General features: G+C 41.2%; 13 protein-coding genes across 19 annotated transcripts in view; 11 read left to right on the plus strand and 2 right to left on the minus strand.

The window, feature by feature from the left end:
- Positions 1-22438: 22438 nt before the first annotated feature.
- On the minus strand, positions 22439-23088 carry LOC115051789 (growth arrest and DNA damage-inducible protein GADD45 gamma-like). The gene is made up of 3 exons (XM_029515444.1): positions 22982-23088; positions 22672-22879; positions 22439-22552 (listed from the first exon to the last, which is right to left on the minus strand). Exons 1-3 carry the CDS (start codon positions 23080-23082, stop codon positions 22439-22441), a joined length of 423 nt encoding a protein of 140 aa, XP_029371304.1. The 5' UTR covers positions 23083-23088.
- A 4013-nt stretch (positions 23089-27101) lies between these two features.
- Positions 27102-27792, plus strand: LOC115051788 (growth arrest and DNA damage-inducible protein GADD45 gamma-like). The gene is made up of 3 exons (XM_029515443.1): positions 27102-27244; positions 27352-27559; positions 27679-27792. The coding sequence occupies exons 1-3, from the start codon at positions 27102-27104 to the stop codon at positions 27790-27792; spliced, it is 465 nt and encodes a 154-aa protein (XP_029371303.1).
- Positions 27793-36594: 8802 nt separating this feature from the next.
- LOC115052431 (TBC1 domain family member 10A-like) lies at positions 36595-43497 on the plus strand. The gene is made up of 9 exons (XM_029516527.1): positions 36595-36776; positions 38256-38355; positions 38778-38885; positions 39111-39217; positions 39346-39460; positions 39664-39729; positions 39952-40141; positions 40553-40707; positions 40953-43497. The coding sequence occupies exons 1-9, from the start codon at positions 36595-36597 to the stop codon at positions 41355-41357; spliced, it is 1428 nt and encodes a 475-aa protein (XP_029372387.1). The 3' UTR covers positions 41358-43497.
- Positions 43498-53821: 10324 nt separating this feature from the next.
- On the plus strand, positions 53822-55933 carry LOC115052058 (apelin receptor B-like). Its single transcript, XM_029515951.1, has one exon. The coding sequence runs from the start codon at positions 53888-53890 to the stop codon at positions 54962-54964; it is 1077 nt and encodes a 358-aa protein (XP_029371811.1). The 5' UTR covers positions 53822-53887; the 3' UTR covers positions 54965-55933.
- Positions 55934-60504: 4571 nt separating this feature from the next.
- nfkbil1 (nuclear factor of kappa light polypeptide gene enhancer in B-cells inhibitor-like 1) lies at positions 60505-63228 on the plus strand. The gene is made up of 4 exons (XM_029516182.1): positions 60505-60887; positions 60982-61094; positions 62165-62276; positions 62366-63228. Exons 1-4 carry the CDS (start codon positions 60614-60616, stop codon positions 62950-62952), a joined length of 1086 nt encoding a protein of 361 aa, XP_029372042.1. The 5' UTR covers positions 60505-60613; the 3' UTR covers positions 62953-63228.
- A 656-nt stretch (positions 63229-63884) lies between these two features.
- atp6v0a2a (ATPase H+ transporting V0 subunit a2a) lies at positions 63885-72672 on the plus strand. The gene is made up of 20 exons (XM_029515446.1): positions 63885-64460; positions 64820-64898; positions 65093-65190; positions 66057-66194; positions 66578-66675; positions 66762-66888; positions 67009-67091; positions 67194-67287; positions 67367-67579; positions 67958-68108; positions 68216-68355; positions 68443-68600; positions 68697-68787; positions 68877-68995; positions 70174-70384; positions 70486-70605; positions 70703-70816; positions 70952-71069; positions 71157-71328; positions 71637-72672. The coding sequence occupies exons 1-20, from the start codon at positions 64350-64352 to the stop codon at positions 71737-71739; spliced, it is 2538 nt and encodes an 845-aa protein (XP_029371306.1). The 5' UTR covers positions 63885-64349; the 3' UTR covers positions 71740-72672.
- An 842-nt stretch (positions 72673-73514) lies between these two features.
- Positions 73515-82551, plus strand: osbp2a (oxysterol binding protein 2a). The gene is made up of 14 exons (XM_029515859.1): positions 73515-73675; positions 74330-74535; positions 78057-78307; positions 78459-78627; positions 79164-79284; positions 79369-79435; positions 79588-79725; positions 79838-80083; positions 80253-80373; positions 80546-80649; positions 80822-80917; positions 81340-81524; positions 81624-81844; positions 82016-82551. Exons 1-14 carry the CDS (start codon positions 73515-73517, stop codon positions 82156-82158), a joined length of 2229 nt encoding a protein of 742 aa, XP_029371719.1. The 3' UTR covers positions 82159-82551.
- A 2390-nt stretch (positions 82552-84941) lies between these two features.
- Positions 84942-90623, plus strand: slc35e4 (solute carrier family 35 member E4). Of its 3 annotated transcripts, none has more exons than XM_029515861.1 (3): positions 84942-85114; positions 86023-86633; positions 88500-90623. In XM_029515861.1, exons 2-3 carry the CDS (start codon positions 86042-86044, stop codon positions 89030-89032), a joined length of 1125 nt encoding a protein of 374 aa, XP_029371721.1. In that variant the 5' UTR covers positions 84942-85114; positions 86023-86041; the 3' UTR covers positions 89033-90623. The 3 variants fall into 3 exon arrangements, with proteins under 3 accessions (XP_029371721.1, XP_029371722.1, XP_029371720.1); XM_029515862.1 differs by lacking the exon at positions 84942-85114 and adding an exon at positions 85900-85913; XM_029515860.1 differs by lacking the exon at positions 84942-85114 and having other exon boundaries at positions 86006-86633.
- A 150-nt stretch (positions 90624-90773) lies between these two features.
- On the plus strand, positions 90774-96102 carry smtna (smoothelin a). 3 transcript variants are annotated; one of them, XM_029515864.1, is made up of 8 exons: positions 90774-92548; positions 93121-93247; positions 93402-93477; positions 93590-93718; positions 93840-93897; positions 94524-94638; positions 94765-94916; positions 95080-96102. In XM_029515864.1, the coding sequence occupies exons 2-8, from the start codon at positions 93161-93163 to the stop codon at positions 95225-95227; spliced, it is 765 nt and encodes a 254-aa protein (XP_029371724.1). In that variant the 5' UTR covers positions 90774-92548; positions 93121-93160; the 3' UTR covers positions 95228-96102. The 3 variants fall into 3 exon arrangements, with proteins under 3 accessions (XP_029371724.1, XP_029371723.1, XP_029371726.1); XM_029515863.1 differs by having other exon boundaries at positions 93159-93247; XM_029515866.1 differs by having other exon boundaries at positions 93159-93247; positions 93590-93670.
- Positions 96103-97768: 1666 nt separating this feature from the next.
- Positions 97769-105083, plus strand: inpp5ja (inositol polyphosphate-5-phosphatase Ja). Its single transcript, XM_029516428.1, has 12 exons — positions 97769-98409; positions 100023-100130; positions 100289-100397; positions 100493-100609; positions 101067-101242; positions 101565-101676; positions 101853-101962; positions 102081-102291; positions 102423-102560; positions 102704-102769; positions 102866-102970; positions 103862-105083. Exons 1-12 carry the CDS (start codon positions 97769-97771, stop codon positions 104330-104332), a joined length of 2364 nt encoding a protein of 787 aa, XP_029372288.1. The 3' UTR covers positions 104333-105083.
- A 3123-nt stretch (positions 105084-108206) lies between these two features.
- Positions 108207-115394, plus strand: mat2aa (methionine adenosyltransferase 2Aa). Its single transcript, XM_029516270.1, has 9 exons — positions 108207-108576; positions 110227-110304; positions 110892-111014; positions 111229-111341; positions 111480-111623; positions 111906-112124; positions 112360-112542; positions 112732-112865; positions 112976-115394. Exons 1-9 carry the CDS (start codon positions 108483-108485, stop codon positions 113073-113075), a joined length of 1188 nt encoding a protein of 395 aa, XP_029372130.1. The 5' UTR covers positions 108207-108482; the 3' UTR covers positions 113076-115394.
- A 275-nt stretch (positions 115395-115669) lies between these two features.
- sftpba (surfactant protein Ba) lies at positions 115670-119892 on the minus strand. Of its 2 annotated transcripts, none has more exons than XM_029516272.1 (10): positions 119752-119892; positions 119613-119656; positions 118891-118965; positions 118001-118126; positions 117822-117917; positions 117616-117696; positions 116828-117008; positions 116280-116338; positions 116135-116200; positions 115670-116051 (listed from the first exon to the last, which is right to left on the minus strand). In XM_029516272.1, exons 1-9 carry the CDS (start codon positions 119801-119803, stop codon positions 116144-116146), a joined length of 771 nt encoding a protein of 256 aa, XP_029372132.1. In that variant the 5' UTR covers positions 119804-119892; the 3' UTR covers positions 115670-116051; positions 116135-116143. The 2 variants fall into 2 exon arrangements, with proteins under 2 accessions (XP_029372132.1, XP_029372131.1); XM_029516271.1 differs by having other exon boundaries at positions 117804-117917.
- An 8741-nt stretch (positions 119893-128633) lies between these two features.
- Positions 128634-131458, plus strand: part of mpx (myeloid-specific peroxidase) — a 5822-nt gene continuing 2997 nt past the window's right edge. For both annotated transcript variants that reach the window (XM_029515455.1, XM_029515458.1), the window contains exons 1-9: positions 128634-128709; positions 128903-128968; positions 129050-129137; positions 129365-129540; positions 129660-129792; positions 130064-130190; positions 130274-130480; positions 130593-130956; positions 131307-131458. The exon at positions 131307-131458 is cut by the window's right edge and continues 9 nt beyond it. In XM_029515455.1, the coding sequence (XP_029371315.1) occupies positions 128905-128968; positions 129050-129137; positions 129365-129540; positions 129660-129792; positions 130064-130190; positions 130274-130480; positions 130593-130956; positions 131307-131458 (1311 nt within the window). In that variant the 5' untranslated portion in view covers positions 128634-128709; positions 128903-128904. The remainder of the gene's footprint in view (positions 128710-128902; positions 128969-129049; positions 129138-129364; positions 129541-129659; positions 129793-130063; positions 130191-130273; positions 130481-130592; positions 130957-131306) is intronic.

Raw genomic sequence — 131458 nt, forward strand, 5'->3', positions numbered from 1 at the left:
AACTCATGAACCGCAGCAGTCTGTTCTGAGGTGATGAGTGATGACATGATGACAAACACACCAGTAAGTGGATTAACTGATGACAGTGACTCCTCACACCTTCATCGTGACGAATACATCGTAACAAAGCTCAGTACAAAGCAATGAGCTTCAGAGATGCCGATGATCACGATCATAATTCAGATGAGGATCACACTAACATTGTCATTGATGACTCAGCAGTAATGGCTACTATTACAGTAGTGATGAGAAGAGCAAAACTGTGAAAGTAAATTATCGGTGACAAATAGACGGGCACAGCAGAGGAACTGGAAAAGTGAAAGCACTTTGCGTTTACATATTTAATAGGATTAAATCTTCCTTAACAGTAAACACTGAGTGTCGTACTGTCTCTCCTCTGACATTAACTAAGCTGTAGATCAAGGAGAAGCCGTTTACAGTAAGCTAATTAATGGATAGCTCCAAAAATGTCACCTGCTGTGATTGTGTGCTGTCAACCATGACAAATGCAGATACTGTGCTGCTGTACAGCTGCACTCATAATAAAGACATCCAGACTCCCCACATTTGGAAAACATCCCTCCTTTAGGCAAAGAGCAGGATCTACTAATTAATGAGGAAATGCAAACCCAAGCTGTACCACACAGAGTGCCTAAGAAAATAAATAAAGTAATAACTTGGAAGTGAATATTGTTTTGCCAGAGACTGTCATGATCAGCGAGTGTGTTGTTTGTCTCTAGTTATGTTCATTTCAGTTTTCTGTCCTTGTCCAGTCACGTCCTGTTTTATTATAATGTCTTGTCTCCTTGTCGTGCTGTCAAGCCTTTCCCTCCTGTGTGATTGGGTTCCCTGCCCTGATGTGTTTCAGCGGTGTTTCATTATCCCCTCTGCCTTGTGTATACAAACTGTGTTCCCCTCCCCTACTTTGCCAGATCACCTTGTTGAGTCCTTGTAAGTGGACCACCCTTCTATTGCTCCTGAGGGTTTTTTTGTTTTTTGTGTTTTGTTTTTGTTCTATGTACCTGGTTCCCTGAGTTTTTGCCTCCCAGGTTTGTCTACCTTATCACTTTTTATTTCCTAGTCACAAATCTTGTTCTGAATAAACTTGTCTGAACCTTGACTCCTGCTTTGCATCCGCCTGGTTTGTACCTGGTAGAAAGAAAGAAAGAAAGAAAAGTAATTACCAAAAAAAATGAATAAAACAACGTGTAAGAAAAGACAATGAGTGACCTGTTATCTGTTACAATGATATTGTCATTTTATATTAAATAGATGGTGGATTTTTCTGATCATACACAACATCTTGGAGATCTGCAGCCATGGAAGGACATGCATTTGTGGAGGAGGATGGCATTTGTGCATCTGTTACTGTAGTGGATGCCATGTGAGGGACAGCAACAAGGATCCATGCGTTGATAGGGAAGCTGAATGGACCCAGACTGGAGCCATGTGGAACTCCTGTCAAGAGGTTTTATCGTTCAGTGAGTGGTCCTGTGAAGTAGTAGACTTGATCCATGATACAGAGAGAGTGTAGGCAGTGATAAGGCTCAACCAAAGGCACGCAACTGACAGGCAGACAGACTGACATACAATGTGTGCACAGCCTATGTCACTTCAAAGAGGGCCATGTCAGTTGATTGACCTTGTTTGGCCCGGGATGGTTTAGGAGATTCCTCTAAAAGAGGAATTCCAAGCAATGGTTTAAAATCAGAAAACATATGGTCAACATTTTACTGAACACTAAAATATGAGTCAAAGCCTGAAGGTACTTTCCAGTTTACTGTGGAGGCCCTCAGGATCAGTGCTTAGCAGGTATTATTGACAAAGCTAGCTGATTTACACCAATGGATATCACTGCAGCAAACAAGGGAAGCAGGGCTTAAAACTAAAAATAGACTCAATTTCAAACAATGCAGACATGGAAGTATTATCTCGCTTTACTCTGATCTTAGTACGACATCTGTTTGCTTTCATCATGTAATTTACTACCCCCATGTGGCAGCAGCACGGTTTTGTCTCCTTAAGCTAGCTTGATTCTCTGCTATTTAACTGTCATTTGTTCGGATATGACAAAGTCCTGTAGACAAATGCTGGCATTTGGCAAGCAAAGAGGGGAGCCGCATTATTCTGCCCTGGAGGATACTCCTGAGATCATTAACAGGTAACTAGCAGTATCCAGAGTGTTCCTCTCAAGCTGTCTTTGAATCAGTTATGATATTGGGTAATCATACAGATTTACAAACAAGCACAGGTAGCAATGAAATAAGTGCAAAAAGTGTAGTGCCCCTCCTTTCAGGAACAGCTAGTGAGAGAGAGCGTTAGTTAGCCGTTAGCAGTGCTGCAGTCAGCTGTAAATAAGCCAGTACAATGTATTACCTTTTCTCCCCTGACCTTACTCTACGTAGCTGACTCCACATTGTCACTGTGTCATTGTCACTTAATAGGAAATATGCTGAAAAATATGGTGGAAGTTTCGTCTATAGTGCAGACTTATGACGCTTTGAAAGATGGAGAAGAGAGATTTCCAGCACAGGAAAGACAAACAGCGCTAAATAATGAGACAAGGACAGGCCACAAATTTAGAGAGACATTTGCTACTGCTGCATTGTGTGTGTGTGTGTGTGTGTGTGTGTGTGTGTGTGTGTGTGTGTGTGTGTGTGTGTGTGTGTGTGTGTGTGTGTGGGCGCGTGCCTGTGTGCGTCCGTGCATGTAAAAGCGAGAGAGAGAGAGAAAATATCCATTACAAGGTTCAAAGTGCTTCATACTCAACACAAGCAGCAGCAGCTGTGATCCTCTGAAGGACAAACTATTAATAACATTCAACAGAACCACTCATCACCTGCTGGTATGGAAACCAACCAAGCACTGCACCACATTTAGATCAAGTAAAATGAAGTTTACAGCCTGGTCTGTCCAGTAGAAGTGTTGTAGCACAACACTGCTACACATCTGTATTCAGTCACTACTGGACATAGTTTTTTTATTTTTATACTGAGATATAAGAACAACATCTATTTCACTCTCCAACCTTCTGAATTAATATTCGCTTAAAAAAAAAAAAAAAAGACGACCGACCCCAAATTTAAATCATGGGACAGATCAAGGATTGACAGAATTAGTAATGGCTAATCCTTCAACAGTTTTCACAAGTCCATTTACTAACCTGCACCCAAGGACCTGTGGGACATGGAAACACTCAAGTCACAGAAGCCACAGAAATGCAGCCTGGTCAGTGCCTCCGCTGCAACCAGAGCTTTTGGTTTTTCTGCTGTATGTTAAGTCTGTTTTAAAGTGCAACAGTGTTTGAGGAAATGTCATAGTCTTTTCCAGAAATGTTTCACGGACCCTCCAGTGTCCTGTGGTCAGCCGCGTCTTCCTCCTACCCGTTGCGTCTGTCTGGCTGAATAAATAAACTTTCTGCTAGACTCTTAACTCCTTATAAATATTGCAGAAATACTTGCTATTATCTGAGCCCCGTGTCTGTGACCCTTACAGTCTGGGTCTAGATTTAATCATTGAAGCTTTCTGTCGGAGTCATTGTACTGTACAGAAAGTCCTCAGAGATAAAGACGCAAAGGAAGATTTTCAGCAGCCTCTGGAAAAACACAGCGGTACTTCACATAGTTGACTGTTGTTATTTTAATAACTGCACATGGGTCATAAAAAGCGCTTGGAGAAAATGAAAACAGTTATTTCTAAGTAAATCTTTAGGTTGTCTTCCTGAGTCACACTGCCTTATTGAACAGACCCAAAGCATTTCATTGCGACTTAAAGATACCCCCTGTGATTTTTAGCAGAAATAATTTCCCAAATCAGAGGAATGTGTTGAAGTGCTGCCAAAGTCTAGTGTGACCCAGAGCCACTGAACCTTTTGGCAACCATTTCCTGATTCATGCATCAGCTTAAGGGGGCATGACCTTCCAGGTGTAACAGAGCAGGGCAGGAAGAAGAAAATTTAGGTGGTTTTTCAGAGGTTTGACCTCAAGTCTCATGCTGGTGTAAGTTCGATTTGTTCAACTTGTTCATTGTAGGAATTATTTACTTTCTGATTGTACAGGCAAAGTAAATTCTTCAGGTAGAATGTTTGTGCCCAGCACTGATGTACCCAATGAGACCAGAGAAAGCAAGATTGAGAAAGCGCTTGTGTTAACTATGTTTCACCATTTCAATTTGTGTAAACCGTCTTTTCACAGTATAACATTAATAATACTAAAATAATGATTCATTTTGTTTCATTGTGCCCCACAACAAGAAGGTTGCAAGTTCTGCTCCCTGGCCTGGACCTTTCTGTGCGGAGTTCACATGCTCTTCCTGTGCCTGCGTGGGTTTCCTCCGACCATCCAAAGACATCATGTTTAGGTTAACTGGTGACTGTAAATCGTCCGTAGGTCTGAGTGTGAGTGTGAGTGGTTGTTGGTCTCTGTCTGTCTCTGTGTGTTGGCCCTGTGATGGACTGCTGAGCTGTCCAGGGTGACCCCGCCCTCACCCAATGTGAGTTGGGATTGGCTCCAGCACCCCCCGTAACCCGGAAACAGATAAGTGGTAGAAGATGAATGAATAACTAACTTCCATCTTTAAATTTTATTGTTAATTGGATCATTTTGGTTCTTTTTTTTTTTGTTGTTGTTGTTGTCTGCATTCATCCTCATAGTTGAACATCACAAGGTGCGTCAACCTTGAGATTTAGATTGTGACTGAGATGGATGCACTTATGGTCTTGCAGCTAAATATTTTATTATTTCAGTGTGTGTGTGACCATCACCAGCCCTCCCTGGAAGCTAGTTTGTTGATCTTTATTGATCTTTATTTATTCATGAGTGAAATTACTCATGAAATGACTGCCCATTTTGGCAGGAGTCATCAATTCTTCCCAACACTAGCTGGCAAGTGAAACCGCACATGCATGTGGACATTCCCTAAATTTGAGTGAGACCATCACCAGCACCCCATCAGCCAAAGAGACCCACCCGTAGGCCTAAGCAATGCCCCCACAGACGGACACCAGCGAAGAGTCCATGAGGCGGAATGGCTGTTGCCCCATGAGCTACCAGCCCCGCACCCCTGAGGATCACGACAATTTAGTCAAAACACATCCGATGTAATTTTGAAACCATTCAACAGGAGGCTGTGAGATGTGTCGGTTAGAATGAAGGTTGAATGTGACAGTGTAAAGTTGGTTATAGGGAAGCACAAACTTAAATTTGCTTGTTTTTACCCAACAGCAACAAGCAAGCATCACCTCCAGTCTTTCTCCATTGCAGCTCTGAAAGTGCAGGCACCTTGGGACCCGGCGCTCTTGGTCCTGATTGATTCTCTAATAAGGAATGAGCAGCAGCGGCTGGTACTTTGGGTAATTGTCATATTTGTCACCCTCCGAAGCGAGCTGAGGCGGTGAGTGTGAGCAGCTTCTGTCATCTAATTGGACAGAGTTATCAGACGCTGAACAGCGGCAGCAGAGCGGCGTGCGGCAGTGATCCATATCCTGCTCACAGCGAGAATGAGGAGTCATTAAGAGAGACAGAGAGACATTAAGAGCATCGTGCACATGCATCAATTCACACACATTTTTGTAAACACACACACTCACGTATCCAGTGTATCATGGTGATTTTAGTGTCACTGTGCCTCTTCACAGCTATAACCCGGACTAGTTTACAGATCAGGACTTGGATATTCATCACCTTCACCTGGAATTCACACCAGAAGAAACCTGTCATTGTAATGAGCAACACAAACTTGGGCTAATGCAGAAAAACACAAAAGTCTGCTGAGCATAAAACTGTCAACACTTTTGCTTCTAAGTTCTTGATGCATTTTTCAAAATCAATTATTTCAGCTCTTGTAGGAAAATTTGTTTACATAAAAATATTTCATTTGATGCACCGATAATCCACCTGACAGCTGTGGGCATGTCAACAAAACAGGCTGATTATGCAGCGCAGTGGTTTTTGCTGTTGAGGGGAATACAAAAAAAAACAAAAAAAACTGCCTCATTTTGGAAAGCTGTGCAGTTGCCCACATAAGAAAGGAAAAGATGTTTGACACACATCACCAATGCTGGGGTGATCTGTTGACTCCAAAGGCTTTATGGATGGGTTTACTGTTGTTGCTGATGGTATAAATGAAGTCCCAGCACCTGCAACACGACAGTGGAGAGGAGCTCTTTGCAGCCCAATGAATGATCCTCTAAACCGAACAAAAAAGCCACCAGCCCCACTCCCACCCCCCCCCCACTACCACCACCACGTGGGGCCAAATATTCAGACCTGATCTGATCTCTCAGCTGACACCGCTCATGCTCTTGCCCATTTGTGGAGGATATAGTGAAAGCATCAAATCCACACTGTCAACCACAATTTCCAAGCCTGTTTACTGATGTGTTTCCTGCAGACGTGAAAACAGATGCTGCTGGTCACTGGTTCTATGGAAACCAATACCCCCAGTGTTAGCAGCTGGGACACAAGAAATCATCAAATACATTTCTTCCAGACTTAGCTTTTTGTTTGTTTGGCTGTTGTTGTGACACTAATGCTTTTTCTTTTCACTGATGAGTTTGGTTTTAATTTGTTTTTTATGCCATGAAACAGAAACACAAACTTATTTACACACATTGAAACACAAAAAATACTTGGAGATCTAGATATTTGCCATTTTGTATTGGTATCAACTGGTCTTGCTCAGTACTTTTGTACAGGACTCAGAGCGTGGCTGGAAATGAATTTATTAATTGTGCTGAAGTGCAGTCGCGTGGAAGCATCTGCATTTGTTATGTTTCCCCACTCATTTATTCAGATTTAATTTGGTCACACATCTGTAATGAATATTGTCAGATCGTTTATTCCATCTCCAATCAGTTTAATGAAATCTTTGATTGTGTTGCATTTGCATTTTTTATGGTTTAGTTTTTAAGATGGATAAATTACAGGATGATCTTGGTTTAGGTAATTTTGAAAAATTCTAAAATCTCTAAATATGATGGAAATTCAATAACATATAGATAGATGGACGTACTTTATTGATCCCAAACTGGGAAATTCTCAGTTAATTCTGAGGATTAGGAACGAGGAAATTCTCATATTAACATCACCTCATGTTTTCTCATCAAGCCCTTAACATCACAACCTTGTCGATCAAGCAGCGCATTACAGCACAGGCACGCTGCTGCTCTGCAATGTCAGATATCCAGTATGACTGTCACACACATCCTAGGCAGAAGGTAAAAGCTCTACCAAAACTTTGGAGGTGACCGTTGGCTCCATCTAGCTTCCTCCTGCAATCCACAATATGTTAGTTTCACTGGTGACTCTAAAGCCATTAGTGTGTTTGGTTGTGGTGTACTATAACCTCTATCAATATCAACTGTAACTGGCCCCAACACCACCAAACCCACACAAGCACAGGGAGTCCCACAAGTCCCAGGAATCGAACCCACAACCTTCTTGTTGTGAGGCAACAGTGCTAAACACTACGCCCGTAAAATGGAAATATGCTGTGACTGACAAGCAATATTCTACAGTCCGTTTATTTCGTGGCTTCAGTGCAGAGGGAGACCAGCTGAAGCACAGGGTCATACATCTATTCAATCAGTGCAGGGAGATCGGGTAAAGAAGTGCAGTGAAAACATGCACAGTGTGAGATCCTCCCTGACAGCATGCAGAGGAGGAGGGGGAGGCTACCTAGTTTGAGAACTTGTGATGAAAGACTTGGACTAATGCACACGTGTCTTCTGCAATAATTTATGGCCCCCTGCAGCTGTGCAAATACCAGTGTCAAGCAACATTCCTCACTACAAATGACGGCCCGAGTTTCAGTATTATAATGACAGATCAGCACTGGATAATTCATCTGAGGGCCCTAAAATATGCAATTACTCCACAGTTGCGTTGCATCCATCTATCTCAGCACCATTCACCTACAAAAGGCAGCACTTTTATCGACACAGCATTTATGGGATCGAACATCCATCTAACTATTGTATTTTGTTGTTGTTAGTTCTCGTTGACAGATGCACAACAGGAAAACAACAACAATGAAACAATCTCAGGTTACAATAGTCTCCCACGGTGAAGAGCCAAGTGCTGTTTTGACCTCTGACCTCTACAGCGGGGAGTCGGATGAACTATTTCAAAAACACAATCAATCCATCATGAAATCATTCCCCAAGAGAAATCTAGTGTCCAGGTTTTGAAATGTCTCATTATTCTGTCAACACAAACTCTGGGCTCCTGCCATCCTCTAACAAACTACCATGATTTGATTAGATTTTTTTTACTGCTATCTGTCGTTGGGCCAACAGCAGCACAGAGATGCCAAATATCCAATTTTGGAACAAATTTTGAGTCTTTCAGAAAAAAACGAACCAGCGTGATATGAAAAAAAGAAAAAGATCCTAGTGATGACTCCGACTGCAATAAGCAAAGATATCAATCAACATGCTTGCCAGAGTAACGGTTCCTTTCTACTTCCTCTCTGCCTGGAATCAAGCCTGAAGTCCATGATTGAGATGTCCTCGTGTCTCAGTGCAACCTCCCATGTGAGAGATGGAAAGATGGAGCCGCCTGATTTAACCTCCCCTTGTTAACCAGCTTCTGTCACACAACGGAGAAACAACACTGACAAACAAAGGTTTCCCTGCAACTTGCACGGTGTGTCAGAAGAATACTACTGTGAGCTTCATCATAATTGTATCTTTATCACAAACTTCAGTTCAGTCTAGTTATATGGTTCCATATGGACATTTAGACTTGACAAAAACAAAAACTCATCCACCTTTAATGACTCCACAAAGACTTTGGTCGAGACTTGCTCTAACTCTCTTGTGATTTGGCGCTATACAAATAAATTTGATTTGGCATTCATCAGCTCAGAGGCGTAAGAAGAGTCCAAATGCAGTTCAGCCTGGTGCAGCTGAAAGTATCCTGACAGCACCAAGCTGCCGTTTCAAGCTGGAGCAGACCAGCCACTGAAGCTCCCCAACAACCCTGGAGAGTTTCAGTGGCTGCAGCCTGGCAAGAGGCTCAGCGCACAAAGACTCAGAGACAACTGTTTCTTCCTCAAGCATCTGGATTGTGAACTTTAGTCCTAGCAGGATGCAAGCAAGCACCACACCAACTCTCTTACTTCCTCCACTACACACTGTGCTCAGTGTACAAGACGATCCTCCCATGAAATAGACTGTATAAATACATGGACATAATCAACATGATTTCAGCCACAGGATTTTAAAAAGAGGTAGTGGAGGTCAGCATGAGCTGTTCCACTGTCACTGCCCAGCATTTCATGGTAAAGATATAAAAATGTCACTCTCCTATCACTCAAAAATACCATATTCTGAATTGCATGTTTATTTCTTAATGAAACGCAAGGTGAGTTACAGGTAAATTCCCCCCCGTAGAGTTGTGATGAAGTAGGAAATAGTTAGAGAGTCCGAGATTACTTTAACATAAAGAGGACTGGTCTGTAGAAGAGCTGCAGGGTTTAACACTTCACTTCACAGGCTTCATTTTCCAGCCCTACTTGAATCTGTAACTATGGCGATAACGACATGCAAGCCTTCACTACATTGTTGCCAGTGACACCCTGACCATAAAGCTCTTAACTGCGTGACCGATTTTGTCACCTTATCGAAGAACAATGGTTGTTAATTAGCACTTATGCTCCAACCCGATGCCTTAGCATTGTATAAACAAATGAATAAATTGAATAAAATAATGAAGTTTGCTTCATGCCTGGACCTATTTAAACCAAAAGCAGTTTTTGATGCAGAGGGTCCTGCACAGACAATAGGCCTCTTATTCTGGGGGTCTTTGAGTCATCTATCCCTTTCACATTATTACAATAAAGCTAAAACAGAGTAGAGTTAAAAACCTGGAGAGGTCGTGCACATCAACATAACAAGGTAATGGCAGCGCCATATCTGGGCTCTTATATCTGATATGAGCGCAAAGCTCGAAAGAGTTTCCTTCCATCCGTCAGTGTGATTGTTGTCCTGACCTTTGTGGATTCTCAGCAGCGCTGTAGGACAGAAAAAGCTCATCAGCAAACACATCAGAGTTTATTTACTCCTGCTAACCCACTCAGCAGCATCTTTATACAGCAGATGAAGCCCGCTCCGTTGATATCCATTACCGTATTATTCACTGGTAATATCTCTGCCGGCATTATGACTGTAATTATGACTGTCATTCAAGCCAGGCTTTTAACATAATTGAGTCATAAGAAATTAGCATAAAGGCTAATTTGTTTGATTACGCGTGAATTTGGGAAATTATGGGGCTAAATGATGACGGCTCGGTGGCAGGTTAAAAATGAGCTGTGGGGAAATTGTTTTAAGGGGCTCAGCAGAAGTGTAGCAATGCAGCCGGTGTTCATAATGTGTCCGTCATGGCTGCAGATCACCGTCATCCTGCCGGAGCCTCGTAAATCCAACCTTTGACTTTCACAGTTTAATGTCAGCTGAATGATCACTTGCTCTCCTCTAAATCCAGCTGCTAGTCATATGAGAGCCTTCCAAATACAATCAGCTGATAGAAATGTGTGTAAACAACAAAAACAAAGCTCCAGTGGAAATGGTTAAATGAGAAATCCTAAAGTCCAACTTCTGGTTTAAACGTATTGATTGTTTGACATTTTATTGTTTTCTGATCTTATTTATAGGTGAGCAAAGATTTCAACACATGCCCCAGTATGCCATGACAGTGTGATAGCGAACCAGCATGAAGATGACAAGGATCCTGAAATGAAAACAGATGAATTTCTATTTTTATGCTTTTATGAGATTTTTCTCCTGTGACATATCCAAAATGTCCTTGATAGCTATAAAAGCTGTTAACATCAATCTATCAATATTATTATAGTAAATTCTTAAATAAAGATTTACATCTACATCTGTCCTCATGCACTTTGGTTTTCCGCCTATCACAGACATCCCCATTGAAGTACATGATAGTCAACCTCTTTAGCAGTCAGACAATCTCTGGAGGGGGGTCCGGGGTCTCGTCTAGTCTGGTCCAGTCCGGTCTAGTCTCTGCAGGGGTCTGGTCTAGTCTCTAGGGAGGTCCTGTCTCTGGCCTGGTCTGGTTTCTGAAGGAGTCTGGTCTCTGGTCTGGTCTAGTCTCAGGCCCAGTCTCTGCCGTGATTGCGGATTTCATAGGGCTTTATTTACCCGGGAAGACCAAGCTTGACATGAGCTTCACAGTGTGCAAGGTTTGCAAAATGAGGATTGAGCCCTAGTCTGTGAATGAAATAGCGCTGACCAAATGACTGCACGGATTGTCTTCAGTTTATACAGCTCTGTACAACAAAAACTGAATATGTTCATGTACTTTTACTGCATAGCATGTTGAATCTATGTGGCACTATTATATTTTGTCTCAGAACATGAAGTTGATTAAGTCGATTCTGCAGGAGCTTGTCTCCTTTTTTTCAGTGTTGGATAAAGGTGGTTTGGCCGATCAGACAATGGATATTGGAGTTAGAAGGACTTCCTGTTTTAGGCACACAAAAGCAAAAAATTGGACATTGGTAGAATCACCAAGCAGGTATAACAGATGAAAAAGACTCATCATCAATTTCATCATCAGTCTGAACATGATTCTGAGGGAATAAATCGTTTGGATTGAAACTGTAGGAGTTCATTGAACAGGGTAGTGAAAAGGCATCAAAATCACAATTTTAAATTTAAATGGCCTACTTCCAGTTGGAGACTTTTTGTGTATCTGGACATGATACATATGTGTAGCAATCTTTTTTTTTTTTTTAAATCTAATCAATCTGGAACAAAATACTTTGTTTCTTAATTTGAATGGTAGAGCCATTGAGCCACTTTCACTTATATGGATGAAAGAGCAGCTGAAGCTTATCTGCTTGGTACTATGAAATTCAATGTGTTTTATTACTGCTTTGATTAAACAGAGTCTGACATCAATGAACCAAATCAATTAATAGAGAGGAAGAGGTTACCAAGGATGGATGGGTTCACTGCACAGAGCCACGTAAACTTTGCTCTTACTTGTTAAACAACAGGAAATTATCTGCAAAGTCTTCCTAATTCGCTTACATTGTGTGACATGAACACAATCACCAAAGGATGGAAAGCACTCCTGAATTCAGTCCAAATTAATTTGTGTTGTGTCTGCCTCAGCAGGCTAGGCTTGAGAAGAGAACGAGGTGATGGAGGCAGGAGAGCGAAGGAGAGAGAGTGAGAAAGAGATCAGAAAGAGCTGTATAGTGTCGACCTTAAATGATAAGGTGCCAGGAAAAGGTGCATTTGAACTTTTATTAACAAGTAAGCAAGGAAAAATAAATGTTTATTTTTCACGTGGTATTCCACCGTGATGCCATCCATAACTTTGTGAGCTTTGGAGGAGAAGTTAGCTGAGGAGGTGTGGGGGCTGAATCTGGCCTGCTCTGGACTTAATAGACGCGCCCGCTAATGCCTAATGTTCCATCATCATCTAAAAAAAGATCATGTTGTACTGAATCCATGAAACTCGAGACTATAGAGACTAAGACCATAAATCCATTAGGACAACATTTACTGAGAAGTTAATTCAGGTGAGATGTAGGGACATTTTCTTATAGACTTTGATACAATAAGACTCCTTTTTCCAACCAGTGGAGTCGCCCCCTGATGGTCATCATGTCGAATGCAGGATTAGGGCTTCACTTTACAGCCCCGGTGTTTTCATAGACAGTCTATGGTATTAAACCATTTTTCAGCATGAACACAAACAAAGTAATATCTACAAAGTATAATCTCTCACACCAAGGTGGGTCAAAGTGCTTTTAAATACTAAACATGGGAGATGAGTACGCTGATTTAGCTTTAGATGTAACAAGATTTTCTTCTCAGAGGAGAGTTTATGAAAGTCTGTTGAAATCCACTGATTTTGTGAAGTTGTCCAGTATGAATGTTCAAAGGGTAAAGAGTCTCGTTGCATAATTTTCTTCTCCGAATTGTTTATCTATTCATATCATAAAATGTTATTGTCTTATCATGATTTGCATGAATGACTTGCCACGTGGAAGCTGCATGAGGACACTTGTGGTCTGCGGCTCTGATAATGCATCATTCAGTGTCCATCCAGCTTTGTGGCCATACTTGGAAAAAGTCCCTTTTTAGACATCACAATGACCCCGTGCATAAAGAAATGGATGGTGCATTTGAGCTGATCTCAAAGCTGAAAGCCTGAACCAGGATATATTTAGAATTATAGCATCTTGACTAATAGACATGGTTGGTTAATTTAGGCCAAGCTGGTGTCTCCCCACAGCAAAAAGCTCTTGAGTCTTTCTCCATTCACCCTCTCTGTGCCTGCACGGATTCTCTCTGGCCACTCCACATTCCTGGAATATGGGCCCTGGGATAGACTGTCAAGGGTGTCCCCCCTCCCTCACCCAATATCAGCTAGGATTGGTTCCAGCCCTGCACAGATAAGCAGTATGGTAATGGAAGGATAGTTTGGACATGATGTTCTAGGAATTAATAACGATACAGTATGAGTGTAACATTTGGATGGCCACATCATTTCGGCCAAGCACTGTAAGTTGGTAAAGGACAAAAGGTAACTGTCGGAAGCATATGTTTTCTTCTGTCAGTCTTCAGCGTCTCCCCCTGACTGCTACTACAGGAGGCTTTGTGTCCTGCAACATGTTGATACTCAGAGTCAGCGAAGCGCACGGTTCCAATTTGCTGTGTGGAAGCATGAGAGTATTAGACTCCTGTGTTAATTTCTTTCTGAAATGACTTCCAGCCTGTTCTGTGTGCACGCTGGGACAGAGACAAGAGGAGAGAGAAGTTAAAAGAGGAAAAAGAAGAAGAATCGCAGAAAATCAGATAATATCAGGAGGACATAGAGGGGAAGGGTTCAGGTATTCCTACAGACAGGAATAAAATGGATAAATCAAAATCTTTTTGAAATTGTAAGTCTAAAATTTTACTGCAGCTTTAAAACGCAACTGCATTTACTGCATTGTACTGCATGTGTATTGTATTCATATGTGTCAATTAGAAAATTAAGCAGAAGTATTGTTACTCATTATTGCAAACAAAACAATACTAATGTTTTATCAACTGCTGCATAATTAATGTACTTACTTAAAATCTTATTAGTGTATTGATTGTTCTATTTGTAAGTTCACTGCAAATTAAACATGAAAGCTTTACTCCGGCTCTTAGTCTGCAGAGCTCTGTGTAATGCACTAAAATGTGGAGGTGGAAAAGCTTGACAAAACAAGGCTTTGCCCAACAGTTCACAGAGCACCGCATACTGCTGAACAGCTTTGTAATGTGAGCGCACAAGGAGGTCGCCAAGTCCTAAAATCATTGATCAGGTCAGAGCTGCTGGATCCCACCACCCACCTGTACCACGCACCTTTTCAATTTCCACAAAAAACTGATGACACTGTTGTATAAAACTTTTGGTCCAGCTTGAAAAGTTGGCTCATTTATAAAAAATCACTGCAGCATGGTTGCAGGAAGGCTGGAGCCAATCCCAGAGTGCAGAGTTCACCCTGGACTGATCTCCAGTCTATCACTGCGCTGACAACTAGAGGCAAACACATTCATGTCTTTGGTCCGTGGGAGGATGCTGGGACAACATGCAAACACCAGACAGAACTACCCCAGGCCTGGAATTTGAACCCAGAACCTTGGTGGTTCAGGCACATCTCACTTGTTATCACATGACCCCTGTTTATGGTAAACTTCACTGCTGGATTGGATCATGAAAAGGGCAGCGCAAGAGCTTAAACCAACAAGCATTGTGTCAGTGGTGAGCTAACATCTTTTTCTCATTCATGCCTAAGTGCTTGTCTGTTTTCCTGGTGCTGAGATTCTGAAAAGAGAGAAAGCCCACAGCACTTCAGTCTGAGCTGTGTTTCTCATGCAGAGCAAGACGTGGCTGTAAGTCTCTCGTCTTTAAACTCTCACTCATCTATCTGTCCGCAGTTTAATGGGCTGTACGTGAACGTCAGCATTTCAACATGTTCATGCCTGGTTTGTTGCCATGCTCCACTCAGAGATGTGGATCCATCAGGACGCGTCTCTGCCGTTCTACTTCGACCACACAGACAGATCCTCTCCTGACTGAGTCAACACTGAAACCATGAGACTCCTCCTTCCCGCCTGTGGTGTCCCCATGTCTGGGTGGTCTGTGTGTTAAGACACAAGGTTTGGTTGCCTCCTGTGAAATGTGTGCTGCTGCTTATTGTCAGCTCAGCAAATTTAGATGATTTAGACAATTTCAGAGCTGAACCTATCGGCACACAACATATACAAACACTAAAGTTGGGATGTCATTCATGGTTGACGCTCTCATTGGCGCATGTCAACAGTTACGCACAGGTACGCACTGTTGACTGAAAGGATTACGTGGAAATTAGTGTTTTATTTGGTGCAATGATTTGCAGCTGGGAAACATCTGGAGAAATGAAGAGAGGCAGATAAACAGTGAGGCATAAAAGAGTCCCCAAAATTTTACTCTCTGTCACAGAGTCCGTTCTGTTAAAGGAAGTGTCTAATGGGGCTAATTTCATCTGTTGCACAACATTCGGACATTCACTGTAGGTACTTATTGATATCTCTTCCCTGTAATACTAAACTCAAAATTGCCCCTTCACCTTTTCAGTGCCTTGTACAATAACTGATTATCCTCTGATTTCCCCTCTGGCAGAACTCACTCTGACACATGCTCATATGCAGCTGCCTGTCGGGACTTCCATCAGCCCAAAAGGCCACACGTCACTCATGAACCTTCAGTGGCTCTAATCAAGTTCATGTCACACGTGTTTCTTTCACATTGACTTCTGCGTCTGCACCCTGCTCCTTCTTCACCACTGCGTTCCACCAGTGGATGTGGTCTGGCGTCGCCATCCCCGAAACAGGCAGTCCAGACTGTTTCTGGTCTGGCAGAACAGGAAAGTCCCTCTCTTGTCTTCAATAAACTCTTGTCTATATGTCTATCTCAAACTTTTGTGGGACTTTCCTGCACGTTTAGTAGAAATTTTATAGATGTAATAGCTCCAATTTTCACCACAGCCTCTTTGTAACTTAGTTTTGTTAAAAGCATCTTTCAAATGGATACATGTCAAAAGCTATGTGCTTCGTGACTGCAGAGGGGAATATGTCAAAATAACCCTGATATAAAAAAAAATCATATGCAGCACAGCATAAATTGCTTGAAATTTAATGAGACTTTAAATGTGTATTATCTTATTTTATATTTATGCTTTATATATCTTATTTTCTAAAATAAGTTTAAGCAGAACCACACTTCCATTTAGAAGCCACAGTGACGCAGCAGTGACTGTTCACCACAGGGTGGAGATATTGTGTTGCTCTCAGCAGGCTGGATGGAGGAAAGAGTATGTGTGTGTGGACCGAGTTGGTGCCCTGCAGTACCACAGTGACTCCACCTGACAGCACAAAAAGATCATCTTCATGCAGCTGGATGGGAGATTTGTCCTGTGCTCAAATAAATCTGAGGCGACAGGAGATGATTAGTGAGATGAAAAACAAGGAGAAATGTTCTGCTGAACAATCTGTGGAACATTGCTCTTGTGGAAAGTCTCTGAAACAAGACGACAAGATGGCTCAACTTTTGTACTAAATTACATTTTGAATAATTCCATAGCATTGTATTCATGCCGCAATGTCATTGTCAAACTGTCCTGTCCTGACGATCAACCAGGGAACTGACTGCCTTCTTTGAGTTTATTGAAAACTTAAAGAACATTTTAGAAAGTGGGCATTTGCGGATTTGTTGTTCACAGGCAAATCTATTGGAAAAGTATCAGCCAGCTTCATTTCATACAAGCAAGAAGTTGAAGAAATGGCCTCAAGGTGCTGATGAGGAGTGAAAAGAAACTGATGACAAGAAAAGAAACATTTTTTGGACAAAAAGTGAATTTAATGTGAAATTTACCTGAATTTGTCCAGTCAAATAGATGTCAAATGTTGAGCCTACGTCTTCAGCAAAATCTTCAAATTGACTGAATTCAGTTTGATTCTTCCAGGTCAAGATGAGATGAGAGCTTACTCGTAGAGGCAATGAGTGCTGCGTTAATTCATGAAACCTAAATGAACGAATGACACATGTGCTATGGAGTTTGAAATTAACTCTGCATTGATTTATTTTTTTTTTTTTGTCAGTTCTATTTATAGATTTGGTTTTTATGACATTCAGAGTAAGAAAATTCAAACTAATCCATCAAGCATAGCCAAATATATAAAAGGAAATAAAATTTAACGTCTTATTTTGCGTCCTTTTTGTCATCAGCATTAATCAATTTGACACGCTCTGGTCATCATGAAGAGACCTCCTACCTATCTGGCTAATTGAGACACGTGTTGACGACCACACCGCAACAGCCAATCCGAGGCCAGTGATGTGCAGTCTCTAGGTAAGGGGAAGAGTGTGTGCTGCGGTTGGCTGGATTTCCTTTAGTGATTCCTGAACAGATGAAGTGCTGCTCCATATGGCAGACCTCTGGGACTCTTTTGTGCAGTGACTGATGTGACTTACGACAACTTTAAAGGTTTCCTCCTTCACTTTAAACACCCCCTCCCCCTACTGCTGCTGCTGCTGCTGCTGCTGCTGCTGCTCTGCAGGATGAATGGGGAGTCATCTCCACGTTGATCTGACAGTGTGCCTTTCGTTTTGTATACAACCCCAGCCCCCCTCCCTCCTCCTCCTCCGCCTCCTCCTCCTCCACCCTGCAGCCCTGCAGCCTGCACACTCACAGCTCCAGACTTTGTTTTTGGTGGAAGGGACCGTCTCAAGTGTCTCGTGCAGCCAACAGCAGCTGCTCCTGGACCTCTCCATTCTTCAGCACAAAAGAGGACCCAGAGCTGGGGTCTCGGTGTACCTTTGTGCAGGGCCCCTCCTGTCGTTTTCTGCTCTTTGTGCCAATTGATAAGGGTGTAGAAGTGTTGGCTGTAGCTTTTGTCTGAGTTTTGTTTTGGTTAGGGTGTGCAGTGGGTGCAGGGCGAGGAGGGTGTCATAGAACAACCACATTAAGCCATTTGATCTGTTTCTGCAGCAAACAGGCTGCATGTATCCACACAGACACATATACGCAAAGTCTGATCTGGTCATTATGACATAAATGATGGTGGTCTTGCTCTCAGTTGTGTTTGCATGCAGGACTCCCCCATCGTCCAAAGTCTTGAGGACAAAAGGATTTATCTGCAGTGTTTGACAGACGAGCAGACCTTTAGTTTCATTACTTTTCTTTTAAATCACATTTTCAAGAATTAACTTTGATGCAAAACAGTCATATTTTACCATAATGACCAATTCAGATACAACACATGCACATTGTGCTGCTGCAGACTAACACAAGGCCCCTGAAGGGCCCCGGCACTGAATAAAGAATCAGACCAGTGTTTTGGCAACAGCTGGCGTATGTGTGTGCATGTGCGTGTTAGTGTGTGTGTGTGCGTGTATGTGCGTGTTGGTGTGTGTGTAAGCCGCCAACTCCGAATCCACTTTGTATTTACAAGCTGCAACACTGAGTATAAACAGATAAAAAGTTATCATCACACAATGTTTATTTATTTACTGTGTAGTAAGCTGAGCAGATAAAAGCTGATGCAAAGAGATACATGCTGACCTCTGACAAACACATAACTGCTTTGTAAAGCAGCACTGAGTAAACCCTGATTTATTCTGAAGTTCTTACCGACATCCATTAATGATGATGTTGATTTGGGATGGCTTCATGTCCTGTTAATGAAAGTTGAATGCAAACTAAGGAACAGTGGACCAATCAGAGAGCTGCAGGCTGCTGGGCTCCAGGTTTATTAATGTTCTTAGTCATTTGGTTTGATTAATCATAAGCTGAATCAGGCCTGGGTGATGGAGATCAGACATAGAAATTAACATCAACAGCTGATGACTGAGGAAAGAGGGGTGTGTGTGTGTGTGTGTGTGTGCGTGCGTGCATGTGCATATTTATAGATCTGACTGAATATACTTCCACAGAGCTGCATATTTGACCCTGAGTCTGTTCTGACCGGGCTTATGGTAATTTCTGGAGGATGATATTAGCATAGTTAAAATATAAATTAGCATAGTAATCAGACAAAGGAAGTCAGCAAACGTTAACCTCTGAAACACTTCAGCTATGATCCACTGTTCCAACAAAGATTTTGGTGGATTAACACAGGTGTTACGGTGTTAGACACACAGCGCTCTTATAGGGTTTCTTATATTGTGCATCAAGTTTATGACTAGAAAACAACTAGATAGATAAATTACAAACAAACAAACAGAAAACTATTCAAGTGTGCTTTGGACTGAATCGTTACACTTCTACACGTCTCCCTGGAAACCTGCTCATCCGAAAAATCAACAAACTGAAAGCAGAAAAATACAGAGACAGGAGGAGGAAGCTTTTATGATGAAGGGATACTTGAGAAGCAGCGTGTGGCTGCAGGGGCAGAGCTCTTTATGGCCAGGGTTGAGTCAGAGGGCAGCCAAGGTTTGCTGAGGGCAAAACAGCTCAGAGAGATGCATATAAAGATCAAGTATTTTCACATTTGGTGTGCAGTCAGTGTGCAGATGAGATGAGTGACTTTTAGCTGTGATGCTTTTGGGCTTTGGACAGAGCTGCACCAGCTGCTTTCTCCTGTCTTTGTGCTAAGTTAAGCTAACAATGTGCTCCAGCTAATCACACGATGAAGTATCTGATCACCTGAAAGGTCTAATCATGTTTACCTCTGGAGCAGCAGGTGATTCAGCTCCGTCCTGCTGCTGTGTTGTGACTTGACTGGGGCGGAGCTTTGTGTTTTGTTAGTCAGGATTTGCCTCTGAATGGATGAATGGCAGCAGGCTTGTGCCGGGCACAGGACCTCTTCGTCCTCCTCTTCCCCCTCACAATAAAAGCACCCCCCCCCCACTCCTTTCTCCTCTCTCTAAATTGGACAGCAGATGGAGTGAGTGCATGGATGGTTGCCGTGGAGATTTAAAGGGCTGACTGCGTTTCAACTGGTGCTACTTTTTTCTTTCTTTTTTCACAGGAGATTTTGTGAAGCTATGAGTATGCATCATAGTAGAGCACAGGACAGGACTGTCTTATACTACACTTGAGTTTGGGTCTGTTTGGGGTTAATCTTTTATTCTGATAAATCTGTGTGCATGGAAGCATCACTTCTGCTGTGTGTGTGTGTGTGTGTGGGGCGTGGAGGCTGGAGCAGCTGTTGGCTCTACAATAGCTTGCGGTGACATGCAACATGCAGGTCAGGGTGAATTTAGAGTTTTGAGTCCACAGACACAAAAGCCTCCTAAAGATTCTGAATCACAAATGAGAGCCAGAGAAGAAAAAGCAGCGTGTGCCAGGAGCAAAAGATCACCTTCATTAAGCCACAGCTTCAGTTTGTTGATGTTTCTTGACTTTTACCAGGAGAACAGGCTCAGGAGGTAAAACTTGTGCTGCTGTTAGAGGTCATTGGTGAAGTCAGTTTGACAGCTTTGCTGATAAAACCTTCAACCACTGAGCTGCACAACGTCAGAAAACAGTTAAGGGTCACGTTGATGTTTCAGCTGTAAAAAAAATAAAAGTTCCCTTGAATCGGTTGGATCTGACCAGAAAGCTGTCAGATAATACTTCTAAACAAAAAATGAGGGCAAGAAAAACAGGGGTGAAACACAAAGGAGAACAAAGTCTTATCAGATTTCAGGGTGCTGCTGCGGTTTAACGTCTCTTCTCTGGACCATTATTTTGGAGGTAATATTTTTCTTGTCAGTGAAACAGCAGCATTTGTGCGATGCTATACTCTATCTTGCCAGGTTTGTGTGCATGAGGGTATTTGATTTTCCGACAAATAAATGAACTTACTGTCCCTGTGCTGTGCGTTCTCTTTTGTTGGCACTTTTGCTCAGCCAAAAAAAGTCCTTGAATGAATGACAAAGTTGTGTCAAGCTAATGTTACCAAAGCATGTTTGGAAAATGTTTGTGTTTCAGCTGAAAGTGCGATAAAAAAAAATCTTACCACTTTCATAAGATCCTAAATATCCTACTAAATGTCCTAAATATCTTACAGGTTCTTAGTTTGACAACTGGACATGTAATATTTATGTTCTATAATATGTTGGTTGTTGAACTCAAAAAGCTGAAGCTAGATTATAATCTATGGAAATTTTTAAGCTGAGAGTAAATTTTTGGAGGTCCATTCAACCAGGAGGAAATTTCCAGAACAACGCCCATGATGTCTGGGTTGCAATGACACTGATGAATGTGATGAAGAAGAGGGACATACCTGTCAGTCACCTGCTCTAGAGCTTGTTGATGACGCAGCCTTCAGTGGGTCAAATTTGAAATGAAAGTGTTCGTCAAAATAGCTCTCGTCAATGTCCACACATCACTTTCAAAACATACATCACACACTGAGAAGTCTGCTCAAAATCCAATTTCTTTTAAAATCAGCATTTCTTTTCATGTGATTAGTGGTTTTACTTCAGCGTCTCCCATTTATAAGGAGTAAATATCCAAACCACACATCTCTCCATCATGAATGTGTGTAAATGTACACACAGGTGAGATGTGAAGATGTGACAGTTTTACTGTTTTGTATGAATCGTGTAAAGAAAGCCCCTGAAGATCAAAGTAGGAGGTTTTCCACAGCAAATATGCATAATGGGACATAATTTCTGTTTAGGACAAACTTCATCTCAGATGAAAAGGTCAAACAACAGAGAGTAAAAGTGAAAAGAAATGTTTTATTTCATTCTTTTATCCTACATAAAAGTCATACGACATTTCATTTGACAAAGTATTTATCCATTTTTAAGATTTAAGCAAAGCTCAGGTTTTTTTTTTTTTCATTAAAAAACTTTTGTTTCTTTGTATCAAAGTCAAAAGTCTAAAGTGAAACCTTTAGTTCTTTTGCAATACTTTTGTAAGATTTTTTTTTTTTTTTGTCATTGTTAAACTTCTAAAGTGAAACCTTTAGAGAATTAAGACAATTCTGGAAAGTGGGAAACATTTCGCTGACTGCAACTGTTGGGATGTTGCTCAGCAAAGAGGACATCTTTAAAAAGTCTCTTTTTAAGAAGGCCTCTTCCTCAGCACCGCTTCTTCTCCTGCTGCGCGTGCTTCAATGGGCGACATTTGCTCTGTGGGACCACAGGACGCAGAACTCGCTTCTCCTTCCTCTCCAAACCTCATCCGCACAAAGAATGAGGGTCGATGTGTCGCTCTTGTGGCATACCTGACCTCGTTCACATAAAGAATGAGAGTCATCTTGGCATGGACGGGACAAGAGGCGACGGGTCACGGGGGCCCTCCTTGGGCCGGCGCCGTGCTGCCTGGACGGGAAACCTCCTCAGGAGTATCCAGGGATGAGCAGAAACTGGCTCATCCTGTTCTTCAGGATGAGCATTTCCAAGGCGAGAAGCTTCACAGCATCGGATCAAGAGAGAAGCCTGGTCCCGGATCAGCGTTCGGGGAGGCTAATCTCAGGAACCCAGTCGTTCAGACGCCGGCTCTCCTCACAGAACAGGTGCAGCTTCTCCAGAGCCGGATCCTCCCAAGACCCGTCAGCTGGGTTCTGTTCAAACAGGAAGAGGAGAGACCATTCAGTCACGTGCATCTTTCAAAACAGCACCACATGTGAACATGATCACCAAATGTTTGGATCAGCTGATGTTTGGATAGAGAACTACACACCGTGATGAGGACGCAGTGAGCATCTTCCAGCTGCTCCGCCTTGTCACCAACTATCTCAGCCAGACGCTGCATGTCGCTCACTCTGACGATGCTGATGTCGTTGTCGAAGCAGAAGGACTGGATGAGGGTGAAGTGGATCTGGAGAGCGATGTCGCATTCAAACTCTTCATCCATGGCCAGGATGCAGAAGGACACGCTGTCCGGGTCTCTGTGGACAAAGAAAAGACACCTCCTGTTAGCTACATATATTGAAGTGGAGTCGTGAAAGAAAATACCAGAGTATTATTTAAGTCACGTTGAGTTTACTCACTCAGTCATGATTTTAGCACTCTCATAGACTCCCACAGTGAGTCTGTCCTCATTCTCAGCACACAGCAGTGCTTCCCTCAGAGATTTCCCAGGAGACTGCATGATCACGTTTGTATCTCACAGTTCAGCTGATGGGGTCAGAAAGTCCAGAAAAGAGAGTTTGTGCTGCTGCCTGAACTCTCACAGCATTTATACTGCGGACCGGCACACGCTCACTTCCTGATTGGCTGCTGGGGGCACAATGGCTACAGCAGGCTTCCAGCCCCCACCCCACCCTGAGGGACGCGTGGCTATAGAAAGTCTTAGAAAGTTGGGGGCAGCTTTGGTTGAAAGGATCAGATGTAGAAACTCTCTGACCTTTAAATGTTCTTTAAGCGTACAGGAATAATGAAACCACACAGGAAGACCAGGCTGCTGTCATCAATGTCCTCAATGTTCAGGATGAAGTAGAAGCTACTCCCATTCAAATTGTTAGAGGATTAAACAACAGAGTGTGCATCTTAACATCTACAGTGTGTTGGTGAATCGCTGATTCTGTGCTGTAGGTTAGGGCTTCTCATTATCATTTTAGGATACTTTTTCATATGAAAACCAAACTCTTTAAACTGCTTGGGTGCTGTTGTCCATCACTGCCAAGAATGTGTTCCAACGTCAAGTTACATTACTGTTTCCACTTCATTGAGTCATGGCTATCTATAATAAAGATCAATAACCATAAAAAGTTTTACCGGAATTGATGATGATTTAATTTTGACTTTAGTGGATGACACAATTCAAAGATGGTTCAGAAGTTTACCATTGTTTCTCAGACTGTATGAAAAATGCATGGAAACCAATGGAGCAGTGCATGCAGTGTTTCATTTCCTGATTTTTATTGTCCTTTCAAATTGTCTCAAATTTCAAGAGTCAGGTCAGATTTTAATAAGGGTTCTAATCACCACTGCAGACTGTCTTTGGCTTCCATTCATTCATTACTGTGCAAAATGAAAATCAGACTTCTGAAATTTGCTTTGAGTTGTGCCCAAACCTGTATCATTCATTTTGGTCAATGTTGACATTGTTAAGGTAACACCTTAAGTGAGCACAAGCTTCTGGACTCTGCTGATTTCCATGTTGTGCCAAAATAAGTGGAAGCCATGTTGACTACAGGAATAACTGTGAAATATGAAAGGACAATTCCCTGCAGGTTTCCTTTGTATTGTGCTTTTGTCTGTGCAACCTTCAAAATAGATGTCTGAATTGACTGCGTACCCTAACGCAGTCAAAGGTTGTTGTTTAGTCTTGTATAGACTTTATCTAACTTTATCAATGATCCTTGATTCTGGTTATCACACCATAATTAATTGTAATATTTGACCAGTGAATGCTTTTGGAAACCACATTTAAAATAGTATGTATAAAGTGTCGATTTGTGTTTGTGGGTAAAAATCTAAAATTCACAAAAACTTCCTTGTCTCTCTGATGAAGTTCATGATTTTTACAGAGACCAACTTTGAGAATAATAAAAAATAAAACCTCCATGAAAAATAGATTGACGGTCAGTATTCGATATTTATTGGGGGGAAGAAAAAGAAAAAAAAAAAAAAAGCAAGTTCAGCTGTGTTGCTTTGACTTCCACCAACTGTCAGTTGTGGATATCAGAGAGACTTTGAGAAACCATTTTCACTGGCTCTCTTGTTTTGTGTAGATTAGTCCAGTGGCACGCGCCGCTGTTTTGCATGCATTAAGCCAGGCCTCACTTGAGGCGCGTGGCATCTGGAGATGCCTGCGTGCTTTATCTCCCTGGTCTGCATCATTCTCCATAGCAACCGGGAGATACCATCTGTCCCGGAGGGGCAGGTGAAGGCAGGGGGGGACAAAGGAAGTCAGGCAGCACCTACTGGGCGTGAAAGCAAATATCACTTTTGAAGTTTTAAGGTTGGACAAAACCGAAAGCAGAAGTTTATGAACATGTAAAAATCTTTTTTACGTGTTTGCTTTTGAATAACTCAGAAACAGTTTGGTCAGTACAAAAAAATAAAAATAAAACAATTGACGGGCCCTTTTCTACTCAAATGACCAGCCAAATATTATTAGCGCGTAAAGTAGAGGCCGAATGTAAAGAAGTTTGTCTCATCGTGCAGCAGATCAGGGCTGCTGGTGTGGCTGCAGGTCACCGGAGAGCAGCTCAGACCCCCAACACCTGTCGCTCCTTCCGTCTGGCAGATGTGCTGCAGCAACAATGGCTGAGTATCGATTTGCACGCCCCCGCCCCGCGGTCATGCAAGATGATCCTTCCTAAAATAGCCCGATGTTTGATTCTCCATCAGCTGGATCTGAGTCCTGCTTTGGCCCACAGAGTCTGAGCAGAGTTTGCAACTGACGCACTGACGACTCGCCAAGACCCCCCCAAAAAAACCGACGAGGGAGCTGCAAATAATTTTGTTGCGGCAATAATGTGCAGATAAGCGCTTGTTGTTGAGTAAAACACACTCTCGGCATTGTTGCACGTGTTTACAGCTCAAACTGAGAGCGATTTTTATCTGACATACTTTGGCGATAACATTTTTCATTGTGCAAGTTTGGACCATAAACTGCGCTCCTTTGGCATTCAAATTTAATCAAAACTCAGACAACAGATCGGCGAATGTGGAGACTTGTGGACAAAAGCTCGGCGCGCCCCGGGGTCGAGGTTGACCTGGGCTTAGATGAGAACAGAGGAGGAGGGATGGGGGGGTCTCTCATAGCGACAGTTCTCCATCTGCCACTCTACTCTCTGCAGAACAATAGAGCTGAATCAATCACCGCCAACCTGTGTCTCCCCCTCCACCACCACTATTTACGCACCAGTGGCAGCAGGCCTGATCTGATTCTGGCTGTGTTTCCAATTACTATGCATCTTAAAATAACCACACAAGCCCGAGCTGATGTGGAGAAACCACTCCATCAGTTGAATAAATATATACGCGTGCGTGAATGCTTTGTTGCATGTAAAGTGCAAATTGTCAGATAGAAGTTAATGCCAAATATAAGCACATTTGGCACATTTATAAACCATGTGAAAGAGAAAGAAATTATCAAGATTTGGGGGTAATCAGTGGACAGGATGCCTGGATATAAGTTTCTTCTTGCGTAAGTGATTCCAAAAAGTTTCCAGATTTTCTGGTTTGAATCGCAGATGGAACCATTAGTTGGATATCAGCACCAGTGCAATAAACTTCAGAGGGTGTCCTGGAGAATTCAGCCCGTATGGCCTCTCATCTCCCCAAAGTACATGAATAAAATCCGAGCAGGGATTTTCTGGACAGCTGATGGCCACGTGGTCAGCTCGGGCCGGCCGGGCAGATTGCGCCGCACGCACGGAGTTCTGGCACGCGCTGTTCATTTGCATTTGTATGGAGGGACAGTGATAATAGAGGGCTGCTGCGCGCACAATGAGGCCGTTTTATGGCTGGCCTCTAGTCCACAGATGGCATCATCCACCTGCCCTTTCTCTGCTGCTGGGGGAGGGCTCTTTGTCCATGTTGTTATAAGTAAATATCTGCAAAAATACAGAAATCTTTGTTGTGAGTTTGTGGAGTTTCCTTTAATGGAGTAGCATCTAGGCAGATGCTTTTTTAAAATCATATGAGGCTTTAAATTGTCTCCAGAAAGAACAATAAGGCGCTGTAGACAGCTTCAGAGCTCAAATCACTGCATTTCCAATTTAGACGCTTTCGGAGTTGTTACTAATGCATTTCAATAAGTACATTTGCTGGAAAACATGCAGCCCTGCAAGTGCAGCTGCTGTTTTCTTTTATTTGCACCAGCAAGCTGCTGCAGTGATCAAACTTTTTTTTTTTTTTTTTTTAAGAAGCTATTTTTAGTTTCAGGCCAGGCTGCAGGGCGCAGAGGGGGAGCCTGAGTGGCTCGATGACCCTCATCAATCTGCCACGAGCCGGAGTGTGACAATAGCATTATCATACCAATACACCATTCAGCTTCAGCCAATCAGGGCGCAGCGCTTTCACTGAGCCGCACGAGCTGGAGAGTATAAATGCGGGACGCTGCAGGTCTGAGATCACTCCGCTCCCTCTTCGGATTTACTCTCAGATCGATCTTTCTCTTCCCTTTCTCGGAATACCTTCATCATCGCCTTCATTATGACTCTTGAGGAGGTTCTGATCCAGAAGCCCGCCGAGCGTGCTCACTGCACCGGCAAAGCCCTGGAGGAGGTCCTGGTGTCCGCCAAGGACAACGACTCCCTCACCGTCGGCGTCTACGAGTGCGCCAAAGTCATGAATCTGTAAGTATGGTACCCAGCTGGAGAGAGCAAAGTTCAGATTGACAGATGAGTTGTGGTTCTGCTCGGGGTGAAATCTAAACGCACATCTCTTTATTTTGTGCCCACAGAGACCCGGACAGCGTGTCCTTCTGCGTCCTGGCCATGGATGAAGAGTTTGAATGCGACATCGCTCTCCAGATCCACTTCACCCTCATCCAGTCCTTCTGCTTCGACAACGACATCAGCATCGTCAGAGTGAGCGACATGCAGCGTCTGGCTGAGATAGTTGGTGACAAGGCGGAGCAGCTGGAAGATGCTCACTGCGTCCTCATCACGGTGTGTAGTTCTCTATCCAAACATCGGCTGATCCAAACATTTGGTGATCATGTTCACATGTGGTGCTGTTTTGAAAGATGCACGTGACTGAATGGTCTCTCCTCTTCCTGTTTGAACAGAACCCAGCTGACGGGTCTTGGGAGGATCCGGCTCTGGAGAAGCTGCACCTGTTCTGTGAGGAGAGCCGGCGTCTGAACGACTGGGTTCCTGAGATTAGCCTCCCCGAGCGCTGATCCGGGACCAGGCTTCTCTCTTGATCCGATGCTGTGAAGCTTCTCGCCTTGGAAATGCTCATCCTGAAGAACAGGATGAGCCAGTTTCTGCTCATCCCTGGATACTCCTGAGGAGGTTTCCCGTCCAGGCAGCACGGCGCCGGCCCAAGGAGGGCCCCCGTGACCCGTCGCCTCTTGTCCCGTCCATGCCAAGATGACTCTCATTCTTTATGTGAACGAGGTCAGGTATGCCACAAGAGCGACACATCGACCCTCATTCTTTGTGCGGATGAGGTTTGGAGAGGAAGGAGAAGCGAGTTCTGCGTCCTGTGGTCCCACAGAGCAAATGTCGCCCATTGAAGCACGCGCAGCAGGAGAAGAAGCGGTGCTGAGGAAGAGGCCTTCTTAAAAAGAGACTTTTTAAAGATGTCCTCTTTGCTGAGCAACATCCCAACAGTTGCAGTCAGCGAAATGTTTCCCACTTTCCAGAATTGTCTTAATTCTCTAAAGGTTTCACTTTAGAAGTTTAACAATGACAAAAAAAAAAAAAAATCTTACAAAAGTATTGCAAAAGAACTAAAGGTTTCACTTTAGAAATTTAACGATGACAAAAAATAAAATCTTTAAAAAAAAGTATTGTAAAAAAAAAAAAAAAAAAACTAAAGGTTTCACTTTAGAAATTTAAAGATGACAAAATATAATCTTTGGCAAAACTAATATATCTTTTCTAAAGGTTTCACTTTAGAAAATCGATTAAATTAAATGAATGTTAAAAATATGAGAAGTTATAGAAACTTAACTGTGTAAATGAAGAACTGTTGGAAGATATTTTGGAGATTTGACTTAAAATATTGTGATCCTGTTGGAACAATGTCAGAAACATAATCTCAAAGTTTGTCATTAGACACTGTTAGTGAAAGCCCTTAATAAAAAACTAAAGTTGATGTTGCAGTTGTGTCTTCACTTTGTCTAGCAAACATGGGTGTTGCTTTACAACTTCTTTCTATTATGTTTAGTGGGGGGGCGTGGGGGGTACTTATGAAGCAAAAGTTTAACAATCAGCTGAATTTGCATGGAAGGCGCTCAGGCCTGTCATCTGCTCACCGTTGTCCCCGCAGTGAGTGAGAGCTCAGCCCCCCCCCCCCCCCCCCCTAAAAAAAAGAGCTCATCTGCATGTGTATGGCGCAACGCACAATAGCGGAGCTCCGGGGCTGTCAGCTCCAGCGGTCCGCACAGAGCGCCCATTGTATGACCAGCAGATGTCTCCGCAGCCACGCCGCGCCATCTGCCGCTTCCTGCAGGTGGGGGTCTGGAAGGGCAGGACTGGGAGGAGCCGGGTGGGGGGGGGGGGGCAATCGGGTTCAGTCTGACTGGTTTGGGCCGGTTGTGGAGGTCCTGAGTATCATCTGGTGTCCTGCCAGCTGCTGTCGGGACTGTTATTCACTGGCAGGTACTGACTGCGGTGAAGTTAGTTTTAAGTTGGATATTCGACAGACATTCCCTCCGGATAAACCTCTTCAGTTCCAGACCCGGCTGCAGAAACAAATGAAAAAAATTTTGCTTCCCACTCCTACAGTGCTGAGAGATGATTTTCCTCTAAAAAAAAAAAAAAAAAAAGGGGGCAGTTCATCTCAAAAGCTAAAAAACAATAGTGTGGTGCTGTGTCCATTTATTCAACTCAAGCATAAAAACAGGAATATGGCATGTCGAGAGCACCACACAGCTTCACACAGCATAAAAGGACATGAATTGATGATGGCAAAGAGCGGTAAGCAGCTGCAACTTCTGGAAATATAAGCACTGATGTCAAGCTGAACACCGATGTAAACATTCATGCTAGGGGAGGTATCTACAGCAGCTAGGGAGCAGGGGAGCAGCACAAAGCAGTGTTACCCTTCTGCCTGCAAGTAACCCAAGTGTGTATGTGTGTGCTACAGGATCAGTCTTTCTACATTTTCTCAAGCAACCAACAATTATTATGTCAGAAATCTGATAATTGAACAATTATTATGTGTATCAAAGTCTGATATATCTGTACCAGTCAGATTTCACAAGTTCATAAATTCTCATCTCATTGAACTAAATCATGTTAGGTGTGATGTGCGATCTGTTTGACTTCTTGATGAAGTGTTGATGCTGACAAATGTTGTTTTAAAGATCCTAAATGACTTTACCATGACAATATAGGCTGTTTGATAGTTCTAAAGGAGTCTTGTAGCTTTATGAGATTTTTGAATACAGTAAAAACAATACTGACTTTTGCCCGGCCTTAATCACCTGTTTCATTGTCCACTTCTCCCCATCTGGTGGAGAAGACTGAGGAAGTTGCGGGCCACCTCGAATTCAGGGTCCAGAGCAGGTGTCTTGGTGAGGGTCAAGTAAAGGCTACACCTTGCTGGCATCCAAAAATGTGGCTTGCACAGGATCCAGGGCATTTAGTGTCTTCATCAGGTCACGGTTATATTTCCCGAAGCGATTTTTCATTTCTCTGCACACAGAGTCAATGCAACTGTAATAAATCCTGCGTAGTTCTGTTTCATCATTACAATCTACATGTGTGCTGATTTCCTCAACTATGTCGTCAGCAAGGGCAGAGTTTTGTGAGTGTCTTCTCTTTGATGGCCTTGTTGTGACACTGTTACTATGTGCGGGGATTGCCTGGAATTCAGTCTCAGTATGGATATTCTGCTGTGGTACTGCTGATGAGCTGTAAACCTAGAAGAAAAAGAAGAAAAAAACCTTATTGTTACCACACAGAATATAACACAACTGAAAGAGCAGCATTGCATGAAAAGAAAGGGAACTGAAACCAAACAAACAAATCCAGCTCTAAGTTCTAAAATATTGTGTAACATTTTTATAAAAATAATTGTTTCTGTTGGCATGCCCACAATTGAAGGCAATTAATTTTTAGAAGATACTATAAGTGATCAGTTCTACAAAATTAATATTTTTAAAGATTAAAGTTTATTGCAAATCCTTTAAAAATGGGTTAATGAGTTTATTGTAAATCTCAAACTGCTTCTACTGAACCAAAAATAGAGCTGAAGCTATATGTTCAAGTTTTCCTTTTTTTTTTTTTTTTTTTAATTTCATCTCTTTTAACAATGTTTTATGTTCATTGTGAAGCACTTTGTGCATGTAACTCTTTGTTGTGTAGTGCTTTGAGCTGCATTTCTTGTATGGAAGGATCAATAAATGGTTTGCTGTTAGTAGTTGTATTAGTAGTATTAGTATGCTCAGAGGAAGGTATATACATTTTTTACAATCTACATTAAAAATTTCACCTGTAAGTAGATCCATGTCTTCGGACTGCAACATCTTGTTTGAGGGATCAAGATATGCAAGGATCTTATGCACCATCTCAGCAGTGAACTTAAAGATGGGCTCAGACATGCTCTGCCACAATCCCATTGCTTCAATGCGCAGATCTGCTCCAAATGCCCGGTTGCTGGTGGTCTCTCTGAGTAGTGTAGATAGGTCATCAAGCCATTTCAGAATGACTGAGACTGTAGAATAGAGAAAAGAAATATCTTAATATCTTCAGGTGGGTGAGTCATTCACACAATACAGCATCATCATCTTATCAGCTTAATAAGTCTAAATTAACATACCTGTAGCAAAATGTCCAGTCCAGCGTTGGTCCAATAGGCGCTTGAGGCAACATTTGGTTTTCTGCTGAATTTGTACAGCATGTTACACACACTGAAGAAGTCCATCACGGCCTTTTCAACTGCCAGGGCATGGGTGACCACCAAATGCAGCTGGTGATAATAACAGTGGACATATGGTATCTCTCTGTACAGTTGCTGCAGCAGTTTCTGTACCCCTCCATGTTTACCCTACAAGAGCGAGGCCCCATCATACACCTGACTGAGGATTTACTGAGCGCTCGGGACAGCTGTGGTCAGTTCTTCTTTGATGCTGTCAGTCAATGTAACTGCATCTCTTCAGTCAACAGTGGCTGTTAGGGGGTGCTCAGTTGGTTCGCACAGATCATCCAGAAAGCGGAGAACTATGGATAGACTATGGATTCTCTCTCCCTGTTGGGTCTCTGGTTCCATCCACTTTTAACGTGTAGAATGATTTTCCAACTTATTTCACAATGTGCTCTATTACTAAAGCACTCATCACATCTATTATGTTATGTTGAATGTCATGACTTGTATATGTTGCATTATAAGGAATCATTTTTCTATATTTGCTAATTCAGCATCTTTCCTTAGTACAAACTCAAATAGAGACAAAAATAGTACACATCCATCCTCATTCATTCCACTTAATGCATCATGGTCACCACTGAAGGGCAGTTGGTTCACAGCAAGGAACTCCACAATATCAATAATTGCAGACAGATAATATCTGTTGCGCTGCAGTTGATCATTGTTGGTTAGCGTTGAGATTTCCTTACTTGTGTGAATCCGTCTTTCCTTGTCCCTCCACATTGCCTCCCCGTGCTCCCTAGCCGCTGTAGATACATCATTGGATGCTGGAGCATTTTCTACTTGTAGGGAAAAAGTCACCGGACTTCAACCTACCTTGACAAAATTGTGAGTATATGTTGTGACCTTATAAATGTGTCTAAATCTGTGGTACCCTTTCTGTGACACTGATGTAAATGAAGAGATGTAACTGACTACAGATGGACATAAACTAAACTGAAAATAAAAAATTTTTACTCACACTTCAGTTGCTTGTGAGATTACCTTTGAATGTAAACATGTTTCGCAGGCCATTAAAATTAGATTGCTATGAGAATGCTACAGATGTGACCTAGGCTCACCATCCTGATCACAAGTTCACACTCCACAGATCAAGCTGAACATCCACCAGTTTAAACCGATTTCCATCTGTCCAGATATTTGTTAGGCTAAACCCAACCTCTTATATGTGGCAGGTTTGATATGACTAACCCATTTTTCATTTCTCAGATTGGTTACAGGTCTGGCATTTTGGTCTGCACTTGATAACAGTCCTGGAAATCAACGATATTCAGATACTTACTTAATACCAATGATAGAGAACATTATTAGTTAAAAAACAGTTTATTCATTAAAATAGCTTACTGTATCAGCTACAGATGACTAATTAAACAGTCTTGCCACTGAGGGTTTTTTTATTTTTCATTTTTGGAAATTGATTACTTTTCTGCAGCTGATACATATCCACTGTTTAGGAATTTAGCATTAGCCTTAGCATCACACAGGTGGGTGCTACACATTGGTTGTGATTAGGTGTGTACCTTCTCCCTCTCCCACTGCGCTTTGAGCATACTTTAGATGGAAAAGCACTCTATAAATACAGTATATTATTATTATTATTATTATCATCAGAAAACGGTACCTAAGATACACAATGTTAGCCTAACTGCCCATTAGCTTAATTTTAACATTACATAAGCGACACTTACCCTTTCAGTGAGGATACAGCATCCTTTAGCTGGTAGTTTCCACTGCTAAAGGGTCGTTACAAAGCCAGACGGTTTTGTATAGCCTTCGGGAGTCCGCTGTGTAGGAAAGGGAGGTTCATCATATATGTCAGGATACTGCGGGTCTGGGACGTCCTTTTCGGCGGAGAGAAGAGTAAAAAGCATCCCGGGGGCATTATACGGGTCGGTAATTTTTAATATATGTATTTTTTATGTTAAGATCTCGGATGAAAAAAATCACCTGAGTTAAAGTGAGAAGTGAATGCAGAAGACTTAAAATCTATGGCGCCGACACGAGCCATTTCCCGATGTATTCACTGCCAAAATGGCGGCGTAAACAAAAGAGGTCACGTGACGTCCGGCCGTACATTGAACTTGGCGCCCAGTAATGACGCAGTGGAAATTACAATTTCTCATGCGAGAATAAAAGCATTTCTAAAACGCAAAACCCAATATATTCATTCATTACTACATCTCCGCACACTTACAGTCTACTCCGGCTGGTTTTTGATGATGAAAAAAAAACATTAATCATCATTTAGTAATAACTTTACTAAAACAAATGTGCGTTACATGTCCGCTAGCACGTAACATGCTAACTAGTACACTCTCCGGAGTCCTCGATCAAATGAAACAACAGAAAGCAAATCCTCAAATCATAGAGGTCTGTAGCTCTCTGGCAACAACCTTGGACACATCAATAAAATAAAGGGACTCATTAATAAACTAAAGCGGTATTTCTTCCAAAAGTCTCTAATCAACTTCTCTTGCGACTGTCGATATCTGGTTAACATCGGGATTTGTCGGAGTGTATTCATACCCACGTTTACTCCATTGCACATGCATGAAGTGCCCTCTAGTGGCTGTTTAAAGTCACAACAGTCACCTCAATGCAGTGACAAATTCCGATATTGAAATGAAAATTATTTACCATGAGGTTAAATAACAAATAATAGTCAGTAAATCCGAAGTTACATTAGAAAATCTGAGTGATGGGGGTAAATGAGTATTGCTTAGATTATATAATAAGGTGTGGGAAGAAAGAATACTCCCTCTTTCCTGAAAGGAGGCCATCATTATTCAAATGAGAAAACCTGCAAAGGATCCAAAATGTCCAAGTAATTACACTACATTGCACTGACTTCACAAATGGTGAAAACTTTGGAATGAATGGTTAATGATAGAATGGTGAACTTTTCAGAAACTAAAGGACTAATACATAATTATCAGTCAGGTTTTGGGAAAGGCCGAAGCACCATGGATCCAACTAGTCCTTGAGGATATCATAAGAAGGTCTCAGGTTAATAAGGAGATTGTTCTTGCAATATTCTTTGACATAGAAAAGGCATATGACATGATGGGGAAGGATGGATTACTTGGTAAATCGTTTCAACTGGGAATAAGAGGTAGAATGTTGCAATGGGTTTAAAAAAAATTCTATCAGAAAGGAAAACTAAAGTTAAGATAAATGGAGTTTTTAGCAATGAGTATAATGTTGACAATGGTACCCCTCAAGGTAGCACAATAAATCAATTGCTATTCATCATTATGATAAATTATGTTTTCAAGAACATCAATAACACCATAGGTGTTGTGTTATTTGCGGATGATGGGGCTATGTGGAAAAGAAGAAGGAATATAAATCATACTGCAAATAAAATTCAACAAGCAGTAGATACGGCTCAAAAATGGGCTCTTGATGGGGCTTTAGGATATCTGTGGATAAGACAAAGGATATTTTCTTTACAAGAGGAAATATAAATCAGGACTTAAAGATTACAATTTATGATAAAGAGTTGGAAAGGACAGACCAGTTTAAGTATCTTGGTATTTGGTTTGACAAGCTGTTAACCTGAACTATGCATATTCAAAAAATGATAAGTGTAAAAAAATATATATACATATTGAATGTAATGCAATGTCTGCAAGGTGTGGAGTGCGGTGCTAATAGGCCTGCCTTGAAATCCATTTACACAGGATTAATGAGATCATTATTTGACTATTTGACTTTGTGTATAGGTCTGCTGCTAAATCTGTATTGAAAAATTAGACAGTACACAGTATCAAGCTCTAAGGATATGTGTTGGAGCGGTGAAAAATATACCTGTGGCAGCTACAAATGGAACTGGGAGAGATGCATTTGCAGACCACATGACATAGTTATAGCCTCAGACTCCCCATCAGCACTGCATAGCATCAATAATGTACAATCTCAGTCTAGACAAGATGTGATATTAGAAAAGGTCCAATTAGCAAACAGTCTGCAGAAATCAGGAATCAGTGTTACACTCCAGTGGGTTCCAGCTCACATTGGAATTAGAGGGAATGAGTTGGCAGACAGGCATGCTAAGAAAGCTACAGAACAACCTAATGTTAACATGGAGATTACATATAGCAAGGCTGAAATCAAAAGTATAGTAAAAGGAAAAAATAGAGGGAAATAGCAGAATCTGTGTGAGACAATGAACAGACAGGTAGACATTTGTATAACATTCAAATGACTGTGGGATGGTGTAGAAATACAAGTAGAACCACACAGGAAGAAGACATAATTTCTAGAATGATGTTAGGTCATACATGGTTGAAAAGTACTTTGTTTCTGATGAAATTAACATGCTGATGGAAACTGCAGTGAATGTCATATTGAAGAAACCATAGAGCATGTTGTTGAAGCCTGTACTAGATACCAGCATGAAAAACAGCTTGAAGCTGAGCATATTCCCTTTCAGCTCAGTGAAATATTGAACAAGAAATCCAGTGAATCGAGTTTTAGGGAATTGTTTTATTTTCTTAGGTTTATTACAGACAATATAACATCCCTTTTTTTTAATACAGTAGGTTTGATTATCCAGACCCACACTCCTTTTCAGAAGGTGGCGGTAATGCGCACCATTCGATGCTTGCCGACCAGATAATTGAAAACAGGGGGAAGAAGAACAAACACGCCTCCCTACGTGGAGGGGGTGTTTGTGCATCCAGCTTCCTTGTCGCAGCGGCCGAGCCTCCATTCTCGCTGACGGCGGAGATTCTCTCGGTGTGTGTCAGCTGACGGCGGTGTGATGCTGCGTGTTAGCCGGCAGAAAAAAAAAACACCCTTTTTATCCAGTCTGCGTCGTTTGTCTCGCTGATATTTTGACCGGAAATCCTTTTGTGTGACTCGGGCATTCATAACGTGGCGAAAGCCAGGAGGTTTGCCATGACAACCGGAGTGTTTTTAGCACTTTAGCCTTAGCGGCTAAACAGTAAATCAGCCTAGCAACCGCAGCTAGTTAGCTACGACTGTGGGTCAGCTAACAGGCGGGGGGTGGGGGGGGGCTTTAAAATGTTAGATGAGGTTTTAAGATATGTGAGCAGACTATAGGCGGACGGCTTCTGGTGATTTAAATGTTGGTTAAATGGCAAAAACCGAGCAGCGCAATGGGCTTGAGGTGCGGGGCAGCACAGACAAGCTGACAGATAACAGGAAAGGCGGTTTGTCCGGATCCGACTTGGAGGTTAACGGCAACACCATCCCGGCGGAGGGGCAGGTGGACAAGTACGGCTTCACCGGCGGAGCCCAGCAGACCGCCGGAGACACGTAAGAGGGGTCCATAATACTCAGATTACAGTCAGATATTGGATGAGGTGCTTGTTATTTTGGCACACATTTGCCGTGTAAATATGAAGACACTGGAAAGCGAAATGAAACGACTCGCACACATCAACACTCACTATAAACAACGACAGCAGATCATCGGACCGAGGAAGGGTCTGACCTTTCACCCATGAGGAGGAAGTTAATGTCGTTTGTCAAACTTGCAGGAAGGCAAACAAAAGTCAGGTTATTAGAGATTGTAAATACCTGAACTGTAAAGAGACTGATGTTTATCTCTTGTCTTGTAGTCAAATAGCTGTCAGCATTTTTTGGTTTATGATCCTTCCAAACAAAGTTGGTGTTGTCACAAGTGTCGCCTGTAACAGGCACATGAAGAGTGATGATGCAGGCATGAACATGGGACATCTAGTAATAATCAAAACATTTTGAAGTATGGTATAATTTACGTTTTTATTTTCAGCTTTGCCAACCAAGTATTGAGCCACAGATGTAGGACACTGTCATACCTTTGAAGTCTTCGAATCTCCATTTTTTGTTCCCACCTTCCTCACTGAACTTCATTTGTGAACCATTGAGACCACTTCTGTTCTGTTCTTGAATTTATATAGATTCATCTTACGGGATGACACAGTAAACTAAATGTCTTTTTCAGTGGACATAAGCCAAAGAGTAGGAGCTAGAGCTATGGGGGATTCAGGCTTTTGCTGATTTGGCTCTTTGATAATGGACCAGCCCCCCTCTGAATGTTAGTTCACCAATTAATAACCCAAAAGGCTCTTCCATAAAGAGTATATTTATCATTTAACCTTTGGACCTGTGTAACTTGCTCCTAAACACCTCTTAACTTTGCTTGTAAGTTGTACAGTACTTGGTTCATCTTGTATTCATAACTGGGCGGCATAAAATCATTGCATGCCAATAGCTTAGGCTCATGTGTTATGTGTTTGACTTTAAAATCCTAAAAGAATCAGTCAACTGTTATATCATTCTACAGGGATAAGTGTTTGACAGCATGAAAACTTGTGAACTCTCCAGCTATTACATGCAAAGTTGCCACTTATTCAGCTCTTTAAATTTGTCTGCCAAGAACAAGTGTTGTGTTCAGTCTCAGCACAGAAAATATATCTGTTAAAATGACAACTCTGATCTTCAACAGTGCTGTTATTAAACAAGCTATTGATGATTGTTTGTGTTGGAGGCTGTAGGGAACTGAACTAGGAGAAAGCTCTTCCACAGCTTCCTGTTTTCTCTGCGTGTTACTGCTGGCGTGAGTTCCAGTGTTTTGTCTGCTGGTAGATTTCCTTTGTGGACTAGGAAGAGATGAGCCACTATCCCACCTCCTCTGCTGAGAGGATTTGCTGTCGTCAGCACTGGGAAGTTACAGAGTACAGTAGAACTACTGTCAGACATATGTAAATAATATTTTTAGTCTGTTATCAGTGGCACTGTCTGTCTCCACAGTGCCGAAGACATCCCTATTGAAGTGCTGAGACAGCGAGAGGCAAAATGGCTGGACATGCTCAACAGCTGGGACAAGTGGATGGCCAAAAAACACAAGAAGGTCTGCTTACTGATATCTGATCGTACATCTTCACAACATCAGTTTTATTTTACTAACAATGACTGGGTGCATTTTGCAGGTGTATATTCATTGTGCAGCATACTGTAATGAAGCATGAACATAGGTTTTGTGCCAGGATTCACAATTCTTTATTTTTTTTTTATTGCTCACATAGTTCAACTTCGTGCTTCAGTTTCTCAAAAGCAAGTCAATGAAAAAAACTGCAAGAAGTCTTGGCATGGTTAGAATTGTTTACAATAACTTAAACAGATTATCGAAATATCATAAATTTCATGTATTCAGTGAAAAATAAACCATTGATCAAGACAAGATTTTTCCAGAAAAGCAATGCAAGGGAAACCTCCAGCTTGTCCCTTAGAGCTTTGCACAGACTCTTGAGTAACGCGTGTGTTGAATTTCAGGTAAAAGAGCGCTGTCAAAAGGGGATCCCTCCATCCCTTCGCGGCCGGGCTTGGCTTTATCTCACTGGAGGCAAAGTGAAAAGGGAGCAAAACAAGGGCAGGTTCCAGGTCAGTCATATGTGTTCTTCAAAAAAAGAATGAAAAATAAACATGATGTATATTTATAATGTATGTATGTGAATTATCCATGTAGGACACAATGTGTGGGTTTGTAATTTCACCAAGGGCTTGAATTTGAAAATCTCCCTCTTTAAATAATTTCTAATAAAAATAGTTGGCAAATGGGAAGTGATTCTGAAATATAATTATTGTTGCAAAATTCTATGTTTTTAGGAATTGGACAACCAACCAGGAGATCCTAAATGGGTAGATATTATTGAGAGGGACCTCCATCGACAGTTCCCCTTCCACGAAATGTTTGCAGCAAGAGGAGGTCATGGGTAAGCAAGGCCTTACGTGATGCCCATCACTGTAATTTTGTATGTACATACTATATTTTACTAAAGCTATCTTAGTTTCTGAGGTTTAGAACTTTATTCATTATTTTAATTGATGTTCATGCATGTAGGCAGCAGGACCTTTTCCGTGTTCTGAAGGCTTATACTCTGTATCGACCCGAAGAAGGTTACTGTCAGGCTCAGGCTCCAGTCGCTGCTGTTCTCCTGATGCATATGCCAGCAGAGGTGAGTAGAAATTTTACCTTTCCACATATTTTTCTTCTGATAAAGAATAAAATGTAGTTTTTGTTAGATACTCACTGCTCTAATGAAAAGATTAAGAAGAATTAGAACATAATTTATAATTTGATATGAATTCCTTTATTTTATTCTTTAAATATCAGATTTTCCATCAGAAATACATGCTGTTGTTACTTTTTTTGTCGTAGGATGCCTTCTGGGTACTTGTCCAGATTTGTGAAAAATACCTCCCTGGATATTACAGTACAGGGCTGGTAAGTCATAAGAATGACTTGAGAACATGAGAATATAAATTGACTTTGAACAGTGTGCTCCCCTGTCAATATTACCCACCTAAACCCTGTGTAATCTTTCTATCGCCAAAAGAACAACAGGCTGTGACCAGACTAGATAATCACACAATTGCATTAAGCAGAGAGGGAGGAGACAGATCCCTCTCACTCTTCACTGACTTCTGTTCCATGTTGTCACCACAGGAGGCAATCCAGCTGGACGGGGAGATCCTGTATGCTCTACTGCGGCGGGTGTCCCCTGTGGCCCACCGTCACCTGAAGAACCACAAGCTGGAGCCCATCCTATACATGACTGAATGGTTCATGTGTGCCTTCTCTCGGACTCTGCCGTGGGCCTCAGTGCTGCGTGTCTGGGACATGTTCCTCTGTGAGGGTGAGATAGCACGCTTATTATGTTAAAGGAAGTGAAAAGTGATTATGTCAAGCGATGACTCGACAAGATAACCCTGGGAGACGGATGCAGCCCTAGGTGACGCTAATTTCCCATAGTTATATTTGCAATTACAGTATTTAATTTACCTAATTTGCTCATTAACTTCTCTGTAAATTTTTCCTCAAAACACAAGATCTTTATGTTCATTTTAAAGCAACAGGCAAGCCATAAAATCTTAAAAAAAAAAAAACTCTGTCCATGTAAATATTCACTTTTCATCACAACAACATAAAGATGAATCAGGAATCAGCCTTCAGCAGTTACATGCCAGTTGTCTGGTGACTCACTCTATTCAAATACGTAACGACTGCTCTGCTAGCTGCCTGCTGTTTGATGTGATGCTTTTCTCAGGAGTGAAGATCCTCTTCAGGGTGGGCTTGGTTCTCCTGAAATGCATGTTGGGATCCCAAGAGAAACTGAAGTCCTGCCAAGGTCTCTATGAGACAATGCAGTTGCTCCGAGCTATTCACCCACAGTACATGCAAGAAAGGTTCCTGGTTCACGAGGTACAGCTATACTGACTGTTGTAAACTGTGTTATGTTTTATACTCAGGACATGCATCTACTGCACACTCAGCTGTCACTTTGTGTGCAGGATCACTCTTTAACTTCACCCTCCTGTGGTTGTGGGAACAGCTATATAAAAAGATTTAACCTGTGACATGATGGAATTAATCAACCGGGAAAAAAAGACAAGCAAATATTGGCCCACATTTGATGCACATTCACTCTTTCTGTCTCTGTGTTGTAGATCATAGAGCTATCTGTGACTGAGAGAGACATTGAGAAGGAACATCATGCGCAACTGCGGTCTTGGAAGGAGAGCCATGGAGATCTACACTGTAAGTCCCCTCCCAGGATGCATGGTGCCAAGGCAATAATGGCTGCCGAGCCACCCAGCAGACAGGACCTGAGACAGAGACCTACCATCATCGTGGAGTCTCCCTTGGCATCTATGACAGATGAGGTGCAAGCAGAGGATACAGAGCGAAGCAGAAAGGCTAACAAGAAAAGTCACAAGACAACAATCACGCCACCAATGGAGGAGGTTCATCCTTATCCACCTTCCACTGACCCCTCACCTCTCCTACAGCACCTGACCCTACAAAAGTCTGAAGAGAGTCTAAGCAGTGCAGAGCACGACACTTACCTGTAGCAGGGTGAGTTTCACAACAGTTTACATAAAAAAAGTCTTTTTCATCTAGCCTTTGCTAACTTAGCAATGATAGAGGCTCAGTTGTCATATGCCACATCTGTCAGTGACATGACAAAACCTTAGTGTGTCTGTAGTAGTTGTGACTTAGAGAGGTTTTAGTGAAGTCACAATTTTTACCATCATGACACGCCAGTAAAAGTTATGGGTTCTTATTAAAAGTTATTGTTGGAGTGCAAAAATAATCCCATTTAGCTCAGATCAATTTTGCTCAGATTACCATAAGACAATCAGTTATTTGATTTATACCAGTTATTTACTGTACTTCTACCTGAGCAGTATAGTCATGGAAAATCAGCACAAGACAATAATATACTTCTTTTAAATGTAAGGAACTCAGACTGATGATGTCAGGGAGCAACAGCAGATGGCAGCTATGTGCACGTTGCACGTCTGTGAAGCTAACGTGTGGCAATATAGGACTATCAGCTTCTTATGACTGACCATGATAGGATACACATCCACTTTAAGCTACTGCTGCAATTTACCTCTTGAAAGTTCTGTTCTGATTGTCTTTTGTTGCAAATAAAGGTTGATTTTATCTTAATTTATGAGATCTTTTCTAGCGCACCTTACCTTTCTGGTCTTCCTCTTTACCTCCATTTGACACTATGTTGCCAATGCAGAGATTTGTATTAAACTGCTTTGCTAGATTAAGCTCTTCACACTGATGTGCATGCACACAGCTTATCAGAGCTTGTGTCCAACCTCTGATAACATGTGGTTCATGTCATGCAGACTGTATGCTGCCTCCGTGACATGTCTGTACTGTTGGTGAACACTTGAGGGCAGCATGAGATTATCTCGCTGCTGCAGAACTGACCAGAAGGGCTCAAAGTGTGTCTCAAATGAAGGATTAAGTGTGCAGGGATATTGAATTACACTAAGCCAAAGACTTTAGAAGCATATTTTTGAAAATGTATGTTTTTCTATTCAATCATATTGTGTGTAGTATTTCATTGTTGTTGTTGTCAGTTTGGGAGAGATGAGCACACAGTTTGCATTTATGATTTGAATGAGCTATGCTAATATGAATTTTGAAGAATGCTAACGAAAAGTTGTTTTTGTACAATCATGCTGGAGGGTTTTTTGATCTGGACATAAAGATATCTAATGTTACTGTACAAGAAAAAGCATTTTTTTTTCTCAGACTTTAAACTTTTACATTTAAACATTGCATTTTAAAAATAAATCCAAGAATTACAGATTTACATAATTAAATTAAAATAATCTACATATTATGGAGTTAGGGTTAGGGTTATCGCTTTATCTGATTAAAAACTTCACGCACTTGGTTATTTACTAAAGTGAAACTCATTCCAGATGATTTTGCTAGCACTTTCAAATGATTTTTATGAAGACAGTATACAAAGCACTACAAATATTTCAGCAGATGAAGATTAAACAAACCAGGGGAACCATGAACTGCAGTCCCACAAATTGCAATATCAACAATAGCCTGTGTAATTACAGGCTGGTTTATTACCTGTAAAAGTTCTTATAAATAATGTAAAATAGTTGGAGGTAAATGTAAATTTTTTTTTAACATTTTTCAAGAATGTGCTTCAGGTTTATTTTTGTCTATAAGGAATCACTGTTTACTTGCCATATCCTCTGAAGACCTGAATATTTAGATACAATTTTTATTTTAATCCCTTGCAAGAACACAACACACATTTAACCTTCGACGTATCTGTTGAATGTTTACTCTGGACTTCCTATACTGTCACGACCTTCATCCAGAGATTAGATAAACTCCAGTCATCCTGAAGGACGGAGGATACAAAGGCTGTGGTTTGAAATCCAAGAATTTGATGTTGATTTATTTTGTAAAGCTCTGTTTTAATATTAATCAAAATGCTTCACTGGGTTTAAGGTGATGTTATTTTTGATAATCATTGTAACAGTTGTATTAAAATTAAACACTGATTAAGCCTGGAGCTTGTAACTCTGCAGCTGAATATGCTGCTTCAATCAGTATATGGCTCTGTATTTCTGATATATTTACTCATTTTATTTAAAATCAACCTCATATGTTCAAGCTGTTTTGTACCAAATTATCTTTAAATTAATAAAATTTGAAACTTAAAAAAAGTGGACTGCTTTAGCCTTCCTCCATCGTGACGTTTTCTCTGTTTTGACTGTATCTACTGTTAAACACAGAATATGAGGAGAGAGAAAAAGTGCCACAAAGACTAGCAGGATGTTAATGCGCCCTGTGTTATCGCTCAGCACCCTCACACCCTCCCTCACCCACGCAGCAGCACACTTCCTTGGACACCTGTTTCTCCGGCTCTTTCAGCTCGTTGAGGAATTTGCATCTCAAATGAGGCAAATTCCCACCGCGTCTCACCCCGCCATTCGCCTTGGGTCTCTGAATGGAGTCTTCTGCCTATATACAGACCTCCTTCTTATTCTTCGACAAGCTTCAGCTGCAGCCCCAGAACATGACAGCCAGGATTTTTCTCCTTTACATATTAATTTACCTGAAAAGTGAAACCTGCAGCAGGATGTGGCCACTTAGATATCATTGCATTACTATTGTCAGCTAAATTCAAAGTTTCTCATCTCAATACTTCAGCCATATCTGTCTTTGGAGAGTACACTTGGTTTTGAAGATGACAAAAATAAAGGATTCATTGCAGCCAATAATCAATAACATGATTGGCTTCTCTCACACCAGCATCCCCTCCTATCCTTCACAGCGACTTCTTTTATTTCTGTGAAACTTTTTGTCTGAGGATGCCTGTCATTAGAGCCTCTTTGTGTTTCTGGCTTCTCTCATCTCTTGTGAAAGTGCCTTTCACCATCTGTAACAATGTTAGCTTATCCGCCCATTTTCAACGCATCTCCGCCCGTCACCTCAGCCCAGCCTCACACCACTCCACCCCCAACCTGTCCCTGAGTCTCTGTGCTGGACACCCGTTAGACCGACGCCCAGACAGTGGAGGAGGGTGATGGGAGACTGGCTTTATGGCTAATCTGCAGGGGAGGAGAGGTGACCCAGACGTGCCCCGATAACCACACTCTCAGAGAAGAGCTCAGATTTATAGTCTTAGTATCTCAATACTGCTGCAGCGCTTCAACAGTGTCGTATGCAAAAACTTCATGGAAGCCTCTCTTACAAGTCATGTTGCTGCTGCAGCTAGTAATAGGACCGTTATAAAAAGATACAAGGGGCTATGTCAGTGTTGATGTGGTGAGGAGATGAAACAGAACTCAGGATGTCCAATTTGAAAAATAAAGTACATCCAGGGGCTTTAAGACTCTGGCCCAGGCCTCCAAACACCACAGAGTGGTATACGAAACTGTGAGTCAGGATTACACAGATCTCAAAAGGCATCACAGCAACATATTTTATCCCGTGTCTCGACAATTGCAAGGATCACATTACAAACTGCTGAGCAGTGCAGTCGGTTGCTGCATAATGTTGTGTTCGCTCCAGCAGTCCAAAGGAACAATCTCACTCCAAAAAACACAAAAGGCGCATGCTCATCGATACAGTGAAAACACTTTTGCCAAGCTACAGAGGAAGGCTTTTACAGATTCCCCTTTGTCTAACTGAGCCTGTCACTGTACAGCTGTGGGTCCATATGTGGATCTGAAAAATTGGACTCTTAATTGTTACAAGAAAAACATCCCACACCGACTGTAACAAACAATGTCAGCAATTCAGATCGTCACAGTAGAAATTACTGCCATCTTTAATTATGGGTCACATCTGTGACTTTTACAATTTTGATAATATATTTTCAAGGCAAAGTTCACATGCCACATTTCCCAAAGCTTTCATCCAGATCTCCCAGCTGTCTTGACCATGTTTAATTGCACACTTAGTGTAATTTTCACACCCAGGCTTTTACCCAGCATTACAAAGATATTCTTTTCATAGGTCTCTATTTCGGTTCATCCCCTACATAACTACAGTATGTGTTTCAAAAAATATAAAAAACCCGATGTGTTTTTATAAACTGTAACTGTTTATGGGGCGGCTGAGTCGAGCAAAGTGGATAATCTCAAGTGGCCATATGTGTGAAGCGTCTGGGAGATTATAGTCTGGTCTCATGAGCTGTAAAGCTCCTCTAAAGTTTTTTGGTAAGAAGGACTGATAGTCTGCATCTTTATCCCTCGCCTGCCACCAGCCCCCCGGCGCCCGCTGCCCAAAGAGTGGGGTAGCAGGGGCAAAGTTCAGGGTCACAAAGCAAAGCAAAAACACACAACTGTGTTCTGTTTGACAGTAGCTGCATAGCTGTGCTGCCTTTTCTGGACTTGTGATATAATGTGATTGACAGTGAATTGAATATTGTTTGGGGGGAAAAAAAAAAAAAAAATATATATATATATATATATATATATATATATATATATATATATTTGCATCTTGCATCTGATATAAGATATATTTAAGATTATCATATAAAATGATGTTTTGTTTGACCTGATAATATTCTGATCATGGCCTGAACGTGAGAATGGACAGATGAGTGAGATCTCATGGATGCTCCTGTTTGAAACCACAATTTGGGGGAAAGGCTTTGATAAAAAGTTTCAAATAGCAGAGCTGCACGTGTGGGACAGGAAGCAGAGTTGGAGTGGAAAGCATCAGGGGTCAGACAGATGCTTGTTCAATGGACAGTGGACAGGAAGACTGTGTCCTTTTACGGCCCTTATCAGGATAACAGTAGCTGGAAATGCAGCCATGATGATCTCAGATTCATCAGTTTGATTGCAGCTGGGGATCCCCCTCCCTCCCTGATCCGCTCTATACAGCAGCTGAATGTCTTCTGAATCATGATGAGCCTGATTTATACTGATTAATAATCACAGTTCCAGCTCTGTGTTCAAACTCAAGGATTGAAGGTTTTCATGTTTGCAGCTCGATCCAACATCCAGAAGAGCTTTTGGCCGTGAAATCCTTCAGGCATTATGGCCTCTTTCCACTAAACTTGAGCCTGTTTGAAGTTGAACAGGCTGCTGGTTAGACGTTATGCAGCCTTCAGACCTATCAGATTTTCTGTTTTTGGGACCTTCTTGCGACCTCCGAACTACTGACTGACCTTTTGCTGCTTACACTACACCCAATGTTGACTCCTTCAACTTCCTGATTGCAACTTCATTTTAATTTGTAGATTTGTGTTGTGATTTGTGTTTTCTTTTTGTATTTGGTTGCTTTGTGCAAAGTCTCAGTTTCCATCTTTTTACAGTTTCTTCACAATTGCTAAGACATGTTTCTTGAAATTATTAGCTGCATACACATCTTCAAAAATGTCAAACCTTTAGCCATCAAATACACATACACTTCACAATAGCCATTCCCCACCAGTGAGATCAATTCAAAACACTATACCATAAAAACCTGTTACTGCAATGAATGAGGTAACCTCTTTACATTAATTAATGGTATAGGTTTTCAAAGATTTTAATGCCTCAACTTACTGTAGTAAAATAAACTGAAATTGAGTGAAAAGGCAAATGTACGACAAAAATATGAAACTGATAAAGAATGCTGCTGTGGTTGTGCTGGCTCCCTCTGGTGAGTAAACAATTTTGACTTATTGTCCTTCCAGCTGGGGGATGGTGCGTTAATTGGTTTCCAGCTGTGATGACTTGAGTTCATGATACTGAATGCCAGTGCTTTCTGAATGGGAACATGCTGCAGCCAAAGCTCAACAAACCTGAATCACGTGTTTATAGTTTTGGGAAATACGCTTTTTCTTTTGGTTGATGGTGTAATGGTTATGGATGTTTAGTTAATAGGTCCAGTTATAGTATGTAAGCAAGAATGATTGTTACTGATAAAATGCTTGTAGCTTGTGATAAATGCAAGTGGACCACTGGGAAAAGCGATCAGTGACATGGCTCTGCCGGGCCGTGGGCTAGTTGTTGCAGTCCAAGCTGTAAATACCGTCATTCAGCGCACTTGAAATACGGCTAAATGCTTTAAAGCTTTAAAAACGTGGCTACAACAGAGATTCATTCTGACATATGGTGGCACCACTTTGGCTTTAACACTGCACTGTGATTGAGAAGATAAGAATGGTCATCCAATGGTGCATTTTTCCTGCAAAGCTAGTAAAGCCACAACGAACCTAGTTGTGGTGTGGCATATTAGTCACGATGCCTCTGTTGTCTCTGTGTGTAACTTGTTTATCTCTTCACCTGGGATGTTTTGTTGGCTCGATGCTGCTCTGCTGGTGTGTTTTCCACTAATCTGTATTGATCTGAAGTCACTTCCTGCCATTGTTGTGACACATCCCCACTGTCTCCTCTCTTCCCGTCCATCTAGCCCCCTCTTAACCCAACAAGGAAGCCGAGACCCGGAGAGGATACGCAGGAGGGAGGGCTGTGGCGTGAACGTGTATGTCAGTGTTTGTTCATGTATATATGTGTGTGTGTGTGAGGTCAAGAGATAGACCTGCTCTGGCACTGATAAACCTGGGCCTGACTTATGGGACAAGCAGATATTGATGATGAGCAGGAGGTAGAAGCTTCAGCAGCCTGTGATAACACAAACAGAAATGTCAGCTGGATTTAAAGGGTGACTAAGGAAAAAACAGGAGGACTTTCTTGTTAGACGAAAAAGTCGCCAACTTTTCAAAGCAAGTTGGTAGCAAGTTGGAGACATAATCAGCTTCAAAGTTTCCACCACTAAACTAATTTCAGTGTAATTGTGACAAACATGAGTAGTCACACCTTAACTCTCTCTGGTTATTAGAAGTTCTGTAATTTAATATTAGTAAATACAAATATGTTTGCTAACATATACAATATACGTAAACAATAATAATAATCATTTTTACTTCAGCAGTGAAATCGTAGGTTTCAGTTGGAAACACGGATCACAGCATCATCTGACTTACCTGTACAGATACAGCTGAGTTGCAATATTTCAAGAACTTAGCAGAGTACAGCGTACAGTAGAAGGGATGATCAACACAGCAGAAAAAAATCCTTTGAATACAGATGTTACCTTCCTGCAGTACAGATAAAAAAGAATAGATTTAGTAGACTCTAATTTTTGCTTAGATACTTGCAGTTTGTGTGTGTGTGTGTGTGTGTGTGCGCAGTGCATGACCTCATAGCCTGTTATAATTGAGACTAATGACAAAAGCATATGGGCGTCAAGACCTTAGGTTTGAGGTTACAATACCTTATTGTATTGCATGCAGTGTAGTCATGGGTGTTACACAGTGTATGAACATGTTGGTATGTTCAGTGTCTGTGTGTGTGTGTTTGCATCTCTCAACTTTGAAACCAAACTGGAGGCTTGTGTTTCAGAACTCTCTGAAGTTTGGACATCCATGAAATCTATAAAACCGTTCATGTTACATGTGAGGGCTGAAAGACATGAACACTTCCTAAATCCTGCTGTGCATTTTGAGTCATTCAAACAGAAGTCTACACTTCTCACACAGTTTGCAGGAGTGAAGTAGTTTCTCACCTGTTGGACATACAGGAAGAGGACGTGGATGCAGGCTTTATTGCAGGTTTCTTGGTGTTTAGACAGAGGGAAAGCTTTAGGCTTTATCTTTTAAAGCATTTCCAGCTAGATCTGTTTACTGCCTTTATCTGGGGTGCAGTTCTGGTAAGCCAAGCATACACAGCCAGAAGTCCAGTTCTGAGCATTGTGGGTTACTGTAATTGGATTAAGTTGTTTTTTATATATTCATGTATAAAGCTATCTATTTGATATAATTTGTCATGTCCTGCTGTCACACAGTTTGCTAATTTTTGTCATTGCAACTCTGACATTCCCTTTTAGCGAGACACATTAGCAATCTTGCAAAGTAAAATGAGATGTAATCACACATCACTTCAAATGCAGACATATAATATCCAGTCTGTGCTTCAGGTTGTTCTATGACTAATTGCTAACATCAGAATACTGACATCAGCGTTGGAAATGCTTTTATACTAAAGTTCAGCAGGTTTGTTGTTGTCTATGTTCACATTCTTAGATTACTGTGTTATGAGTAGCATTTCCTGACGCCAGCCAGGTCAAGGTGCTTTATATGATAACACTGGAAGATCAAGGAAACACTTTTTTAATTTCATTTGTGGCAGGCTTACTTGAGTGTGTTTGTAAAGAATATGGTGCCAGTTACGTGGTGTCACTTTTTTTCTGTCAGTGTGTAATATTCATTCTTCTTGTTCTGCTGCAGCAATCCTCAGCCAACAAATAAACCCCCTTATGTCTCAATCTCCAGCACCGGAGAGGACAGACAAACTTTAATACTCAATGTATTTCTAATTTCTGTTACAATTAAAATAAAAAAAATGAAATTATAAATGATAGAAATCATCTTTGTTCTTTGTGATTTTAACTCTCCTCATCTGCTCTGTGTAGGAGACAAAGAGGCACCCGGCCATTCTCTAACTCTTTATTTTCACTGCTGACCTTCAGTGCAAGTCTCCGCTATTAATAACTTTTTGTGAAAATTGTTCGGGATTTCCCTCTCTTCTCTTCACATTCATATTTGATAAATATTTCAGTTCAGCCACTTCTGGCTCAGAGGACAACAACATACTCAAAGCAGGAAGATTTATATCAACAGAGTCTCCCGGTCAACTCACCAACAAACAGAAGACTGAAATTAGACATCCCTGGCTCCTCACTCAGAGTAGCTGTTATTCTGGTCTGCATGACTCCACTGCACTGGGCTCTTCAGTGACTGTAAGGTCATGAAAATATTTAGCAATTTATGCACGAGGAGGGCAGAAAAGTGTGCTGTTATCATATAGATACAAGAATAACCATCAGACAGTCTATCAGTAACATGTGGACACGCCCCCCCAAATACTCTGAACAATAATAACGTGTGAATCTATAATTAAAGATGAGTAATAGTATCAGGTATCCAAATCTGTGTTCTCACTGTCACATCATAAATCCTGTCTGAAAAAGAAACTGTAGCTTGTGAAAGAAGAAGCACTGCCCTGCTGGATCTGGTATGACCACTAGCTTTTATTGTTAGCAAATTCCAGATTGATATTAATATGCGGCTGCATTAAATGAGCTTGCTAACTTTAACATTTTTCTGTAGTTGTGAGTTCACCAAGCGACTTCAGCACATTTAACCTGACTTGGTTGAGTTTTTCAGTGGACACAATAAGTCACACCACACCCTGTCCCTTTCTGGCCCACAATCGTCCCATCAAATCTCCAACATTTTCCTCAATTCAGGCAGAAACATTTTTCCTCATGGAGACAACTGGCCTCCTAGTTGTGTTAGCATTTACAGCTAGAATAAAAACTGCTTCCAGCCACGGAGATGGCTGTGAAACTTGAATTTACACATTATTCGTGACAGGAACAGCGAGGAAAGGGCGTAAACATCTCCCATCCTTGTGGTCTTTGTGTCTAACAAGCTGGTGTCAATCACTGTGTCGTCCCTGCTGAAAAGAACGAAGGGAGGATAGCGGGGAGGAGCAGACAGTAACATCAACCAAATGTTGAGGCTTTCCAGCTGTGCTTACAGTGTCACTTTTGACAGCATTCACATAAATAAAAGTTCAGATCAGAAAAACAACCGCTTCTGAAGGCTGAGTATTTGCCCGAGGGCCGATTCATCATTGTCATTGTTGACTTTCAATCAAGTGTTTGGTTTAAACATGTAATATCAAGAATTGTCAGACACCCTCGGGTCTGACTCAGACTTCGTCAGATCGCAAATAAACCCTCAAGTAACCAGCTGTCTCAGCACAGAGGGGCCCATGCATGTGGTCTGCAACAGCTTAACACACACATCAAACAACTGCCGAGACCCCCACTAAGTCTCATGCACACCTAAATAACAAGAACACACACCTTATGCTCTTTTGGCACAGCCAGTATCAGCGAAAACAGGCTCATAAACATGCAAACACATAAGGTCATGATAAAAGATCAAAGGGTCACTCTGCGTCTCTGCAGACAGACTGTCACTGAATGTGGGTCTGTCAAATCAAATCAAATCAGGCTTTACTGGCATTTTCTCTGTGACCACAGTGCAGTACAGGCAAACAGGAACAGTGTTTCTTTATGGGATGGCTACCAAATATATAAAAAGACAACAATAAATCAATAAAAATGCTAAACATAACATGCTAGGAAAATATAAAATATAACATAAATGAAAATCAAAGAATAAAATTAAATAAAACACATATACATCCCTGAGGCTCATCCCAGTTTAAAGTAATTTCTGTTTTGGTTTTTTTTTTTGTGTATTTTAAGAAGCAATACTCGTCCTGACTCTGTGCTGATGGATGACAGCTAACTGAAGGGTTAGTGTGGATAAATGAGAGCACAAAGAGTGTGTTGGCGTCTTCAGGGTGTGTGGTTTACTGCACAGGGCCACACATGAGAACAACAACAATTGATTTGAGGCACAGGTGGGGAGCAAAGATGGCAAACATGGGCTAAGTGTTGTGGAAACAGGGTCTCTGGTATGCGACTGAAGGATGGATGTTTTGCAAAGAGGGTGAGGATCAGGCCAACCAGAACTCACACAATAAAGGTTAAAACAGGAACAAATGTTGGAGGGAGAACGCATTAAATTATGATGCAGAGTCTTGAGACATAGAAAATAAATCATCATCTGGTTAAAAATAGTCATTTTTCTGTCCACAGTGCCTTGTTTTCAAAAGGAAATTTATAGCTTTTTTTTTTTTTTTTTTTTTTGCCACATTTGTCATGATTAGGGGATTTTGGGAAAAGCGAGTGGGTGGATTGATGCACTCATCAAGGCCTGTTGTTTTATTTATCTGTATATTCACATCCCTGTCAACGAACACAGCTAAAAACAGACTTCAGTCCCAGCAGAGTGCAAATAGGAAGCATGCTTTGATTCACTTCACTTGGCTTTTTTCCTGTTCTGCCCAACGTCCTGCACCATAGAGCCGAGCCGGATGGACAAAGAGCTGGACAGACAATTAAGCAGAGTTTTCGGGTGGAGGCGCACAAACACAATCACAGCAGTTTTGGTTATCAAATGCCACAACCTCTCATCACAACAACTGGCAACAATACACTGGGCTCTGAGAGTAAATGACGTTGGTAAAAGCAGAAGAAGCGGAAATCAGTTTTGGTCTTCATAATCCGAGGAAGAGGGAGATGAGTAGTGAAGGGGGGAGCAGGGAGATGGAGGGGTGGAGGAAGGGGATGGAGGAGGAAAAGATTGTTGAGTGATACAGAAGTTGTGTCTAAAGTCGGTGCCCTGGCGCCACCGCTGCCACTCTGCTGAGAGACAGAGCAGGCTGGAGAGTGAGGCATCCCACCTGGGCCAACAAAGACACCCAAGAGACGAGACAAAGGAACAAATCCCCCACATTTTCCTTCCCCTAAAGCAGTTTTAGAGATGTGAGAGTCATTTTATTGTTATTTGTTGTTACAATTCATTATATACATTCAAGTCCAAGAGTCTATATTCTTTCACTTAGTCATTCCCCAAAATTAAGAACGGATGAATTCGGTATCCTCTGAAACTAAGTGGTAAGTGGTAAACAACACTTGACCGGCAGTTTATGACATGTATTATATCTGGGTATCCGTGTCAATGTATATATAAAAAAAAAATGTATTTTAATGACAAATTGACATTTTTCTGTATTAAAATTATTTCTCTTTAACAACTTTAACAACTTTGTTTGTTGGGCTTGTTCAAAGTTTGTTATGAAAAGATGATGATGATACCTACATTTATGTTGTAGGTTATGATAAATATATACACATTATTCTGAAAATACAGTTTGGTAAAAAAAAAAAAAAAGAAAAAAAGAAAAAAGTTTTCACCTAATTATTTTTTAACCTTGTCAGTTTAATTTAAGAAGATTAAATTGATGTAAATGGAAAATGCTTTTGTATTAAAACTAGTTATTTTTGCGCTTTAAGTTTAAGGTTTAAGTTTGTTTGTCAAACCTCAGGTTGATTTAAAATAAATTCAAACATTATTTTGTGCCTGTCAGTGTTTTCCGTGCATGTACAGACATGATAGCAACACTCATAGAAATGTAAATAACATTGGCTATTGAGTTGCAGCTCAGTGCTTTATTACCTCAACGACTCTCAATTAACATTAAAACTGACAACTTGATGAAACTTGTCATGCCCAGACTTGACACTTGACACTAACCCTAACCCTAACCCAAATTGTTCAAACATTTCTGATAAATTTTCCTGCCCTGAACTTAAAATTATCATGAAATTATATTTGTGGAAAGACAAATATACATATACAAATATATTATCATATATATATACACATATTTATATATGAAAGTGACCCAGCCCTCACTGAGTGTAGCCAGTGACAGGGCATGTTCCACAGAGCCTGAGGGGAGGAGGGAGTGGGAGGGGAGGAGGGTATGAGTCCAGGGGAGTATATAAGGAGCAGCAGATTTCATATGTAGCAACAGACCTCAGAGTGTTCTCAACCAGTGTGGATCTATCTGCAACAACGCTTTAAAAAAAGAGGACAGGAAAAGCAGCGGGAATGGAAATGGAGCCAACTGAACGTCCTGATGAGTATTATGACTATGAAGAGCTGGAAAATTACACCATGTGTGACTATTCTGAGTGGACACCATCATACTCGGTTATCCCTGTCCTCTACATGCTGATTTTCATCCTCGGCCTCTCTGGGAATGGGGTGGTCATCTTCACAGTGTGGAGAGCCCAGGGTAAGCGGCGAGCTGCTGACGTCTACATCGGCAACCTGGCCTTAGCTGACCTCACCTTTGTGGTCACTCTGCCTCTGTGGGCTGTTTACACAGCCATGGGCTACCACTGGCCCTTTGGAGTGGCTCTTTGTAAGATCAGCAGCTACGTGGTTCTGCTCAACATGTATGCCAGTGTCTTCTGCCTCACCTGCATGAGCTTCGACCGCTACTTGGCCATCGTCCACTCACTGTCCAGCACCCAACTGCGCACTCGTGGACACATGCAAAGTTCGCTGACAGCCATCTGGCTTCTGTCCGGTTTCCTGGCGGCCCCAACTCTGATCTTCCGCACCACCAAATATGATCTAACTAGTAACCGCACATCCTGTGCCATGGACTTCAGCCTGGTGGTGACGAACAAAGGGCAGGAGAGCCTGTGGATCGCTGGACTCAGCATCTCGTCTTCAGCTCTTGGCTTTCTTCTGCCTTTCTTGGCAATGATGGTGTGCTATGGTTTTATTGGCTGCACTGTCACCCGCCACTTCAACACACTGCGCAAAGAAGACCAGCGTAAGAGGAGGCTCTTGAAGATCATTACCACGCTCGTAGTGGTCTTCGCCGCCTGCTGGACGCCCTTCCATGTTTTGAAGAGTGCTGATGCTCTTTCCTACCTGGAGGTGTTTCCTGATACCTGTTCCTTCTTGCGATTCCTGCTGCTGGCTCACCCGTACGCCACCTGCCTGGCCTACCTCAACAGTTGCCTCAACCCCTTTCTATACGCCTTCTTCGATCTACGCTTCAGATCCCAGTGTCTGTGCCTACTCAACCTGAAAAAGTCCTTGCATGCAAGCCCTGCCAGCTCGCTGTCCTCTCAGAAGACAGAGGCTCAGTCTCTAGCTACCAAGGTGTGACATTAGCTGCGGGCCCAGTGGTACACTGGGGAAAAGGTGAACAATGAAGAATAATGCAGCTAAATAAGAACTTCACAGTGCCGGGTGCTCCCTCACAGATCTTCTGAAATTTGTTTGAGGGTTTCCCCTTTGCCCCTCTCTGGCTCCATGGACTACTGTATGCATTTGTTTGAAGATAATGCTCGGGCTCGTGGATTTGACCACACACCAACTCCAGCCTTAGTTTCAGTGGCAGGGGAACAAAACCAAACTGCTTCTTCAAGGGACCAAGTATAAAAGATGGAATGTATTTCAAAAGGACATACTTGTGTCTCTCTTGTTTCTCCTGTGGACTTAATGCAAAGTCCTGAGCTGTGAACTGTGAAACAATGTCTTCAAGTCCCACTGAAGTGTATTACATATGCATTTGACCCTTCTGTTCTTGTTTTCATTTGTGAGCACTTGAGATGTGATGTCTATCAGACTATCCTGCTCTCCTACTCAGCCAGCAGTGTAAAAGTCTGTGTGTGTTTCTGTGTGTAGTAAGGGTGTGCTAGCCAGAGAGAAGTGTTGGAGTCTGATAAGAGTGTTGTAAGGAGATATGGGGATACTGTGTGTGGTGTGTGTGTGTGTGTGTGTGTGTGTGTGTGTTTGGGGGCGGGCTACCAGACAGACAGATGGCAGCTGACAAATGTTTTAAGGCCAGTGGAGGGCCCAATTAAAAGGTGACTGCTTTGACAGTCTGCTAGAGTCTATGTGTATAAAAGTGTAAGGCAATGGATTTGTGTGTGTCTACTGAGTGTGCATTTTGTGAATATGCATCATTTTGAATTCATGTCTATGATTTTTTTATTAATAAAAAGCAAAAGAAAACCAAGGTGCTTTGAAAAATATTCTCTCTCTAGTGTCTCTCTGTTAATTGTGGTAGTTTGTTATTCTTGCTGGAATGTATTTTCTCCTGTCCAGTGAATGTGCTTCTTCCTGTTGGTGCATTGTTGAGGGGGGATCGGTCAAACAGCCATTGTTTTTTGCAGGGCTAAAAATCAAAGCATGTGTCTTGCAGGAAATGCATGCTCAACTTCTATTTCCTTCACCCAGCATGTCTGCTTCTTCTCCTCTTACACTGCACTCACACAAACAATCAGTCATTACAAAAGTTTCTAAATTGGATCAAGAGCAGGACATTTGGCTTTGTCCAAGTTAAAGTCATTATGTATTTCCAGTCTAGCTTCCCGTCCCTGTGGAATCACAAATTAGTCTATCATGCTCCCACTTGTAAAAGTTAAATGTGTTGTTTTTAGAAAAAAAAACAGCACAACAGTTTGTTAAGCTTTAACTTAGAATTCATTTATTAACCATGTCCGACTGTAATGAGCTTTTTATGAGATACAGCAAGCGACAGCAGGGAGATAGAGGGATTGGGCTAATCCTTGGTTAGCGTTGGGAATACACTGTAATACCAGTGCTGGAGAGGTTTGGTCTAAATCAGTTGTAGAGCTCTACATAAGGCCAATTTGGGTAAATGTAAAAATGTCAGACAGGTGAAATCTGAAAATTTCATCATTGCAGGAAGAAAAAGTTGTGCAACAGCTGCAGCAACAGTCACGTCACACCTGCAGGAAAGAAACCCTGTTACACAGATTTTTGAAATTTGAATGTTTAAAAGAATCTGTTGTCCCAATGCATTTCAATAAAACATGGAAAACTGGGAGAGAGGTCCAACAATGAATTAAGAAACCAGTGTCCAATAATATATGCTCAAAAGAGACTGCACAACCATGATCATAGGTGAAACAGCATACAGTACATGTTAGCATTCCTTATGGCAGCTATTTCACTTTATATGAATTTTCACATTATCCTCCACCTGTCAGCATCAAAGTCAAAGCCCACTGTGAAACATAATCTGGATAGATTATTTCTCATGGCTTTTCAAGTTTTATGGGCCTAATGTGATCATGTTACGAAGATTTCATGGCACGAACTTTGCCAAGGCGAGAAACAATGTTGCTGAAATCCCAGCGGCAGAACCAGTGTTCATTCTCCACTACCAAGAAATGAGCAACTACAAGAACAGCTCACAAATAAATAAATAAATAAATAAATAAAACTGCACATTTCCATTAAGAAAGGCTAAATTTCATGGCTGGTTGCTGCAGGGGCAATATGGAATCGGTCTGGGGGCTCTTAAATTTTGTACACAACTTTGTATAGCAATATATATAGTATCATTTGTATGAACCTTGCTTACACTGATATCTAAGATGTGTTCACTTTTAAAATCATTAGTATTTTAACTCCGGATACAATACAATGATTAACTATCTTTCTTTGTGCTTTGTTTTTTTTTTTTTTTTATTTCCTGAATCGACCCTTTCATTAAACAGAAAGTTAAATAAAATAAAAAATTTTATATGATCAAATACTCAATAAACCAGAACTTCATAACCCACGAAACATTTGAAACCTAATTTTTCACTAGACAGGGAGATGTTTGTTTACCAGATAATGTTCATGTTAATCAATGGAAACTGAAAGACAGAGTCATGAATCTAGAGTTTCTATGGTTAGTCGCAGCTAATCCCATTCATTGTAATATCAATGGATGGCAAATAGGCCATGTCTTTGTGCGTTTTAAAACAAGCAGACTGTGAGTCTGAAACATGTCCAGCTAAGTAAGTAAACTAGGTGCCTGGGCCCTTTCTGTACGGAGCTTGCATGTTCTGCAGCAGGTTAACTGCTCACCCTAAAATTGCTCAAAAGAAGCAGTCTGAATGTGAGTGGTTGCTCGTCCCCCTCTGTCCATCCTGGCGACCTGTCCAGGGTGCACCCCACCCTCGCTGGGATTGGCTCCATGTGTCTCTATGAACCTTAAGGATAAGTGTTAGAAAATGAGAGCGAGAGAGATAGACCAGGCTCAGCAGAAAATACACAGAGGAAGTGTGGGCACACTCTTCCAATCGGTCTAAACAATGAAGACCGGACTTTGGGCTTGGTCTGACCGTGATGGAAGGATGAGATGGTGACCTCGAGAGTGTCTTGGAGGACCCTTGGCTTCCTGCCACCTGGTCCCATAGTGCTACTCCCTGCACTGTCCCAGGAGAGATTACAGACCTCACGGACAGGATAGGAGTCAGCGGGCCAGGCAGGAAAGGAACAGGGTTGGGAAAAGTAAGGGTTCCTGATTGGGGATATCCTGTCTTTAAGACGCATCTCTGCTTTTAGAGCTTTCTGCAACAGAGGCATTCTCCACCTCAGGTCTCAGAAGACAAGAATACTAATTTCACACACTCCTCTGAAAAGTCCAAAAGTAATGCAAAATGTTAATGTCAACGAAATGCAATTTTCAATTTAAAATAAGCAACAAAGGTCATGGACATGCGACTGAAACACCTGAGGTGTGAAATCAGATGTCTCACTGCTTGTCTGTCACTCCTGAGATAGCAGACCTTTCAAAGGCATTCACACAAGGCAGTCATAGTTAGTGGAGACACGTCGTTTCCGACAGCAAAAAAGAGCGGAAGTGGCCAAGCTTTGACTCCGGATCTCAGTCAATGTGAGTCTCAAAGTTGATCAACCTCCTCGTAGCGCACAAAGCTCCCCTTCATTCTGCTCTCTATTCTCTCTGTTGTGCATCCTTTCCTCTCTCAGGCCTAAATGGATGCACTGTCATGTGCAGCAGGGCCAAGCCAGTTAAGAGGCTCAGCTGCACTGATGTAGGCCCTATAGGCTCCACAGGTAGAGAGCACTTTCCTATGATGTTTTCTAAAAATTCCAGAGAAATAACTTTTGAAGACAGTTCCTGGGATGTGATGCTTGTTGACCCTTTAGATCCTTCAGCTCTTTCCACCTTAAGGCCATCAGTGGATCTCAGAAGCTTCGCTCTAGGTTCATTGAACATTGGAAAATGTCAACTTTAGTAAATGTTCCAGGAATGATAGCACCTGTCCATTGTTGCTTCTTCCCTTCACCTGGCCTGCTTCCAGGGAAAGGATGCCGTCCTGTGGAATGTTTTAGGAATGGTTAAGGTTATCTTTTCACTGGAAAGGACTCAGTTACATTTTGCAGCTTCCAGAGGCAAACTGGTCAAATTAAGGCAGGGGTTTTGAGTATTTTTGTGCAGAATATCTTGAAGAACTTTTCAGGCCGATTTGAGCTAAAAGCACTCTGCTCCCACAGTCCAAGTAAAAATAAATCATAAAGTGGGCCAGAAATAAATCTTTTGAATTAGAACTTTAAAATAAACATGAGATCAAATAGCTTTCAGCTTCCAGAGTAAATCTTTACTTCTGAATTCTTTATTGTGGCATCTGCCTGACAGGTGGTGTGTTGAAAGGAGTCTGGAACACAGAAATCCACAAAGTAGGCTGGGTTTTAATTAATTGGACAATTATAAGTTGACAAGTATGAAAAACATCTCAGTGGTCGCAAACCCATTTTCTGTAAGTCAGAATGCATACGATAAATAAAGGGGCTGTCCTACCAGCCAAAGGCGAGAAAGGAGTTTGTTTCACATCGCACAGCATCCTGTTCAGCAACAATGTGCCTGGGAGTCAATTACAGTGTGAAGAAATATAAATTTACTTCACCAAGTCACGTCAGATTTATAGAGAAGTCAATACTGACACCTAGTGACATAACTATTATGGTGGCCAAGTGGTTACAAGCTTAGGAGTCATCATGAAGAGAGGGTGTGGAGGTAGATGGAGGAGGACTGTTTGCTGGAGCTGGAGCAGTCCCATGGTGATCTGGATGTGACCTTCTTCCTAGACAAGTGTCAGAGGATTGTGCTGCATCTGGCCTGGACCACTGTAGGAAGCTGTGCATATTCTGAGAACTTAGTAGTCATATTTTATTAAATGACTGGCTGTTGTCTGCATAGCCATCTCAGAACTCGTCCTTCATTTTAAACTGCACACCATTCATGTATAATTTGTGAATGTATGTTTGTGACAATATCAAACTGACAAGAACTGTCCAGACACATCCATGCGTGCAAAAAAATTTTAATTAAAATAAAAAAAAAATTGTCCCTTTGGTGGTTCCAACTATTTTAGGTGTCCCCAGGACTATATTTTGGTATAATGAAACACACACACACACACACACACACACACACACACACACACACACACACAGGTTCATAAACAGCAACAGCTATGCTTTCATTGCAGTTAGTGAAGAAATAGGTTGGTAAAAGGTTAAAAAACAACTACAACTACTTTGTTCAGCAGCTTTTCTTATTGTTGACAGACTTCACATGCCAAATTGTGTACTATATATCAGGGCTGTTGGTAACCAATGAAATACCCCAGATATAAAAGCTAAAATTCTCTTAGGTTTTTTGTTGTTTTTTATTTTACGCTAAATTAGATTCAAAGTAAAATCTTTAAAAGTCATTCATACTCCATATTTATATTTTTTAGACCTCAAGTCCTTTTCTCGTGAGTGGTGGTATGATGAATACTGACACCCAGTGACGGCACCGGAACCATCCTCACCCGGAACCTTCGCCTTCCGGCTGTTGTTGTTATCGGACTTATTAAGACGACGGTCGGAAATAGCTTGTGTTAGCTTCTTTGCTAATGAGACGTCAGAGGGCCTTTTAAATAAGAAAAACAACAACCCTGAAAACAGCTGACTGGTGGAGGGAGCAGCCCCCCCCCCGGTATGGTGTCCGACAGACAGAAGCGGGTGTGGAGGTACGTGGAGGAGGGCAGCCTGCTGAAGCTGAAGGCTTACCTGAGGAAGCACCGGGACCTGGACGTTAACTTCTCCCAGGGCAGGAGGCAGAGGAGCCCGCTGCATCTGGCCTGCTGCCTGGGGGAGGACGCCGTCCTGCGGCTGCTGCTGAAGCGCGGAGCCGATGTTCTCCGGAGGGACCACAAAGGAGACACGGCCCTGCACACAGCCGTCAACAGGGCTCTCAAACACGGGAAGGCCGGTGAGAAGGAGTGGGAAAGTAGCTGCCGTTTAATTCTGTTAACTTTTGTTTTTTTTTTATTATTATTCATCTTTTGTGGCTGATTTTCTTTCAGCGTATGATGACCTGGTCCTGCCCCTGAAGAAGAGCTGCCCGGAGGCCATGGACGCTGCCAACAGTGCCGGAGTCACACCTGAAGACCTGCTGAAGTGGATGAAACACACAAAGGTAATGTAACCTGTGAGTGGAAACACTGCTCAGAGTCTGTGTGAGACTGAGACTGTGGCTTTATGATCTCTCTGTCAGTCAGCACTATTAATTAAAACAACTACTTTGAAGCTGTAGGTAACTAAAAGCCTACTGTGCTGAAGCTTTGTTGTTTTGTCTCATACTTGTAAATTGGTTTGGATAAAAGAATCGACCAAAATGAAATGTAAAAAAAAAAAAAACTAATAATGTTAATAAGCTTTATTTATGCAGCACCTTTCAAAATGCATGTTTACAAAGTGCTCCATAACATTAAATCAAACATACACAACTCAATTACAATAAAATCAAGAAATGGATCAAATGGCTGATGTAGTCTCACAGCAAAAAGGTTATGTGTTCATTTCTCAGGTTTGGGGCCTTTGTATGTGGAGCTTGTCTGTTCTTCTGTGTGTTCCCTCCGGGTACTCCAGCTTCTTCCCACAGTCCAAAGTCACTGACACTAACACTGAGGCTAACTGGTGGCTGTAAATTGCTCGTATGTGTTAGTGGGAATGGTTGTTTGTCTCTGAATGTCAGCCCTGTGACAGACTGGCAACCTGTCAAAGGTGCACCCTACCCTCACCCAATGTCAATATTTTGATTCCACATTAATCATCATGTGAACATCAGTTGTCATTAAGCAGACAGAAACAGGACAAAGCAAAGAGATACTATATATCTGTAGTAATTCATCATCTAATTGTGGGTCTAATTGTTGTGGTACAGGACATCTCTTGGTCACAGTTCTTTGGCCACATTTAGGAAATCATTATTAAAATGTTTATACTAAAGGGGAAAAATCAATATTAGCTAATATGCCAGCATTATTGACTTATTTACAGGATAGGATGGCAACTACTGCAATTCTAATCTTTATTACAAGTCCATGTCCATCATGGTTTCTAAACGACTCCAAGCTAAGATCGTTAAATATTATTTTTGTCCAATGAACAAGCCAGAATGTAATGATCCAACAATATAAAGCAGGAATGGAGCAAAGTCTCAAATAAGATTCAGAAGAGTGGGAAAATCTTTTCTTTGTTCTTCAGACTGCTGAAAACACAAGTCATCCTCCTGAAAGAGACCCAGAGAAGGAGTGGCTGGAGAAGCTGTTTGGTGAATGCGAAGATGAATTCTTTGAATCATTTGGAGTCTATGATGGTAAATCCTATACTAATAGCATTATTATGTGTTTTATATGTTTTCTTTCTCTCTGTGTTGATTACATTACTGCCATATTTGTGTCACAGCTGATGATTTTCTTCCTGTTGATGACGATGAGGAAGATTTTGGGGACTGGGCTGATCGTATTAGGAAAGAATATTTTGATAAAAAGCATGCTGAAGCTCAAAGACTCGCAGCTGCATCTTCTGGGTGGAAAAAGAAGAGCAAACAAGAGAGAGAGCAGGAAGCGAAAAGCCACAAGGAGCTGCATGAAAAGCTGAGGAGGGAACATGAAGAGTATCTGGCTCGAGCAGCTCGTAAAGAGGAAGAGACTCGACAGGGAAAAAAGCGCAGGTATGATGAGAGGTGTGCAGCCACCTTCTATGGTGGCTCCTCAGCTGGCAGCACAAAGCTCAGCTACAGTGACATCCCCTGGCCAGCTCCTCGAGGTACAGTGCAGGAGATGGTGGATGTGATGCTGCATGGTGTGGACCGAAGGGATGTGCCTGTGTTCAGGAAAATGCTCCGGAAACAGCAAGCACTATGGCATCCTGACAAATTTGCTCAGAGATGTGAGGCCCAGTTAGAGGAGAAGGACAGGCAGAGAATCCTGGATACAGTCACAGCCCTGTCACAGGAGCTCAACAGACTGGCTCAGAGCCTTAGAACTTGAAATCACAAGATAATTTAAATTTAATTTGACATGCAAAGTGTATTTGTTTGTGGCTTGATTCCTAGTTCCCCCTGTCTGTATGTCAATGTCCTCCAGCAAGAATTTGTGTGTGTGCGCGCACGCGCCAAGATCAGATTCCATTATCTTTCCAATCAACATTGAGTAAATGTACTAAATCATAGATGGTATTCATTGAATCGCTTGGACCCTTCATTTATTATAGAATGCTTTAGCTTGACATGAAAAAATAAATTAACATAATCCAGATTTCTCTAAACCTGAGTAACATTTGTGTGGATTGATTTATGAGGGTTAATCATCAGTCTGTACATATAAGTTACCGATTAAAAAAAAAAAATCAGTTAAGATTGTAAATAAAAGTTAAAAAAAAAAAAAACATAGCACAAGAAACACTTAAAAGGGATTTCTCATACAAAGAAGAGCAGATGGTCGGTCTGTTTTCAGTGGTGGAACAGAATAAGAAGATCCCGGGTTGCCAGGTTTGTGAGTTAACCCCCTTTCTAGTAGAAATCTTACCAAGTTTTTTTTTTTTTTTTTTTAGATGAACTTAATATCAAGTCAAAATAGCGACCCAGTGAAGAGGAACTAATACATCTGACTCCAGTTTTTCAAATTGTATAATTACAACTGTGATGATTTGTGTGTATGTACCTATCTACACCCCCAAAGATATTTACACTGCAACAATTAGTGAGCTCCGGTCTATTTAACAAATGAATAATAGAGTATGATAAATAACTGATGTGCCTGGGGTTTTTTGTTTCATGCTGTCAGATCAAACTTCTATTATTTATATTTAAGGCCTCTCCTCTCCTGGAATCAGGGAAAGAATGAGTATTTCCGAGGAGCAGACTCAATTTGGCAACCCGGAGACGCAAATCTGTGTCAATTGCTGGGCGACGTAGCTCGAATAAAGCTGAGGCCGTAGCCTCTCTCCAACCGTGGCGTCTTTTGACGTGAGAGGCCCGCGGACGGCGCTTTTGTCTCGGCGGCGGGTCGGCGGTGTCTCCTCGCCCCTCCGCCTGTTGCTCTCTCCGGTCCGCCGCAGGTGTTGAAGGGAAGGAGCGCACAGGATGACTGCCGGCGGCGCGATCGCTCGACGCCAAAGGTGCAGGGAGGTTTCTGCCTTTGTTTTCAAATCGTTTATTCAATAGACAGCGGGCGGAGACACGGGGGGCGACGGGCAGACACACAATGGAGGATGGTCCCCCCTCTGAAAATGGACAGTAATTAATCCTCGGTGGGAGGTTAATTGGTTTAGAGGTTTAAAACGACGCAGCGGCTCCTCGAATATTGCGATGTCCTATTTTCTGTGCCGGTGAGCGGCTCGTCGTCCAGGTTCAGCGGGCTGCAGGCACATTACAAGGCAGATAAAGATGGTGTTCCGGAGTGAGGAGATGTGCTTGGCGCAATTGTTTCTGCAGTCCGGCTCGGAATATGACTGCATCAGTGAGCTGGGAGAGCTGGGGCTGGTCGAGTTCAGAGATGTAAGTAAGAGCCTCATGATGCTCACTCTCATTTCTGTTCATGTTTCCACTCTACCGCCACTTTTTACGTATTGGATTTACACTGAATTCATTCTGCTCTACCGCTCCTTTACTTAATGTGTTTGTATGCCTGAATGGCTATTTAGTGTCCATAACACTTGATTCTATCCATCTGTCTGTCTGTCTGTCGATCAACATACAGACTTGCCTACCTCCATTTCTGTCTATCTACCTGAACAATAACAGCCAACATCAGACTGTTCACAGTGTCATGACAGATCTTGTTATTGTGCATGCATTTGCATTGACTGATGCAGTCACTTGCTGCCACCTGACCTGTGATGCTCCTCTGGTTTCAGCTTAATCCAAGTGTCAGCTCATTCCAGCGACGCTTTGTCAGCGAAATCAAGAGGTGTGAGGAGATGGAGAGAATTCTGGGTAACAGAGCAGAGCACCTGTGATGGCAGTCTGAACACACACCCAGACAATTAATCATCAGGACAGCAAACGTCTTGAGGCCGATTTGTGTTTTTGTAAAATGGTCCTCCTGAGGTTAAGATTTCACAGCAAGGGGCTGACACTAGAGTGGTAATTACTACAAAACTAACTTATCAGCGTTTGGCTGTTGACAGGTTTCCTTCTGAGGGAGATCCAAAAGGCTAATATAGCCATTCCACAGGAGGATGAGAGTCCACTCGCTCCTCCCCCGAGACAAGTCCTGGAGATCATGGTAAGTGTCATTCTAACCTGATTTTACAATTAAAGTGCCAATTTTTCTGATTTTACAAATAAGTTTATACTATTATTCTGCTTTTGAATGTTTTCATTCAACAATAATTTCACTGTATATAAGATCCTAATATTATGTAGATCCATCATGTTCACCCTGCATCACTTTCAATTTACATTTGGAAAAATCATATATTTCCATGTCTCATTATATCACACAGAAACCCTTTTCCACTCCATCTAATATAAATATTTGAAATAAATGTCCAACAAATCGTTCCATTTAGCCCATTCAGCCTAACCTTACTGGTCAATTTTGTAACTTCAATCTCCACTTGAATTTGACATAACGTTTCATAGGATGGAAAAAAACTTTACACGGTGTGAGTTGCATCAGCCCCAGCAGATCAGTGGGATTCAGAGGTTGTGTGTCTTATTTCTGTTGTGACTGTGTCACCTCAGCAGCTGAGAGCCCAGTTTAGTTTTTGGCTGCCTGTCTCTGCTGCATTTACCACTGCTGGATTTAGCTCCTCCGTGTAATCACCAGTAATGGAAAATGCAAAAGACAATAAAATTGATCATCCGCACTACTGACGTCAGACTTTTGCTTTCATTTCATCACATTGCTCTTTGTTAGATGGTTACATCTTGCGTACTATCTATCCATCCAACCAACTTGATAGAAGACATAACAAATTTATCTAAATAAAGCTCTATGGCAAATCATTTAGGCAGTGTTCCACTTGTGCTAATGTAACAACAGCTTAACAATCAAGCAAAAATGAATCCCTGCCATTGTTGATTCTTCGCTGCCTCAGGGTTTGGGTTAAGTTGACTGCAAAGGTAATGTCGTTTTCTGATGTTCAGGAACAGCTCCAGAGGCTAGAGATGGAGCTCAGTGAGGTGGCGAGGAACAAAGAGAAGCTGCGAAGGAACCTCCTGGAACTCACCGAGTACACGCACATGCTGAAGATCACAAGGACATTCATACACAGCCGCTCCAGAGTGAGTACATTTTGTTAATTGTGCAGACCAAACACTGGTCACGTACTGCTTTTCCCCCAGGTTCCTCTCTATTTGCAGTTCACCTCCCCAACAAAGTCCTGCTGTCATGTTGCTGACGCGTCTCGTTCCTGTGGGAGACAGAGGTGGAAGTAGTGCTGACTTTAATTAATGAATGGTCATGCTGTAGCTGTTACAGGCAGCACCTGACTCACCCAGCCCTCTTATAAAGGCGTGTCGTGAAGGGTAATGGTGAAGAGACATCTTTGTGAGAAGAAAATATCAAATTTCTATGTGTGACAGTTGCATGAGCCTTTCTGTGGACCAGTTTGGGGCTGTCTTACTCTAAACTGTCATGAATGAAACATGTTCCTTTTTATAATTAGCATGAGGCTCTTGGTCCCCAGTATGAAGAATTCCCCACAATGGAGACAGACTCAGTGACTGGTTGCACCGGTATGCAAAGACTTGGAGCCAAGCTTGGGTGAGCTGCAGGATGTCATAGTGTGCATAGTGCTATTAACATTGAGAAGTGATTCTTGAACCTAATCTGGCCACTCCTGGCTGTAGGTTTGTGTCAGGTCTTATCCAGCGGGTGAAGGTTGAGGCCTTCGAACGTATGTTGTGGAGGGTGTGTAAGGGGTACACCATCCTGAGCTACGCAGAGGTGGATGAGAACCTTGCTGATCTGGACACTGTGAGTCAATTTACGTACTTTATCACGGATATAAGAAATACTGGTCCTGTCTCAAACCCAGAGTGACACTATTAATTCAATGCACTTGAGAAATGTGTTATGTGTTGTGTGTTGTTTCAGGGCGAGATAAGCAAAAATGTTGTGTTTCTCATCTCTTTCTGGGGAGACCAGATTGGACAAAAAGTTCAAAAGATCTGCGACTGGTAGGAGTCCGACCATCGTCACACGCCTTTACCTGTCAGGTTGTACCTACCCTGATGGAATCTTCTTCGTTATAAACATATGTCTTTCTTTGTTGCCGTCAGTTACCACTGTCATCTGTATCCGCACCCTGAGAATGATGAGGAGCGGGCAGATGTGTTGGACAGCTTGAGGACACGCATCCAAGACCTTAACAATGTAGGACTGACGTACATCACCATGATGTCTTTTGATCCAAACATGGTCTTAGTGAGGTTGTAACAGCTGTTCCCTTCAGGTGCTGCACCGCACTGAGGACTACCTGAGGCAGGTTCTGCAGAAGGCCTCAGAGTCAGCCTACACCTGGGTTGTGCAAGTGAAAAAGATGAAGGCTATCTATCATATCCTAAACCTCTGCAGCTTTGATGTGACCAACAAGTGTCTGATTGCCGAGGTGTGGTGTCCCATCAATGACCTGGCAAACCTGCGGGGAGCGCTTGAAGAAGGCTCGGTGAGTGAAAAAGGTTTGACAGCTAAAATTGAGATTGATTTGGCACCAAAATCGTCTATCACTGATTATACAGGAATGCCTGTTTTAGAGAATAAGCAATATAATACAATATAATAATAATAATAATAATAATAAAAAACAATTTAAATTCAAACTACATTTACGCCTAGGCCAAACAACAGTAGTAGTAACTATAATTCTGCCAAGAACAGTGCAGATATATTAGCGAGCTATGGTTTCCCTGAGAGTTCAGTGCGCTGTAATTTAGGAAAACGTATCCAAGTAGGCAAAGTACAGCACCACAGGACTGAGTTCCCTTTCGACTGTTTTAGAATAATCCTTCACTTTCTTAAACCCCACCCTACATGTTTTCACCAGAGAAAAGGTGATGCCACTGTCCCATCCTTTGTCAACCGCATCCCAAGCACTGACACTCCACCAACCCTTCTAAGAACCAACAAATTCACATCAGGCTTCCAGAGCATTGTGGAGGCTTATGGGGTGGGGGACTATCGCGAGGTAAGCCCAGGTAAGGACTCAGACTGTGTCTTCCAAAAGAACGGCATTGCATTTCCAATAGTATTCTTTTACGTTGGAGAGATTTAGAGTACAGTGAGTGTGTTCCTCTTTTGGCAGCTCCCTACACCATCATCACGTTCCCCTTTCTGTTCGCTGTGATGTTTGGTGACCTTGGACATGGGATGGTAATGAGTCTCTTTGCTCTGTGGATGGTGCTCACGGAAAAAAATCAGAAAAAGAAACGCTCAAGTAATGAGGTAGGAACAAGTCTTCTTTTCATCCATAATGCAGAGGCTGATTATTGTAAGTTAGCTTTAGCTGATATCTGTCTTTGTTGCTTCCAGATATGGGCCACGTTTTTCAATGGCCGTTACATCATCCTAACGATGGGCCTTTTTTCTATCTACACCGGGCTGATTTACAATGACTGTTTCTCTAAGTCTCTCAACATATTTGGCTCTGGCTGGAGTGTGAAGGCAATGTTCACAAATCAGCAGTGGACGTGAGTTGTCAATACAAATGCACACACTCAGGACCATCATTTTTTATTGTGCGCTTCAGGTTTTTATCCTGTTGCTCTTTTCTTTTTACATTGCAGAAACAAAACGCTCCAGACAAACAGTTTGCTCACATTAGATCCTAATATCAGTGGCGTTTTCAGTGGACCGTACCCATTTGGCATTGATCCTGTGAGTAAACACACTCAGACATTACAGTGAATATATAACTGACTCATCCTTGTTTCACTACACTTAGATGTTTTTTAATATTGTGTCAGATATGGAACATGGCAGTGAACCGACTGTCCTTCCTCAACTCGTACAAGATGAAGATGTCAGTTGTTATTGGGGTCATCCACATGAGCTTTGGAGTGGTGCTGAGTGTCTTCAATCACCTGTGAGTGACTGCATTTAAGGAACTTTACATCCCCTTTGTTCAGATAAAGTTGAACTTAGGAGCGCTTGTAGAATAGATATGCCGTTAGTACTTTGTGCATTGGGATTGGCTGGCAGGTATTTTCATGAGTGACATTATCTGTTAACCACAAGCACCAAAAACTAAATTTATATTGCAGCAACTTATTAATATAGACATTAACCAAAACTAATGGGTCTACTGGATAAAAATGACCTCTGATGATTATGTGAATGTTAAAGAATAATTATTCTCAACAAATCAAATATAAAGAGCAAAACCAAGAATGAATTATTATTACGATTGCTACAAAGTAATAATTATTACCAAGTATTGTGTGGAACGAAAATCTGTTATTACTCATCCTTCTTAGCCACCAAGCTTCACTATTAATAAGCTATAAAAACACATCAGTGAGCCACATTGGGAGTCTCACTGTTCCTCCCATGAACACTGAACTTTTGTTTATTCTGAGCCAATCCCATATGTACTATCCTGCTGCCAGAAATACTTACAAATGCATCATCTCCACAGCTGAAAATAGTCTCTGCTAAGCTTTAGCCAAGCACTGTTTACTCCTGCTTGAGTAACAATTAGTATTATAAAAAGCAACAGTGCCCAACTTGTTATAAACACATTGTTTGTTGTAGTCTTTCCAGTCCTTGTCAACAATAAGAAAATAATAAAATATTCCCATTGCAGTCAAACATATTTTACAAAGAAATTAGCAAGCACAGCATGGAGTGATATCTCTATTTCTTTATTTGTTCCATTGATGCGCAAATGGCACCAGTTCGAGACAGCTCAGAACATCTTCTCAGCACTAAATTAAAATATTACCCAAGATATTTAATAGGAAATTAAAAGTAAATAACAGGATTTGTAGAACAAAGCAATATTTTACTTTATAGAGCTGCAGCTAATCTCAATGAATATGGTGTAATATTATAGTATATAGTACATTTATGATCATGCTATCAGTGCAATATCCGCGTTGATGTTTTATTTGTTTTGCACCCAGTGGAGGCAGTTGCTTATGCCAATATCATATATAACACATCCATTCATGTATTAATATTTACTATTCCACATTGGTTTGCTATATTAAGGAGTCCAATCAATAATCAACACATTCTTTACTCCAATTCCTCTCTCTTCAGGCACTTCCGACAGAAATTTAACGTCTATCTGCTGTTTCTTCCTGAGCTCCTCTTTCTGCTCTGTCTCTTTGGCTACCTGGTCTTCATGATTTTCTACAAGTGGCTGGCATTCGGTGCACGAGACTCCAGCCAGGCTCCCAGCATCCTCATCCACTTTATTAACATGTTTGTCATGCAGGGGAAGGATATCACTCCTCTCTACCCAGGACAGGTAAGTGTTGACAGTGTTATCTGATGTAACATTTCTTTATCTGCCTTGGATCCTTTTTAATTTGTGCGTGTGTGTGTGCGTTTGTTAACCTGACTCCACAGACTGGGCTGCAAATTTTCTTAGTTGTGGTAGCTATGCTGTCCGTTCCTGTCCTGCTGTTAGGAAAGCCTGTCTACTTGTACTGGCTGTATCGTGGAGGCAAAGGCCTGCGCAGACGCAAGGTAAGTGAAAATATTGCAGTGTCACAAGTCTGTTCCCTACCTAAGCAGTTTTTGATTCACTTGTCTTTATACCCGAAACACTGTTGTCACAACTCAGGGTTATGAGAGAGTAAGGCGTGTAAGTGAGGATGATAATTCAGCAGCGCCGTCGTACGAAGATGATGAAGAGGAGGGCCTTGATGATGCCAGCAGGGAAGCTCTCCCTAAAGAGGTCAGAGACGCACCATTATCCTGTCCTTGTGTGTGTTCAAGATGCAGTATGTTAACTATCCAGTTGGTGTCATTTTGTCAGTCAAATTCAAATATCACATCAGATGGATTTCTCATGTGTTAATTTGTTGTACAGTTTGACTTTGCCGATGTGCTGCTGCACCAAGCCATTCACACCATAGAGTACTGCCTAGGCTGCATTTCAAACACTGCATCCTACCTTCGTCTCTGGGCCCTCAGCTTGGCTCATGCCCGTAAGTACAGTCACAACATTTAGCTTTTACTTTAACAAAAATACACGTATAATGTGTCTTAATGAGCTTGGTTGTTATGGGTTGCAGAGCTGTCAGAGGTGTTATGGGCCATGGTGATGCGTCTAGGTCTTAGGATCACCACGAGAGTGGGGATAGTGTTTTTGGTCCCTGTCTTTGCCCTCTTTGCCGTGCTCACCGTGTCCATCCTACTGGTCATGGAAGGCTTATCAGCATTCCTCCATGCTCTCCGCCTCCACTGGTGAGTCTCAATGGTGCCAACTGGACTGAATGTACAAGAATACAAAGAAAAAATAATTTAAAAAAAAAAAAAAAAAAAAAAAAATATATATATATATATATATATATATATATACACACACACACACACACACTCCAATGTGAATCTGGGTATCGTCTTGAGTCTGTAAGGCAGGGGCTAAGTTTAATAACATTATCTTAATGTATTTAGAGGAATAGAATTGAAAATATGTAAAGTGTTGACTAAACATCATCATTCATTCTGCCTCATGAAAGTCGCTCACTTGCTTTTCCACTTAAATTTTCCAGGGTGGAGTTTCAGAACAAGTTCTACCATGGGGCCGGCGTCAAGTTTGTGCCCTTTGACTTCTCCCTTCTGCCCTCTGTTTTTGAGCAAGATGGCTTGCTTTAAAAGTAAAAGGACCCTGAAGGGCCAGGTATAAGTGGAAACAGACTTTTGAAATGAGAAGGATACACAAAGCTTAAACAATTCACACTGTGATATCAAACCTTCAAGACAGTGGATTGAAACTCACTCTTGTAGCAACGTTTTTCACCATGACAATTTTTTAAATGTTATCGGCTGTGCTGACTGCCTTACTACTGTACCCAGCAAACCTCCGGCTACACGGTGGTTCAAAATTCTTCCTCTGTTAATTGATTTTGTGGGTGAGACATCGCTCAACACCACTTGTCACACCAGTTGGGTGAATTTAAAATATTTCATTTACATTGTGCCGTATAAAATGGTTTTGTACTATTTACAAGATGGTATTTCAAATGAACAGTTATACAGTGCAATGTAAATTTCAAGTAAGCAACAAAAAAACAAAGATCACACCATGCATCCTGAAGTAGTGCCATAGAGATTTGTTTCTGTTGATGATATGGGGATGCCTCAGGGCTTTTCAAAACTGCTCCTTGGTGTGATGAAAGAAAAGCTGTTAGCATCCAAATCTATAAAATATTACTCTCCTGTTTGTGAGGCATTCTGTCACAAAGCACTTTGCAGAAATGATTGTACAATTTAAAGTTTTCACTAATGACTGTGATGATGCCAAATGAAAATAATCAATTGTTAGCTATTTGCTTCTTACTTAATGTGTTTATTTAAACATAACCTCCCCTGTAACCAATAGAAAAAATGTCAAAATATTCCAGAAAAAGTCCAAAAGACTTGGGTCTTTCTTTGGTTATATTGCTTATTGCATCTGTTAATGATAATTAATCATGGTATTTATTTAAATTATTGTCTGTACAAGAGTTGGGTATTTTACCATTTTTATGTGTTGAATAAAGGTTTTGAGAAATGCAAGCAAATAAAGCATTCATGTTGAAAATGCCATTTTATTACCTTTATTACCACCTTCTTTAATTTTAGTGGTAAGTTATTCAGACTTAAATCAGTGATTGCTTGTGTTGCAAGCTATTGAGACAATGATGGCAGTGTTAAGTAGGTTTCAGTGGACAGTAAATCTAGACTGCTATACAAGCTGTCCACTGACTACGACAAGTTTCATTTCAACAGTATTTTCCCTTGAAAATATATAATGGTTACCGAAATGTGAGGGGTGTACTCACTTTAACGATCCTCTGTACACACGGGTAGGTTTTTTTTTTTCTTATGAAATCTTAATAATAATATCTTAATTGTTAGTTAGATTTAAGCGGTTTAAATATACAATGTGGTGCAGAAACTGGAATGGAAAACGATAGTAAATGTAACATTTCACTGTCCTGATGTTGAAATCACTGAGATGAGTCTTTGTCGCAGTGGGTTTGCTCCACATGACTTGCAGTGATGCAGGGAATCGGAGTATATGCCATACATGACACGCACACACGCACACGCACACGCACAGACCTGGAGTGGACGTCATCTGATCCCCCCTCTCATATCCAGCCTTTTATTATTGCAGGCTCAGGAGTTGCATGTATCACTGCGGTTTGTTGACTCGGCCGAGCCGGACCGGAAGCATTAGGACGCGCACACGCACGCACGCACGCACACAGTCTCTCCATCTCTGCCGGGCTAAGGAGGGACTCGGACAGTCCGCCTCCACAAACAGCTGCAGGCTAACAGCAGCTTTAGCCGAGGACCGGGCTGCCGGCTAACGGAGGGACTGCTGCTCCGCGTCCATCCCACCGCACCGACTCCGCCGCGGGAGCAGCAACAGCGAGGCGCCGATGAACGAGCTGGTGAAGCGGCTGCCCTCCCCGACCCTGCCGGGGCTCCACCTGCCGGGGCTGGACTGCTGCAAAGGCTGGCTCTTTAAATGGACCAACTACCTGAAGGGCTACCAGCGGCGCTGGTTCGTCCTCAGTAACGGCCTGCTGTCCTACTACAGGTGAATAACACTCATTTTTCAGCCTGGCCCCAATAAAAATGTTTGGATGTGTTGTAAACATGCTGTGAGAGGGGGTCTGGTGAAGCATCGTATTTTATTTAGTTGGTTTATTAAACTTTTTTTTGTCGAAGAGCGACGTCATTTACCTGAGTCATAGTAACTGTATATGAAAACAAACAAACATCACTCTTATTAACGAGCTCACTCACAGTCACGGCATCTGTCCTGTGATTTAAACTGCTGATCTCACACCTTATTAGTTCACTGAAATGTTGGGTAGTTGACTTTTGGCCTGCCTGGTAGGCCCACATAACAAACAAGGGAATCAAAGAACTGTTGCTATCCTCATAAATATGTTAACTTTATTCCATCAATTTAAAATGAAGCCGTTATGCACCCATTTATAATCTTGCTTATTTGTCACATGGCCTGACAACATGTGCCTGAAGCTACATATAAAGGTTAGAGAAAATGCTTTATCACTCAGTCTTGATTGTGTGACAGACCTACAAGGATGCTATCTTAGCTCCACACTGCTAAATAATTCAGAAACAGAGCTGCCACATTTCTTAAATGGAGCACTGAGTGTTCTGAGTGTTCTTTTCATCTGTTGTTATTCCCTGATCTTAACACCTTTGCGCTGTTTTCCCTCAGGACTCAGGCAGAGATGGCTCACACCTGCCGGGGCACCATCCCTCTGGCCACAACGCACATTGAGGTAGGTGATACCTGCCATTTGGTTTTAACCAGCGGAGGCCGAAGCTACCACCTGAAAGCCACCTCTGAGGGGGAGTGTCAGCGCTGGGTGTCAGCTCTGCAGCAAGCCAAGGCCAACGCCACTTTCCTGATGCATCACTCAGGTGAGCTGGACAGCTTATCGTTGCTGTGGCCTGTCTGTGTCTTGTGTGTATACATATAACCTTTTGAAACAGGTAACCCTTGTACACAGGAAGCCTAATAAGTGTAGTGGTTTTGGAGCAATAGTTTTTTTAATTTGTTGTTCCCTTCAAGCAATAATGTCACAAAACATATCCTCTGAAGGAACAACATGGTTCACCTGGGAAACAAAGACTGGAGTAGACAAACTAATTTTAGCTGCAACCTGAATGCAGCCCCCAGCAACCAAGACCCACTTTCCTAAATACATTTTTTATTTTCGCGTCGTCTTTGGTGTTATGTAAACGGCAGACCACAAGAGGACAGTGTGGTTCAAGATTTTTGATGGAACTAGTCAGTTGGTGTATGTCTATTATTCATTGTAAAATCTGCATTTAATCCTTATGACCATATGAATTGTTAGATTATTTAGTTCATATTACATATCATATCATGTCACGTGTTTGTGTTGTGTGATTCTGTTTGCTGCCATTTAGTCACTTTATGGATGTTTAAATAAAGGGCCAGGAACAAAGATGCTCAATGAGCATCTTTCTCTCCCTCTATTTTGCACAATTGTGCACAGACATCCATGTAGCCACCTCCTCCCTTACTCTGGCTCCTTCAGTATGACGACAGTGAGAGCTGAATGAAATGACCTTCCTGTAGACTCCTCCTCCTGTTCTGGTAGCAGGAGGGTGTGAGCATTTTCATTGAATATTTTTCGCCGTATACTCTGTGGACAATAGGGAAACATGAGGGCTGCCTTTTGTGTGAGTGTCACCTTGTAAGTAACATCCTTGTTGTTATTTGATTAACAAAATAAGATATATTATGGTGTCTGTGTGCATTCATGCTTGCTTATTTGAATATGTGTGTGTAATTGTGTGTAGTCTGTTTATGTTTGTGGATTTCTTTTAAGTTTTGCGATAACATAATACTTTGATTATACTCAGATTCTGTGCAAATATACAGAGTGGATTTCTTGAACGTTGACAAAATGGCACAATGAAGTGGCTGAAGAACAACATAGACTGTTCTTGTTTTTGTTTGTGACTGATTGAAATCTTTTTCTCAGGGGTATTTCTCAGAGTATTTTACTATTTCTAAGAAGAGTGAAATGTTTGTGCATGCAACATGAAATCACTGTTTTCTGTTAATGTGCCTTTATTACTGTGTGGAGACCATGTGTGATCTCGATATGGATACACACGGCTGATGGTTAGTGGGAAGTGTTTATGATGTGTCTGTTCTTGTGTATAGTAATGGACTACCAGTCCATTTCAATCAAAATACTAAATATCTTACATAGACTTACTAATTTTTGGGGTTCCTCCCAGTTGTGTTTACAGTGCGTCTACTGAAAAGTTTCTGATATATATATTCTTTCATTTAAAGAAGAAGATGTTGATCAAAGATTTTTTATTTTACCGGGGCTGCATAAGTTAATGTCCTACTAATGTAAAATCTTATTCTTGACAGTCCTTGGTAATATTGAATATTACAAACAATTATAAAAAGAAAACATTGCATATCTTAATGCGACCACAGACACTAATTTTTGTGTGTTATGTTGAAGTGAATGTGTGATGTGATCACAGATAATGATTTATGAAGCAATTTTTATGGCTTTAGTGGCAAATAAACTGGTTAAAGTGGATTAGAACAAGACTAATGATAGACTAGTGATAGACAGATGTTGCAGAAGTAATCAGACACCTGGTCTATAACAGGTATCACATAACCACTATTTTCCACAATAATACTATGCAGAATGTACAATGTGAAAAAAATAAAACCTCTCTAACAAACATAAAATATGCACTAGGGGGTTCTGAATATGTGCGAATGAGTGTGAATCTAAGTGAATGTTCACAAGAAGCACACAGGAAACAGCAAAGCAAGCTTTCAGTATGTTAATATTAGACTTTCGTAGATGTGTTTGTAATGCAAAAGCTTACAGTGCATCCCCAGATTCTCAATTCCAACCCTCACCTCCTACATTATGCCCATATTGGTGCAATCTGTAACACCTGTGGGTGTGTTTTCATGATTCAATGATGAGTCACCAGTTTGCCTCAGACACATCAGTGTCCTGTATGAAAAATAAGTCTATAGTACACAGACCTCACTTGTGTGCCTTTCTGCTACAAGTACACATGGTTGTCCCATGGATGTGCATTATTGGTGAAGGGTGTGCATCCATAAAACATGTTGGCAGGCAAATGGACCCACATTGAAATTCAAAATTTAGTGTCTTAACACCATGCGTGTCATTACCATGAAATAAAGTAAGACCTTTTTTCTCTCTCCTGTATATGGGTCATGAAACCATTACAGATGCCAGAAGGACTTTTCACCCTCTGAATTTGATCTACTTCTCCTGAGACATTTTAATCCAGTTTGCCCTGATTGTTTGTAATTTTTTTCCCATCTTGGAGTGTGTAGTAGTTTTTCTCTCTATATCAGTACTCACAGGCAATGTAGAAACTGGCCTAGATTTTGCACTGCACAAACACAGTCTGTTTCTATTTGCATAGAGGAAATATTCTAACCTAGAAAGGCTCCACATATGATGAGGCAGTTATTTGCATTTTTTTGTGTTTGTGTTAATTTGAAACAAGACATAATTTAAATGTGTACTAATCTAAATTATACCCTATAAAGTCTGATAAGTCTGCAAAGTAAGTTCTTCATTCGTTTTTGTTTTTTTTTTGTTTTGTTTTTTTACAGAAAGGCTTTAACAGAGAACAATATGCTCTATTGCCCTAGTCTATTATCACAAATATTTTTCATTTTGACAAGTCTGGTCAACATCCTGAGGTTTCCTACCATAACTTCTAAAGTACAAGAAAATGTGTATCAGTGTGTAGCCAGGGTGTATTTCATGTCATGGTTGAGACATTTTTTATTTTGAAGTTTCTATTTTTATGATTTTACCCTAATTTTGCAGTGAATCAAGAATAAACCTAAAATATTTTATCTAACTTGGTCGAATTATTTCTAAATCAGAAGCCGAAAGGGTGAAATTTCAGTGAAATACTAATAATCTCATGGTTAAAATTTTTATACAATAGAATGGCTACTGTCCTTCCACAATCTCTGAAACTGATGGCTCAGTTTATGCCAAAAAGGGGTAGAGAGAGCCAAAGAGAGGAGGAAAAGGGTTGTGCGTCATCTTTTTTCTCCCTCTTCTAAAAATAGCCCAGCTTCCTGATTGCACAGGACTATGTTTCCAGGGCAACAGTGTTCATTCACAGCTTTCCAATCTTGTAGAGAAAGGGCTGTGCAGGATCTGGGTGTGAGGTGTTATTATCTTCCCTCATCCATTCGTCACTAACACGTTCTGAACACATCTAAATTTAAGTTTGGAGTATTTAAATTATCTTTCAATCTGTCTAACCAGACATTAATTTACAATGCTTATGACTTTGCATAATTTCTTCCCCATTAGAAATCCAAATCATTCAGACATTAAAATAGCCTTTTTCTTCTTTGTGTGAAGATGACTCAGGAGATGAAGGCCCTGTACCTCAGGAGGACCGTGCCCTAACACAAGGGGTGCTCAAGACTCTGGCCAACAAGCTAGATGACCTGAGCACCTGTAATGAGCTGATAGGAAAGCACGGCACCGCTCTCCAGCGCTCTCTCAGTGAACTTGAAGAACTGCGAGGATCCAATGACAGCATAGACAAAGTGAAAGCTGTTAATGAGCGAGCCACTCTGTTTCGCATCACCTCCAATGCTATGATCAATGTGAGTTCACACAGTGCAAACCTCAACCAGTATGTAGCCTCTAAATTTAGTATCTAAATTGGAAACTGGTCAGCTGCGGGTGTCTTGACAAGGGAGTGCACCACGAGGACTCTGCCTGCATCCTTTGATGTTTGTTGTGTTCATACTACAGGCTTGTCGTGACTTTCTGGATGTAGCAGAATCTCACAGTCGGAAGTGGCAAAAGGCTCTGCAGTATGAGAGGGAACAGCGTCACCATCTCGAGGAAACCATCGAACAATTAGCCAAACAGCACAACAGCTTAGAAAGAGCCTGGAGAGAGAATCCCACCTCATATACAGGTGAGACACACATCACAATCTCCAAGGCACCCTCATGTATTGTGTTTAAATCAAAGCGTAGTCTCACAGAATTTGGATATGGCCCCCTTCTGGCCAGCAATAGTGACACATTTTCTGTCAAGAGGATGCATCTTATTCAGTCTCATCATATTATAATTCGTTGTATCTCCGTTATTGTGTATTTTCACAAGAAGAAAAAAATAAAAGAAACACTTATCAACAAAATAGCCTGAACTCCCATGTGAGAACAGGGCAACAAAGTGTTGTTAAGGATCTTCCTGTGGAGAGCTATCTTCCCAATCAGTTTTTTTACGTTTGACATAGATTCTCGTCATTTTGTTGACCATATTTATGCCACATTTAATTTTTCATTATTTCCAAACTATACGCTTGCAATCAAGGCAACGACTGTCAGTCATTGAAACAAACGGCGAAACACAATTATTAAATGACTTTCATTTGGCTACCACACATGCAGCATTTCGTCATATATGATCCGTAGCTGTATATTTACAGATGGAAATTTGTTGCTGCAGGTGTGGAGCGGTCTCAGGAGGGGGATGCCAGTGATGAGAATGATGATGCAGAATTTTTTGATGCCATGGAAGACTCCCCTGCATTCATAACTGTGACTGCGAGTGGCAATATACAGCACAAGTGAGTCATTATGTTGAAACATAATAATTTCAGACCTGCATTATACAGTAGAATTTGTATTTAAACTATGCTGCTTTCTCTCAGGCGCTCAGGGAGTAATCAAAGTATGATGAGTGGAGGAGTGCCAAATGACTGGACTCACAATGAGAATGTAGGTTACCAGAATACCGATATTTATAAAATAAAAGTTACCTTTACAGACTTTTTTTTGAAATATCACTTCAGCTCCCACCCTTCTGTCCAGTTATTTGTGTGTTTTAGTTCTAACAAAAAGTAAAGCGTTGTGCTATGTCATTTTTACAGGATACCTCAGGCACAAACCACACGCAGCTACAAAGAACAAGACGCAGCCGGATTCCTGACAAACCAAATTACTCCCTTAATCTGTGGAGCATCATGAAGAACTGTATTGGAAAAGAACTGTCCAAGATACCCATGCCTGTAAATCCAAGACATACTCATAGTTTTGAAATTTAGCTACTATCCCACATGGAAATGCTATTCAACCTGTTTATTTATCTGGAGCACATTAAAGAGTCTTTTTCTGTCACAGGTAAACTTCAATGAGCCGTTATCAATGCTTCAGCGTCTGACCGAGGATCTGGAGTACAGCGGGCTTCTTGACCGGGCAGCTCGCTGTGACTCGTCCCTGGAGCAGATGTGCCTGGTAGCTGCTTTTTCTGTCTCCTCGTACTCCACCACAGTTCATCGCACAGCCAAGCCCTTCAATCCTTTGCTGGGTGAGACTTATGAACTAGACCGACTGGATGAGTATGGTTATCGCTCCATCTCTGAGCAGGTTAGACGAAAACAAATGCATAATTTATGCATACACTGTATTCACAAGCATGAATCCTGTACACACATTTTACACACAGGGACATCAAATGACCCTTTGGTGAAGAACAAAAATAAAAATACAGTCAATACTGCCTAGGCTGACAACACCCCATATCATTTACTCCTAGGTCAGTCATCACCCACCAGCTGCTGCCCACCATGTCATGTCACAGCGAGGATGGACCCTGTGGCAGCATATCACTATTGATAGCAAGTTTCGTGGAAAATATATTTCTGTTGTGCCATTAGGTAAGAATTTCAAGCGTGCAGATGCTTGCCTTGGCGTAGTTCATGTTGTAGTTAAGTATATAATAAAATCTAAAGTATACCATAATCAAACTGATCGAATATGATCACTTAAAGCACACAAAATAGTTCAAATAATTAACAGAACGTTATTTTAATTTGCCTCTTCTTTTAGGAAACATTCACCTTCAGTTCCACTCAAGTGGAAATCACTATGTATGGAGTAAAGTGACGTCAACTGTGCACAATATTATTGTAGGAAAACTCTGGATTGATCAGGTGCGTTCCTTGTGTTTCAGATTTTTTAGAGCAACAATAAAAAAAGACGTAGGGGTGTGTGTGTTTGAGTGTGTAGGTTGCATTGCAGGACAAGGTTATATGGATCATAATACCCTTTTATGTGCCTGTGTTCTGTTTTTCTTGCTGTCTTCCTGTTTGTTGCTGCTGGCAGTCTGGGGATATTGACATTGTAAACAACACCACCAAGGACACCTGCCGTCTCAAATTCTCCCCGTACAGCTACTTCTCCAGAGAAGTCCCACGTAAAGTACGTTTTTACATCTTCTTTGTCTTTTTTTTTTGTCAGCCTTCACAGTATTTACAGGTTTTTTTTTTTCCCAGAAGGTGGATGTCTAAAGCTGCAAACAGTATTTTTGCAGATCGAGAGTTCTTAGGCCTAATATGTTATGTAACACAATTTGTATCCATAGTGCTAAAACCATTTGAGTCACAATATCAACATCCACCTAGAAAAAAACTTGATAACACTACCTCATCAGCTAAAGAAAATGGGACTAAAAAAGTAAATAATATTTGTCAAACTTTTGTTCTTTGTGATATAATCCAATGCATAAAAGTGGTCACTGATTCATCCAAATTAGAGTTCAAAAATTGCACCCCAGGGTATCTTGTGGTCTGAATGCACATGCAACTGATCCCTTCCTGTGTGATTTTCCCTGGTGTGTGTAGGTGACAGGAGTGGTAGAGGACAGAGAGGGCACTGCCCATTACATCCTGTCAGGTACCTGGGATGACAGGATGGAAAGTTCCAAAATAGTGGACAGTAGCCAAGGATGCGGAGGTTCTGAAGGCAAACAAAAGACAGTTTATCAGACTCTTCAGCCCAAACTCTTGTGGAAGAAATATCCTCTTCCGTATGTTTGTCACCTAAAACATTTCTACCACATCATGATGATTGATTTAAACCGTATTTTCATAATGTGTTTCTCTTCTACCTGTCTACCATTTTACAGAGATAATGCAGAGAACATGCATTTTTTCTCCTCCCTGGCTTTAACCCTGAATGAACCAGAAGAGGGTGTAGCACCTACTGACAGTCGACTGCGACCAGACCAGCGGCTAATGGAGGTAGGTCTCTGGGATGAAGCAAACTCCCAGAAGCAGCGACTGGAGGAACGTCAGAGGCTGGAGAGGAAAAGAAAGGAGGCACAAGCCAATCAGGCGCTGGAGGAGGGTGAGAACATGGGAAACCAACCAAAACAACAAACACAATAGACACTTTGAATTGTGTAACGTTCCCCCCAATGCATGAAATATTTAGAGATCATGGAGAAGTAAAGCATCATAATTATGTGGAAATTTTATGATTCAAGTAGTTTTTCTAATAAGTGTTCTGTGTCATTAGGGCAAGATATCGAGGGTTACCAGCCACTGTGGTTTGAGAAGCGGACAGATGATATAACGGGAGAAAGCACTTACGTCTACAGGGGTGGCTACTGGGAGGCCAAAGAAAGACAGGACTGGATCCAATGCCCCGAGATCTTCTAAGACTAAATTTCGCCTAACAGCATGGCGTCAGGAAGGATTATTGGTTCTTCCTGATGTCAGGACACTCTGTGAGTTATGTTGTTGAGCGAGGTGTGTGCGTGCGTGTGTGCGAGCAAGCCAGCAAGTGGAAGTAGCCCTCCCACAATTTTAAGCACAAATCTAGCACCTGCTTCCAGTTACTAATATACTCACTTTTGTTCTATTATAGCTTGTGTTTTCAGAGTGCATGGCCCTCGTGTGTGCGTATGATTTAGTAGAAAACTATTTTTTAGAGAACAAAGTTCATTTGCTTTACAGAGGAACCATTTCTGCATCAAAACGTTTCTTTCATCAGGTGCATGTGAGGACTGGGAGCAGGGATTTCTGGAAAATATTTGTTAAAAGCACTTAAAGTCTCACTCTCGACAACGTTGGGACATGTTTCTCTTGGCGGGCTTTGACAGAGACAACAGGCTTTAAAAAAACTGTGGCAGGATAAAACATTCTTCTGGTCTAAAAGGCTTCTTTTTTTTTTAAACAGCCGAACCTCATTTATTGATCCTTGCGATGATGGGATTTTTCCCGTCCTATTTCTATTCTATTTTTTAAATTTGCACAAGCTGTATCTGAAGGATTTCTAGTTAGAGTCAATGCCTCTAAAGAGCAGCCTCTCAGCCACGGACACCCAAGCAGATGTCTTCTGATTTGGATGGATAATATTCTGAAAATACCACGCTGTTTTATAGGTAACCACATGAACTTAAAATAAGGTTTCTGGTTGCATTAAAGATCCTCTGATTTGTAAAGAGGTCCCACACAGCCCACAAAAACAGTTGTATAATATCTCTAAGAGGCTTTGTTGAGCCTGGGAAAATTACTGTACCAAACGACATCACTTCAGTAATCTTGGTTGGGACTTGTAGAATTTGTAACACACTTTGAAATCTTACAATGTTGGGACTGTCAGAGTGAAGGCACCTTTTGACTTGCAGGACCCCGAATTTTTGAGGTTTAAGGAATAAAAGTTAGGATGTTTCTGCCTCTATATCATCGTTCCAGTTTGTCTAAAATCCCTAAACTTTATGGAAGTGTGGCAGTAAACTTACCACTTCAAATAGTTTTGGCTCAACCACTGAAGTATAATCTACTAAACCTGGGGATTTTCCTCAACAAAGGATTATATCAATGCTTGATGGTTATTTTAGCCTTAATTATGTAATGAAATAGTAAATCCATAGTAATCACTGGGTCCCAACTCTGAGACTCTCAACAGATTATGGCAATCTGGGAGGTTTTTTTTTTTTTTATTAAGGACAGTCACATATATTATTCAATGTGAATTGTATTTTCAATATCAGGGTTTAGCTTCCTGGCAGTTAGTGAAAAACATCCCCCCATTTCTTGTTAGAAATGGTCTAATTAGATACTTATATGAATGGTTTCTACCTTTACAGTTGTGTTTGTGTTATTTTTACAGATCAGCATTAACATAAGTGTACAGTCAGGAAAAAAATTATCCCAGGTCAGAATGAATAAATGCAGCACAAAATTTATGTTTTAGCAACAGTATCAAGTTAGTGACCAGTCCAGAAAAGGAAAGAGTTGCCATTACACACTATGTTGTTTGTGTAAGCACTGCTGTACAGAAGTAGTAAGTATACAAGATCTTAAACAACATTAAACAGCTTATTTGTAATTTTCACCTTTATGTGTATTTTAACTGGGCATGAAGCACATTTCCAGCTGCCTCATTGGTTTTGGCTTGTAAATGGCAAGAATAAAATAGAAATAGAACAACCTTATTTGTAATCACTATAAGAAAATATTATTTCACATTACTTAAACATTCATAGTCTCATAACTTAAACCCTATTGGTGTATACTTAATCTTCGATGGAGTCAAGATTTTATACCAATCAATGTGATGTTGGGGAATTCAAATTATCATAATAAGTTTCTGAAATCAATGTATAATATGAATGATGCAAATAAAGTATTGTTCACATAAAGCACAATGTTATGTTTACCTGCAGGTTATGAAACATACTACATTAACTAAATGGATTTTCCATGACAACATATACCTATGCATGGTTTTAGACTGCTGAAGCACTGATGTAATGAAAAGCCTCTTCACTTAGCTGTTTGTGGACTGTTGCTGAAACATGATGTGAATTCACCTTTTGTGCCCAATAGCCTTGAAAATTTTACAGTTTTGAGTGCAAATAAAATCATGAAACTTTCAATTTGCTATTGTTTACTGTCAAATCAGAGATGTTCAGATTCATTAATTCTCATGATCCCTGGAGGCCCAACATACATTTCAGCAGTGAGTTTGGATGTCAGATACAGCTGAAATGTATAGCTACTTTGGAATAACAAACCACAGAGCAGTCAGTCTTCACCTGTTCACAAATTACAGTCTCAAAGTTAACTCAGCAGGCTTTGTATCTTGATTTCGATTAAATCTACAACATTTAACGTGGCTTGAAAGTGTAATTTCAACTGTGTATTAAGAGTCTAGGGGATAGCAGCTTTTACATTACACTGAGATTTTACAGTTACTGTCTCCGTGTTTGGCAGAAAAAACTATTCGTTTTAGTAATTACTTTTCCTCACTGGTGAATTTAAGCAAAGGAAATGCGACACCCTTGTATTTCCTCACACTTTACCCTGCAATAATGATCATCATGCATCCCTATTTGGACAGTCGTGTTGATTGTACTGTGTCTTTAAGAGACACAAAGAAACTGTGTTTCATACGCACTGCTTTGCATTAAAGTCTGCCATCCATCAGACGATGACAGAAATTAGACGTCTGCTCGTCACTGGCTGATTTCCACGCTCAGCAGCAGCCTGTCAGCATGTCCTGACCCGGCCGACTCTTCCCTGGACAGAGAGCGGCTGACAGCTCAGGGACCAGCCGGCCGAGGGGAGGAAGCTGTCGGTGCTGAGAAGGTCCCCGTCAAAGAACAAGGTGAGAGGGGGGGTGAAGCACATTTTATGATGAAACTGTCTCAGTCGTGGTGTTTCGAAGGAAAGTAACCAAACACGGCGTCGGGTCGGGACCAACGGACGGTGGCTAGTTTTAGCTAACAGCCTGCCGTTAGCTAGCGGAGCGGCTACCGGCTACCGTTAGCATTTAGCCCGGACAGGACAGAGGTGACAGCCCGGTCCACGGCGGGCTGTGGCCGACTTCACTCCCCTCGGTCTTTATTTTGTCGAGGCACTGATCTGGAGTCGGATGTTTGACAGAAAGTAACTAAAATCAACTGAGCGAGCCGCTGTCTACTTAGCTAGCTACTCGAGGATTGGAGCAACTTAGTGTCTTTTTTTTAATTGTTGTTGTTGTTGTTGTTATTATTTGAACAACATTGACTTGATTTCTCTTTATGCCCATTCTGGGGAGTTGAATCACAAGATCACCCTCAGCTATTAGGTAAGCTACTATTTAAAGGTAATTACTTGGGTGGAGAAAGAAAACATAACTCATGCCTTGGTGTCTCGTATTCACAACACATGCAGTGCCCGCTGAGGCTCCGTCACCGCCGGTCCAATCCCCTGGATCCCGGTCTGGGAGAAGCCCGCCCTGAACAGCTCTCCTCCGCCGGGTTTTCTCCTGCATATGTCATGTTTGCCTGCCCGGCGTGTGTTACGCAACCAGCCAGTCGTGCAAAATAGAAACACGTGTCTATAGGCGGTGCAGAGAAATACAGATTTACTGAGTGAGAAAAGAGCAGCGATCAGAGCAGAGAAGGGGAGCCGACGTGTCGCAGGTTCTGCCTATGATTTATTTATTGGTTTTTAGCCCAAAACTCACCGGTTGTTGTCAGGAATTTCATTTGGCGGTGAGAGGTGCAGATTCAACATGTGTTTTCCTTGCAGAGAGGACAATGAAGCGAACATGATCAGCGCCGATGGCTTCTCAAAATGCGAGGTGACTCTGCAGGAGAGGGGCAGGAGGAGGCCCCCCGCAGAGATGCTCCATCTGCTGTCGGCTGTCATTGTTTGGCTGGTGACGGGCACCACCATCTCCAGCCTCAACAAATGGATATTTGCCGTTTACAATTTCAGGTACCCTCTGCTACTGTCCGCGCTGCACATGCTGACAGCCATCGTGGTGGACTATGGGCTGATCAAACTGCGGGTGATCCGCCACAGAGGGGCTGGAGAACAGGACCTGACCCCTAGCGCAAAATACAAGGTGTTCCTGTTGAGTCTGACATTTTGTGCCAGTATCGCCTTTGGGAACATGGGTCTGAACTATGTTCAGCTGTCCTTTGCACAAATGATCTATACCACCACACCACTCTTTACACTGGCTATTTCCACGCTTATCTTGGGCAAGCAACATCACATCCTCAAGTACACAGCCATGATGCCAATTTGCCTGGGGGCCTCCTTCAGCATCATGGGAGAAGTCCAGTTCGATCAGACCGGTTGTTTCTTTGTGTTTGCAGCAACCATGTTGAGGGGTGTCAAGTCCATCCAACAGAGTGAGTAACCCTTTTACTGTGTCAGTACACTGTTTTACTGCCCTTAACCTGTTTACCTCTGACTTAACTTTCTGTATTACTAAACTGGAAATCTGCTCTCATACCTCTGACATTAGAGGATATTTTAGTGTTTTTCCCTCAGGGTACCGCCTCAGTCTGCGGTCCTGGAACTTTTTAGTGTCTTGGTGATTCACTGTGCAATCCACTGGCATACCCACACATTACGGTGGAATATCATGGAGGCACATTTTCTGGTTTCCAAGGAAACATAATAACAACATCAATATGTGTATGTGGGTTAGACCAGGCAGGATTTTTGTGCAGTGTTACAACATGGTCTTTAGTTGTTTTTAAAGGTTTACCTTGGCTTTTGATGGACTCAAAGCTTCTAAAGGATTGCATTTTTCATAAGTTGCAGCTGTAGTTTTCATTCGTTTTCTTTTAAGCCAATTTATTCATTTAGGTATTTTTAAAGTTTCTCTCCTTTTATATCCATTTTTATGGATATATAAGATAAGAAGCACCTAAACGTAAGGCTGAAAGATGCGGTTAAGTAATGCATCAGAGGGGATTGAAAGGCCAAAGGATATTTCCTCTAATGCAGCATGTGATCCCTTTGGCTCATTTGTGATGAGTTATGGTTTATAGTTTGCCTTATTTGGTGTTACCTAAAATACCTGGAGCACAATGTGTTACTGACCTGTTTATCCTGATTAAATAAACTAAATTAATAGTTGTCATGAGCAAAAATTATTTTGAGATTTTACATGTGGCTATGATGTACTTGTGTGCTTGTTCTGGTGGAGAGAACATTGCTGAAATTACATTTATCAACTGTACTCATTTATCTAAAGCTCTGTGCTGTTAACACTCGTAGGAGAATTAGCTCAAAAGTTTGTATTTGTGTGCAGTGGATTACACACTTGAATGTCATTAATCTCCATGCATTTTTGAGGACCTCTTAAATTTGTTAAATAACACAAAGGCAGACATTCAGTTTTGCTCGGAGTGTAATGCTATGTACTTTGTGCTTCGTGGTGCAAAGGGTCACCTCAAGGTTACAGGGGGTAATTTGAAATATTGAAATACTCCAGTAAATCTGCTCGGTGGCAAACAATAGAAAGACTGCAGATGAACTTAGAAATGTCTCTGTCTGCCTTGAAAAGAAAGGTTATGCCCTGCTTTTGTATTTGGATCAGAATTTGACAACAATATCTAACAGAGGAACATAGTTGCACATTACTTTAGCTGTTTATTTTAGGTTACAAATAAGGCTTGCTGAACAATGGTTTCTCAAGTTGCCGCAAGCTTTTTTTTTTTTTTTTTTTTTTATCTTAGCTTAATTGTTGATGTAACAGTTTCCCCAGTAAGTTTATTTTGTCTGATGAGCAGTCCCCTGGGTTAAAGTCTAAACTCTGTTCGATTTAATTCTGGATGATTATGAACATCATGCAGTGTTTACAGTGGGTGATGAATTTCACTCCTACTAAAGCATTCATTTGTTTAATAGATGTTTTGCTTTCTACATGTGCAGACAGGGCTTGTTACACAATCTTCTGAAGAAGAGTTTTGCATAGCTTCCTCCAGTTATGCTGCTATAAAGTCTGCTGTCAACCTTTCAACTGTTAATGAGTGAACAGAACAGTTTTTTCCTGTTTTTGTGACTAGAAAAGCAGAGGAACTTTTTTTGTGATGTCACCTAAACCAATAGTTCTCAAAATATTATAGTGAATGAATTTAGGTGCTGTGTCCTATTTATGATGGAATAACAGTGTTTTGTGATAGTTGCATTTATGTAGGGAATGCTGCAGCAACAGATCTTTGGCTTTGTTTGTAACTGCTCTGTACATGTCTTTGTCTAATCAGGCATCTTGCTTCAGGAGGAGAAAATCAACTCAGTGTTTCTGCTCTACCTGATGTCCATTCCTAGCTTCTGCATCTTGACTGTGGCAGCTCTGGCCCTAGAAAACTGGGCTGTGTTGGAGTCGCCACTGCATTATGACCGTCACCTGTGGGTCTTCATCTTGCTCAGCTGTCTGGGCTCAGTCATGTACAACTTGGCCAGCTGCTGCGTCATCACGCTAACTTCGGCTGTTACTCTGCATATCCTTGGCAACCTGAGCATAGTGGCAAACCTGCTTTTGTCTCAGCTTCTTTTCGGCAGTGAACTCTCAGCTCTCAGCTGTGCTGGTGCGGTGCTGACCTTTTCTGGAATGCTCATCTACCAGAACTCTGAGTTCATTGTTAGTTACCTGGATGCACGTAGGGCCAAAGCTAAAGGGTCCGGACAGGTGGATTTTCGCACTACATGTGGAGACGACCCAGACAATGCTTGTGCATCTGAACCAACGTATCATCATCAGAGAACAGAAAGCAAACAGGATGACAAAGTAGACTGAAAATAGGATGAAGGAGAGAATAAAAAAAAAGGCTAAAAATCCCATCTTTTGTATCTTGGAGTGGTTATGAGCAGCAGCGGGGAAGTGACCTTATAAGGCCATTGTCACTGATGCTGTTACAGATCTTTTGGCTTGTTTGTTTTATTTCTTTCATTATTTTTTTTTTTACTTCTTCACTGTGCCAACTAATTTCTTCTCTGGTCACAGAACAATGATAGTTAAGTTCTCTCCTTCAGCTGTAAATTACTAGTACATAGCCTATGTCATGATATGCATGTATGACCACACAAAACTCTTTGATACCTCATGAGGTATTCACACTGTCACTTGTACTGCTCCACTGTGAAAATGGTCTCTAAAATAGAGGGCTCTCTAATTGGTGTTTTGGGTTTATATATATTATTTTTATTTTTATTTATTTTATTTCTTTTGTACTGTTGCCTGACATTCACCTGGCCCTGTCACAGTAAGGGACTGGATTTTTTTGGCAGCTTCTTTTTTTTTTTTTTTGCTAGTACGTGAGGCGAGAGACTTGGTAAAAAAGGTGGTTACTGAAGGGCTAAAACCCTTTTGTTTTGAAGCAAGTTTCAATGATGGGCAAAGTTGAAATTTTTGTGCAGTGAACTGCTTTTTTTCCTCTACTGAAACTCACTTTAATAAGAGGTCTGAGCTCCGTGAAGTCACTTCCCACATAATAAGGCCTAGATTTAGTTCTCATACGAGCTTGAAGGGACGGTCTCTCTATAGAATTAGTCCAATTACTTCCATCTTTTACAACAGTACACTCACTGCAGCATCTTGATAATTAGGTTCACACGTACTCTAAGGAGTGCCACTCAGCTTTAGCTCTTATTCCCTGTGGAACAGGAGGAAAAAGAAGACTGGGCCGTTGTTAAAGGTTGCGTCTTAAATCCCATCCAATATGGGTTTAATTTTTCACTTGACATTTTTTACACAGTTGGTTAAGCAGCACAGACTTCCTGTGGGTTAGGGACAGTGTTGTGTTTTCTGCTTTTGATTTGCGAAAAATCTAGAAGCTTTATTTATTTTTAATGGCCATAACAATCTTTAGTAGCGTTGTAAAGCTGTAGACTTTGGTCTTTAAGTGTCTTTTACATTCATACATGTAATATTCAACAGCAAACGCTGCACCTCTCTCGGTAGAGAGAAGCAACATCTACTAAGCAGAGGACTGCATGCTGCTGCTACCTCTGAAACTATCCTGATATCTGTTAGACCTCCTACATGTAGGTTATGATACGTTTACTTTGAAAGCTTTTAGTCACACAATGTTGTAATAATGCTTCTGTCAGAGGTATGTTTACCGTCAAGTGCAGTTTGGCCTCACACAACAGGAGAACAACAAAGCGCTAAAGTTTTTTTATGACACCTGTCGTATCTTTGGCATATTGTGGCATAATAAGTGCAAGCAGGACTGTATATTTAAAGATTTTATTTTATATGTGACAGATTGGTGCCATTTTTTTTAGATTGAACTGACCTGAGCCTCATTTCATATTGAGAGTATGAGTCTAAGATACTTAGACCCCTTAAAACACAGTTAGTTTAAAAAAAAAAAAAAAAAAAAAAAGTTAAAGCACGATGTGATGATATGAAGTGGTTTTATTTTGCACTTTCATAATGGCCTTTGTTGGTTTAATATTGCAAAATATTGTGTACAGCTGATCATTTCACTGGTTTTACATCATGAAATACCTCAACTGTTAAATAGAACCTATCATGCCCCTGTGTCCATTGTTAATTACTGGACTGAAGTCAAGCAGCCTTTCAACTACCACACTAAAACTGCTGCATGTCAATGGCTGAGTTCATTGTTTCAGTAGAATAGTCTGTAACACATGTCAACATGTCTTTGTTTTAAAATTTAAATTTCAAGGTCACAGTGTCCTCAGTGGCTGTTTTTGGTTTTATACTCTGAGCCTTGTGTCCATTTGGCAGGTTGGCTGTTTGTTTTCATGGATATAATTTCAAGTATATTATGGGTTTGGGGTAAAGCACCACTTGCACTGACAGGGTTACGAAGACGCTGCCTTCAAAGCCTGCGGTTCCTGTGTACATTCTGGTTTTGATTGTTTGCAAAGCTAGTTGGATGTATATAATTATTTTATTATATTTATGTATTTTATATCCTTGGCTGTTTTAAACAATACTGGTTTAAGAATGAAACATTTGCCTCATGCCTTATTGAGACACTGTAGAAGTGGTTTGAATTGTCATTTTTCTCAAACTGGTAAAACTTTGAATGCCAACAGCAGCCATATAGGCAAAGGTGTGGACAATTCACATATACATAATCTGCAATTGCTTGAATAAAAATAAACCAACTGGTATGATAACAGAACAGACCACCTGATTGCTGAGTCAGAACTGTTGCCTACATTGAATTATGTAACTCCACTTTCACAACCACATATCTGTCAGTTGATCACTGGAGTTAGTGTCCTAGTCAAAATTTGGCCTTGAGAGTTCGAATATTTTTCAGAATTATTTTGTATTTTGAAATATTAAGAAATTTTACTGTGCAACCTGAAGGTGAAATTTATTATATTTTGTTTTTTGTTTTTTTTTTGTTTTGTTTTGTTTTTTTCGTTTGTTTATCAATTTCATTAATGTTTGTCCTGTCTAATGACTTAAGTCACTCCAAGAAAAGACAAAAGAACAAATAATAAATAGCTGGATGAAATTTAGCTCTTTCAATTTCACCATCTTGATGTTGTTAATGCTGGTTCATGTCTTTGTGAAACACCTTTCCACTTGTCCTTTTCTTACTATGACATGTCAAAATACCTGTTGGGAAATAGACATGGGCCAAGCATTATCACACTTTATAGCAGTTACAAGTATTCACCACTTAGTGGAGCAATTGGCCTGCTTTGTGGTTCATCATCTGCACCTATCCTTCAGTTTCGAAGTATATACAAAATAATAACAGCTGATATTGTTGAAAATATTTTCCTGTTTGCCTCCATATGTCTCTGCCTGCGTGAGCAACTGTATTCTTTTCATTCCCTCTTAGAGATTCCTCTTCCTCCTGCCTTCCCTCCTTCACCATTTAGCAATTTGCCTGAATAAGGCAAAGTGAATAAGGTTTGTGTTGCTCACTGTTTTTGTTCCTGTTAACCCCTTCATTTGCTGCCAAATGTTTGATTAGGAAAAGATGGATTTTAGCCAAGAAAAAAAAACTCAAAGTTTCACATGACGTCATCCAGGATGGCTTGTGAAGAGGAGGTGAAACTGCGGAGGGGGACAGAGACTGATGGCCAGGACCTGCTGTGGCCCCCCCCCCCTTCCTCCTTCCCATCATGGGTGGTTCTTGTAAGAAACTTCCACTCACTCTCCAAACATGAATCCATATCAAGCTCAGCAGAGAGAGGTGTGATGTCAGGCCTGAGCTCTCAAAGCGCTGCACAGTAATACAAAGGAGCAGCTGAGGAGTCCGGAGGTGAGGCTGAACGCTGCTGAGCAGACTCACAAGATTACACGTCGCACAAACAGGTGGGTGGCATTACATCTCAATAGCTGTGAATTAGAACTGATCAGAATTCCTGCTTTACCCTTTATTCTTTATTTTTTTAAATTTGTGTCACAAAGCTTTTCCTCAGCTCATGTCCACCTCTGTCTGAGCACATAGTATCACACTGTTATCAGACTCTCTTAGTAATGGTCTCGTTCCACTACATTACTATATTTGTACGTGTTTTTGCCCCTTCTGTGCTGCACTCAGCCAGTTGTTGAGATACGCTGAGGGGTGCTCCAGTAAGACAAACACATGTCTTTGCATGGCCGCTAAGACTCACACAGCTGTTTATATCTGAATTCACTGAGCAGTAGAACAGATGCTGTTTTTATTCTGTTTGTGACCTTTCCTCATTATTTATTGTAAGCAATGTGGCACTACCTGGTCTGTTTAAATTATTCACACATCACATATACAGTATGATCTTGATTAATGTTTGATCATTGAATCCAAGTTGTATTTACACGTCAGAAAAGTGAGGGTCACATCACTTCTCATAGTCCAAAGTGTGTTTGTGCATGTTTACTTACTGTCTTTCATTTCTTGCTAGATCTGTTTTCAAATGATCGAAACAGTTTTGCTCCTTAGATATGGAGGTAAAAACTGATGGTGGAGCAGCTTCTGTTACCAGCGAAGAACTGGCTGCAATTGAGGATGAGGAGGTTCTCAACAAGATGGTGAGTCAATGAGCATGCCAGCACATCTAATGTAAGCAGTGTACAAAGTCCCTTCCTTTTTCCCTTAAAAGTCAAAAGTCTTTTAAATACTGGATCGAGTTTCCTGTATCTCTGTTTTTTTTAACTTGTGGCTCTCTTTTTTTCATCTTTTTAGCTGGACAATGCCGAAAATTTTGAAGAGAGACGAATTATTCGTGCTGCATTAAGGGACTTGCTCAAGAAAAAGAGAGGTAAAAGCCAGGGGCAACGATTGTTCTGATGCAATAGTTAACCATGAATGGTATCTCCATGACTCCGCTGCTGCTTCGCTTGCTTTCAACCTTCTGTACCTTCTGTCACCAGATAAACGGGAGCAGGACCGAGGAGCAAGGCAGCAGGACTTGAAACAGCAGGTTCTGAGCAAAGGAGGGACAACAAGTGCAGGTGTTAACATAGGCAGAGCGTCCATGAACCAGCAGACATCAATAAACAGTATGTCTAATTCCCAGCATGGGACTCATGATTATATGCTAGAGGATAGTTGACAGGTTAATTCAGATGATGAGTCCTAACCTCCTTGTTGATACTTGTTCAATTCTCTGTTGTGTTTCAGGATCAACAGGCCAGTCCTCTCCGTCAGCCTCCACTCCCTTCACCAGGACCACAGGAAGGTAAGTCATATAGCATGAACTATACTGAGGGCAATGTAGTTGATAAAAATCATTTAATGTCAGATATTCCCACAAAAGTGCTTTTTTTGCAACTAGATGACATTTTTATAGATACAATATGATGATTTGTCCATTCAATATTCGTTTGATGGGGACAGGTGAAATAGGAATAGAGAATGTCATAACAATTTTCAAATGAAATGCATCACAGCTTTTACTGTTAATTTTCAACGCCTGTCCCTAGAAGTGCTTTTAAAACAACATAAAAACAGTCTTTAAACAGACATACAGCACACTCACATTAGAAAATACAGCCACATACACAATGCACAAGTGAATATCTTTTGCATTTTTTTCATCCATTTTGACAAAAATAGCTTTTATCCCCCATGAATTTGTAGCTGCAGCCTCAAAATGTTCTCGTATTTATTAACGGTAGTGAAAATCCTACTAAATTTCCAAGTCTTCTAAGTCTATGTACGAGAGAAGCAAAGCCTTCTTGTGTATATAGTGTCTCATCCACCCAGAGGAAAAAATGTCTTGTGCACAGCATTTGCCAAGTTCAAAGATGATGTAAGCCACACTATTCTGGATATCCAGTGTGTATCTTTGTTTCCTCTCCTCAGAAAGGCCAGTCCTGCTGCAGTCTCAGCCGAGCAATGTCCTTCTTCAGTACCCAATGCTAAAAATGTCAAACAAATGCTTCTGGATTGGTGTAGGGCCAAAACAGAGCCATATGAGGTACACATGCCTGGAGTCTTTTTCTCTGTGAATTATTGCTCTGTGGAGCTATACATAGCTCTGCTTCTTAAGTCTCATTCTTTGCCATCATTTCTTTCAAACTGACTCTCCTCTGGTATGAAACAGGGGGTGGACATCCAAAACTTCTCCTCAAGTTGGAAAGATGGCATAGCCTTTTGTGCCTTGGTGCACCGGTTCTTCCCTGATGCATTCGAGTACTCCATCCTCAACCCCAATGCGCCCAAGGAAAACTTCCAGCTGGCGTTCAGCACCGCAGAGTGAGCGCTCACTCTTTATATAACAATACAGATGTGTCTGTTTGGAATAAGTGCCAGCAGTAAATTGGACAAAAGAGCAAAGTGACTTTACAGCTTTGACATCATACTTTCTTCTGTCATCGTGTCAACTTGTTTTCCATGGGCTCTTGCTCTTTGTTTGCAGGAGACTGGCAGGGTGCCCCCCTCTGCTGGACGCTGATGATTTAGTCCGGATGAAAGAGCCCGACTGGAAGTGCGTATACACTTACATCCAGGAGTTCTACCGCTGCCTGGTAGAGAAGGGCCTGGTCAAAACCAAAAAGCGGCAGTAGACTCCTGAAAACTCTCACAGTGCCTTATATGTAAATTCTTATAATCAAAGCACGCATTAACACAAGATGACAACATTATGCACTTTTTTCAACTAAATATTTAGATTTTTTCGGCTTTTCTAAACGTGACAGGAGGGAAAAGGCTTAGTGTTGGATCTATCTATTTGATGCATGATGTTAATACACAGTGTGTAGTATTTCCACTGGTGTCCATGTAAACTGGGACTTGGATGTCTTTTCGCTTTCAGTGGACAGCTGGCGCTTAGGATCAGTGCATTCCACTGAGATTACACATCTGCATTAATCCCACTCAGAACCATCGAAAATCTGGGAACAAAATTTATGCGATGCTGTTGAGAGCCTGACTGAACATTAAAAATACATTCAGTAAATATTTATTTCTATGTTCTCTTATTATAACTAATGACACAGGAAGAGATAGTTTGCATTTCATTATATTCAGAGACATCTTATGTTTTAATAGACACGGTTGTACCAGGATGTTATCAAATGTCTAGATTTGAGCTGAACACACGTAGACTGTACATGCATGCACTGCACTGGTTTTACATGGTAAGTTAACCACCATGAAGAATACTTCCAGTTTAAAGTTTTCCAGGTGAATCCCCTGAGTGAAGTCTGCTCTATTTTTTGCACTTTTATCATTCTGGTTTCATGTGCTGTATAATATTTTCTGTTTCTGTGTGACATCCTTTCTTAAGTGTTGAAAAAACTGCCCTGTTAATGACATCAACGGCTCACAGAGGGCCCGTGTGAAATGATGTGTAAGTGCAGCAGCTTTGCTGATGGACGTGGACACAGAGTAACTTTAAGAGGTAGAAACAGAATGTGCACTTCTTTTAACGTTAAATAAACTTGGCCCCCAAATATAATTTTGTTTGTCACTGTGCGTGCGATAGTATTTGTCAGGAAAAGTGTAAAAATAAATTATACAGTCAGATGAAAAATGAAGATACAGGGTGTTGACAGCGTTAGTGTTCTTTAGAATCCAGGCCAGCTGCTGTGGATATCACAGAGGGAACCCAAACACAGCAGTGCCAAAGTGAAATGTGATTATTGGCATCCTGATCAATTCTGCTTATCAGTGACGCACTAATGCCACCAGATTAATGCGTCACTGATGGCACAGGTTTGTGGCCAGCTGCTCGTTGGCAGCAGCTTTTGGTTTAGCCCCCCCCCCCCCCCCCCCTCCTCACATGTTTTACCCAGAGTGCTGTGAGCACTGTGGGCGCCGTGTGTGATGGGTTGCCGTGCAGCCGGTGCGCTGGAGGTGCACACTGGATGTTTACCGTCCGTCCTAACTGCGCTGCATACGGATCAGCCGTGAGATGAGATGAGATAGTCCACCGACAAATATCAACATGCAAGAGTCCGCGCACGTCGAGCGCGGCCGCCTCCTGCCCTGACAGGGGACGTCCGCTCGTCCGCGGCACCGACGGATCGCGTCCATCCCGGGTCGGTCTGTCTCCGGACCGCAAACCGATCCAGGTCTGTCCTGTGCGTGATCCTCCTGTCGCGTTGACACCTGCGCGACACACAAAGCAGACTGATGCTGGATTTATGAGATCACCTTTACGGCTCACCTTGGAAAACGGACATCAGAATAAGGATAAAGAAACGCATGAAAGGTAAGGCAGATGTTTCATGGGGTCCACCGCAGCTCCGTGTCAGTGTCTGTTCACTGTCAATGGAAAATGAGTGTTTGTGGTGCTGTTCGTGAGTCCAGACTGCTTCCTAATGGAGCTTCCATTCAGAGCTGCTGCCTCATTGAAATGTAGAAAAGGCCTGTTTGTCCTGAGCTAATTAAAATCTGAAAGTTGCATTTCCACATTAAAGTAGATTTAATACAAACTTGAGGGATCGATTTTATTTTGGGCTGTTTGTTTTGCAGATCACTGTGATGGTCACATGAATTTACTCAGAGACAAAGAGACCCCTAATTTGCGTTTCATGGATACTTAACAGAGGTGTTGAATTTCTGTATGGCAGGGAACATAAACAAAATGGTGGTTGGCTGCTGTCTGCCATGTCAGCCATCCTCCACCTGCAGTGTCTGTTGATATTGTCTGATGTGTTTAATTAACTGTCTCTTGCATCCTTGCAGCCCAACTGAGATCCTAGTCTTATGAAAATGAGCTCAAATGTCTCTGTAACAGTGTCAGGGGGGTAATTAACACCACTGAGCAGTAAGTGTGTCCAAACTTAGTTCCTTATCCCAGCTGTCTGCTCATGATAACATCATCGGTGGATGTGGACACATGCTTGTCTCAACATCCTTTTTTCTCTTCTGTAGCTGTGCACCACAGGCTCACATTCAGATGTAGAATTTTTGAGAACTAAGTGCAGACAAGTTTGAGACACGGTTATAGGCAAAGCAGCCAGATGTCACTTGTGTCATTGTTGCACTCACCGCGAGCACCAAGGTGTTGTCTTTTTTTTGTCTTGTCTCACAAAGACAAGAACCGGTTGTGTTGTTTAATAATTAATAACACTCAGCCATGTTACAGGTTAATGGATCGCATGCGGCAGAAACAAATCAGCACTGACCCTTGCGGGCCGAAAGTGCAGCCAGGACCCTGTGCATTGATAAGAGTCGGCCAAGGTTTACCACCACAGCTTGTAACGCAGGATTCGCCTCTCATCAGCCCATCAGAGGTGCTCAAGAAGCCGTCTGGGTTGAGCTCCGTCCAGGCAGCAGTTACACCCATGAAAGCAACAGAGCAAATGCAGTCAAGGTACTCAAAGTCTCTGACAGGACTGACGAGCATAAGCCGGCCAAGACCGACAGCTCTTGCAACTAAACCTGCTCCAAAGCCGACCAGGATCTCAGTGGACTCCTCCAAGGAGATAGATTTGATCCCAGTCTGCATCCCAGGACCTCAGAGTGCCAGCATCCTCCCACATTCCCCAACAGAGTCCTCATTTCCCCTTCACAGTCCCCAGAGCCCCCGCAGCCTAGAGGGGGTTCAATCCAAACTTGACGCCAGCCAGCCTTACCTGAGTCCCGCTTCCAGTCTGCCCCAGCCCAAACCAAACCCACCTACAAGCCTCAGCTCCAAGCCCAGCCTCAGCCCTCAGTCGCAGAGGACTCCCTCAGCTGGGAGCTCAACACAGAGTCAAGTGCAGCCGGAGAAGCCGGGGGGAGAGAGTAATGACTTCAAGTGAGATAAGCGATAACATGTTTATTAAAACATTTTCACACTGCCTAGATTTTGTCATGTCCAGCTTGTGCCAATACCAAAGGACCTGTTCTTCCCTGTTCTGTCTGAATACAGCTGCAGCAGCGGTCCTGCAGTCAGGAGCTGTAACAAAGCTGATGTGTGCCACACTGAATCAAAGCAGCACATTTCACTAAGTGCTTCATGAAGTTAACAGAGCTACAGCGCCAGCGTTGGCAGCCTTCCTGGAGGCGTGTTGTAGCTCTGCTGTGTTCTTTGCAGATAAACAATGGCTGCCTACAAACATGCTTTAAATTCATACTGTTTATGTGAAGGATAAAAATTGTTCAATTCTCTTCAGATCACAGCGGCTCCAGCCAGTTTGAGACACATTTTCTTTTTATCACTGTGGTCAAAGGTTTATGTATAAAAATTCAATGTTTTAGCCCACTAACAACTAATTCCATTTATTTTACAGCTAAATTTAAGTTAGGCCATTACATTCTTTATTAGAGCATTCATTGGCATTCAAATAGTACCCCACTATATCTTTTATTATCAAGGTTATGATATTGCTTCCTGATAGTACAGATGGGAGTAGATATTTGATGGGATGTTAATCCTAATTTTAGGATTAGTTATACAAATCCAGAAAAAATACCCCATTACAAACAAGTAAATAATTTGAATTTGGTCATCTTGGCCATTAAAGGCTTACAGGCCCCCAAATTAAATGGAAATGAAAGCAAGAAAGGAGAATCTCATGATTTATTGTGGGAAATTATTTGTAACAGAAGAGTTATGAAACTTATGCTTAATATGCTTGAAATGCAAAAAATGTTGGCCTAGTTGTAAAAATAAATCTTTTGACCCTGAGAAAGATATAATCACAATTAAGTATTAGAATGAACAGCTTATCTACTGATAGCACTGTTTTCTTTTAATAGCAGAAATCAACCAACTTAGGGCACCTTTTGCTCTGGTTGGTGGAATTCAAAGCGCTTCTTTAATAACTGACAAACTCATAATGCGACAATACAAATGCATGCTATAAAAATAATTGTACAACATAACTAACTACATATAATCGATAAACTAAATACAAAATACTAGAAAACTTCTCGTGGAAAAACACTGGCTACAGTCTTCTCAAATGTGAAGATGCCATTTATTGTCATATGACATTAAACTGGATCTCTTTCTTAATGAGGTAAGACATTATTACCTTGGCATTTTGGATGCAATTACTAATTAGCGTAGAAAATGGCCCGCTTAATTGCAAATATATATAAAAAATCTGGTTCTTTATATATATATATATATATATATATATATATATATAAATAAATAAAAAGAACCTGATTTGAGCCATAGTGTGTGTAACTGATTCAAATTTGAAAGACAGATGCAGCTTGTTCTCTGTTGTGCTCACCCACACACACACACACACACACCACTGACGTACAAAGAGGTGCTTAATTGTGCTTATCCTTTTTTCTATATACAGAAACACTGATGAAAGCTATTTCCCAGAGGATTATAGCACAGCTTATGTCCTCTTTCACCTGCAGTATATGGTGCTTAAATGTAATGCAACATTTTTTTTATTCTGACAGGGTGTATATTGTCACATGGAACGTGGGATCGGCTGTTCCTCCAGATGACATCACTTCTCTGTTCGGACCAAATGTTTCAGACGGGAGCGTAGACATGTTCATAATCGGGTGAGCGAGTATTTCGACCAGGCTCAGCCACAAAGCCAGCTAACACGTCCACTTAGTCATCTGTGTTCATTTTCATGCATCCCTTCCTGTTTTTTTATTAATGTCTGTCTGTGTTTTCGCTTGTTCATGACTTTTCTCTGCTCTCTGGCTGCTTCCAGACTTCAGGAGGTCAACTCCATGATAAACAAGAGGCTGAAGGACGTTCTCTTTTCAGACCAGTGGAGTGAACTATGCATGGACACACTCAGTCCTTTTGGATATGTTCTGGTTAGTATGAACTTGAACGTGTTGTTTTGCCCGTATCCTCTTTGTGTCATAAAAACTGAAATGTATGATTTTTTTCACCCATCTCATCTATCTAGGTGGCATCCCAGCGAATGCAGGGCGTGCTGCTGCTGGTTTTCTCAAAATTCTGCCATCTCCCATTCCTCAGAGGTGTGCAGACAGAGAGTACGCGCACAGGGCTTGGGGGATATTGGGTACGTGCTGTGCATTGAGGGGGAGATGCTCTGAACCCTGCTGAGAGGTTTATCATGGTGGAAAAATTTGTGGTGGGTTTGTGTTTGTGGGCGTGAGAAGGCATGGAGTGTTGAAAGGAGGTCTATGCTTCCTCCCACCGTCAGGCATGTTTGTGGGTGGGTGCATATGTCAGTGTGTGTGCGTGTGTGTGACCTTCCCATGCAAGTTGATGTCAGCATCACCCCTGGCTGCTGCTGGTGCAGTCTCCTTCTCTCCGAGGTCAGTGCAGCAGCAGGCTGTCTGGTTCTGTGACTCAGTAGCAGAAAAAAAAAAAAAAAAAAACACAACCTTTTCTCTTTACGCAGATTTTGTTGTGGATACACACCTTTTTTTTTTCCATTTTCATTTCAACGATACTGTGCAGAACGCATCTATTTCTCACTGTGTCCTCCCTTTGCCCTTTCCTCCAACTCTAAGGGGAATAAAGGGGGCGTCAGTGCGAGGATGACAGTGTTTGGCCATCCTGTCTGCTTTCTCAACTGTCATCTGCCAGCTCACATGAGGAACCTGGAGCAGCGGATGGAGGACTTTGAAAGCATCCTGCAGCAGCAGCAGTTTGAGGGAGGGACGGCCACCGGTGTCCTGGACCACGAGTGAGTGGTATCATTTTTAGATTCTTTTGACCACCCATAAAAAGTTGTATAACCTCATTCAGCTTTCTGAACGAATACATTTCCTGTCTGCCCCATGGAACTATTCATAAAAGTGCTCAGTTTTTATTTGAAATGTTTCACACCTGCCCTCATAAGACATCCACCAATAAATAAGTCCTAGGAGGCTACATAATAAAGCTTGTGATATTACATCATAACATCATAAAGTTTCTTTAGTAACTTAAACGTTGTAACTGTTTATTTGTTTTGTTTTGGTTTTTTTTTTGCCCCTCCCTTTTTCGGTGGCTTTTCTCACCTTCAGTGTGGTGTTTTGGTTTGGAGATTTAAATTTCCGTATAGAAGACTATGACATCCATGTGGTGAAATGTGCCATTGACAGCAACAAGCTGCCACTTCTGTGGGAGAGGGATCAGGTGAGGCACCTTCAGCATTTCAAATCATTTAGCTGCTCAGAGATTTTTCTGGAAGCCTGTGCACCTCAGCCAACAGATGGCGCTGGAGCACAAAATGAACAAGTGTGACCTGAAAATCAGCCTGGAGAAAGACTCATCCAGACTTGTGGCCTGCTCTGTTTCTGTTTGCTGTGCAGCTAAACATGGCTAAAAATACTGAGTCCATCCTGGAGGGTTTCACTGAAGGACAACTCAATTTCCCACCTACTTATAAATTTGATGTGGGCACTCATACATACGACACCAGGTTTGTGTACTGGCGTCCATCACAAACTGACTGTAGCTTTATATTTTGACAAAGTGAAGCTGTTAAACTGTTGCTGACAGAGTTCCCCTTCTATCTCTTTTGGTATCTTTCATGTCAGCGCTAAGAAGCGGAAACCTGCCTGGACAGATCGCATCCTCTGGCGCCTTCGATGTACTGGCTCCCCTGTCCCTACCCACAATGCAGCACTTCAGCGGGGTCTAACCTCATGGTTGGGTGGGGCAACTAAAGTGACACAACACACATACCGAAGTCACATGGGTTACACCATCAGTGACCACAAGCCAGTTTCTGCCTTGTTCTCCCTTCACGTGAGACAATATTTGACACATTTCCCCACTTCAACTGGAATTATAAATGTCCTCAGTCTTCGTCTCTTTGTATGCCATTTACATCTTTAGCGTTTATTTCTGTCTCTGCACCAAATGCTTTTTTCTTTTAGTTTCCATTCAAAGTTGATATGCCCCTCGTGGAGCTGCAAGTAAACAGAGAGTGGTGTAAAGTCTCAGATGCAACGGTCAGGTTCACTGTCGCATCCACTTACCAACGCAGTTCTTGGGACTGGGTTGCAATATACAAGGTAACTCAAAATTCATTACACTCCCAATTCAGCCCCACCAGAATCTTTGTGAGAGATCCTCTAAGCAAGCTGAAGATACATTTTTCCAGTTTAAGTTGCTGTCTGAAACATTCGAACTGTGTGCATCAATTCTCTCTGGACAGGTTGGATTCAGACATCACAAAGATTACCAGGCGTATGTGTGGGCCAAAGGAGAGCACGCAACACAGGTGAGTCCACTGAGGTATTTTTGTCACTGCTGAGCTCGCAGGAGAGTTTTTCTTTCTTTGTTTTTGTTTTTTTTTTTACTCTCTTCCTCTCCTTAGGTGACATTTTCAGATGAAGACTTGCCAAGAGATGATTGCGAATACATCCTGGGTTACTACAGCAACAATATGAACAGTATTGTTGGACTGTCAACACCCATTCAGGTAACACAAGTCAGAGGACAAGCTGTAGCCCTTTATATGACATATTTATGAACAGATACACGAATGAGCTAAAACTATGATGACAATCAAACATGTGGAACACCTCGAATATCAGTACCATATTTGTATTTGTATTATTCTAAAACAGTCTCAGCTTCTCAAGATTAAAATCAAAGTGAACTTTACCCCCTTTATCCCCCATAGGACGATTTACAGTACAGCCAGCAGTGCTTACAACAATGGCAGCAACAAAAGGCAAATAATAATAATAATAAACAATGAGACGGTAAATAAATAAATGTTTTAAAAGACCAATGGCAGCAGGAAGAATTTCTTAGTCTGTTACATGTACATTTTGGAAATATCTATCTGTGACCTGTAGGGAGCAGCAAAAACTCACCAGCTCTGATTGAGCAAGACTGGGCAGGCCTTTCTTAACCCTCTGACCTAAAACAGGTCTGTGGAATAGGTCATAGTTAAGATTTTAGCTTCTGACCTTATTTCCAACTGTTGTTGTTGGAGATTAGATCAGTAAAGGTCTTGCACAGGAAACTGAACACACATTAATACTTGAGGCTAAAAAGATGAGTCAATTAACAGAATGAATCTGAAAATATTTTATTAACTGCTTGTTTGTTCTCAATCATTTCCAATTTCAATTTTAGTACAGTACAGTACTTGTCCTGTGTGTAAAATGAGTCTTTGCATAGATTAATTTATTGATATGAGTAGTGTAAAAAAAATCGAATACAAGTCACTTGATAGGATACGACACTGACAGGAGCCATAATGCTGCACAATGAGAACTTTTACTTCAGATTATTTAAGTACTTTGGACTTTTGCGTGAAATGTAGATTCATTTTTGCACCCTTGCTCCTCCATCTCAACAGATCAAGATACCAGCCCACAGCCCCACAATGCAACGCTCTGACAGCTCTGATGCCAGCTCAGAAGATGACAGTACTCTTGTCCTGCTGGCTCCAAACTCCCGTAGCCCGAGCCCTAAAACTGGAAAACATCATCACCGCCACCGGCGTAGCCGCAGCCCTGCAGTCCCTTCTCTTTCTTCCAACCCCCTCCCCTCCCTACAGGGCCTCAGCCTCTGTCCTCGCCCTAAAGAAAGCCAGACACAGAACCGCTCGCCATGCTCTGCTGCTAAGAAGGAAAGGCTGGTCTCCCCTGAGTCTTTGCCGTCGCCCTCCATCAGCCCGCTCAGTCCTCGCAGCCCCGTGTCCCCGGGTGGTGGTGTGACAGCACCAGAAGCACTGATCGCTGCCATCATAGGTGAACACAGACCAGCTCAGGTTAGCCCCACAGGGATCAAACAGATAGGCAAGGCAGGGGAAACAGACACTGCATAGAGATAAACATCAGTAGGTAAAAGCATGTACTGTGCAAGGAGGAGGATGGCAAAGCCCCATGCATTCAGAGTCTGATCTGACTCTACACTGTCACTGTGCTCATAGAGGCAGCACATTAATGACTTCTAATGTAGTGTGCAAACATTCCACATTGTAGCCCTGCAGTTCTCTGTTTCTGAATCTACCATCATCTCATACACTATGTGTATAACTGAGTCAAAGATGTGTTCAGACTCCTGATGACAAGTGCTTTTATAGACTCATAAGCTATATCATACATAAACAAACATGGATTGTAAAACCAAAGTTAGAGTAAACCTCTGATGGACGTGACCAACTAGTATTGACAGCAATGTGGATTGTAGCAATGTAGGCAGTCTCTTATCGAAGTGAGGACCCTGGTACAGAAGTATTGATGGTATCACAGTTCATAGTGGAGAGAGAATGTGTGTGTGTGTGTGTGTGTGTGTGTGTGTGTGTGTGTACATGCATCTGTGGGGTTATGCACACCTATGTGTTAAGCCATACATATGTGAAACATGGATCTTGGACCAGAAGATGATTTAAAGTTTTAACTCTATAGTTCTTGGTCTGTATTCATGAACGTAATCTAATGTATCCAAGAATAGAGGTAGAGCATATCACCACCTCAGTCAGTCGGAAACACACGTGACTTGAACAGTAATCTTAGATCAATGCTCTTATTCTTAGCAGCTTTGTGAATACAGCCCCTGTTCTATAGAGCTCAGTGAGCGGATGTTTAGACTAATGTGATTGTTTTGCTTCAAGGAAACACTGTTCCTTCTCTGTGTGAGTGTGCAAATAAAAAAAAGCAGAACAACCAGAAAACTAAATGGAGTAAATACTATTTATCTGATTAACTAAATGATGTGTCTATTTGTCAGTACACGACTTGAAGTGTAGACTCCCACATAACAACCCAAGTCCAACTTGCGAATGGGATGATTTTAGACTGGATGTGACAAATGATAAAAGTCCAACTTTAACACCAGTGATATGTAACTTGGACTTTCACCCATTTGCCTTGAAGTGACCCGATAACCCCACTCCTGAGTTTGAAGATAGAGAGAAAACATTCAGCAGATCAACTTAACTCAAATCTGAGAGTTGTTTACACTTTCCAGTATACTTGACTGAGGATTTCATTAACACAAAAGGGAAAAGGTCTATAAATTGGAACTTTGACACAGAATAACAACAGATAGAAAAGGAAATGAGCTCATGTACATGCAGACGATACTGATGCAAACACTGATAAAAAGCCATGGAAGTATCAAACAGGTCTCAGTTAGAAACAAGACATATGTCAGTCACATCCAAATGATTAGTTTGGACAAAGAAGTTCTTGAGGTTTCTACAGAGCCGTGTGCATAAGCCTGTGGTTTACCCTGATGTTTGTAATCAAGATAATCACTTTTGGATTAGCAAGTGGAACTGAACACAAAGCTAGTCACAAGGGAAGAGACAAGAGGCGAAACGATCTGCACAGTCACAGAAGAATCACCCTGAGTAAACATCAGTATTGACTTTTATAATAATGAGTACTGATGTTTCATGTCTGTTATCTAGCAAAGCTTGGGCTCATCATTTTTCTCTTTCTGACATTTCATTTTTATAATGCGTACGTAGGCTGCAGAAAGTTACCAGTCAAGTACAATCCCAATTACAGATCCCGTGTGACTATTGCATTTCCTTCTCTCCACAGCATGACCATACAAAATATTTCATTTCTATTTTGTTTGGTAAGGAAGACAGAAAATTATATTTCTTGGCATGACTGTAAATCCAGATTACACAATTTAAAGAATGCGTTTAAAAATGGGATAAAGAAGCAAACAACTTTTCAAGAAAATTATTATTTATTGTTCCTTTTTCCCGAACACATTGAAGCCTCTGAAAATATTGAAATATTTGATACCAAGTTATTTCAATGACCTGTTTAGTGCATTTTCATTCGTTCGTTGCACACAAACAATTCTGATGTTGGTGCTTTTATTAAAGACTCCCAATAAACAAGCACAGTGGGGGAAAAAAAATCAAACATTTAATATCTGTTCCAACCTGCTTTGACACCAATAACCTCAGACAATAGCCTCCAGGAGCTGGTCATCAGAACTGCACAACTTTTACAAAGAATTCTGGACCTTTCTGTGTTACAGAACTGCTTAATCTTCACCAGCCAAATTCAAAGGAGGTCTGGTCTGAGTGGCTTTACTCGGATAATGATACAGCATTCCCACTGGGTAAAGGTCCGGGTTCTGACTGGGCTAAAGTCTGGGCTCTAACTTTGCCAGTCCAGGTGGAAGTCATTCTGCAGTAGTTTCTGCCTATGTTGCCAAACCTCAATTTAACTAGCAAACTGATATTAAGCTGTCTAGGCCCAGAGGCAGCAAAGACCCAAAGGGAAGTATTATACTGTTGCATTCATAAGTTGGGTGTCCACATCAGGAAAAGTAGCACCAGGACTTAATAAGATCATCTCACGTTTTTGACTATGAATGGATGGATATATGAACTCTTTGAGTAGATTTTATCACCCTTTCAGCTTTATGTAATCAACATCCTGGACTGGGCTCCTCATTTGTTGATGCCTTCAGTTGAGGGGTTCACATTTTGTCCACCCAACTCTGTGAACATTTGATGATAGTTACAGATAAGAACAAGACAATTGTCAGTGTTATTAGTTAAAAGTGAATTGTTCACAATTGGACAATCCTTAAAATCACTAAATTAAGATGGATAAAATACAGCTTTTTTCTAACCTCTGCTGGAAAGTGGCAGACACTCCAGGACATTCATTCACTCATCTTCAAAAGCTTTTACAGTTGAAGTTGAGCGGTCCAGAGAAGGAACAAACATTTTTTGTAGTTACCAGTTATGATGATAGTAAACTCCCATGACAAACAAAAACTGGCAGATAGGCCAGAAAAAAAAAAAAAAAACACACCTTTGATAGCCACAGTGATGAACGTAAACTCATCTTATAGATAACTGCACCAAAACATTTACATATCCAGAACGCCATTGCATGAAAAATGAACGAAAACCCCCATAATAAAAACGTCTTACCTTCATGCAGTTAACAGGGTACGAATCAATTCCCTGTTTTGCTATCTCTGTGTCAATCTCCAACTTCCAGTCTCTGTCAGAGAGCGCGGTCTACTCGATTCAAACCACGCAGGTTTTTAATGGACAATTCCTTACAAAATAATGCAGACTGATGTAAAAGGTTTGGGACTGTAGAGGATAACCATGACTGTAGTACACAGAGAGTCATATGTGGTATAATTACTGACCAGATCATCTGCTGGCCAATGAGAAGATAGCAGAGAAATTTGACCGTTCATCAACATACTAACTCATTACCATATCTCAAGGGCCGACAGAAATCATCATGGGCCTCTGGGAACAACTCAGGGGCCACATGCTTCTCGCTAATTGGGCCGCGGCCCCTATGGCGCCTGCCAAAAATCCAGATTACCAGTCTGTCCCTGGTCCAGAGGCAGCAAAGACCCAAAAGGAACAAGAGGTCAGGGGGTCAGTGGGTGCTGGAGCCAATCCCAGCCCACACTGGGCAAGGGCGGGGCCACCCTGGACAGGTCACCAGTCCATCACAGGGCCAAAACACAGAGACAGACTCTTTAGAGGGAGGAAACAGAAAAGGCCCAGGGCGGGAACCGAACCAGCGACCTTTTTATTACGGGGAGCAACAGCGCTCCCTATACAGCCGTGCTGCCCCAGGATAGGCTTCTGTTTGTCCGATTTAGACCACGCCCCCTCACACGTCATCTATATCCAACAACATCATTGGCTGCTCAGAAATGACAGGAAGCGTCTGAACAAGTTCCTCAAGCGAATAAGTAGAATCGTCCGTCCTGCATGTACTTCACCAGGAAGCCGAGTCTTGAAGCGGCACTGCAGGCTTTGTGTGTTTGTATGTATGTATGAATGTATGTATGTCCGTATGCGTGTGTGTGAGTGAGTGAGAGAGAGGCAGACAGACAGACAGACAGACAGACAGACGGCATTGTGGAAAAGGTGCAAAAACTCCGTGTGGCTCCTGAACTGTAAGAGCGGGTCTCTATCTGAGCGGCTAGCTTGTTAGCTGACACTGTGCTTGTTGACTAAAATGAACTCCCACCAGAACGGCTTACACAAAGACAGCTACATTGATGAAGACTGCTTCCTCTTCACTTCCGAGTCAGTCGGAGAAGGACACCCCGGTAAGTCTGCCTGTCGGGCGGGAATCGGTAATTAGCCTGTTAGCATCCGGTTAGCCCCTCAAACAAGGTCATGTGGCTCCTCTCCATCGACTCGGGCATGTTGTTGTCTGTCAGCTGTTCGATGAGTAGCCTGTTCATGCCCCCCCTTTCTCTGGAAACACACAGAAAAACTGAGTCCACATACTGTTTAAAAAGAACTGAGGTTTAATTCATCCAGGAAAGGGCAATAGTTTGTTAAAGACAGGGTTTATAATAATCTTAAACCGGCGCCTTCATGCTAACGAGACGGTCGCTAGCTGTCGAAGCTGATATGTTGGTGTCTTGTCAATCAGGCAGCACGATCCGGCTCTGACGTGTTTCCTGCATGTTTACACCAGATAGAAGCTGCTTTAGGAACTTGATGAGCCATGTATTTAGGTTTTTCCTGCCAAGACAAACAGGACAGCAGTTGTGTGATGACAGCTCTGACAGTAAAACATAACTCAGACTCGGCTGGTTTGTTATTGTCTGATCAGCAAAGCCATGAGATTACTTAGATGTTGTGTTTTTAACCCGTGACTCCGTCAAAAGTGTCAACAATCCCCTCAACATTATATTATATAAAAAATATACCTTGTGTGCTAAAGTTAGTTTGTAATACAAATTTTAATTTATTAATACAGTGGAAAAGTCAGTTTATTTTCTAAAGTCTCTAAACTAAGTTTCTAGAGTAATACATAAGGAGTTTTGCATTTTTGTTGTAAATATCTGATCTCTGTAATGTACACTCAGTTGGCAGTTTAAGTACACCTGAGCCCTGCCAGAAAGGAGTTTGTGTCAGCAGGAATAAATTATAAGCCTTCAAAACTTCCCTCTAAAACATTCTGAATAAAAGTGACTACTATGACCCGTGATTTTATTTCCAGGGTAGATTGTTTTAATTTTAGCTATAAGGTCTCATTAAAAAGACACCTGAACATCCAACATACACTTAAATTCCAGATCTATTCAGCTTCCAATACTTACTTACTGTCATATATTTTCAGTGTTACACAGGGGGCAGCTCTATTGAAATGGATAATAGGCTTACCAGTGCTCCTAAATATAGGTACTGCAGGGGCTGCTGTTCAACAGTGGGTGTAAAGTAGCCACATCCACACACTTGACAGCTGTAGGACAGTAGAGGCACCTACAGAGATTTCAGTTAATGATGTACTCCACTTTTTACTTGGTATTTACGGGGCTTGTAGAAAATATCTGGGGTACATCTGATCAGCTCCAGCCATACCTTGAATGCCGTACCCCCTGTCTTCAGATGTGTGGGGGAGTAATTAGAGAATATTTCAGACACAAATGAAGGACAGTTAAACATCTGAGCTCACTGTCAGCCTCTAGACTAGGAGAATTTTTTTTTTTTTTTTTTTTTTTTTTTTTACATCCAGAAAAAATAAACCGGTTTTTATCTTAGCCAACTTAACACCTGAGTAACAAAGGATCTGTACTTTTAATCTTATTATTTTTTACTTATTTTCTACCGTGGAAAAAATTAGTATAACTACATATAACAAGTCTCCTGCTGCATGTGCTTATTAAACCGTAAGCACGATATGTGTGATGTGTAAGTGTTTGTATATTGACAACATTTCTGACTCGTCTCTTGTTACTCCACAGATAAGATTTGTGACCAGATTAGTGATGCTGTGTTGGATGCTCACCTCAGTCAAGACCCTGATGCTAAAGTAGCATGTGGTAAGTCTTGGACAGCAAAATGAGTTGACCACCTTTATAAACACAAATTTCCCACATTTGATGTTTGCTTGTGTGCCCTACTTAAGCCTCAGGATATTTACTAGTATAGACCATTTTGCCAATAGATATGTGGATAGGCCAATACATTTGAACAACTAAATGAACTATATCATTGAAACTAGTCTAACTTGCTGGTTCACTGTCATTTTCATCCATTACCATCATAAATAATAGGGCAGTATGATAGTTTATATCCAGAATACAAGTAACATAAACTGTTTAAGTAATTTAAATCATTTTAAACAGAGATGCTAGATATTTCACAGATCCAACTGAAAAGTGAGAGTTTGCTGTTTCTTTCGCTCTTTGGTTATAGCAAGCTAAATCGTATGATTTTATTTATTCATTCATTTTGTTTTTAGTCTGTGGTCATACAAAAGAAAACATAGGATCATTTTGTCTTTGTGCTGTAGGAAGTTGGAGATTTTTCTTTGTTTCCTGCTCTTTCCTCTCCTTTTGCCTCCTTGTTTGAATCATTGATTGTATTTAGTTCAGTATCATCCCTCACATTTCAATTCAATCCACAGAGACTGTTGCTAAAACGGGGATGATCCTGCTGGCTGGGGAAATAACCTCTAGGGCCAATGTTGACTACCAGAAGATTGTCAGGGAGACAATCAAGCACATCGGCTATGATGACTCCTCTAAAGGTACAGTGAGTTAGTTGTTATGAGTGTAGCTAAAGTCGAGACTAGAGAATTAAAAGTAGTTAAGCTGTGAGGATTTAATCAGTCTGTGGGGCGTGAGTAATGACCTAAAACATAAAACATTCTAAAACATACTGTGTTCGAAGGAGGCTCAAGTATGAGGGTGAAAATGTGAAACTCTTTCCTCAGGCGTCTTCTTTCTCATGTTGTTTTACAGGCTTTGATTATAAGACCTGTAATGTTCTGGTGGCTTTGGAGCAGCAGTCTCCTGACATTGCTCAGGGTGTTCACCTGGATCGAAAAGAGGAGGACGTGGGAGCTGGTGACCAGGTTGGAGGGTTTTTACATGTATTTTTATGATTTGGCCACAGCTGAGTATTGGGGGCGGAAATGCTTTGTTAATTGAGTTTGTCGTGTTATTTTTTTCCCCTCTATTCATGCTGTGATTTGCAATTGCACTTCTGACAGGGTCTGATGTTTGGATATGCCACTGATGAGACTGAAGAGTGCATGCCTCTGACTATCATCTTGGCTCACAAGCTCAACGCCAAGATGGCTGAATTACGCAGAGATGGTACACTGACGTGGCTCCGACCTGATTCCAAAACTCAGGTTAGAGAAGGAACTATTGCCTTTACCTCCGTATAACCCATCTGCATGGTGTGGGAAGCAAAATGCAGAAAACCAATTTTGTATAATAGATGTCCTTTCTATACTATTTCTTTAAAGGTTTTGTTGCAGATGTATATTATAGAGACGATCCATTATTTCAAAGATGTTAGAACGTCAATAACTGTAATAATGGTATTTGCTTTGAAATATTGAGAAATTTAAAGAAAAAGTTTCAAGCTTTTTGTGGGTAAATGTTCATCCATTGTTTCCATTCCCCTTCAGGTGACTGTTCAGTACAGACAAGATCGAGGTGCTATGGTACCGCTGCGTGTCCACACCATTGTGATATCTGTGCAACATGATGAAGATATATCTCTGGATGAGATGCGTCGCTCTCTGAAAGAGCAGGTGGTGAAAGCCGTGGTCCCCAGTGGTTATCTCGATGAGGACACCATATACCACCTGCAGCCCAGTGGCCGCTTTGTCATTGGAGGACCGCAGGTGAGATGAGCTTCCTTAAAGTCTGTAACACCTAGAATTTAAAAAGTCAGTTTCATTTTTGGAACAATTTCATTTGAGTTTGTTTAAAGTGATCACATCTTATTCTAGACCTGATTCCAAATCTTGGTGTAATCATCGCATATTTTATAGTGGAAAGAAAAAGTTCAAAACAACTTACTTCAAATGTTTGTAAACCTAAAAGTCCAAGGTCTAATGTGTCCATTCTTTTCCACAGGGTGATGCTGGTCTGACTGGGCGTAAAATCATTGTTGATACTTATGGGGGCTGGGGGGCTCACGGAGGTGGAGCCTTTTCAGGAAAGGACTACACAAAGGTAGATCGCTCTGCTGCCTATGCTGCCCGCTGGGTGGCCAAATCACTGGTAAAAGCTGGTCTCTGCAAGCGGGTGTTGGTCCAGGTGAGTGTACAATACAACTGTTTTTATATATATATTAATTTGAGAGATCCACGTTCCAAAACCTAATGTTTTCCAAAATATTGTCAATACTGAGAAAAACGTAGCATGTGGTGAATGCTTTAAAAATGTCTTTGCTTTCTCTCCAGGTAAAGTTCTTCATTTGTGTCTAACTGTTGACAACTCTTTCAGGTGTCCTATGCTATTGGAGTAGCCCATCCCCTCTCTGTCTCCATCTTCCACTATGGGACATCCCAAAAGAGCGAGAAAGAGCTTCTGGACATTGTAAAGAAAAACTTTGACCTCCGACCGGGAGTTATTGTGAGGTGTGATGTCCAATGTCAGATATTTACTCATAATCATGGATTCTGAATCTCAGTTATGCTAATTTAATGCATATTTCAGGTTTTTAAAAGTCACTGTGTTTCTCTGTCAGGGATCTGGACCTGAAGAAGCCCATCTACCAGTGCACAGCTGCTTATGGGCACTTTGGTCGTGATGTTTTTTCATGGGAAGTCCCCAAGAAGCTGAAATAATGAACCCACTCCTCTAATCTTCCAGTGGGCCTTAGGTGTACTACAGATAAACTTTGGTGTTTGTCTGCCTCCCTCCCTCCTCCCTCCTTCCCTTCTTCCCCCTTCTCCTTGCAAACACAGCCACATCACCCCAGCCTCTATTACAAGATGAGATACCCATTCCCCACCTGTTGGTGTTGTACATTTTAGGATAGATTACCATCAGATTTCAGTTTCCTGGATATTTAACCGATCAGATTTGTTGGAGTGCATGCAGATTTGAGCAGTGCTTCCAGTGTCAATCCATCTTTGTTCTGGTGGCTCTACAATTTTTTTGAGTGTTATTGACAGTTAAAACTATGCTTGACACATTTCCAACAGGAGAGGGTGTATAATAACTCTTCAGGTGTTTCTCAGATTTTAAAATTACAAATGAAGTGAAACCGAAACAAAACTTAGGGATAGTTGTGTGATAGCCATGCACTGTTGCTTTCTCTCTAAAGTCGGCACATTATTTTCCATTTCACCTAACGTTGGGTTGATAACCATTTTGTGTTGCATCACCTCTGTTCCTGTCACAGAACAGACGCTCCCTGTTTGTCAGAGTTATATGGGACAATTTGGGTCAAACACTTTATATAGAAATTGCTCTTTTTTGTATTCGTGCTGTCCCTTCAGGCCATGTTTTTCTGACGTTTTACAGAGAAGTCAGAAGCTGCTATGACCCTGTGGTTATGTTGGGCTGCACCATGAAATCACTCCACTTTGAAAATTAACTTGTAGGTGTAAATGTCATGTGAATGTTTAGATAATGTTAAATGTGTCAATGTTCTACTGACAGAGATTAAGACGTGGTCCAGCACTTGGCCTTCTTGAGACTGGCTCTGGGTGTAACTACAGATAAGCCCAGCTTCAGTACCAAGGAAGGACAACGGAATGTTGTATACAAGGAGTTACATGATCTAAAAACTGTTTTTCAATCAGCTGCACAAATGTAGGTTCCTGCCATCCTCAGTCACTCCTGTAGACAATGTTTAGTGGACTGTGTAGAATAGCATGAAGAGCAAAGGCACACACAGACCAAGACAAAGCATAAGAGGCAGCGCACAATCAACATAGTGAATGTAAGACAATACTGCTGTCACCTTAGAAGAGTATAGTTTTGTAGGAATGACAATATGGGATAAGATATGTAACTTGATTCTTGTGGATTATGTATTTTTTATCACTGGAAATGGACAGATCATAATTTCTTGAAGATGCCCAAAATGACACAGGCTTCTGTTTTCAGTGTTACCTGTATAGTAGCTCCCAATTAAAAGCTGAAGCTTTTGATTTTATTAGTTTACCAAAAAAAAAACCCACAAACTCTTAAACAATGAGTGATGGATGAAAGAGTGACCTTGGCCAGGTATGAATCCAAGCTGTTGTGAATGCACAATAGAAGCCTTTAAATGCTTCCACAGTTCCTCTGTTCTCTGGCTTTACTCCTGGATATATATCCCCACATAACTAACTGTAAGGATGAGTAAGTTTGGTATTGAACGGTAAAATCACCTGAGCTCTGTGTAGTCTCATTGTTGAGAAAAATACTTTCATCATGCTGCTAGATGGCACTGTGTCCCCATGAAAGACAGTGATGGTGTGGGTGTGTCCCAGCCAGTACAGGGGGATAGAGGGGGGAGCGACATGCAGCAAAGGTCCCTGGCCAGAAACGCTCCAACCGACCACCAGACCTGCCAGAAATAGTGAATTTGAGCTTTTCCCAATATCTATAATGAAGACTAATGTCTTCATTAGAGAGATACATCTGGCGTCACCTTGTGGTTCATTGAGTGTACTATAAAGAAACCTCACATGGCACACAGTGGCACTATAAGACCATTTTAAATTGATCTATTTGTGTCATCAGCTGGTGGAATGACTTAAAGATTTATTTATTTATTTTCTACAATATGTTTGCATTCTCGGGCTCATCCACAGACAAGGCAAATGCTTGGCTGGTGTTGTACAGAGTAATCAGCCTGTTTACATTGTCTGCTGTCGTTGGAAGGGATTGTGGATCATCTATATTTCTTTGTTACTTTTTTTTTTTATGTTGGAACTTATTCTGTCACTGCAGTTGCTGAACATGTGTTAAAGTGCCTTTTCTAATTTACACCTTTCTCCCTCTCCCCTGCTCCCAAATATCTGGCACCTTATCTATTCACCCTGCCCCAAAACCTGTTTGTACCCCAAGGCTGTAAGATAACCCTAATCCATGAGTCACAGTGAGGAGTCTGGTTTCTTGGTTTTCTATTTTAAACCAATCAAATAAACTACACACTTGTTTGTGCTTGAGGCCTGTGCCTTTGGCTGTTTATTTTTTATGATAAAGCAGCTGTATGTTTTACATGCTTTACATGTGGATACCTTTAAGTTCTAATGACTAATGTAGATGAAAGTTCACATGCGGAAACGTGAAAGCAGTTGTGGCTCCCAGTATCGAAGAGGCATGTGAGATATAATTGCATGCAATCTTGGTAGTGGCTTCTGTTCCTGTTCTAAGAAGTTAGGTTGATAACTTAATAACAGAAAAACATATCCCCCTCTAGTTCATTCACAAACTCACAAACTTGAAAACTTGAAGTGCTTCTTTAATGGCCGAAAATCGGTTAGATTGGGGAACGTTTCACAGCTCATAATGTACAGTTAAAAAATGATTTCAGAGTTTCCCTTCATGTCATTCTTCCAAGATCGTCTGTGTGAAAGGTCACCAAAAGACACTTCATTGCAGCTAATGCCATGCCAGGTTATATGCATATGCATGTATATGCCAAGGCTTATTTTCTTTGCTTAATGCACTGAGTATACAAAGCAAAATCACAAAATGCAGTACAATGCCTAAACAGTAACTGTTTAGAGAAGTACAGACAGAGCGGTTAGAAAAAAAGGCCGCAGTTAGAAAGATCCAGGCCATCCATGGAGAAGCAGACGTGGTTTGTTTTTCATTCCACCCTGAAAAGGGGAGTGTAGAGATATTTTAACTGAGTATTTTTCCTATAAATTGTGCCATAAAACAATCATAAATGTCCACCAACCTTATTATGTTACATTCTGTTGTAGTTAAGAGACTTCCAGGAAAATCTCTGACAATAGAACACAGTCTGCGTAGAGCAGAGAGACCAGAGGTGAAATTCTGTGCTTTAAAAATAACTCACACTTTGCAACCTAGAAGCTACTTACTCCACATCTGAGGGCAGCGTTCATGTCTCTGCACCTGTACTTTGTCAGAGTGCATGGGTCTGAGGTGAGAAAAGGGATGTTTGTAATTTGTCAAAGAAGGGAAAGCACAAGTTTAACAAGTATAGTAATGATGGCCCTGTTAATCTTTTGTTTCCTGTCAGCAAATAAGATTAAAAAAAAAAAACAAAAAAACCGTGAGATTCATTGATTCTAAATGCTGGAAGCAGAAACCAGCAAATGTTTATACTTCTGAATTAATTATGAAACCTTCTCTTTATTAACAAGACGATCTACTGTGACGGTGAATAGGAGTGCCCACCTGCAGCCACTTGTTTTGTCACTGTTAAATCAATAAAAACTGCTCAGTTTTCTTTCTTTCTAACTTTCTGTTTTGGCTGATTCACAGATGAAAACAAGTACTTTTTTTTTTTTTGTTGTTGTTTTTCTTTGGATTTCATAGTCTAAGCAATTAATTAATTAATTACAAAAACTATCCCTGATGAAAAGGCTTAGCTGCAGCTGTGCACACGCCAGTGAAGCAGACTCACCTACAGGGTCTTCTTGACCTTTGCACATGTGGATGAGAGTACAGATGGTGTGGGGCGAGGCATAGCCTTCGATCGCTTCCAGCACTGACTTGCTGAACTTGTCAATGATGTTCTTACACTGATCACGGTAGGAGGAGGGCATGATGTGGCAGATCTCCTCCAGTGCCTTGGTCACGGCAGCCTGTAAAATAGAGAATAAGATAAGCATCTGGTTGTCCACACTGAAATGTGTGCGTCTGTGTCAGATAAGTCTCCTGACAGTCTCACTTGAACCTGCCTCTGTGAAGCTAAAAAATAAAATATAATATATACCGTGGAGCTGATTCGTGCATAACTCTAATGTTCCTTAGAAATGGAATGAATATATTTTTTATGTTTGCAACATTCCTGACAGGAAGTTCAGAAAACCCCTTTTTTTTTTTTTTATTGGCCTAATTTCTGGTTTTCTTCTCTCCATGTAGACAGGATGTAGCTACAGCACAATGCAAGACACAGGTGAGAACAGGTAGAGAAATATTTGCAGTTTAATGTTGAGCTGAGGTTGTTTCACATTTTATTTTAAGTTTCAAAGATCATCTTTATGCACTGTAGGAGGAAAAATCTCCTACAGTTTGAAGAACGGCGCCGGTCTGGAGCGGAGGATCTAAAGTAACAGTAACATGAGCAGGCACAGTGGAGTCGGCACTGTCCGCCGCTGGCTTCACATAGTATTTAAAATGTCTGTGTGCAAGACAAAGAGGTACTGTGCTTTTTGTTTATTCCATCACTGGGTCATGTGTGTGACTCACCTCTGTCCTCTCTTTAGGCAGCATGTCCTCCAAAGTCTTCACAAGAAAAATACAGAAGGAGCATTGTGGTGTGGCTTCCATCTAATTGACAGACACAAACAGCAGAGGAAGTTCAAAAATTCAAAAATTCACTCTTTTGTTTTTTAATTCCCGATTTAACGTGTCCTTGTGTGTTGCAGTGAACTGACGTTTCCACTGGTCCTCACCGCCTGGAGAGCTTCCTTCACCAAATACTCAAGCATCTTGTCCTCTTTGTCACAGGAGCTGCAGAGCCCAATGGCTTTGCAAACCTGTGCTGGTTTCTGCAGGAAAAGTGATGTGTTGAGATCAGACATCCAGCCATCAAAGCCTTATTCATTATTCTGAAAATCTGAAAATCACTTACTGCAACAGAAGTAATGAAGTTGATGGCCAGAGGAAACATCTTTTCCACCTCTGCTTTGCAGATTGCGGCAGTGCCCGGCCCAGGCAGGTGATCGCATACAGTCTCAATGGCTTTCATGATTTTTTTCTGGAGGAAAGAAAAAAAAAAAAAAAAAAAAATTCAGAAAATTTAAGTTTAATGAAGAGATTTACATTTTCAAAAATAATTGCTCCTTTTGTTAAGTGATTTAAAGACCCAGGACATGCAGAGCCATCCAGTTACTCCTAGTCACGAGCAGATGCAAGTTGTATATCGCCCTGAAGAACACTTTCAATATCAACTCTGACCAGTTAAGTGAATTCAAAAGCTGGCATCAGTTTTTTTTTTTTTTTTTTTTTTTAATCCATACAGCGCAGAAGATTTTTATTTCATCCACTTTTTGTTGTTGCATTACATTTACCTTTTGTATTTTTGTTTTATTTACAGCTGATCAACTTCAACCCTTCACAAAGGTACGTGGCCACATGTCTCTCTAACCAATTAATGCTTTCATTTTTTTTAATTCAGATGGGACCAGCTCTCAGGAAACTACATCACGAAAAAAAGGAACAAAAACCAAACACTCTTTTCAGAATCATTTCAGGTTTTTTAAGCTTAGAAAATGGGAAGTGGGTTTTTTTTTTTTTTTTTTTTTTTTTTGCCCCAAAGCAAAACAGCACAATTCCTTTATTGTGCGCTTTGTTCATCTGATGACTTCTTGGAAACTAATGCACCTTTGAGTGTGAAGAATTTTGCTTCAACAGATGAGAGCATATTTTAAAGATAGAACTATTTAACCATTACCACAAAGTATTTTCCATTATCAGTGAGCTAAAGTGAATCACCTTGAGTCTGTTTGCTGTTGTACTCACCTGGAGGTCTGCATTGGAAAGCATGTCAACAAGGAGTTCAAATATTTTGGTGCAGTCCTGGCAGACGTCACCGGTCTGTTACATAATGAAGATACATTCACACCTTAAACTGACTCATTCAATTTTGCATGCATTTTAAATGCTGTAGAATTGTGTCTTTGAATTTAAATTTATATGTGGCAGATTCAGTTCCATAAAATCAAAACTGAAACATGAAAAAAAAAAAAAAGACAGTGAAAGTTTTGTTCCAACACACCAGGAAATACTGAGACTTCCTCCTTTTAACCAATGAAAATCTCATTTCTCTTTTAAAAAGGTTGAAAATGCTTTTCTCATACACATTTACATTTTTTTTATGCATCATTTCCATTATAAAAAATTCCTCAAAAGTCATTCTACATAGTGGTATCATTGAAATAGATAAATATGTTGCAGCATTCAATTTTTGTGCACAATATTTTAACTATGTCTGGCAATGAATTTCTAATTCTAATATTATCTAAGTAAATGTCATTTGCAAAAGTAAATGACATTTCCTTTTTTCAAATTTGTTGTTTGGTGTTGAGCACTTGTTTCAATACGTTTTAAATCTGGATATAAAGTAGCACTCACATTTAATGAAAATAAAAATCTGCTTTTTAAAATATGTTTTGTTTTTTGTTTTTTTCAGTTTTGAATTTCAAGCATAGCTTTGTTAGAAGAAAGGAGGGATCATCACTTACTACTCTCATGGCCTCAGCATCCGTATTTAGAGTTAAGGTCAGAGCTGCAGGGATATTCATCACATCATCGGTCATTTATCTCATCACTTGACTTAAAATAATTCATGGTCTTGACCGCTAAATATTTGTTGCGTCTTACCATGGCCTTGGAGACCAATGCAGAGAACCAACATGAGTGTGAGCAAGGCCATCCTGAGTGAAGTTTAGGCTTTCAGCAGGACGTCTTCCCTCCTCAGATCTGAGCAGGATGCTGCCAGACCGCCAATGCAGTTTGTATTTTAAATAACTGTGAGCAGTGAGGGAGAAAAAAAACCTCATATTGCATTGCGGAACAGTTTTTTTATTTTGACTCTAGAGCTACTTGTTGTAGCTTCATACTCAGTTCCTCAAATAAGGTGTTAAATTTAACTTCACACAAACAAACAGATGTTCTGTCTATTTATATTTAAATTGAAACATGCACAGACTGCAGGGCATCAATTATGCGTATCATACAGGTTGGTTAATTCTAATAGATGATAATGATTTCTGGTCAGGTGGTTCCCTGATTCCTGTTAATCTGTGATCTTATTTTTACATTTTATGGCTCTTGGCTGTTTCAGGAATTCAGTACCTCTAACTTTTTCTATCTGTCTCTTCTTCTGACTGGAACTGCTTCATTCCTGGTGCTTGCTCAGCCTGCAAAACTGCTTTGATGTTTCCAGCTGCCTCTCTTTGCTTTTTGTTCCGCGCGTAAAATTCCTTTTGCGGGAAACAATCTTTACTCAGTTTCATGCAGCTTTCTAATAGTGATGACTAAAGTATAATTTACTGTTTTGAATGAAGGACATTGTATTTAATCATCTCACTTCCGGGACTCACTGAATTGAAGAAATTGATTGTATTAAAGTGGAAAACACAGCTTTCTTTAAAAAGTAGCTGACTGAATGGACACCAGCCTTCTCCCACTAAAGCCAGTAATTATTTCACAACATTGCAGATCGACTTTTAAGATTGAATTACTGTCTGAGAAACAGTGATTGAAGATTTTTATGGCTGATTTTGTAATAGACTGAAATAGACGAAAGGGTGTCTCTATATCAGCTAAACATATTCATGGTCCTAAGAGGATGAGTTCTGCATAAATGGGTGTTCACCTGACCTTTTATCTGTTGAGTCACAAACAGGTGACATTGTTAGTGGAATATTTCCAGTAACTCGGGAAAATCGCTCAACTTTGACGAAAGAAATTTTCAGAAGTGTTTTTTACAGTCATAGTCTCCAGCTTGTTGTAATGATTTCTGGTCAGGTGGTTCCCTGATTCCTGTTAATCTGTGATCTTATTTTTACATTTTATGGCTCTTGGCTGTTTCAGGAATTCAGTACCTCTAACTTTTTCTATCTGTCTCTTCTTCTGACTGGAACTGCTTCATCCCTGGTGCTTGCTCAGCCTGCAAAACTGCTTTGATGTTTCCAGCTGCCTCTCTTTGCTTTTTGTTCCGCATGTAAAATTCCTTTAGCGGGAAACAATCTTTACTCAGTTTAATGCAGCTTACTCTCAGTCCCTACAGATGTACCTGACACATTCATTCTGTAAGAGAGCACCCATGAAATACTAACACAAAAAAAAAAAAAAAACCCTTATTGATATGCTCCCATATAATTTTTTTTTTCACAAACAGATGTTGGCACAACTAAAATCAATTAAGTCTCAAAAAATAAATGGAAATTGAGATTTGTACAAATTCCTACTTATATAAAATTAACATTATGTAATTATGTAATGTAAATTGTGACATATACATTATGTCATGTGAAATACAGTATTCTTTCACATTATTAGTTCATATTGTCTCTAATACTTCTAGTACTAGCTCAGATCTACAACAGATCTAAAACTACAAATAGATCACATCAGTAGCAATATCTGAAATAATGACAACTCAACATGCCCACATGTTTATTAATACATTTTATTAGTTGATATATCTATAAACATTAACATTAAGATTATGAAACATATTTCACAACCTAATTACCCAATAACAATTTTTTAATTATTATTTGTAATTGCTGCGAGAAAAACATTCACTGAGTTCAACATCACAAATGTGCTGCTTCTTTCTCTTTTACATCCTGTAGCGCCGCATTGATTAATTTTGGGCTGCCGATCAGCAAATTTTGAAAACATCAGGAGAGAGATTTTTCACAAATGTTATTTTAGTGGAAACTACAGTAATTCAGTTATTATGACAATAATACAGGTCTCTAATAGAACATTTGTTACCACCCAGCCCTTTTATTTCCATTATTCTTCTTTCACTAAAATACTGATTGGAAAAATAATGACAAACCTTAACTAGCACAATCGTCATAAGAGTTCATTGAACGAAGGCTTTATCATATAGATAATTGTGGACCACACCTTCAGTTGTCTGTCTGTGTCTGTCTTCCTGTTCCTTACCTGCATGCATATTCTCCACAGCCTTTATAATCATTTTTTTAATGTGTGTTTTGGGGCAAACATTAATAGCTAAGGGAGTGAGGCTCAAGGAAATAAAGATGGGGCTTTTTCATTGGTTCCATTGTCTTTTCAACTGCTTCCACTGAATTCCGTGCAAAAATTACATCATCATTTGTCAGACCAGTCTCTGAGTTATGCTGGGAAATTCCTTCCCTGCCAAGGCAGGCCAGTCTAGAAGTCTTCTTTTCTTTTGGTTTATGTCATGCCAGCTCATTCCCCACGCATGTAGCAGTATTGTCCCTATTCCTCCTCCCTTCACTCTCAGTCACCACTTTGTTTTACTATTCAAAACAAAGTGAAGATTGAGATTTGGGGTTTGCCCTGTTCAGTACAGAACCACAAGACTGTGGATCTGTAATTAATCTATGGCTTTGGCAGCTGATGTCAAATGATCGGAAATACATCTGGAATAATTTAATCTTGAACTGGTCTGTAATGAGCAGTTAGTAATTCGTTTTGAAATCAATTCGTCTAATCAAAGATCAGTAATTGAATACCTGTGCAATCATTTTGTGAAGCAGAGGACAAGTTGCATGTCCAGCTTGCCAGACCCCACCTGATCAAAGCAAGCTATGATATCGAGCTTCTCTTCCTGTCCTTTGACTTTTTCTTTCTTTTTCTTTTTTTTTGCTGCCTCTTAAATTGATGAAATGTCTTGAATACCCACAGATAAATCGTGTGTTTGATGAAACTCGCTGTGGTAAAGTAGTATTGCTTGGTAACTGCAGCCTCCTGATTCTCTAATACCATCTCCCATCCACACGAAGCCTCACTCTTTACTCTCTCGTGTGTTTAAGCAGTTTGTTGCAATGGAGAGCCATGTTGCATTAGACACAAATTAAATTAAGGAAGCTGTGGTGATGAGAATCTTTTAACCTTGCACAGGCAAGACCTTAATTGACCTGTCTGACCTTCCTCTGTTGAATCATGCGATCCATGAGTTTAAACTTTAGACTTTAACACAAAAATGCGTTTAATGTAGGAGATTGTGAGTCATTGTCCAATATGTTATTTTGCACATGAGTTAACTTTGTTTTGAAGCAAGGATGAATCTTTTTTTAAAGTATCGACACAATTTTATTGAACCAGTGTTTGCTATTTCCTTTAAGCTCTGTTCCACAAAATGTCTATCTTTTGCCCTGATTTCCTTGTTTACCGTATGTTCACTGCTTATACAATTTTTCTGTTGTGTTGTGAAAGTGTTTACAATATGTGTTAGTTAATATATCAATGCTACAGTACAGGGAGGCAGAGATACACTAATGCATTAGTGAATAAACAGTAAATCTAGATGTTAAGTGCAACAGTTTTTCTGATTACACCTTTACACCTCGCCTTGTGAAGTCTTGATTTGTTACAAATGAAGATGTGGTTATTTTTTCACTTTTTCATTCACAGCAAATAATCACACCCCACAGCTTTCACCAAAATAAAGGTCAAAGTACAATGAACTATTTATTTATGTGCCACTTCCTTCTTTTTCAGATTACTTGACGTTGTTTCAAACCAGTGGAAGGAAGATCTTTGAGGTGAATACCAGTTTGTATTCAATTATATGTTGTTAAATATTTATCAAGAGTACCATAAACTCTGAGGAAACAGTTTCCCATAACAAATTACAACATATTATTTTAATGTGGATGGATTAAAAATAATGATCCAATAACAATAACAAACACAAATGTTTGTAAATGATGTGAACACAGGGGATCATGTGAATCCTAATAAACACCTCCAAAAATTATTCGGATCTCAAAGACAGGCAGGAAGTGTTCTCACTAAAATAAGTCAGTTATTGAGATTATTCTGCTACAATGGCAGGCATGTTACTGTTATCAGTATCTATTTGATTAGATCTGAAAGTGCAACCGAGCACAGATGGGCGTTTATGAGGCTGTTGTCGTTGTTGTTAAATCAACACAAGTTGTAGTTTTAGTCCCACAACCCTCTCAATAAATCCATTACAATCTCACCATAAATAAAATATTGAAAATCTGACTCAAACAAACAAACAAACAAACAAATTTACCACAGTATCCCCTCATTTTGCCCCCCCCCCAGTGAACAGTCCTGAAATGATCTGGCCACGGCTGAATGCGAATACTGACCTCTGCTGCGCTGTTACTGTAAATGTTGTGGCAGGACAAGTTTGACTGAGCTAACAAACAACCACTGCTTCTTTTGCATTTGCTTTGTTTAACACTGTGGCAAACAGGCTTTTTATCTGGTTGGTAACCAGTTTAGACAGATTCCTACACATTCCCTCAACCCTGCTTTGCTTTGCTGTCCTCCATTGTTTAGAAATTCTTCCGCTGCACCATTGCACGAAAATAATTTTTTGTTTACGTCACGTAAAACTGAATTCCTTGCTACCATATATAGTAAACAATTTCATTCTACAGGCCATCCCTGTTTGCACGCACCTTGCACTGTTTACCTATAGCTTCCTCTCCCTATGTGACCTGTTTTACTTTGCTCTGTGTGGTTATTTAATATTGATCAGAAGCATTGTTTTCAGTGCTCACAACACTGTGAGCTACTCACCTGCAGTCTCTTATATCGTTCATCTCTGATGGAACAGAAGGGACTACAGTATCTTTTCTAAACATATCCAATCTGATATTTCTTTCCTTTTTTTTTTTTTTTTGTAATGTGTTTCTGATCTTTTATTGGATGACATTTTCCTGTCAGTTATTATTGTATTATTTTCTTTTCCGACCTTATTATGAGCTCTGGCATCATGCTGTCGGTGTTTTAGAAAATTTGGAGTTTCTTGTAGATCGGTACTATGAATTTTTTTTTTAAGCATAGCTTTACAAGTTGTACCAAATGATTAAAAATAATTAATTGCATGCAATCTAGAAACCCTTTAGTTTCAGGGTACCTCTTTCTAGACACCGTGCTGTCTTTGTCAAGTTTTACTCTGTCCTGAATCAAACTGCTTCACCATATGCAACATGCCATATTCACCTGGGAATCGGGTGTTAAAACCTGATATCTACTGATCTATCAGGATCATAGCAGTTTACACTTGATTAATGATGTCCTCTTGAAAAAAATATAAAAAAGAGAACTTTGTGTATAAATCAATAACTGGCTGGAGAGGTGTTGTTTAAAACAGTAATGTGAACACATATGTACAAAATGTTTCACTCATGGTATGACACTTAAGGTTTAGAATGCAACCACCCAGCTTTTATTGATAATAATGATAAACTCTGTAATTGTAGCTTAATTAACAACATTACATGTGCTTTGAAGCTGTCTAATTTGGGAAGCGGAAGCCTATTTTTAGCTGTTGAGAAACTGGATTTTTCAGCCTTGATGAACCTGATAGGCCAGATCTCGAGGCATCTGTTATGGACAGGCTGACATCCTGTGACACGTCCTGCTCAACCTCTTCACAGGCAGAGTGGCCTTTCACACTCAACACCTTTGCAAATTTATGGCCTTTGTTTTGTCGGAAGGTAAGGTTCAGGAGCTGGTGAAGTTTTGCTGGAACTGTTACGGGAAAGACTGATAACAGTCAGTGGTGGAGGAAGTACTCTGATTTTTTTCTTAAGTACACAAAATACTCTGTTATGCATAATAAACATTAAAGTGTGACCCATTTCACAACAATGCAAAACATCAATAGGATGTAATTATTGAACAATGTCTGTGACAGGGAATGAAAAACTATGAGCACTATGAAAATGAATCCCAGCACATAATAACAATAATTGCTAGTAATTATTATCATTGTTTTTAATTATCATTGTCAATGTTATTCGGTATGTCACCTCTATATATTGCAGCTGGTAAAGGTGGGCCTAGTCTTGTTCAACAAAGTTTCACAGCTGTTGCGGGCAAACTTTTTGACTGAGGGAAACAGAATCGGACTAATTGAGCCTGAATTGGCCTAAAACAACAGTGTGCATGCTGCTAATTGAGTGATGAATGTGGTCTTCCTCTGCGTGTTGCATTATTACCAAAACATGACCTGTGTTATCTTTATGACACAGTTTATTATACAGTAAGTGTGTCATTCCAGTAAGTGCAGCAAGTGTCAGTTCGGTGTCTTGATCTGGGAATATGTGTTATCCTGCATATAACCCAGTGATCTTTGTTTTGCCTTATTACAAAATAACGCCGTACTTCCTGTTGAGTACGTAGCGAGGTGAGCCACCTGTAGAGCAATAAGAGGAAGGACAGATAAAGTCAAAGGTCCTGACTGGCACACGGCAACAATAATAATAACAATAAGTCAATAACACTTGGTCCACATGCTGTTGTCATGCTGACGTCATGAATACAAATGATTTGTCACATTTTGGATTTTTATTTTTACATCCTGAGAGTCGACGAAGCCTGTGTTGTCTCTGTCTGGCAGAAATGCATCTTGGGAAAAAAGATACATTTTAGATTGAGCTGGGCAACATCCCATCATTATTAGTATCTACTCTCGCACACCATGACTGATTAAGCAGTCTACATGAATATTAGCAAAATGAATGTGTGAAAAGCTGATGACTCTGCCTTACTTCAAACATGAAAAGTATCTGCAGAAATATGTAAAGAAGGCGCAAAGCCGAAGAACAAGCTACCCCAAACCCAGCATGAACTACAACCCATGCAAAGACAATCTGCTGATACAATGCACTCGCTATGCCTGGCTGCACACTGGCTATGTTCAGTGGCACTATGAGATGGTGTGCCACTCCACAGAGTCCATTTAACTCTTATCTAAATAGTTTTTTCAGTTATTTACAATTATGTGAAAAGACCGTGACCTACTATTAAAACAATATTGGTACTAATGTTTCCTGACAAGGAAACAAAAATCCGAGAACAAACTTCTATCTCATCTTGGGAATTCAAAAAGACTTCATATTGGAGCTTATCCGATAAATGTAACAATACCAGTCATAACCAGTCTCTGAAATCAGGAGCATAACAGGAGCGATGTAGTATTTGGCTGAAAAATGTGTAAGTGAATCGGTCTGAGTAGAGCATGTCTCCATGTTCAGCTTTGAAATTGTTTTGTCTTAACAGGGAACCTGTCTGGGAGATGGCCTGGACAATAGTTTCCAGTACAGAGGCACTGCTTCCTTATTATGTTTGTGGAACAGGTGAGGTCTGGATTTTTCAACTTTATATACATGATGTTAATGACTCACTGACCCATTGTCCATACCAAATAGTTTCCTGGATCATCAACAGTATTGGGCAATACAGAAGCTCTACACAATTCACAAAATACCCTCAAAACAGCTCTTTTTTCTACTTTAATTTTACGGGGACATTTCTCTGTTTCAGACATGCCGAATCGTTATTTGGTTGTAAAAGAAGCATTTCCCAACAGTGCGCTCTCCACCAACCAAAGAGGAAAAAGCAAAGCAGCTTTCTAACCAATCCACTGGTGAAATGCGACTTCTTGCTAAACTTGAGGTTGACTAACAACTCTCCTCAAAGAGGGAACTGGACAAGGTTAGTGCAACTCTGCTGTGGATGTCACAAACATCAATCTACTGCCAAAAACGTTAAATACAAACTGTGCATTGATTCAAAACCTCAAGAAAGAATTGTTAAACTTCATTTTTTAGTTTAATTTAAACTCTGTAATCCAGTGCTAGGACTTTTTATTAATCCCTTTGTACTTTATTCAAACACAACGATGGAAACATTTAAGTACTACTGTTTATGATGTGCAGCCTGACACTTAAATTTCATGTCTGCTTTTGAGAATGAAGCTAAAGAACAGCAAACAGCAAAATCATTTTAGAGTCGACAGAAGTAATGCAGCGTGTTCAAAAACAAGATCGTCTGGCCACCAAAATATGAAATAAAGACATTGAATTGTTTAAAACTGGACAAACTTTTCTTCACCTTGCATTTATAAGTCTCTCTGTGAGATAGTTTCATAGACTTTTTATCAGTACAACAGGTTAATATGGCCATGGTTAATTTCCTTTAACCCTCTCATGAGAAAAGAAAATAGAGTTTGCATCCTCTTTTCAAAATATTTCTCAAGCATTTTATTTCTGCAACACAAAAGGCCTTCAGCCACAGCATGACAACACCAGCAAACTAAATAAAGTAAGAGACAAAACGTTTGCCCCATCATGTTACTTTCATGTCTCTGTGTCAGTGACAGTTTAAATTCCGTCATGAGAAATAAAAGTGTGTATAATTTATAGAAAGATGAGTCTTAAAGAATAAAAATATAGCTCTATATTTTAGCACTACAGCTAAAATTCTACTTTTGAATAAAATCATATTGATAACAAAACTGTTCATTCAAATGAGTAATAATAATCAGTAATAAGGGCATACTATTACGGCAAACTTGTTTGGTGTCACTTTGAATAGTTTAGTAAATAAGATAAGCCTATCAGTTGGCCATGAATAAAAACTGATAAGAATGAAGACCTTCTTAATCTTTGACAGGAGGAAGAAGGAACTTTTCTTTAATGACAGTAACTTCACTTGGACAACCCCCGGGCGAGGCCACGCTGCATATAAGCATGGTGACAGCCCTCAGCACAGCATCATTTCACTGACAGCTCCAGATCTGGAACAGCTACTAAAATCTCCAGAGATAGCTCTGTAAAGGTAAGAGATCTGTCCTCTCATTTATTTATTTATTTTTATGTATTTTTTACTTTTTATTTTATTTTATTTTTATTTTATTTTTTTTGGGGGGGGGCAGATGCTCCACGCTTCTTAGAAAGGTTTTTCTGATGATTCTTGACTAATGAAATGAATGTTGTTTTTATTCTGACTGTGCTTTAATTATTTGTTCCAGAGATGTTTCTCTCTGTCCTTCTTGTGCTGGGCATCTGCCTGGTGCCTGCCCACTCCAGGGCCACTGGTGGGTAGTTCACACTGTAGTCACAGAAGTAACACTCAGTGACATTTGAAATCCTTTGACTAAAGCTCTTGTTGTTTGTAGGAGAACATCTTGGCGGCCCTTTCCTTCAACAATGCTTTCAAGAGGCAAAGAAAATTGTAGATGATGCTTACAAGTATTCTAGAGAAGAGTGAGTTCATCTCATGTTTTGTTTCATTTCAGTGTGAAATACTAGATTGGTTTTTGCCTTTTTTATACAAAATTTCAATTCATCAGCTGTTGTTTGGCATGCAAGCTGGTCATTGCTGTATTGCTGTTCCTCAGTAGCTGTAAGAGAAATGTCCAAAACAAATAGTAAATAGTAAATAATAATAATTGATTACTTTTGTTCAACTGCATGACTTTTTTCTCCTCCAGGAGTCTGAAACGGGTCCGCAGGGATGTGGTGAGTCCTCATGATGCTCTCCGTCTGCTGAAGCAGCCTCGAGGTGACACACGCTCGGCAGTGAGAGCTGCAGACTACCTGGGTCAAACTCTTCAGCTGGTACACAACAGGGTGCATCATGTGCACAAGCGCTCCCTCAACGCAACAGGTCAGACATGCAGCAAGTGCACAAAGACGGCACACGGTTACACACGGCTGAGGCTTCTTGTGTAGACAGCGGGGTACGTGTAACATTTGTCCGTCGCATTTTTCTTTTTTCTTTTTCAGATCTGCTCTCTGCTGAAGATCTGCGACAGCTTGTTGAAATAACTGGATGCGCAGGCCGAATCCGCTCGCCTCAGTGCAACACCACACCAAACCTGAACAGATACCGCACAGCCACCAGCGTCTGCAACAACCTGTGAGCAACCCCTCCTCTCACTGATTTACTGTTTTATGTTTTAAGTTATATTACCTCAGGTTTAAGGCAAGACTTTTCCTCAACAACGCATGTTGAAATGACAAAGTTTCTGCAGCACTTATATAGCCTGCTTTTTTCTACTTTTATGCAAAAAAAAAAAAAAAAGTTTGGTGGTTTACATTGCTTACATTCATTTATTACATTGAAATGCACTAAAACATCTTGAGACATAAACCACAGGTTTGTTAACATTTAGCACGGTTGCCTTTAGGAGAAACCCCCGTCTGGGAGCCTCCAACACCCCGTTCGCCCGGTGGCTGCCCTCGGAGTATGACGACGGAATCTCCCTACCGAAAGGCGAGAAAAACCGGACGATCAACAGCTTTCTGCTGCCTCTGGTATGGACCCCCCGACGCTCACAATGGTGTGGAAATGTCCGATCACAGATCCGACAACAGCTCTCCTTCCTCTGCTCCTGCAGGTGCGACAGGTGTCCAACAACATCCTCAGCACGACGGACGCCGGCGTGGTCAGCGACCGGGAGTTCACCCACATGGTGACCCTGTTCGGCCAGTGGAACGACCACGACCTGAGCTTCACCCCCTTCTCCCCCAGCATCCGCTCCTTCAGCAACGGGGTCAACTGCGACGAGAGCTGCGAGAGAACCGAGCCCTGCATCCCGATTCCTGTGGGTGTCCCATAGCCGGGTTTCCTCCTAAAAAAAACAAGCTAACACTGACGGTGATACTAGAAAGAGCCCCCTCCCTTGACGTCCAGCTGTCCTCTCTCCTCCAACACAGATCCCGCCCGGTGACCCCCGCCTGCCCAGCGGCCCGGACAGCTGCATCCCCTCCTTCAGGTCCGCCCCGACCTGCGGAACCGGATTCTCTGCCTACAACTTCGGAGGGGAGCCCAACGCCAGGGAGCAGATCAACGCCCTGACGGCCTTCCTGGACCTGGGCCAGGTCTACGGCTCCGAGGAGCAGCTGGCGCTCAACCTGCGCAACCTCACCAACGACCTGGGCCTGATGAAGGTCAACGAGGAGTTCCGGGACAGCGGGCGCGAGCTGCTGCCCTTCCACCCGCTGCAGGTGCAGATGTGCGCCACGCGCCGCAGAGTCACCAACGACACCAACGCCCGGGAGGTGCCGTGCTTCATCGCAGGTTGGTTAGTCACTGGCTGCGGATCGGCAGGCGTTCCGGCTCCATTGTGACGCCGGTGTAATGATCATTAGTCATCAGCACCGGCTATGTGTTGAAATATGTTCAGCATCCACAGCCGGAGACAGGTGTGCAAAAACACATTCAAACACCTGCAGCCTCCTCCCTTGTCATAGCTTGTGTTTTAATGTAGTAGTGATGCTGAAAAGAAACTAATGCTGTTAAAAGATGACCCAAGTTGCATTATCTCACATGTTTCCTGGAAAATAAACTGTGCTGATTAAAAGGAGCACCAAGCGTGAATCTGAAGAGGATGTGAACATCTTTGTATGTGCTGTGTTTCTGTCCTGCAGGCGATGTCCGTGTGGACGAGAACATTGCCCTGACATCCATCCACACGTTGTTTCTGCGTGAGCACAACCGCCTGGCTCGTGCGCTGAAAGCGCTGAATCCACACTGGAGCAGTGAGACTCTCTACCAAGAGGCCCGCAAGATCATGGGTGCT

Source organism: Echeneis naucrates, chromosome 12, assembly GCF_900963305.1.
Source record: "Echeneis naucrates chromosome 12, fEcheNa1.1, whole genome shotgun sequence".
In the NCBI taxonomy this organism is placed as follows: domain Eukaryota; kingdom Metazoa; phylum Chordata; class Actinopteri; order Carangiformes; family Echeneidae; genus Echeneis; species Echeneis naucrates.

What these genes read in the sequence shown, in the direction of transcription:
- inpp5ja (XM_029516428.1), top strand. Translation starts at nt 97,769, where the DNA reads ATGCGGCAGAAACAAATCAGCACTGACCCTTGCGGGCCGAAAGTGCAG. An exon ending in ACTGGGTTGCAATATACAAG is followed by an intron (nt 102,561 to 102,703) that starts GTAACTCAAAAT and finishes CTCTCTGGACAG; the next exon opens with GTTGGATTCAGACATCACAA. An exon ending in GACTGTCAACACCCATTCAG is followed by an intron (nt 102,971 to 103,861) that starts GTAACACAAGTC and finishes CCATCTCAACAG; the next exon opens with ATCAAGATACCAGCCCACAG.
- LOC115052058 (XM_029515951.1), top strand. Translation starts at nt 53,888, where the DNA reads ATGGAAATGGAGCCAACTGAACGTCCTGATGAGTATTATGACTATGAA.
- atp6v0a2a (XM_029515446.1), top strand. Translation starts at nt 64,350, where the DNA reads ATGGTGTTCCGGAGTGAGGAGATGTGCTTGGCGCAATTGTTTCTGCAG. An exon ending in GCATCCAAGACCTTAACAAT is followed by an intron (nt 67,288 to 67,366) that starts GTAGGACTGACG and finishes TGTTCCCTTCAG; the next exon opens with GTGCTGCACCGCACTGAGGA. An exon ending in GGGAAGCTCTCCCTAAAGAG is followed by an intron (nt 70,817 to 70,951) that starts GTCAGAGACGCA and finishes TTTGTTGTACAG; the next exon opens with TTTGACTTTGCCGATGTGCT.
- nfkbil1 (XM_029516182.1), top strand. Translation starts at nt 60,614, where the DNA reads ATGGTGTCCGACAGACAGAAGCGGGTGTGGAGGTACGTGGAGGAGGGC. An exon ending in TCTCAAACACGGGAAGGCCG is followed by an intron (nt 60,888 to 60,981) that starts GTGAGAAGGAGT and finishes ATTTTCTTTCAG; the next exon opens with CGTATGATGACCTGGTCCTG. An exon ending in ATCATTTGGAGTCTATGATG is followed by an intron (nt 62,277 to 62,365) that starts GTAAATCCTATA and finishes TTTGTGTCACAG; the next exon opens with CTGATGATTTTCTTCCTGTT.
- slc35e4 (XM_029515860.1), top strand. Translation starts at nt 86,006, where the DNA reads ATGTGTTTTCCTTGCAGAGAGGACAATGAAGCGAACATGATCAGCGCC. An exon ending in TGTCAAGTCCATCCAACAGA is followed by an intron (nt 86,634 to 88,499) that starts GTGAGTAACCCT and finishes TTGTCTAATCAG; the next exon opens with GCATCTTGCTTCAGGAGGAG.
- smtna (XM_029515864.1), top strand. Translation starts at nt 93,161, where the DNA reads ATGGAGGTAAAAACTGATGGTGGAGCAGCTTCTGTTACCAGCGAAGAA. An exon ending in AGGAGGTTCTCAACAAGATG is followed by an intron (nt 93,248 to 93,401) that starts GTGAGTCAATGA and finishes TCATCTTTTTAG; the next exon opens with CTGGACAATGCCGAAAATTT. An exon ending in CCAGCAGACATCAATAAACA is followed by an intron (nt 93,719 to 93,839) that starts GTATGTCTAATT and finishes GTTGTGTTTCAG; the next exon opens with GATCAACAGGCCAGTCCTCT.
- LOC115051788 (XM_029515443.1), top strand. Translation starts at nt 27,102, where the DNA reads ATGACTCTTGAGGAGGTTCTGATCCAGAAGCCCGCCGAGCGTGCTCAC. An exon ending in TGCGCCAAAGTCATGAATCT is followed by an intron (nt 27,245 to 27,351) that starts GTAAGTATGGTA and finishes TTGTGCCCACAG; the next exon opens with AGACCCGGACAGCGTGTCCT. An exon ending in CTCACTGCGTCCTCATCACG is followed by an intron (nt 27,560 to 27,678) that starts GTGTGTAGTTCT and finishes CTGTTTGAACAG; the next exon opens with AACCCAGCTGACGGGTCTTG.
- LOC115052431 (XM_029516527.1), top strand. Translation starts at nt 36,595, where the DNA reads ATGGCAAAAACCGAGCAGCGCAATGGGCTTGAGGTGCGGGGCAGCACA. An exon ending in TGATGCATATGCCAGCAGAG is followed by an intron (nt 39,461 to 39,663) that starts GTGAGTAGAAAT and finishes TTTTTGTCGTAG; the next exon opens with GATGCCTTCTGGGTACTTGT. An exon ending in AAAGGTTCCTGGTTCACGAG is followed by an intron (nt 40,708 to 40,952) that starts GTACAGCTATAC and finishes TCTGTGTTGTAG; the next exon opens with ATCATAGAGCTATCTGTGAC.
- osbp2a (XM_029515859.1), top strand. Translation starts at nt 73,515, where the DNA reads ATGAACGAGCTGGTGAAGCGGCTGCCCTCCCCGACCCTGCCGGGGCTC. An exon ending in ACTGGACTCACAATGAGAAT is followed by an intron (nt 79,436 to 79,587) that starts GTAGGTTACCAG and finishes TCATTTTTACAG; the next exon opens with GATACCTCAGGCACAAACCA. An exon ending in CCAGAGAAGTCCCACGTAAA is followed by an intron (nt 80,918 to 81,339) that starts GTACGTTTTTAC and finishes TGGTGTGTGTAG; the next exon opens with GTGACAGGAGTGGTAGAGGA.
- LOC115051789 (XM_029515444.1), bottom strand. Translation starts at nt 23,082, where the DNA reads ATGCAGTCTCCTGGGAAATCTCTGAGGGAAGCACTGCTGTGTGCTGAG. An exon ending in AGTGCTAAAATCATGACTGA is followed by an intron (nt 22,880 to 22,981) that starts GTGAGTAAACTC and finishes CTTTGTCCACAG; the next exon opens with AGACCCGGACAGCGTGTCCT. An exon ending in CTCACTGCGTCCTCATCACG is followed by an intron (nt 22,553 to 22,671) that starts GTGTGTAGTTCT and finishes CTGTTTGAACAG; the next exon opens with AACCCAGCTGACGGGTCTTG.
- sftpba (XM_029516271.1), bottom strand. Translation starts at nt 119,803, where the DNA reads ATGGCCTTGCTCACACTCATGTTGGTTCTCTGCATTGGTCTCCAAGGC. An exon ending in AGGTCAAGAAGACCCTGTAG is followed by an intron (nt 116,339 to 116,827) that starts GTGAGTCTGCTT and finishes TTCTCACCTCAG; the next exon opens with ACCCATGCACTCTGACAAAG. An exon ending in ACGCTGCCCTCAGATGTGGA is followed by an intron (nt 116,201 to 116,279) that starts GTAAGTAGCTTC and finishes TGCTCTACGCAG; the next exon opens with ACTGTGTTCTATTGTCAGAG.
- mat2aa (XM_029516270.1), top strand. Translation starts at nt 108,483, where the DNA reads ATGAACTCCCACCAGAACGGCTTACACAAAGACAGCTACATTGATGAA. An exon ending in GACCTGATTCCAAAACTCAG is followed by an intron (nt 111,624 to 111,905) that starts GTTAGAGAAGGA and finishes ATTCCCCTTCAG; the next exon opens with GTGACTGTTCAGTACAGACA. An exon ending in TTGTCATTGGAGGACCGCAG is followed by an intron (nt 112,125 to 112,359) that starts GTGAGATGAGCT and finishes TCTTTTCCACAG; the next exon opens with GGTGATGCTGGTCTGACTGG.